This window comes from Monodelphis domestica, chromosome 1 (genome assembly GCF_027887165.1).
Source record: "Monodelphis domestica isolate mMonDom1 chromosome 1, mMonDom1.pri, whole genome shotgun sequence".
Lineage (NCBI taxonomy): Eukaryota > Metazoa > Chordata > Mammalia > Didelphimorphia > Didelphidae > Monodelphis > Monodelphis domestica.
Genome location: NC_077227.1, coordinates 577411894 through 577556072, shown reverse-complemented (window position 1 = coordinate 577556072; position 144179 = coordinate 577411894).

Sequence of the window (144179 nt, the reverse complement as noted above, 5' to 3'; positions counted from 1 at the left end):
CTTGTACATCCAATTTTCTGTTCAGGTCTGGTCTTTTCTTTAGAAAATCTTGAAATTCTTCTATTTTGTTGAATGACCATACTTTCCCCTGTAAGAGTATAGTCAGTTTTGCTGGGTCGTTGATTCTTGGTTGTAGACCTAGAGAAAGGAAGTAAGGTAGACACCCAATGCCTGGGTTGGGGGTGGGGATGGGAGTGGTGGTGGGGGACTAGCAGGTGCCAGGCCCTCTCAGACTCCTGGGAATGCAGCCCTCACACCAGGGGACCAAAGGTGTGAACCCAGGTGTCAAAGATCCTCTTGGTGTGAACCCAGGTGCCACGCCCACTTTGATATGAACCAGGTGACAAGGCCCTCTTGGTGTGAACCCTATTGTGGGTTTTGTAGATTCTTTAACTCTGAGAAAACCAAAGAAAAACTTGGCCTTTGGTTTGGACTCAGAGTCCTAACTTGCTTCTTGACTCAACCAGGTAGCCTTTGCTATTTCATCATCTGAAGGTGAGGTTAAGATTTCCAAAGATAATAGCAGTAGGTTTTATTTAGATAGTATAAATTTGGGTTGGTGAAATCAGAGAGGATTAGTGTAGCCGGTGAAACACAGGAGAAGCCGTTCCTTGGGGAAACTGGGAGTCCATTTGGGTTAATCTAGAATCCATTCCCATTAGAAATCCTTGATTCATCCTGATGTCTTTCAAGAAATATTTTATGTTTATAATAAGAGGCTCCTTAGCATCCTTGAGCCTGCCCCCGAAGGGAAGCTCACATTTGACCTTCACTTCATCACCGAGGATACTTTTGATGACCTCTATCAAAAGTATCCAAAGAGGTGGAACCTGATTGGCAAGTTGAAAAGTTTTGAGCCTACGTTGGAGCCGTTTTTCGATCTAAACGTTTCTTTTCCGTAAGTCATCAAAATTCATTTTTACAGAATGGGCTTTAAAGGGCTCTAAAATTGTGCTTGCCCACTGATTCAGCAACACCACGCCTAGGTCCCAATGCCCAAGGGATCACAAGAAGGGGTGGGAGGGTGGGGATAGAGGGGGCGGGCATTATTTCTTTTCATTTTTATTTTTTTACTTTATTTATTTATTTATTTATTTATTTATCTATCTATCTATCTAGTCATTGATTGATTTAATTTGGTCATTTCCAAACATTATTCACTGGAAACAAAGATCATTTCCTTTTCTTCCCTCCCCCCTCAACCCCCCACCCCCACCTCTCCCATAGCCACCGCGCGATTTCACTGGGTATCACATGTGTTCTTGATTCGAACCCATTTCCATGTTGATGGTATCTGCATTAGAGTGTTCATTTAGAGTCTCTCCTCAGTCGTATCCCCTCCACCCCTGCAGTCAAGCAGTTGCTTTTCATCAGTGTTTTGAATCCCAGAGTTCATCCTCTGCTTGTGGATAGTGTTTTTTAGATCCCCGCAGATTGTTCAGGGACACTGCATTGACACCAATGGAGAAGTCCATTACCTTCGATTGTACCACGGTGTATCAGTCTCTGTGTACAATGTTCTCCTGGTTCTGCTCCTTTCGCTCTGCATCACCTCCTGGAGGTTGTTCCAGTCTCCATGGAATTCCTCCGCTTTAGTATTCCTTTGAGCACAATAGGATTCCATCACCAACATATACCACAATTTGTTCAGCCACTCCCCAATTGAAGGGCATGCCCTCATTTTCCAATTTTTGGCCACCACGAAGAGCGCAGCTAATGAATATTCTTGTACAAGTCTTTTTCCTTATTGTCCCTGTTGGGGTACAAACCCAGCTGTGCTATGGCTGGATCGAAGGGCAGACAGTCTCTTATCGCCCTTTGGGCATAGTTCCAAATTGTCCTCCAGAATGGTTGGATCAATTCACAACTCCACCAGCAATGAATTAGTGTCCCTACTTTGCCACATCCCCTCCAGCATTCACTACTTTCCATAGCTGTCATGTTAGCCAATCTGCTAGGTGTGAGGTGATACCTCAGAGTTGTTTTGATTTGCATCTCTCTGATTATGAGAGATGTAGAACATTTTTTCATGTGCTTATTAATAGTTTTAATTTCTTTGGCTGAGAACCGCCTGTTCGTGTCCCTTGCCCATTTATCAATTGGAGAATGGCTTGATTTTTTGGACAATTGACTTAGCTCTTTGTCAATTTGAGTAATTAAACCTTTGTGGGAGGTTTTTATGAAGATTGTTTCCCAGTCTGTTGCTTCCCTTCTGATTTTACTTACGTTGGTTTTGTTTGTACAAAAGCTTTTTAATTTGATGTAGTCAAAAGTATTTATGTTACATTTTGTGACTCTTTCTAAGTCTTGCTTGGTTTTCAAATCTTTCCCTTCCCAGAGGTCTGACGTGTATACTAGTCTGCGTTCACCTGATTTACTTATACTTGCCTTCTTTATGTTCAAGACATTCACCCATTCTGAAGTCATCTTGGTGTAGGGTGTGAGGTGTTGATCCAAACCTAATCTCTCCCACACTGTCTTCCAATTTTCCCAGCAGTTTTTATCACATAATGGATCTTTGTCCCCAAAGCTGGGGTCTTTGGCTTTCCCATAAGCTGTCTTGCTGAGACCATTTACGCCAAGTCTATTCCACTGATCCTCCTTTCTGTCTCTTAGCCAGTACCAAATTGTTTTGATAACCACTGCTTCATAGTAGAGTTTCAGATCTGGGACTGCAAGTCCTCCTTCCTTTGCATTTTTTTTCCCCACATGATTTCCCTGGATATCCTTGATCTTTTGTTCTTCCAAGTGAACTTATTTATGGTTGTTTTCTAATTCGGTAAAGAAGTTTTTTGGTAGTTCAATGGGTATGGCACTAAACAAGTAAATTAATTTGGGTAGGATTGTCATTTTTTATTATGTTAGCTCGTCCCACCCATGAGCAATCAATGTTTTTCCAGTTGTTTAGATCTAGTTTTCGCTGTGCGGAGAGTGTTTTGTAGTTGTGTTCATATAGTTCCTGTGTTTGTCTCGGCACACAGATTCCTAAGTATTCTATATTGTCTAGGGTGACTTTAAATGGAATTTCACTCTCTAATTCTTGCTGCTGAGATGGGTTAGAGATATATAGAAGTGCTGATGACTTATGCGGGTTTATTTTGTATCCTGCGACTTTGCTGAAGCTGCTGATTATTTCGAGGAACTTTTTGGTTGGTTCTCTAGGATTCCTTACGTAAACCATCATATCATGAGCAAAGAGTGATAGCTTGGTCTCCTCATTGCCAGTTTTAATACCTTCCATTTCTATTCCTTCTCTAATTGCTACTGCTAGTGTTTCTAGTACAATGTTAAATAATCGAGGTGATAGTGGGCATCCTTGTTTTACTCCCGATCTTATTGGGAAGGCTTCTAGTTTATCCCCATTGCAGATGATGTTTGCTGATGGTTTCAGCTATATACTGTTTATGATTTTTAGGAAAGGCCCTTCAATTCCTATGCTTTCTAGTGTTTTCACTAGGAATGGGTGTTGCATTCAATGAAAGGCTTTTTCTGCATCTATTGAGATGATCATGTGATTTTTGTCAGTTTGCTCGTTTGTACGGTCAGTTATGTGGATGGTTTTCCTAATATTGAACCATCCTTGCATTCCTGGTATGAACCCTGCCTGGGCATAGTGGATGACCCTTGTGATGACTTGCTGGAGTCTTTTTGCTGGTATCCCATTTAAGATTTTTGCATCAATAGTCATTAGGGAGATTGGCCTATGGTGTTCCTTCTCTGTTTTTGAGCTGACTGGCTTTGGGATCAGTACCATGATTGTGTCGTAAAACGAATTTGGCAGAACTCCTTCTTGGCTCATTCTGTCAAATAGTCTGTTTTCTATTGGGATTAGTTGTCCTTTGAATGTTTGATAGAATTCATTTGTGAATCCATCTGGACCTGGGGATTTTTTCTTAGGGAGTGCTTTGATGGCTTGTTCGATGTCTTTTTCTGATATGGGATTGTTAAGGTAATTTATTTCTTCCTCTTTTAGTCTAGGCAATTTATATTTTTGTAAGTATTCATCCATATCACCTAGACTGCCATATTGGTTGCCATATAATTGGGCATAGTCGTTTTTCACGATATCCTTAATTTCTCCTTCATTAGAGGTGAGGTCTCCTTTTTCATCTTGGAGACTGTCAATTCGGTTTATTTCTTTTCTTTTTTTTTTTAATTGGACCGACTAGTACTGGGTCTCTTTTATTAATTTTTTCAAAGTACCAGCTTCTACTCTTATTTATTAAATCAATAGTTCTTTGACTTTCAGTTTTATTAATTTCTCCTTTGAGCTTTAGGATCTCTAATTTAGTCTTCATCTGAGGATTTTTAATTTGTTCTCTTTCTAAATTTTTTAATTTGCCTGCCCAATCCATTGACCTCTGCCCTTCTTAATTTGTTAATATATGAACTCAAGGATATAAATCTCCCCCTGAGTACTGCTCTGGCTGCATCCAATAGGTTTTGAAAGGATGTCTCATCATTGTGATTTTCTTCAATGAAGTTATTAATTGTTTCTATGATTTGTTCTTTAACTAACTGGTTTTGGAGAATCGTGTTGTTTGATTTCCAATTAATTTTCGATTCACCTCTCCATGTTCCCTTACTCATTATTATTTTCCTTGCATTGTGATCTGAGAACGTTGCATTTATTATTTCTGCTCTTTTGCACTTGCTTGCAATGTTTCTATGCCCTAATACATGGTCAATTTTTGTGAATGTACCAGGTGCTGCAGAGAAGAAGGTACATTCCTTTTTGTCCCTATTGATTTTTCTCCACATGTCTACTCACTCTAATTTTTCTAAGATTTCATTCACTTCTCTTACCTCTTTCTTATTTGTTTTTTTGGTTTGATTTATCTAGTTCAGAGAGAGGAAGGTTCAGGTCTCCCACTCTTATAGTTTTTCTATCTATCTCGTCCTTGAGCTCCTCTAGTTTCTCCTTTAGAAATCTGGATGCGATGCCATTTGGTGCATACGTGGTGAGTACAGATATTTCCTCACTGTCTATACTGCCTTTTATCAGGATGTAATTACGTTCCCTATCTCTTTTAACTAGATTTATTCTTACTTTGGCTTTGTCGGATATCACGATTGCGACTCCTGCCTTCTTTCTGTCAGTTGATGCCCAAAAGATTTGGCTCCACCCTCTTACTTTCACCCTATGTGTATCTACCTTCCTCATGTGTGTTTCTTGTAGACAGCATATGGTAGGGTTTTGGATTCTAATCCACTCTGCTCTTCGCTTGCGTTTTATGGGTGAGTTCATTCCAGTCACATTCAGAGTTATGATTACTAGCTGTGTCTTTCCCGGCATATTGATTTCTGTTCCTGTTCCGGCCTTTTCTTCTCTCACTATTTCCTTCTACACCAACGTTTGCTTTTAAACATTCCCCCTTGTTCCCACCCTTATTTTACATCCCTTTCTACCCCCCTCCCTTCTTATGCCCCCCCTTATTTTCCGTGTAGTCTTTCTAAAATTAACCCCCCACCCCTCCCTCTCTTGTACTACTTCCCTCCCCACCAGACCTTTTGTTACCCTTCTGCTCCCCTATTGGGCGTAAATCTATGCTCTGCCCCCAGTGAATTGGATGGTTTTTCCCACTTTGAGTCAATGTCAAAGCACATAAAAGTTGAGTATTTCCTGCCTCCGACCTCTTTACCCTTCCAGTATATTGATGTTCTCCCCCCTCCCACCATGAGCTTCTTTATGACGTGTAAATTCACCCCCATTTGTTTCTTTTTCCCATTTCTTTAAATATTAACCTATTTTTAAGCTCTAATTATATATATATATATATATATGTGTGTGTGTGTGTGTGTGTGTATGCATTCTCATGTGTATGTATTTTTGCATGCATATATCTGTATACCTATTTGTGTCACGTCTTTTCGTCCTATAGGGTTTGTCACTGTTCCCTCTAAGTGTACTTCTCTTTGCTGCCCAGGTAATAAGAACAGTTTTTCAGAGTTACCAATGACCTCTTTTCTTATAGGGATACGTATCATTTTAACTTATTGAGTCTCTTAACAAGAATTCCTTTTGTTTTGTTTTGTTTTTTCTTTTTTAATTATCTTTCGATGATTCTCTTGAGTTCTGTGCTTGTACATCCAATTTTCTGTTCAGGTCTGGTCTTTTCTTTAGAAAATCTTGAAATTCTTCTATTTTGTTGAATGACCATACTTTCCCCTGTAAGAGTATAGTCAGTTTTGCAGGGTCGTTGATTCTTGGTTGTAGACCTAGAGAAAGGAAGTAAGGTAGACACCCAATGCCTGGGTTGGGGGTGGGGATGGGAGTGGTGGTGGGGGACTAGCAGGTGCCAGGCCCTCTCAGACTCCTGGGAATGCAGCCCTCACACCAGGGGACCAAAGGTGTGAACCCAGGTGTCAAAGATCCTCTTGGTGTGAACCCAGGTGCCACGCCCACTTTGATATGAACCAGGTGACAAGGCCCTCTTGGTGTGAACCCTATTGTGGGTTTTGTAGATTCTTTAACTCTGAGAAAACCAAAGAAAAACTTGGCCTTTGGTTTGGACTCAGAGTCCTAACTTGCTTCTTGACTCAACCAGGTAGCCTTTGCTATTTCATCATCTGAAGGTGAGGTTAAGATTTCCAAAGATAATAGCAGTAGGTTTTATTTAGATAGTATAAATTTGGGTTGGTCAAATCAGAGAGGATTAGTGTAGCTGGTGAAACACAGGAGAAGCCGTTCCTTGGGGAAACTGGGAGTCCATTTGGGTTCATCTAGAATCCATTCCCATTAGAAATCTTTGATTCATCCTGATGTCTTTCAAGAAATATTTTATGTTTATAATAAGAGGCTCCTTAGCATCCTTGAGCCTGCCCCCGAAGGGAAGCTCACATTTGACCTTCACTTCATCACCGAGGATACTTTTGATGACCTCTATCAAAAGTATCCAAAGAGTTGGAACCTGATTGGCAAGTTGAAAAGTTTTGAGCCTACTTTGGAGCCGTTTTTCGATCTAAACGTTTCTTTTCCGTAAGTCATCAAAATTCATTTTTACAGAATGGGCTTTAAAGGGCTCTAAAATTGTGCTTGCCCACTGATTCAGCAACACCACGCCTAGGTCCCAATGCCCAAGGGATCACAAGAAGGGGTGGGAGGGTGGGGATAGAGGGGGCGGGCATTATTTCTTTTCATTTTTATTTTTTTTACTTTATTTATTTATTTATTTATTTATCTATCTATCTATCTAGTCATTGATTGATTTAATTTGGTCATTTCCAAACATTATTCATTGGAAACAAAGATCATTTCCTTTTCTTCCCTCCCCCCTCAACCCCCCACCCCCACCTCTCCCATAGCCACCGCGCGATTTCACTGGGTATCACATGTGTTCTTGATTCGAACCCATTTCCATGTTGATGGTATCTGCATTAGAGTGTTCATTTAGAGTCTCTCCTCAGTCGTATCCCCTCCACCCCTGCAGTCAAGCAGTTGCTTTTCATCAGTGTTTTGAATCCCAGAGTTCATCCTCTGCTTGTGGATAGTGTTTTTTAGATCCCCGCAGATTGTTCAGGGACACTGCATTGACACCAATGGAGAAGTCCATTACCTTCGATTGTACCACGGTGTATCAGTCTCTGTGTACAATGTTCTCCTGGTTCTGCTCCTTTCGCTCTGCATCACCTCCTGGAGGTTGTTCCAGTCTCCATGGAATTCCTCCGCTTTAGTATTCCTTTGAGCACAATAGGATTCCATCACCAACATATACCACAATTTGTTCAGCCACTCCCCAATTGAAGGGCATGCCCTCATTTTCCAATTTTTGGTCACCACGAAGAGCGCAGCTAATGAATATTCTTGTACAAGTCTTTTTCCTTATTGTCCCTGTTGGGGTACAAACCCAGCTGTGCTATGGCTGGATCGAAGGGCAGACAGTCTCTTATCGCCCTTTGGGCATAGTTCCAAATTGTCCTCCAGAATGGTTGGATCAATTCACAACTCCACCAGCAATGAATTAGTGTCCCTACTTTGCCACATCCCCTCCAGCATTCACTACTTTCCATAGCTGTCATGTTAGCCAATCTGCTAGGTGTGAGGTGATACCTCAGAGTTGTTTTGATTTGCATCTCTCTGATTATGAGAGATGTAGAACATTTTTTCATGTGCTTATTAATAGTTTTAATTTCTTTGGCTGAGAACCGCCTGTTCGTGTCCCTTGCCCATTTATCAATTGGAGAATGGCTTGATTTTTTGGACAATTGACTTAGCTCTTTGTCAATTTGAGTAATTAAACCTTTGTGGGAGGTTTTTATGAAGATTGTTTCCCAGTCTGTTGCTTCCCTTTGATTTTACTTACGTTGGTTTTGTTTGTACAAAAGCTTTTTAATTTGATGTAGTCAAAAGTATTTATGTTACATTTTGTGATTCTTTCTAAGTCTTGCTTGGTTTTCAAATCTTTCCCTTCCCAGAGGTCTGACGTGTATACTAGTCTGCGTTCACCTGATTTACTTATACTTGCCTTCTTTATGTTCAAGACATTCACCCATTCTGAAGTCATCTTGGTGTAGGGTGTGAGGTGTTGATCCAAACCTAATCTCTCCCACACTGTCTTCCAATTTTCCCAGCAGTTTTTATCACATAATGGATCTTTGTCCCCAAAGCTGGGGTCTTTGGCTTTCCCATAAGCTGTCTTGCTGAGACCATTTACGCCAAGTCTATTCCACTGATCCTCCTTTCTGTCTCTTAGCCAGTACCAAATTGTTTTGATAACCACTGCTTCATAGTAGAGTTTCAGATCTGGGACTGCAAGTCCTCCTTCCTTTGCATTTTTTTCCCCACATGATTTCCCTGGATATCCTTGATCTTTTGTTCTTCCAAGTGAACTTATTTATGGTTGTTTTCTAATTCGGTAAAGAAGTTTTTTGGTAGTTCAATGGGTATGGCACTAAACAAGTAAATTAATTTGGGTAGGATTGTCATTTTTTATTATGTTAGCTCGTCCCACCCATGAGCAATCAATGTTTTTCCAGTTGTTTAGATCTAGTTTTCGCTGTGCGGAGAGTGTTTTGTAGTTGTGTTCATATAGTTCCTGTGTTTGTCTCGGCACACAGATTCCTAAGTATTCTATATTGTCTAGGGTGACTTTAAATGGAATTTCACTCTCTAATTCTTGCTGCTGAGATGGGTTAGAGATATATAGAAGTGCTGATGACTTATGCGGGTTTATTTTGTATCCTGCGACTTTGCTGAAGCTGCTGATTATTTCGAGGAACTTTTTGGTTGGTTCTCTAGGATTCCTTACGTAAACCATCATATCATGAGCAAAGAGTGATAGCTTGGTCTCCTCATTGCCAGTTTTAATACCTTCCATTTCTATTCCTTCTCTAATTGCTACTGCTAGTGTTTCTAGTACAATGTTAAATAATCGAGGTGATAGTGGGCATCCTTGTTTTACTCCCGATCTTATTGGGAAGGCTTCTAGTTTATCCCCATTGCAGATGATGTTTGCTGATGGTTTCAGCTATATACTGTTTATGATTTTTAGGAAAGGCCCTTCAATTCCTATGCTTTCTAGTGTTTTCACTAAGAATGGGTGTTGCATTCAATGAAAGGCTTTTTCTGCATCTATTGAGATGATCATGTGATTTTTGTCAGTTTGCTCGTTTGTACGGTCAGTTATGTGGATGGTTTTCCTAATATTGAACCATCCTTGCATTCCTGGTATGAACCCTGCCTGGGCATAGTGGATGACCCTTGTGATGACTTGCTGGAGTCTTTTTGCTGGTATCCTATTTAAGATTTTTGCATCTATAGTCATTAGGGAGATTGGCCTTTGGTGTTCCTTCTCTGTTTTTGAGCTGACTGGCTTTGTGATCAGTACCATGATTGTATCGTAAAACGAATTTGGCAGAACTCCTTCTTGGCTCATTCTGTCAAATAGTCTGTTTTCTATTGGGATTAGTTGTCCTTTGAATGTTTGATAGAATTCATTTGTGAATCCATCTGGACCTGGGGATTTTTTCTTAGGGAGTGCTTTGATGGCTTGTTCGATGTCTTTTTCTGATATGGGATTGTTAAGGTAATTTATTTCTTCCTCTTTTAGTCTAGGCGATTTATATTTTTGTAAGTATTCATCCATATCACCTAGACTGCCATATTGGTTGCCATATAATTGGGCATAGTCGTTTTTCACGATAGCCTTAATTTCTCCTTCATTAGAGGTGAGGTCTCCTTTTTCATCTTGGAGACTGTCAATTCGGTTTATTTCTTTTCTTTTTTTTTTTAATTGGACCGACTAGTACTGGGTCTCTTTTATTAATTTTTTCAAAGTACCAGCTTCTAGTCTTATTTATTAAATCAATAGTTCTTTGACTTTCAGTTTTATTAATTTCTCCTTTGAGCTTTAGGATCTCTAATTTAGTCTTCATCTGAGGATTTTTAATTTGTTCTCTTTCTAAATTTTTAAATTTGCCTGCCCAATCCATTGACCTCTGCCCTTCTTAATTTGTTAATATATGAACTCAAGGATATAAATCTCCCCCTGAGTACTGCTCTGGCTGCATCCAATAGGTTTTGAAAGGATGTCTCATCATTGTGATTTTCTTCAATGAAGTTATTAATTGTTTCTATGATTTGTTCTTTAACTAACTGGTTTTGGAGAATCGTGTTGTTTGATTTCCAATTAATTTTCGATTCACCTCTCCATGTTCCCTTACTCATTATTATTTTCCTTGCATTGTGATCTGAGAACGTTGCATGTATTATTTCTGCTCTTTTGCACTTGCTTGCAATGTTTCTATGCCCTAATACATGGTCAATTTTTGTGAATGTACCAGGTGCTGCAGAGAAGAAGGTACATTCCTTTTTGTCCCTATTGATTTTTCTCCACATGTCTACTAACTCTAATTTTTCTAAGATTTCATTCACTTCTCTTACCTCTTTCTTATTTGTTTTTTTGGTTTGATTTATCTAGTTCAGAGAGAGGAAGGTTCAGGTCTCCCACTCTTATAGTTTTTCTATCTATCTCGTCCTTGAGCTCCTCTAGTTTCTCCTTTAGAAATCTGGATGCGATGCCATTTGGTGCATACGTGGTGAGTACAGATATTTCCTCACTGTCTATACTGCCTTTTATCAGGATGTAATTACGTTCCCTATCTCTTTTAACTAGATTTATTCTTACTTTGGCTTTGTCGGATATCACGATTGCGACTCCTGCCTTCTTTCTGTCAGTTGATGCCCAAAAGATTTGGCTCCACCCTCTTACTTTCACCCTATGTGTATCTACCTTCCTCATGTGTGTTTCTTGTAGACAGCATATGGTAGGGTTTTGGATTCTAATCCACTCTGCTCTTCGCTTGCGTTTTATGGGTGAGTTCATTCCAGTCACATTCAGAGTTATGATTACTAGCTGTGTCTTTCCCGGCATATTGATTTCTGTTCCTGTTCCGGCCTTTTCTTCTCTCACTATTTCCTTCTACACCAACGTTTGCTTTTAAACATTCCCCCTTGTTCCCACCCTTATTTTACATCCCTTTCTACCCCCCTCCCTTCTTATGCCCCCCCTTATTTTCCGTGTAGTCTTTCTAAAATTAACCCCCCACCCCTCCCTCTCTTGTACTACTTCCCTCCCCACCAGACCTTTTGTTACCCTTCTGCTCCCCTATTGGGCGTAAATCTATGCTCTGCCCCCAGTGAATTGGATGGTTTTTCCCTCTTTGAGTCAATGTCAAAGCACATAAAAGTTGAGTATTTCCTGCCTCCGACCTCTTTACCCTTCCAGTATATTGATGTTCTCCCCCCTCCCACCATGAGCTTCTTTATGACGTATAAATTCACCCCCATTTGTTTCTTTTTCCCATTTCTTTAAATATTAACCTATTTTTAAGCTCTAATTATATATATATATATGTGTGTGTGTGTGTGTGTGTATGCATTCTCATGTGTATGTATTTTTGCATGCATATATCTGTATACCTATTTGTGTCACGTCTTTTCGTCCTATAGGGTTTGTCACTGTTCCCTCTAAGTGTACTTCTCTTTGCTGCCCAGGTAATAAGAACAGTTTTTCAGAGTTACCAATGACCTCTTTTCTTATAGGGATACGTATCATTTTAACTTATTGAGTCTCTTAACAAGAATTCCTTTTGTTTTGTTTTGTTTTTTCTTTTTTAATTATCTTTCGATGATTCTCTTGAGTTCTGTGCTTGTACATCCAATTTTCTGTTCAGGTCTGGTCTTTTCTTTAGAAAATCTTGAAATTCTTCTATTTTGTTGAATGACCATACTTTCCCCTGTAAGAGTATAGTCAGTTTTGCAGGGTCGTTGATTCTTGGTTGTAGACCTAGAGAAAGGAAGTAAGGTAGACACCCAATGCCTGGGTTGGGGGTGGGGATGGGAGTGGTGGTGGGGGACTAGCAGGTGCCAGGCCCTCTCAGACTCCTGGGAATGCAGCCCTCACACCAGGGGACCAAAGGTGTGAACCCAGGTGTCAAAGATCCTCTTGGTGTGAACCCAGGTGCCACGCCCACTTTGATATGAACCAGGTGACAAGGCCCTCTTGGTGTGAACCCTATTGTGGGTTTTGTAGATTCTTTAACTCTGAGAAAACCAAAGAAAAACTTGGCCTTTGGTTTGGACTCAGAGTCCTAACTTGCTTCTTGACTCAACCAGGTAGCCTTTGCTATTTCATCATCTGAAGGTGAGGTTAAGATTTCCAAAGATAATAGCAGTAGGTTTTATTTAGATAGTATAAATTTGGGTTGGTCAAATCAGAGAGGATTAGTGTAGCTGGTGAAACACAGGAGAAGCCGTTCCTTGGGGAAACTGGGAGTCCATTTGGGTTCATCTAGAATCCATTCCCATTAGAAATCTTTGATTCATCCTGATGTCTTTCAAGAAATATTTTATGTTTATAATAAGAGGCTCCTTAGCATCCTTGAGCCTGCCCCCGAAGGGAAGCTCACATTTGACCTTCACTTCATCACCGAGGATACTTTTGATGACCTCTATCAAAAGTATCCAAAGAGTTGGAACCTGATTGGCAAGTTGAAAAGTTTTGAGCCTACTTTGGAGCCGTTTTTCGATCTAAACGTTTCTTTTCCGTAAGTCATCAAAATTCATTTTTACAGAATGGGCTTTAAAGGGCTCTAAAATTGTGCTTGCCCACTGATTCAGCAACACCACGCCTAGGTCCCAATGCCCAAGGGATCACAAGAAGGGGTGGGAGGGTGGGGATAGAGGGGGCGGGCATTATTTCTTTTCGTTTTTATTTTTTTTACTTTATTTATTTATTTATTTATTTATCTATCTATCTATCTAGTCATTGATTGATTTAATTTGGTCATTTCCAAACATTATTCATTGGAAACAAAGATCATTTCCTTTTCTTCCCTCCCCCCTCAACCCCCCACCCCCACCTCTCCCATAGCCACCGCGCGATTTCACTGGGTATCACATGTGTTCTTGATTCGAACCCATTTCCATGTTGATGGTATCTGCATTAGAGTGTTCATTTAGAGTCTCTCCTCAGTCGTATCCCCTCCACCCCTGCAGTCAAGCAGTTGCTTTTCATCAGTGTTTTGAATCCCAGAGTTCATCCTCTGCTTGTGGATAGTGTTTTTTAGATCCCCGCAGATTGTTCAGGGACACTGCATTGACACCAATGGAGAAGTCCATTACCTTCGATTGTACCACGGTGTATCAGTCTCTGTGTACAATGTTCTCCTGGTTCTGCTCCTTTCGCTCTGCATCACCTCCTGGAGGTTGTTCCAGTCTCCATGGAATTCCTCCGCTTTAGTATTCCTTTGAGCACAATAGGATTCCATCACCAACATATACCACAATTTGTTCAGCCACTCCCCAATTGAAGGGCATGCCCTCATTTTCCAATTTTTGGTCACCACGAAGAGCGCAGCTAATGAATATTCTTGTACAAGTCTTTTTCCTTATTGTCCCTGTTGGGGTACAAACCCAGCTGTGCTATGGCTGGATCGAAGGGCAGACAGTCTCTTATCGCCCTTTGGGCATAGTTCCAAATTGTCCTCCAGAATGGTTGGATCAATTCACAACTCCACCAGCAATGAATTAGTGTCCCTACTTTGCCACATCCCCTCCAGCATTCACTACTTTCCATAGCTGTCATGTTAGCCAATCTGCTAGGTGTGAGGTGATACCTCAGAGTTGTTTTGATTTGCATCTCTCTGATTATGAGAGATGTAGAACATTTTTTCATGTGCTTATTAATAGTTTTAATTTCTTTGGCTGAGAACCGCCTGTTCGTGTCCCTTGCCCATTTATCAATTGGAGAATGGCTTGATTTTTTGGACAATTGACTTAGCTCTTTGTCAATTTGAGTAATTAAACCTTTGTGGGAGGTTTTTATGAAGATTGTTTCCCAGTCTGTTGCTTCCCTTTGATTTTACTTACGTTGGTTTTGTTTGTACAAAAGCTTTTTAATTTGATGTAGTCAAAAGTATTTATGTTACATTTTGTGATTCTTTCTAAGTCTTGCTTGGTTTTCAAATCTTTCCCTTCCCAGAGGTCTGACGTGTATACTAGTCTGCGTTCACCTGATTTACTTATACTTGCCTTCTTTATGTTCAAGACATTCACCCATTCTGAAGTCATCTTGGTGTAGGGTGTGAGGTGTTGATCCAAACCTAATCTCTCCCACACTGTCTTCCAATTTTCCCAGCAGTTTTTATCACATAATGGATCTTTGTCCCCAAAGCTGGGGTCTTTGGCTTTCCCATAAGCTGTCTTGCTGAGACCATTTACGCCAAGTCTATTCCACTGATCCTCCTTTCTGTCTCTTAGCCAGTACCAAATTGTTTTGATAACCACTGCTTCATAGTAGAGTTTCAGATCTGGGACTGCAAGTCCTCCTTCCTTTGCATTTTTTTCCCCACATGATTTCCCTGGATATCCTTGATCTTTTGTTCTTCCAAGTGAACTTATTTATGGTTGTTTTCTAATTCGGTAAAGAAGTTTTTTGGTAGTTCAATGGGTATGGCACTAAACAAGTAAATTAATTTGGGTAGGATTGTCATTTTTTATTATGTTAGCTCGTCCCACCCATGAGCAATCAATGTTTTTCCAGTTGTTTAGATCTAGTTTTCGCTGTGCGGAGAGTGTTTTGTAGTTGTGTTCATATAGTTCCTGTGTTTGTCTCGGCACACAGATTCCTAAGTATTCTATATTGTCTAGGGTGACTTTAAATGGAATTTCACTCTCTAATTCTTGCTGCTGAGATGGGTTAGAGATATATAGAAGTGCTGATGACTTATGCGGGTTTATTTTGTATCCTGCGACTTTGCTGAAGCTGCTGATTATTTCGAGGAACTTTTTGGTTGGTTCTCTAGGATTCCTTACGTAAACCATCATATCATGAGCAAAGAGTGATAGCTTGGTCTCCTCATTGCCAGTTTTAATACCTTCCATTTCTATTCCTTCTCTAATTGCTACTGCTAGTGTTTCTAGTACAATGTTAAATAATCGAGGTGATAGTGGGCATCCTTGTTTTACTCCCGATCTTATTGGGAAGGCTTCTAGTTTATCCCCATTGCAGATGATGTTTGCTGATGGTTTCAGCTATATACTGTTTATGATTTTTAGGAAAGGCCCTTCAATTCCTATGCTTTCTAGTGTTTTCACTAAGAATGGGTGTTGCATTCAATGAAAGGCTTTTTCTGCATCTATTGAGATGATCATGTGATTTTTGTCAGTTTGCTCGTTTGTACGGTCAGTTATGTGGATGGTTTTCCTAATATTGAACCATCCTTGCATTCCTGGTATGAACCCTGCCTGGGCATAGTGGATGACCCTTGTGATGACTTGCTGGAGTCTTTTTGCTGGTATCCTATTTAAGATTTTTGCATCTATAGTCATTAGGGAGATTGGCCTTTGGTGTTCCTTCTCTGTTTTTGAGCTGACTGGCTTTGTGATCAGTACCATGATTGTATCGTAAAACGAATTTGGCAGAACTCCTTCTTGGCTCATTCTGTCAAATAGTCTGTTTTCTATTGGGATTAGTTGTCCTTTGAATGTTTGATAGAATTCATTTGTGAATCCATCTGGACCTGGGGATTTTTTCTTAGGGAGTGCTTTGATGGCTTGTTCGATGTCTTTTTCTGATATGGGATTGTTAAGGTAATTTATTTCTTCCTCTTTTAGTCTAGGCGATTTATATTTTTGTAAGTATTCATCCATATCACCTAGACTGCCATATTGGTTGCCATATAATTGGGCATAGTCGTTTTTCACGATAGCCTTAATTTCTCCTTCATTAGAGGTGAGGTCTCCTTTTTCATCTTGGAGACTGTCAATTCGGTTTATTTCTTTTCTTTTTTTTTTTAATTGGACCGACTAGTACTGGGTCTCTTTTATTAATTTTTTCAAAGTACCAGCTTCTAGTCTTATTTATTAAATCAATAGTTCTTTGACTTTCAGTTTTATTAATTTCTCCTTTGAGCTTTAGGATCTCTAATTTAGTCTTCATCTGAGGATTTTTAATTTGTTCTCTTTCTAAATTTTTAAATTTGCCTGCCCAATCCATTGACCTCTGCCCTTCTTAATTTGTTAATATATGAACTCAAGGATATAAATCTCCCCCTGAGTACTGCTCTGGCTGCATCCAATAGGTTTTGAAAGGATGTCTCATCATTGTGATTTTCTTCAATGAAGTTATTAATTGTTTCTATGATTTGTTCTTTAACTAACTGGTTTTGGAGAATCGTGTTGTTTGATTTCCAATTAATTTTCGATTCACCTCTCCATGTTCCCTTACTCATTATTATTTTCCTTGCATTGTGATCTGAGAACGTTGCATGTATTATTTCTGCTCTTTTGCACTTGCTTGCAATGTTTCTATGCCCTAATACATGGTCAATTTTTGTGAATGTACCAGGTGCTGCAGAGAAGAAGGTACATTCCTTTTTGTCCCTATTGATTTTTCTCCACATGTCTACTAACTCTAATTTTTCTAAGATTTCATTCACTTCTCTTACCTCTTTCTTATTTGTTTTTTTGGTTTGATTTATCTAGTTCAGAGAGAGGAAGGTTCAGGTCTCCCACTCTTATAGTTTTTCTATCTATCTCGTCCTTGAGCTCCTCTAGTTTCTCCTTTAGAAATCTGGATGCGATGCCATTTGGTGCATACGTGGTGAGTACAGATATTTCCTCACTGTCTATACTGCCTTTTATCAGGATGTAATTACGTTCCCTATCTCTTTTAACTAGATTTATTCTTACTTTGGCTTTGTCGGATATCACGATTGCGACTCCTGCCTTCTTTCTGTCAGTTGATGCCCAAAAGATTTGGCTCCACCCTCTTACTTTCACCCTATGTGTATCTACCTTCCTCATGTGTGTTTCTTGTAGACAGCATATGGTAGGGTTTTGGATTCTAATCCACTCTGCTCTTCGCTTGCGTTTTATGGGTGAGTTCATTCCAGTCACATTCAGAGTTATGATTACTAGCTGTGTCTTTCCCGGCATATTGATTTCTGTTCCTGTTCCGGCCTTTTCTTCTCTCACTATTTCCTTCTACACCAACGTTTGCTTTTAAACATTCCCCCTTGTTCCCACCCTTATTTTACATCCCTTTCTACCCCCCTCCCTTCTTATGCCCCCCCTTATTTTCCGTGTAGTCTTTCTAAAATTAACCCCCCACCCCTCCCTCTCTTGTACTACTTCCCTCCCCACCAGACCTTTTGTTACCCTTCTGCTCCCCTATTGGGCGTAAATCTATGCTCTGCCCCCAGTGAATTGGATGGTTTTTCCCTCTTTGAGTCAATGTCAAAGCACATAAAAGTTGAGTATTTCCTGCCTCCGACCTCTTTACCCTTCCAGTATATTGATGTTCTCCCCCCTCCCACCATGAGCTTCTTTATGACGTATAAATTCACCCCCATTTGTTTCTTTTTCCCATTTCTTTAAATATTAACCTATTTTTAAGCTCTAATTATATATATATATGTGTGTGTGTGTGTGTGTGTATGCATTCTCATGTGTATGTATTTTTGCATGCATATATCTGTATACCTATTTGTGTCACGTCTTTTCGTCCTATAGGGTTTGTCACTGTTCCCTCTAAGTGTACTTCTCTTTGCTGCCCAGGTAATAAGAACAGTTTTTCAGAGTTACCAATGACCTCTTTTCTTATAGGGATACGTATCATTTTAACTTATTGAGTCTCTTAACAAGAATTCCTTTTGTTTTGTTTTGTTTTTTCTTTTTTAATTATCTTTCGATGATTCTCTTGAGTTCTGTGCTTGTACATCCAATTTTCTGTTCAGGTCTGGTCTTTTCTTTAGAAAATCTTGAAATTCTTCTATTTTGTTGAATGACCATACTTTCCCCTGTAAGAGTATAGTCAGTTTTGCAGGGTCGTTGATTCTTGGTTGTAGACCTAGAGAAAGGAAGTAAGGTAGACACCCAATGCCTGGGTTGGGGGTGGGGATGGGAGTGGTGGTGGGGGACTAGCAGGTGCCAGGCCCTCTCAGACTCCTGGGAATGCAGCCCTCACACCAGGGGACCAAAGGTGTGAACCCAGGTGTCAAAGATCCTCTTGGTGTGAACCCAGGTGCCACGCCCACTTTGATATGAACCAGGTGACAAGGCCCTCTTGGTGTGAACCCTATTGTGGGTTTTGTAGATTCTTTAACTCTGAGAAAACCAAAGAAAAACTTGGCCTTTGGTTTGGACTCAGAGTCCTAACTTGCTTCTTGACTCAACCAGGTAGCCTTTGCTATTTCATCATCTGAAGGTGAGGTTAAGATTTCCAAAGATAATAGCAGTAGGTTTTATTTAGATAGTATAAATTTGGGTTGGTCAAATCAGAGAGGATTAGTGTAGCTGGTGAAACACAGGAGAAGCCGTTCCTTGGGGAAACTGGGAGTCCATTTGGGTTCATCTAGAATCCATTCCCATTAGAAATCCTTGATTCATCCTGATGTCTTTCAAGAAATATTTTATGTTTATAATAAGAGGCTCCTTAGCATCCTTGAGCCTGCCCCCGAAGGGAAGCTCACATTTGACCTTCACTTCATCACTGAGGATACTTTTGATGACCTCTATCAAAAGTATCCAAAGAGTTGGAACCTGATTGGCAAGTTGAAAAGTTTTGAGCCTACTTTGGAGCCGTTTTTCGATCTAAACGTTTCTTTTCCGTAAGTCATCAAAATTCATTTTTACAGAATGGGCTTTAAAGGGCTCTAAAATTGTGCTTGCCCACTGATTCAGCAACACCACGCCTAGGTCCCAATGCCCAAGGGATCACAAGAAGGGGTGGGAGGGTGGGGATAGAGGGGGCGGGCATTATTTCTTTTCGTTTTTATTTTTTTTACTTTATTTATTTATTTATTTATTTATCTATCTATCTATCTAGTCATTGATTGATTTAATTTGGTCATTTCCAAACATTATTCATTGGAAACAAAGATCATTTCCTTTTCTTCCCTCCCCCCTCAACCCCCCACCCCCACCTCTCCCATAGCCACCGCGCGATTTCACTGGGTATCACATGTGTTCTTGATTCGAACCCATTTCCATGTTGATGGTATCTGCATTAGAGTGTTCATTTAGAGTCTCTCCTCAGTCGTATCCCCTCCACCCCTGCAGTCAAGCAGTTGCTTTTCATCAGTGTTTTGAATCCCAGAGTTCATCCTCTGCTTGTGGATAGTGTTTTTTAGATCCCCGCAGATTGTTCAGGGACACTGCATTGACACCAATGGAGAAGTCCATTACCTTCGATTGTACCACGGTGTATCAGTCTCTGTGTACAATGTTCTCCTGGTTCTGCTCCTTTCGCTCTGCATCACCTCCTGGAGGTTGTTCCAGTCTCCATGGAATTCCTCCGCTTTAGTATTCCTTTGAGCACAATAGGATTCCATCACCAACATATACCACAATTTGTTCAGCCACTCCCCAATTGAAGGGCATGCCCTCATTTTCCAATTTTTGGCCACCACGAAGAGCGCAGCTAATGAATATTCTTGTACAAGTCTTTTTCCTTATTGTCCCTGTTGGGGTACAAACCCAGCTGTGCTATGGCTGGATCGAAGGGCAGACAGTCTCTTATCGCCCTTTGGGCATAGTTCCAAATTGTCCTCCAGAATGGTTGGATCAATTCACAACTCCACCAGCAATGAATTAGTGTCCCTACTTTGCCACATCCCCTCCAGCATTCACTACTTTCCATAGCTGTCATGTTAGCCAATCTGCTAGGTGTGAGGTGATACCTCAGAGTTGTTTTGATTTGCATCTCTCTGATTATGAGAGATGTAGAACATTTTTTCATGTGCTTATTAATAGTTTTAATTTCTTTGGCTGAGAACCGCCTGTTCGTGTCCCTTGCCCATTTATCAATTGGAGAATGGCTTGATTTTTTGGACAATTGACTTAGCTCTTTGTCAATTTGAGTAATTAAACCTTTGTGGGAGGTTTTTATGAAGATTGTTTCCCAGTCTGTTGCTTCCCTTCTGATTTTACTTACGTTGGTTTTGTTTGTACAAAAGCTTTTTAATTTGATGTAGTCAAAAGTATTTATGTTACATTTTGTGACTCTTTCTAAGTCTTGCTTGGTTTTCAAATCTTTCCCTTCCCAGAGGTCTGACGTGTATACTAGTCTGCGTTCACCTGATTTACTTATACTTGCCTTCTTTATGTTCAAGACATTCACCCATTCTGAAGTCATCTTGGTGTAGGGTGTGAGGTGTTGATCCAAACCTAATCTCTCCCACACTGTCTTCCAATTTTCCCAGCAGTTTTTATCACATAATGGATCTTTGTCCCCAAAGCTGGGGTCTTTGGCTTTCCCATAAGCTGTCTTGCTGAGACCATTTACGCCAAGTCTATTCCACTGATCCTCCTTTCTGTCTCTTAGCCAGTACCAAATTGTTTTGATAACCACTGCTTCATAGTAGAGTTTCAGATCTGGGACTGCAAGTCCTCCTTCCTTTGCATTTTTTTCCCCACATGATTTCCCTGGATATCCTTGATCTTTTGTTCTTCCAAGTGAACTTATTTATGGTTGTTTTCTAATTCGGTAAAGAAGTTTTTTGGTAGTTCAATGGGTATGGCACTAAACAAGTAAATTAATTTGGGTAGGATTGTCATTTTTTATTATGTTAGCTCGTCCCACCCATGAGCAATCAATGTTTTTCCAGTTGTTTAGATCTAGTTTTCGCTGTGCGGAGAGTGTTTTGTAGTTGTGTTCATATAGTTCCTGTGTTTGTCTCGGCACACAGATTCCTAAGTATTCTATATTGTCTAGGGTGACTTTAAATGGAATTTCACTCTCTAATTCTTGCTGCTGAGATGGGTTAGAGATATATAGAAGTGCTGATGACTTATGCGGGTTTATTTTGTATCCTGCGACTTTGCTGAAGCTGCTGATTATTTCGAGGAACTTTTTGGTTGGTTCTCTAGGATTCCTTACGTAAACCATCATATCATGAGCAAAGAGTGATAGCTTGGTCTCCTCATTGCCAGTTTTAATACCTTCCATTTCTATTCCTTCTCTAATTGCTACTGCTAGTGTTTCTAGTACAATGTTAAATAATCGAGGTGATAGTGGGCATCCTTGTTTTACTCCCGATCTTATTGGGAAGGCTTCTAGTTTATCCCCATTGCAGATGATGTTTGCTGATGGTTTCAGCTATATACTGTTTATGATTTTTAGGAAAGGCCCTTCAATTCCTATGCTTTCTAGTGTTTTCACTAAGAATGGGTGTTGCATTCAATGAAAGGCTTTTTCTGCATCTATTGAGATGATCATGTGATTTTTGTCAGTTTGCTCGTTTGTACGGTCAGTTATGTGGATGGTTTTCCTAATATTGAACCATCCTTGCATTCCTGGTATGAACCCTGCCTGGGCATAGTGGATGACCCTTGTGATGACTTGCTGGAGTCTTTTTGCTGGTATCCTATTTAAGATTTTTGCATCTATAGTCATTAGGGAGATTGGCCTTTGGTGTTCCTTCTCTGTTTTTGAGCTGACTGGCTTTGTGATCAGTACCATGATTGTATCGTAAAACGAATTTGGCAGAACTCCTTCTTGGCTCATTCTGTCAAATAGTCTGTTTTCTATTGGGATTAGTTGTCCTTTGAATGTTTGATAGAATTCATTTGTGAATCCATCTGGACCTGGGGATTTTTTCTTAGGGAGTGCTTTGATGGCTTGTTCGATGTCTTTTTCTGATATGGGATTGTTAAGGTAATTTATTTCTTCCTCTTTTAGTCTAGGCGATTTATATTTTTGTAAGTATTCATCCATATCACCTAGACTGCCATATTGGTTGCCATATAATTGGGCATAGTCGTTTTTCACGATAGCCTTAATTTCTCCTTCATTAGAGGTGAGGTCTCCTTTTTCATCTTGGAGACTGTCAATTCGGTTTATTTCTTTTCTTTTTTTTTTTAATTGGACCGACTAGTACTGGGTCTCTTTTATTAATTTTTTCAAAGTACCAGCTTCTAGTCTTATTTATTAAATCAATAGTTCTTTGACTTTCAGTTTTATTAATTTCTCCTTTGAGCTTTAGGATCTCTAATTTAGTCTTCATCTGAGGATTTTTAATTTGTTCTCTTTCTAAATTTTTAAATTTGCCTGCCCAATCCATTGACCTCTGCCCTTCTTAATTTGTTAATATATGAACTCAAGGATATAAATCTCCCCCTGAGTACTGCTCTGGCTGCATCCAATAGGTTTTGAAAGGATGTCTCATCATTGTGATTTTCTTCAATGAAGTTATTAATTGTTTCTATGATTTGTTCTTTAACTAACTGGTTTTGGAGAATCGTGTTGTTTGATTTCCAATTAATTTTCGATTCACCTCTCCATGTTCCCTTACTCATTATTATTTTCCTTGCATTGTGATCTGAGAACGTTGCATGTATTATTTCTGCTCTTTTGCACTTGCTTGCAATGTTTCTATGCCCTAATACATGGTCAATTTTTGTGAATGTACCAGGTGCTGCAGAGAAGAAGGTACATTCCTTTTTGTCCCTATTGATTTTTCTCCACATGTCTACTAACTCTAATTTTTCTAAGATTTCATTCACTTCTCTTACCTCTTTCTTATTTGTTTTTTTGGTTTGATTTATCTAGTTCAGAGAGAGGAAGGTTCAGGTCTCCCACTCTTATAGTTTTTCTATCTATCTCGTCCTTGAGCTCCTCTAGTTTCTCCTTTAGAAATCTGGATGCGATGCCATTTGGTGCATACGTGGTGAGTACAGATATTTCCTCACTGTCTATACTGCCTTTTATCAGGATGTAATTACGTTCCCTATCTCTTTTAACTAGATTTATTCTTACTTTGGCTTTGTCGGATATCACGATTGCGACTCCTGCCTTCTTTCTGTCAGTTGATGCCCAAAAGATTTGGCTCCACCCTCTTACTTTCACCCTATGTGTATCTACCTTCCTCATGTGTGTTTCTTGTAGACAGCATATGGTAGGGTTTTGGATTCTAATCCACTCTGCTCTTCGCTTGCGTTTTATGGGTGAGTTCATTCCAGTCACATTCAGAGTTATGATTACTAGCTGTGTCTTTCCCGGCATATTGATTTCTGTTCCTGTTCCGGCCTTTTCTTCTCTCACTATTTCCTTCTACACCAACGTTTGCTTTTAAACATTCCCCCTTGTTCCCACCCTTATTTTACATCCCTTTCTACCCCCCTCCCTTCTTATGCCCCCCCTTATTTTCCGTGTAGTCTTTCTAAAATTAACCCCCCACCCCTCCCTCTCTTGTACTACTTCCCTCCCCACCAGACCTTTTGTTACCCTTCTGCTCCCCTATTGGGCGTAAATCTATGCTCTGCCCCCAGTGAATTGGATGGTTTTTCCCTCTTTGAGTCAATGTCAAAGCACATAAAAGTTGAGTATTTCCTGCCTCCGACCTCTTTACCCTTCCAGTATATTGATGTTCTCCCCCCTCCCACCATGAGCTTCTTTATGACGTATAAATTCACCCCCATTTGTTTCTTTTTCCCATTTCTTTAAATATTAACCTATTTTTAAGCTCTAATTATATATATATATGTGTGTGTGTGTGTGTGTGTATGCATTCTCATGTGTATGTATTTTTGCATGCATATATCTGTATACCTATTTGTGTCACGTCTTTTCGTCCTATAGGGTTTGTCACTGTTCCCTCTAAGTGTACTTCTCTTTGCTGCCCAGGTAATAAGAACAGTTTTTCAGAGTTACCAATGACCTCTTTTCTTATAGGGATACGTATCATTTTAACTTATTGAGTCTCTTAACAAGAATTCCTTTTGTTTTGTTTTGTTTTTTCTTTTTTAATTATCTTTCGATGATTCTCTTGAGTTCTGTGCTTGTACATCCAATTTTCTGTTCAGGTCTGGTCTTTTCTTTAGAAAATCTTGAAATTCTTCTATTTTGTTGAATGACCATACTTTCCCCTGTAAGAGTATAGTCAGTTTTGCAGGGTCGTTGATTCTTGGTTGTAGACCTAGAGAAAGGAAGTAAGGTAGACACCCAATGCCTGGGTTGGGGGTGGGGATGGGAGTGGTGGTGGGGGACTAGCAGGTGCCAGGCCCTCTCAGACTCCTGGGAATGCAGCCCTCACACCAGGGGACCAAAGGTGTGAACCCAGGTGTCAAAGATCCTCTTGGTGTGAACCCAGGTGCCACGCCCACTTTGATATGAACCAGGTGACAAGGCCCTCTTGGTGTGAACCCTATTGTGGGTTTTGTAGATTCTTTAACTCTGAGAAAACCAAAGAAAAACTTGGCCTTTGGTTTGGACTCAGAGTCCTAACTTGCTTCTTGACTCAACCAGGTAGCCTTTGCTATTTCATCATCTGAAGGTGAGGTTAAGATTTCCAAAGATAATAGCAGTAGGTTTTATTTAGATAGTATAAATTTGGGTTGGTCAAATCAGAGAGGATTAGTGTAGCTGGTGAAACACAGGAGAAGCCGTTCCTTGGGGAAACTGGGAGTCCATTTGGGTTCATCTAGAATCCATTCCCATTAGAAATCTTTGATTCATCCTGATGTCTTTCAAGAAATATTTTATGTTTATAATAAGAGGCTCCTTAGCATCCTTGAGCCTGCCCCCGAAGGGAAGCTCACATTTGACCTTCACTTCATCACCGAGGATACTTTTGATGACCTCTATCAAAAGTATCCAAAGAGTTGGAACCTGATTGGCAAGTTGAAAAGTTTTGAGCCTACTTTGGAGCCGTTTTTCGATCTAAACGTTTCTTTTCCGTAAGTCATCAAAATTCATTTTTACAGAATGGGCTTTAAAGGGCTCTAAAATTGTGCTTGCCCACTGATTCAGCAACACCACGCCTAGGTCCCAATGCCCAAGGGATCACAAGAAGGGGTGGGAGGGTGGGGATAGAGGGGGCGGGCATTATTTCTTTTCATTTTTATTTTTTTTACTTTATTTATTTATTTATTTATTTATCTATCTATCTATCTAGTCATTGATTGATTTAATTTGGTCATTTCCAAACATTATTCATTGGAAACAAAGATCATTTCCTTTTCTTCCCTCCCCCCTCAACCCCCCACCCCCACCTCTCCCATAGCCACCGCGCGATTTCACTGGGTATCACATGTGTTCTTGATTCGAACCCATTTCCATGTTGATGGTATCTGCATTAGAGTGTTCATTTAGAGTCTCTCCTCAGTCGTATCCCCTCCACCCCTGCAGTCAAGCAGTTGCTTTTCATCAGTGTTTTGAATCCCAGAGTTCATCCTCTGCTTGTGGATAGTGTTTTTTAGATCCCCGCAGATTGTTCAGGGACACTGCATTGACACCAATGGAGAAGTCCATTACCTTCGATTGTACCACGGTGTATCAGTCTCTGTGTACAATGTTCTCCTGGTTCTGCTCCTTTCGCTCTGCATCACCTCCTGGAGGTTGTTCCAGTCTCCATGGAATTCCTCCGCTTTAGTATTCCTTTGAGCACAATAGGATTCCATCACCAACATATACCACAATTTGTTCAGCCACTCCCCAATTGAAGGGCATGCCCTCATTTTCCAATTTTTGGTCACCACGAAGAGCGCAGCTAATGAATATTCTTGTACAAGTCTTTTTCCTTATTGTCCCTGTTGGGGTACAAACCCAGCTGTGCTATGGCTGGATCGAAGGGCAGACAGTCTCTTATCGCCCTTTGGGCATAGTTCCAAATTGTCCTCCAGAATGGTTGGATCAATTCACAACTCCACCAGCAATGAATTAGTGTCCCTACTTTGCCACATCCCCTCCAGCATTCACTACTTTCCATAGCTGTCATGTTAGCCAATCTGCTAGGTGTGAGGTGATACCTCAGAGTTGTTTTGATTTGCATCTCTCTGATTATGAGAGATGTAGAACATTTTTTCATGTGCTTATTAATAGTTTTAATTTCTTTGGCTGAGAACCGCCTGTTCGTGTCCCTTGCCCATTTATCAATTGGAGAATGGCTTGATTTTTTGGACAATTGACTTAGCTCTTTGTCAATTTGAGTAATTAAACCTTTGTGGGAGGTTTTTATGAAGATTGTTTCCCAGTCTGTTGCTTCCCTTTGATTTTACTTACGTTGGTTTTGTTTGTACAAAAGCTTTTTAATTTGATGTAGTCAAAAGTATTTATGTTACATTTTGTGATTCTTTCTAAGTCTTGCTTGGTTTTCAAATCTTTCCCTTCCCAGAGGTCTGACGTGTATACTAGTCTGCGTTCACCTGATTTACTTATACTTGCCTTCTTTATGTTCAAGACATTCACCCATTCTGAAGTCATCTTGGTGTAGGGTGTGAGGTGTTGATCCAAACCTAATCTCTCCCACACTGTCTTCCAATTTTCCCAGCAGTTTTTATCACATAATGGATCTTTGTCCCCAAAGCTGGGGTCTTTGGCTTTCCCATAAGCTGTCTTGCTGAGACCATTTACGCCAAGTCTATTCCACTGATCCTCCTTTCTGTCTCTTAGCCAGTACCAAATTGTTTTGATAACCACTGCTTCATAGTAGAGTTTCAGATCTGGGACTGCAAGTCCTCCTTCCTTTGCATTTTTTTCCCCACATGATTTCCCTGGATATCCTTGATCTTTTGTTCTTCCAAGTGAACTTATTTATGGTTGTTTTCTAATTCGGTAAAGAAGTTTTTTGGTAGTTCAATGGGTATGGCACTAAACAAGTAAATTAATTTGGGTAGGATTGTCATTTTTTATTATGTTAGCTCGTCCCACCCATGAGCAATCAATGTTTTTCCAGTTGTTTAGATCTAGTTTTCGCTGTGCGGAGAGTGTTTTGTAGTTGTGTTCATATAGTTCCTGTGTTTGTCTCGGCACACAGATTCCTAAGTATTCTATATTGTCTAGGGTGACTTTAAATGGAATTTCACTCTCTAATTCTTGCTGCTGAGATGGGTTAGAGATATATAGAAGTGCTGATGACTTATGCGGGTTTATTTTGTATCCTGCGACTTTGCTGAAGCTGCTGATTATTTCGAGGAACTTTTTGGTTGGTTCTCTAGGATTCCTTACGTAAACCATCATATCATGAGCAAAGAGTGATAGCTTGGTCTCCTCATTGCCAGTTTTAATACCTTCCATTTCTATTCCTTCTCTAATTGCTACTGCTAGTGTTTCTAGTACAATGTTAAATAATCGAGGTGATAGTGGGCATCCTTGTTTTACTCCCGATCTTATTGGGAAGGCTTCTAGTTTATCCCCATTGCAGATGATGTTTGCTGATGGTTTCAGCTATATACTGTTTATGATTTTTAGGAAAGGCCCTTCAATTCCTATGCTTTCTAGTGTTTTCACTAAGAATGGGTGTTGCATTCAATGAAAGGCTTTTTCTGCATCTATTGAGATGATCATGTGATTTTTGTCAGTTTGCTCGTTTGTACGGTCAGTTATGTGGATGGTTTTCCTAATATTGAACCATCCTTGCATTCCTGGTATGAACCCTGCCTGGGCATAGTGGATGACCCTTGTGATGACTTGCTGGAGTCTTTTTGCTGGTATCCTATTTAAGATTTTTGCATCTATAGTCATTAGGGAGATTGGCCTTTGGTGTTCCTTCTCTGTTTTTGAGCTGACTGGCTTTGTGATCAGTACCATGATTGTATCGTAAAACGAATTTGGCAGAACTCCTTCTTGGCTCATTCTGTCAAATAGTCTGTTTTCTATTGGGATTAGTTGTCCTTTGAATGTTTGATAGAATTCATTTGTGAATCCATCTGGACCTGGGGATTTTTTCTTAGGGAGTGCTTTGATGGCTTGTTCGATGTCTTTTTCTGATATGGGATTGTTAAGGTAATTTATTTCTTCCTCTTTTAGTCTAGGCGATTTATATTTTTGTAAGTATTCATCCATATCACCTAGACTGCCATATTGGTTGCCATATAATTGGGCATAGTCGTTTTTCACGATAGCCTTAATTTCTCCTTCATTAGAGGTGAGGTCTCCTTTTTCATCTTGGAGACTGTCAATTCGGTTTATTTCTTTTCTTTTTTTTTTTAATTGGACTGACTAGTACTGGGTCTCTTTTATTAATTTTTTCAAAGTACCAGCTTCTAGTCTTATTTATTAAATCAATAGTTCTTTGACTTTCAGTTTTATTAATTTCTCCTTTGAGCTTTAGGATCTCTAATTTAGTCTTCATCTGAGGATTTTTAATTTGTTCTCTTTCTAAATTTTTAAATTTGCCTGCCCAATCCATTGACCTCTGCCCTTCTTAATTTGTTAATATATGAACTCAAGGATATAAATCTCCCCCTGAGTACTGCTCTGGCTGCATCCAATAGGTTTTGAAAGGATGTCTCATCATTGTGATTTTCTTCAATGAAGTTATTAATTGTTTCTATGATTTGTTCTTTAACTAACTGGTTTTGGAGAATCGTGTTGTTTGATTTCCAATTAATTTTCGATTCACCTCTCCATGTTCCCTTACTCATTATTATTTTCCTTGCATTGTGATCTGAGAACGTTGCATGTATTATTTCTGCTCTTTTGCACTTGCTTGCAATGTTTCTATGCCCTAATACATGGTCAATTTTTGTGAATGTACCAGGTGCTGCAGAGAAGAAGGTACATTCCTTTTTGTCCCTATTGATTTTTCTCCACATGTCTACTAACTCTAATTTTTCTAAGATTTCATTCACTTCTCTTACCTCTTTCTTATTTGTTTTTTTGGTTTGATTTATCTAGTTCAGAGAGAGGAAGGTTCAGGTCTCCCACTCTTATAGTTTTTCTATCTATCTCGTCCTTGAGCTCCTCTAGTTTCTCCTTTAGAAATCTGGATGCGATGCCATTTGGTGCATACGTGGTGAGTACAGATATTTCCTCACTGTCTATACTGCCTTTTATCAGGATGTAATTACGTTCCCTATCTCTTTTAACTAGATTTATTCTTACTTTGGCTTTGTCGGATATCACGATTGCGACTCCTGCCTTCTTTCTGTCAGTTGATGCCCAAAAGATTTGGCTCCACCCTCTTACTTTCACCCTATGTGTATCTACCTTCCTCATGTGTGTTTCTTGTAGACAGCATATGGTAGGGTTTTGGATTCTAATCCACTCTGCTCTTCGCTTGCGTTTTATGGGTGAGTTCATTCCAGTCACATTCAGAGTTATGATTACTAGCTGTGTCTTTCCCGGCATATTGATTTCTGTTCCTGTTCCGGCCTTTTCTTCTCTCACTATTTCCTTCTACACCAACGTTTGCTTTTAAACATTCCCCCTTGTTCCCACCCTTATTTTACATCCCTTTCTACCCCCCTCCCTTCTTATGCCCCCCCTTATTTTCCGTGTAGTCTTTCTAAAATTAACCCCCCACCCCTCCCTCTCTTGTACTACTTCCCTCCCCACCAGACCTTTTGTTACCCTTCTGCTCCCCTATTGGGCGTAAATCTATGCTCTGCCCCCAGTGAATTGGATGGTTTTTCCCTCTTTGAGTCAATGTCAAAGCACATAAAAGTTGAGTATTTCCTGCCTCCGACCTCTTTACCCTTCCAGTATATTGATGTTCTCCCCCCTCCCACCATGAGCTTCTTTATGACGTATAAATTCACCCCCATTTGTTTCTTTTTCCCATTTCTTTAAATATTAACCTATTTTTAAGCTCTAATTATATATATATATGTGTGTGTGTGTGTGTGTGTATGCATTCTCATGTGTATGTATTTTTGCATGCATATATCTGTATACCTATTTGTGTCACGTCTTTTCGTCCTATAGGGTTTGTCACTGTTCCCTCTAAGTGTACTTCTCTTTGCTGCCCAGGTAATAAGAACAGTTTTTCAGAGTTACCAATGACCTCTTTTCTTATAGGGATACGTATCATTTTAACTTATTGAGTCTCTTAACAAGAATTCCTTTTGTTTTGTTTTGTTTTTTCTTTTTTAATTATCTTTCGATGATTCTCTTGAGTTCTGTGCTTGTACATCCAATTTTCTGTTCAGGTCTGGTCTTTTCTTTAGAAAATCTTGAAATTCTTCTATTTTGTTGAATGACCATACTTTCCCCTGTAAGAGTATAGTCAGTTTTGCAGGGTCGTTGATTCTTGGTTGTAGACCTAGAGAAAGGAAGTAAGGTAGACACCCAATGCCTGGGTTGGGGGTGGGGATGGGAGTGGTGGTGGGGGACTAGCAGGTGCCAGGCCCTCTCAGACTCCTGGGAATGCAGCCCTCACACCAGGGGACCAAAGGTGTGAACCCAGGTGTCAAAGATCCTCTTGGTGTGAACCCAGGTGCCACGCCCACTTTGATATGAACCAGGTGACAAGGCCCTCTTGGTGTGAACCCTATTGTGGGTTTTGTAGATTCTTTAACTCTGAGAAAACCAAAGAAAAACTTGGCCTTTGGTTTGGACTCAGAGTCCTAACTTGCTTCTTGACTCAACCAGGTAGCCTTTGCTATTTCATCATCTGAAGGTGAGGTTAAGATTTCCAAAGATAATAGCAGTAGGTTTTATTTAGATAGTATAAATTTGGGTTGGTCAAATCAGAGAGGATTAGTGTAGCTGGTGAAACACAGGAGAAGCCGTTCCTTGGGGAAACTGGGAGTCCATTTGGGTTCATCTAGAATCCATTCCCATTAGAAATCTTTGATTCATCCTGATGTCTTTCAAGAAATATTTTATGTTTATAATAAGAGGCTCCTTAGCATCCTTGAGCCTGCCCCCGAAGGGAAGCTCACATTTGACCTTCACTTCATCACCGAGGATACTTTTGATGACCTCTATCAAAAGTATCCAAAGAGTTGGAACCTGATTGGCAAGTTGAAAAGTTTTGAGCCTACTTTGGAGCCGTTTTTCGATCTAAACGTTTCTTTTCCGTAAGTCATCAAAATTCATTTTTACAGAATGGGCTTTAAAGGGCTCTAAAATTGTGCTTGCCCACTGATTCAGCAACACCACGCCTAGGTCCCAATGCCCAAGGGATCACAAGAAGGGGTGGGAGGGTGGGGATAGAGGGGGCGGGCATTATTTCTTTTCGTTTTTATTTTTTTTACTTTATTTATTTATTTATTTATTTATCTATCTATCTATCTAGTCATTGATTGATTTAATTTGGTCATTTCCAAACATTATTCATTGGAAACAAAGATCATTTCCTTTTCTTCCCTCCCCCCTCAACCCCCCACCCCCACCTCTCCCATAGCCACCGCGCGATTTCACTGGGTATCACATGTGTTCTTGATTCGAACCCATTTCCATGTTGATGGTATCTGCATTAGAGTGTTCATTTAGAGTCTCTCCTCAGTCGTATCCCCTCCACCCCTGCAGTCAAGCAGTTGCTTTTCATCAGTGTTTTGAATCCCAGAGTTCATCCTCTGCTTGTGGATAGTGTTTTTTAGATCCCCGCAGATTGTTCAGGGACACTGCATTGACACCAATGGAGAAGTCCATTACCTTCGATTGTACCACGGTGTATCAGTCTCTGTGTACAATGTTCTCCTGGTTCTGCTCCTTTCGCTCTGCATCACCTCCTGGAGGTTGTTCCAGTCTCCATGGAATTCCTCCGCTTTAGTATTCCTTTGAGCACAATAGGATTCCATCACCAACATATACCACAATTTGTTCAGCCACTCCCCAATTGAAGGGCATGCCCTCATTTTCCAATTTTTGGCCACCACGAAGAGCGCAGCTAATGAATATTCTTGTACAAGTCTTTTTCCTTATTGTCCCTGTTGGGGTACAAACCCAGCTGTGCTATGGCTGGATCGAAGGGCAGACAGTCTCTTATCGCCCTTTGGGCATAGTTCCAAATTGTCCTCCAGAATGGTTGGATCAATTCACAACTCCACCAGCAATGAATTAGTGTCCCTACTTTGCCACATCCCCTCCAGCATTCACTACTTTCCATAGCTGTCATGTTAGCCAATCTGCTAGGTGTGAGGTGATACCTCAGAGTTGTTTTGATTTGCATCTCTCTGATTATGAGAGATGTAGAACATTTTTTCATGTGCTTATTAATAGTTTTAATTTCTTTGGCTGAGAACCGCCTGTTCGTGTCCCTTGCCCATTTATCAATTGGAGAATGGCTTGATTTTTTGGACAATTGACTTAGCTCTTTGTCAATTTGAGTAATTAAACCTTTGTGGGAGGTTTTTATGAAGATTGTTTCCCAGTCTGTTGCTTCCCTTTGATTTTACTTACGTTGGTTTTGTTTGTACAAAAGCTTTTTAATTTGATGTAGTCAAAAGTATTTATGTTACATTTTGTGATTCTTTCTAAGTCTTGCTTGGTTTTCAAATCTTTCCCTTCCCAGAGGTCTGACGTGTATACTAGTCTGCGTTCACCTGATTTACTTATACTTGCCTTCTTTATGTTCAAGACATTCACCCATTCTGAAGTCATCTTGGTGTAGGGTGTGAGGTGTTGATCCAAACCTAATCTCTCCCACACTGTCTTCCAATTTTCCCAGCAGTTTTTATCACATAATGGATCTTTGTCCCCAAAGCTGGGGTCTTTGGCTTTCCCATAAGCTGTCTTGCTGAGACCATTTACGCCAAGTCTATTCCACTGATCCTCCTTTCTGTCTCTTAGCCAGTACCAAATTGTTTTGATAACCACTGCTTCATAGTAGAGTTTCAGATCTGGGACTGCAAGTCCTCCTTCCTTTGCATTTTTTTCCCCACATGATTTCCCTGGATATCCTTGATCTTTTGTTCTTCCAAGTGAACTTATTTATGGTTGTTTTCTAATTCGGTAAAGAAGTTTTTTGGTAGTTCAATGGGTATGGCACTAAACAAGTAAATTAATTTGGGTAGGATTGTCATTTTTTATTATGTTAGCTCGTCCCACCCATGAGCAATCAATGTTTTTCCAGTTGTTTAGATCTAGTTTTCGCTGTGCGGAGAGTGTTTTGTAGTTGTGTTCATATAGTTCCTGTGTTTGTCTCGGCACACAGATTCCTAAGTATTCTATATTGTCTAGGGTGACTTTAAATGGAATTTCACTCTCTAATTCTTGCTGCTGAGATGGGTTAGAGATATATAGAAGTGCTGATGACTTATGCGGGTTTATTTTGTATCCTGCGACTTTGCTGAAGCTGCTGATTATTTCGAGGAACTTTTTGGTTGGTTCTCTAGGATTCCTTACGTAAACCATCATATCATGAGCAAAGAGTGATAGCTTGGTCTCCTCATTGCCAGTTTTAATACCTTCCATTTCTATTCCTTCTCTAATTGCTACTGCTAGTGTTTCTAGTACAATGTTAAATAATCGAGGTGATAGTGGGCATCCTTGTTTTACTCCCGATCTTATTGGGAAGGCTTCTAGTTTATCCCCATTGCAGATGATGTTTGCTGATGGTTTCAGCTATATACTGTTTATGATTTTTAGGAAAGGCCCTTCAATTCCTATGCTTTCTAGTGTTTTCACTAAGAATGGGTGTTGCATTCAATGAAAGGCTTTTTCTGCATCTATTGAGATGATCATGTGATTTTTGTCAGTTTGCTCGTTTGTACGGTCAGTTATGTGGATGGTTTTCCTAATATTGAACCATCCTTGCATTCCTGGTATGAACCCTGCCTGGGCATAGTGGATGACCCTTGTGATGACTTGCTGGAGTCTTTTTGCTGGTATCCTATTTAAGATTTTTGCATCTATAGTCATTAGGGAGATTGGCCTTTGGTGTTCCTTCTCTGTTTTTGAGCTGACTGGCTTTGTGATCAGTACCATGATTGTATCGTAAAACGAATTTGGCAGAACTCCTTCTTGGCTCATTCTGTCAAATAGTCTGTTTTCTATTGGGATTAGTTGTCCTTTGAATGTTTGATAGAATTCATTTGTGAATCCATCTGGACCTGGGGATTTTTTCTTAGGGAGTGCTTTGATGGCTTGTTCGATGTCTTTTTCTGATATGGGATTGTTAAGGTAATTTATTTCTTCCTCTTTTAGTCTAGGCGATTTATATTTTTGTAAGTATTCATCCATATCACCTAGACTGCCATATTGGTTGCCATATAATTGGGCATAGTCGTTTTTCACGATAGCCTTAATTTCTCCTTCATTAGAGGTGAGGTCTCCTTTTTCATCTTGGAGACTGTCAATTCGGTTTATTTCTTTTCTTTTTTTTTTTAATTGGACCGACTAGTACTGGGTCTCTTTTATTAATTTTTTCAAAGTACCAGCTTCTAGTCTTATTTATTAAATCAATAGTTCTTTGACTTTCAGTTTTATTAATTTCTCCTTTGAGCTTTAGGATCTCTAATTTAGTCTTCATCTGAGGATTTTTAATTTGTTCTCTTTCTAAATTTTTAAATTTGCCTGCCCAATCCATTGACCTCTGCCCTTCTTAATTTGTTAATATATGAACTCAAGGATATAAATCTCCCCCTGAGTACTGCTCTGGCTGCATCCAATAGGTTTTGAAAGGATGTCTCATCATTGTGATTTTCTTCAATGAAGTTATTAATTGTTTCTATGATTTGTTCTTTAACTAACTGGTTTTGGAGAATCGTGTTGTTTGATTTCCAATTAATTTCGATTCACCTCTCCATGTTCCCTTACTCATTATTATTTTCCTTGCATTGTGATCTGAGAACGTTGCATGTATTATTTCTGCTCTTTTGCACTTGCTTGCAATGTTTCTATGCCCTAATACATGGTCAATTTTTGTGAATGTACCAGGTGCTGCAGAGAAGAAGGTACATTCCTTTTTGTCCCTATTGATTTTTCTCCACATGTCTACTAACTCTAATTTTTCTAAGATTTCATTCACTTCTCTTACCTCTTTCTTATTTGTTTTTTTGGTTTGATTTATCTAGTTCAGAGAGAGGAAGGTTCAGGTCTCCCACTCTTATAGTTTTTCTATCTATCTCGTCCTTGAGCTCCTCTAGTTTCTCCTTTAGAAATCTGGATGCGATGCCATTTGGTGCATACGTGGTGAGTACAGATATTTCCTCACTGTCTATACTGCCTTTTATCAGGATGTAATTACGTTCCCTATCTCTTTTAACTAGATTTATTCTTACTTTGGCTTTGTCGGATATCACGATTGCGACTCCTGCCTTCTTTCTGTCAGTTGATGCCCAAAAGATTTGGCTCCACCCTCTTACTTTCACCCTATGTGTATCTACCTTCCTCATGTGTGTTTCTTGTAGACAGCATATGGTAGGGTTTTGGATTCTAATCCACTCTGCTCTTCGCTTGCGTTTTATGGGTGAGTTCATTCCAGTCACATTCAGAGTTATGATTACTAGCTGTGTCTTTCCCGGCATATTGATTTCTGTTCCTGTTCCGGCCTTTTCTTCTCTCACTATTTCCTTCTACACCAACGTTTGCTTTTAAACATTCCCCCTTGTTCCCACCCTTATTTTACATCCCTTTCTACCCCCCTCCCTTCTTATGCCCCCCCTTATTTTCCGTGTAGTCTTTCTAAAATTAACCCCCCACCCCTCCCTCTCTTGTACTACTTCCCTCCCCACCAGACCTTTTGTTACCCTTCTGCTCCCCTATTGGGCGTAAATCTATGCTCTGCCCCCAGTGAATTGGATGGTTTTTCCCTCTTTGAGTCAATGTCAAAGCACATAAAAGTTGAGTATTTCCTGCCTCCGACCTCTTTACCCTTCCAGTATATTGATGTTCTCCCCCCTCCCACCATGAGCTTCTTTATGACGTATAAATTCACCCCCATTTGTTTCTTTTTCCCATTTCTTTAAATATTAACCTATTTTTAAGCTCTAATTATATATATATATATGTGTGTGTGTGTGTGTGTGTATGCATTCTCATGTGTATGTATTTTTGCATGCATATATCTGTATACCTATTTGTGTCACGTCTTTTCGTCCTATAGGGTTTGTCACTGTTCCCTCTAAGTGTACTTCTCTTTGCTGCCCAGGTAATAAGAACAGTTTTTCAGAGTTACCAATGACCTCTTTTCTTATAGGGATACGTATCATTTTAACTTATTGAGTCTCTTAACAAGAATTCCTTTTGTTTTGTTTTGTTTTTTCTTTTTTAATTATCTTTCGATGATTCTCTTGAGTTCTGTGCTTGTACATCCAATTTTCTGTTCAGGTCTGGTCTTTTCTTTAGAAAATCTTGAAATTCTTCTATTTTGTTGAATGACCATACTTTCCCCTGTAAGAGTATAGTCAGTTTTGCAGGGTCGTTGATTCTTGGTTGTAGACCTAGAGAAAGGAAGTAAGGTAGACACCCAATGCCTGGGTTGGGGGTGGGGATGGGAGTGGTGGTGGGGGACTAGCAGGTGCCAGGCCCTCTCAGACTCCTGGGAATGCAGCCCTCACACCAGGGGACCAAAGGTGTGAACCCAGGTGTCAAAGATCCTCTTGGTGTGAACCCAGGTGCCACGCCCACTTTGATATGAACCAGGTGACAAGGCCCTCTTGGTGTGAACCCTATTGTGGGTTTTGTAGATTCTTTAACTCTGAGAAAACCAAAGAAAAACTTGGCCTTTGGTTTGGACTCAGAGTCCTAACTTGCTTCTTGACTCAACCAGGTAGCCTTTGCTATTTCATCATCTGAAGGTGAGGTTAAGATTTCCAAAGATAATAGCAGTAGGTTTTATTTAGATAGTATAAATTTGGGTTGGTCAAATCAGAGAGGATTAGTGTAGCTGGTGAAACACAGGAGAAGCCGTTCCTTGGGGAAACTGGGAGTCCATTTGGGTTCATCTAGAATCCATTCCCATTAGAAATCTTTGATTCATCCTGATGTCTTTCAAGAAATATTTTATGTTTATAATAAGAGGCTCCTTAGCATCCTTGAGCCTGCCCCCGAAGGGAAGCTCACATTTGACCTTCACTTCATCACCGAGGATACTTTTGATGACCTCTATCAAAAGTATCCAAAGAGTTGGAACCTGATTGGCAAGTTGAAAAGTTTTGAGCCTACTTTGGAGCCGTTTTTCGATCTAAACGTTTCTTTTCCGTAAGTCATCAAAATTCATTTTTACAGAATGGGCTTTAAAGGGCTCTAAAATTGTGCTTGCCCACTGATTCAGCAACACCACGCCTAGGTCCCAATGCCCAAGGGATCACAAGAAGGGGTGGGAGGGTGGGGATAGAGGGGGCGGGCATTATTTCTTTTCGTTTTTATTTTTTTTACTTTATTTATTTATTTATTTATTTATCTATCTATCTATCTAGTCATTGATTGATTTAATTTGGTCATTTCCAAACATTATTCATTGGAAACAAAGATCATTTCCTTTTCTTCCCTCCCCCCTCAACCCCCCACCCCCACCTCTCCCATAGCCACCGCGCGATTTCACTGGGTATCACATGTGTTCTTGATTCGAACCCATTTCCATGTTGATGGTATCTGCATTAGAGTGTTCATTTAGAGTCTCTCCTCAGTCGTATCCCCTCCACCCCTGCAGTCAAGCAGTTGCTTTTCATCAGTGTTTTGAATCCCAGAGTTCATCCTCTGCTTGTGGATAGTGTTTTTTAGATCCCCGCAGATTGTTCAGGGACACTGCATTGACACCAATGGAGAAGTCCATTACCTTCGATTGTACCACGGTGTATCAGTCTCTGTGTACAATGTTCTCCTGGTTCTGCTCCTTTCGCTCTGCATCACCTCCTGGAGGTTGTTCCAGTCTCCATGGAATTCCTCCGCTTTAGTATTCCTTTGAGCACAATAGGATTCCATCACCAACATATACCACAATTTGTTCAGCCACTCCCCAATTGAAGGGCATGCCCTCATTTTCCAATTTTTGGTCACCACGAAGAGCGCAGCTAATGAATATTCTTGTACAAGTCTTTTTCCTTATTGTCCCTGTTGGGGTACAAACCCAGCTGTGCTATGGCTGGATCGAAGGGCAGACAGTCTCTTATCGCCCTTTGGGCATAGTTCCAAATTGTCCTCCAGAATGGTTGGATCAATTCACAACTCCACCAGCAATGAATTAGTGTCCCTACTTTGCCACATCCCCTCCAGCATTCACTACTTTCCATAGCTGTCATGTTAGCCAATCTGCTAGGTGTGAGGTGATACCTCAGAGTTGTTTTGATTTGCATCTCTCTGATTATGAGAGATGTAGAACATTTTTTCATGTGCTTATTAATAGTTTTAATTTCTTTGGCTGAGAACCGCCTGTTCGTGTCCCTTGCCCATTTATCAATTGGAGAATGGCTTGATTTTTTGGACAATTGACTTAGCTCTTTGTCAATTTGAGTAATTAAACCTTTGTGGGAGGTTTTTATGAAGATTGTTTCCCAGTCTGTTGCTTCCCTTTGATTTTACTTACGTTGGTTTTGTTTGTACAAAAGCTTTTTAATTTGATGTAGTCAAAAGTATTTATGTTACATTTTGTGATTCTTTCTAAGTCTTGCTTGGTTTTCAAATCTTTCCCTTCCCAGAGGTCTGACGTGTATACTAGTCTGCGTTCACCTGATTTACTTATACTTGCCTTCTTTATGTTCAAGACATTCACCCATTCTGAAGTCATCTTGGTGTAGGGTGTGAGGTGTTGATCCAAACCTAATCTCTCCCACACTGTCTTCCAATTTTCCCAGCAGTTTTTATCACATAATGGATCTTTGTCCCCAAAGCTGGGGTCTTTGGCTTTCCCATAAGCTGTCTTGCTGAGACCATTTACGCCAAGTCTATTCCACTGATCCTCCTTTCTGTCTCTTAGCCAGTACCAAATTGTTTTGATAACCACTGCTTCATAGTAGAGTTTCAGATCTGGGACTGCAAGTCCTCCTTCCTTTGCATTTTTTTCCCCACATGATTTCCCTGGATATCCTTGATCTTTTGTTCTTCCAAGTGAACTTATTTATGGTTGTTTTCTAATTCGGTAAAGAAGTTTTTTGGTAGTTCAATGGGTATGGCACTAAACAAGTAAATTAATTTGGGTAGGATTGTCATTTTTTATTATGTTAGCTCGTCCCACCCATGAGCAATCAATGTTTTTCCAGTTGTTTAGATCTAGTTTTCGCTGTGCGGAGAGTGTTTTGTAGTTGTGTTCATATAGTTCCTGTGTTTGTCTCGGCACACAGATTCCTAAGTATTCTATATTGTCTAGGGTGACTTTAAATGGAATTTCACTCTCTAATTCTTGCTGCTGAGATGGGTTAGAGATATATAGAAGTGCTGATGACTTATGCGGGTTTATTTTGTATCCTGCGACTTTGCTGAAGCTGCTGATTATTTCGAGGAACTTTTTGGTTGGTTCTCTAGGATTCCTTACGTAAACCATCATATCATGAGCAAAGAGTGATAGCTTGGTCTCCTCATTGCCAGTTTTAATACCTTCCATTTCTATTCCTTCTCTAATTGCTACTGCTAGTGTTTCTAGTACAATGTTAAATAATCGAGGTGATAGTGGGCATCCTTGTTTTACTCCCGATCTTATTGGGAAGGCTTCTAGTTTATCCCCATTGCAGATGATGTTTGCTGATGGTTTCAGCTATATACTGTTTATGATTTTTAGGAAAGGCCCTTCAATTCCTATGCTTTCTAGTGTTTTCACTAAGAATGGGTGTTGCATTCAATGAAAGGCTTTTTCTGCATCTATTGAGATGATCATGTGATTTTTGTCAGTTTGCTCGTTTGTACGGTCAGTTATGTGGATGGTTTTCCTAATATTGAACCATCCTTGCATTCCTGGTATGAACCCTGCCTGGGCATAGTGGATGACCCTTGTGATGACTTGCTGGAGTCTTTTTGCTGGTATCCTATTTAAGATTTTTGCATCTATAGTCATTAGGGAGATTGGCCTTTGGTGTTCCTTCTCTGTTTTTGAGCTGACTGGCTTTGTGATCAGTACCATGATTGTATCGTAAAACGAATTTGGCAGAACTCCTTCTTGGCTCATTCTGTCAAATAGTCTGTTTTCTATTGGGATTAGTTGTCCTTTGAATGTTTGATAGAATTCATTTGTGAATCCATCTGGACCTGGGGATTTTTTCTTAGGGAGTGCTTTGATGGCTTGTTCGATGTCTTTTTCTGATATGGGATTGTTAAGGTAATTTATTTCTTCCTCTTTTAGTCTAGGCGATTTATATTTTTGTAAGTATTCATCCATATCACCTAGACTGCCATATTGGTTGCCATATAATTGGGCATAGTCGTTTTTCACGATAGCCTTAATTTCTCCTTCATTAGAGGTGAGGTCTCCTTTTTCATCTTGGAGACTGTCAATTCGGTTTATTTCTTTTCTTTTTTTTTTTAATTGGACCGACTAGTACTGGGTCTCTTTTATTAATTTTTTCAAAGTACCAGCTTCTAGTCTTATTTATTAAATCAATAGTTCTTTGACTTTCAGTTTTATTAATTTCTCCTTTGAGCTTTAGGATCTCTAATTTAGTCTTCATCTGAGGATTTTTAATTTGTTCTCTTTCTAAATTTTTAAATTTGCCTGCCCAATCCATTGACCTCTGCCCTTCTTAATTTGTTAATATATGAACTCAAGGATATAAATCTCCCCCTGAGTACTGCTCTGGCTGCATCCAATAGGTTTTGAAAGGATGTCTCATCATTGTGATTTTCTTCAATGAAGTTATTAATTGTTTCTATGATTTGTTCTTTAACTAACTGGTTTTGGAGAATCGTGTTGTTTGATTTCCAATTAATTTTCGATTCACCTCTCCATGTTCCCTTACTCATTATTATTTTCCTTGCATTGTGATCTGAGAACGTTGCATGTATTATTTCTGCTCTTTTGCACTTGCTTGCAATGTTTCTATGCCCTAATACATGGTCAATTTTTGTGAATGTACCAGGTGCTGCAGAGAAGAAGGTACATTCCTTTTTGTCCCTATTGATTTTTCTCCACATGTCTACTAACTCTAATTTTTCTAAGATTTCATTCACTTCTCTTACCTCTTTCTTATTTGTTTTTTTGGTTTGATTTATCTAGTTCAGAGAGAGGAAGGTTCAGGTCTCCCACTCTTATAGTTTTTCTATCTATCTCGTCCTTGAGCTCCTCTAGTTTCTCCTTTAGAAATCTGGATGCGATGCCATTTGGTGCATACGTGGTGAGTACAGATATTTCCTCACTGTCTATACTGCCTTTTATCAGGATGTAATTACGTTCCCTATCTCTTTTAACTAGATTTATTCTTACTTTGGCTTTGTCGGATATCACGATTGCGACTCCTGCCTTCTTTCTGTCAGTTGATGCCCAAAAGATTTGGCTCCACCCTCTTACTTTCACCCTATGTGTATCTACCTTCCTCATGTGTGTTTCTTGTAGACAGCATATGGTAGGGTTTTGGATTCTAATCCACTCTGCTCTTCGCTTGCGTTTTATGGGTGAGTTCATTCCAGTCACATTCAGAGTTATGATTACTAGCTGTGTCTTTCCCGGCATATTGATTTCTGTTCCTGTTCCGGCCTTTTCTTCTCTCACTATTTCCTTCTACACCAACGTTTGCTTTTAAACATTCCCCCTTGTTCCCACCCTTATTTTACATCCCTTTCTACCCCCCTCCCTTCTTATGCCCCCCCTTATTTTCCGTGTAGTCTTTCTAAAATTAACCCCCCACCCCTCCCTCTCTTGTACTACTTCCCTCCCCACCAGACCTTTTGTTACCCTTCTGCTCCCCTATTGGGCGTAAATCTATGCTCTGCCCCCAGTGAATTGGATGGTTTTTCCCTCTTTGAGTCAATGTCAAAGCACATAAAAGTTGAGTATTTCCTGCCTCCGACCTCTTTACCCTTCCAGTATATTGATGTTCTCCCCCCTCCCACCATGAGCTTCTTTATGACGTATAAATTCACCCCCATTTGTTTCTTTTTCCCATTTCTTTAAATATTAACCTATTTTTAAGCTCTAATTATATATATATATGTGTGTGTGTGTGTGTGTGTATGCATTCTCATGTGTATGTATTTTTGCATGCATATATCTGTATACCTATTTGTGTCACGTCTTTTCGTCCTATAGGGTTTGTCACTGTTCCCTCTAAGTGTACTTCTCTTTGCTGCCCAGGTAATAAGAACAGTTTTTCAGAGTTACCAATGACCTCTTTTCTTATAGGGATACGTATCATTTTAACTTATTGAGTCTCTTAACAAGAATTCCTTTTGTTTTGTTTTGTTTTTTCTTTTTTAATTATCTTTCGATGATTCTCTTGAGTTCTGTGCTTGTACATCCAATTTTCTGTTCAGGTCTGGTCTTTTCTTTAGAAAATCTTGAAATTCTTCTATTTTGTTGAATGACCATACTTTCCCCTGTAAGAGTATAGTCAGTTTTGCAGGGTCGTTGATTCTTGGTTGTAGACCTAGAGAAAGGAAGTAAGGTAGACACCCAATGCCTGGGTTGGGGGTGGGGATGGGAGTGGTGGTGGGGGACTAGCAGGTGCCAGGCCCTCTCAGACTCCTGGGAATGCAGCCCTCACACCAGGGGACCAAAGGTGTGAACCCAGGTGTCAAAGATCCTCTTGGTGTGAACCCAGGTGCCACGCCCACTTTGATATGAACCAGGTGACAAGGCCCTCTTGGTGTGAACCCTATTGTGGGTTTTGTAGATTCTTTAACTCTGAGAAAACCAAAGAAAAACTTGGCCTTTGGTTTGGACTCAGAGTCCTAACTTGCTTCTTGACTCAACCAGGTAGCCTTTGCTATTTCATCATCTGAAGGTGAGGTTAAGATTTCCAAAGATAATAGCAGTAGGTTTTATTTAGATAGTATAAATTTGGGTTGGTCAAATCAGAGAGGATTAGTGTAGCTGGTGAAACACAGGAGAAGCCGTTCCTTGGGGAAACTGGGAGTCCATTTGGGTTCATCTAGAATCCATTCCCATTAGAAATCCTTGATTCATCCTGATGTCTTTCAAGAAATATTTTATGTTTATAATAAGAGGCTCCTTAGCATCCTTGAGCCTGCCCCCGAAGGGAAGCTCACATTTGACCTTCACTTCATCACTGAGGATACTTTTGATGACCTCTATCAAAAGTATCCAAAGAGTTGGAACCTGATTGGCAAGTTGAAAAGTTTTGAGCCTACTTTGGAGCCGTTTTTCGATCTAAACGTTTCTTTTCCGTAAGTCATCAAAATTCATTTTTACAGAATGGGCTTTAAAGGGCTCTAAAATTGTGCTTGCCCACTGATTCAGCAACACCACGCCTAGGTCCCAATGCCCAAGGGATCACAAGAAGGGGTGGGAGGGTGGGGATAGAGGGGGCGGGCATTATTTCTTTTCGTTTTTATTTTTTTTACTTTATTTATTTATTTATTTATTTATCTATCTATCTATCTAGTCATTGATTGATTTAATTTGGTCATTTCCAAACATTATTCATTGGAAACAAAGATCATTTCCTTTTCTTCCCTCCCCCCTCAACCCCCCACCCCCACCTCTCCCATAGCCACCGCGCGATTTCACTGGGTATCACATGTGTTCTTGATTCGAACCCATTTCCATGTTGATGGTATCTGCATTAGAGTGTTCATTTAGAGTCTCTCCTCAGTCGTATCCCCTCCACCCCTGCAGTCAAGCAGTTGCTTTTCATCAGTGTTTTGAATCCCAGAGTTCATCCTCTGCTTGTGGATAGTGTTTTTTAGATCCCCGCAGATTGTTCAGGGACACTGCATTGACACCAATGGAGAAGTCCATTACCTTCGATTGTACCACGGTGTATCAGTCTCTGTGTACAATGTTCTCCTGGTTCTGCTCCTTTCGCTCTGCATCACCTCCTGGAGGTTGTTCCAGTCTCCATGGAATTCCTCCGCTTTAGTATTCCTTTGAGCACAATAGGATTCCATCACCAACATATACCACAATTTGTTCAGCCACTCCCCAATTGAAGGGCATGCCCTCATTTTCCAATTTTTGGCCACCACGAAGAGCGCAGCTAATGAATATTCTTGTACAAGTCTTTTTCCTTATTGTCCCTGTTGGGGTACAAACCCAGCTGTGCTATGGCTGGATCGAAGGGCAGACAGTCTCTTATCGCCCTTTGGGCATAGTTCCAAATTGTCCTCCAGAATGGTTGGATCAATTCACAACTCCACCAGCAATGAATTAGTGTCCCTACTTTGCCACATCCCCTCCAGCATTCACTACTTTCCATAGCTGTCATGTTAGCCAATCTGCTAGGTGTGAGGTGATACCTCAGAGTTGTTTTGATTTGCATCTCTCTGATTATGAGAGATGTAGAACATTTTTTCATGTGCTTATTAATAGTTTTAATTTCTTTGGCTGAGAACCGCCTGTTCGTGTCCCTTGCCCATTTATCAATTGGAGAATGGCTTGATTTTTTGGACAATTGACTTAGCTCTTTGTCAATTTGAGTAATTAAACCTTTGTGGGAGGTTTTTATGAAGATTGTTTCCCAGTCTGTTGCTTCCCTTCTGATTTTACTTACGTTGGTTTTGTTTGTACAAAAGCTTTTTAATTTGATGTAGTCAAAAGTATTTATGTTACATTTTGTGACTCTTTCTAAGTCTTGCTTGGTTTTCAAATCTTTCCCTTCCCAGAGGTCTGACGTGTATACTAGTCTGCGTTCACCTGATTTACTTATACTTGCCTTCTTTATGTTCAAGACATTCACCCATTCTGAAGTCATCTTGGTGTAGGGTGTGAGGTGTTGATCCAAACCTAATCTCTCCCACACTGTCTTCCAATTTTCCCAGCAGTTTTTATCAAATAATGGATCTTTGTCCCCAAAGCTGGGGTCTTTGGCTTTCCCATAAGCTGTCTTGCTGAGACCATTTACGCCAAGTCTATTCCACTGATCCTCCTTTCTGTCTCTTAGCCAGTACCAAATTGTTTTGATAACCACTGCTTCATAGTAGAGTTTCAGATCTGGGACTGCAAGTCCTCCTTCCTTTGCATTTTTTTTCCCCACATGATTTCCCTGGATATCCTTGATCTTTTGTTCTTCCAAGTGAACTTATTTATGGTTGTTTTCTAATTCGGTAAAGAAGTTTTTTGGTAGTTCAATGGGTATGGCACTAAACAAGTAAATTAATTTGGGTAGGATTGTCATTTTTTATTATGTTAGCTCGTCCCACCCATGAGCAATCAATGTTTTTCCAGTTGTTTAGATCTAGTTTTCGCTGTGCGGAGAGTGTTTTGTAGTTGTGTTCATATAGTTCCTGTGTTTGTCTCGGCACACAGATTCCTAAGTATTCTATATTGTCTAGGGTGACTTTAAATGGAATTTCACTCTCTAATTCTTGCTGCTGAGATGGGTTAGAGATATATAGAAGTGCTGATGACTTATGCGGGTTTATTTTGTATCCTGCGACTTTGCTGAAGCTGCTGATTATTTCGAGGAACTTTTTGGTTGGTTCTCTAGGATTCCTTACATAAACCATCATATCATGAGCAAAGAGTGATAGCTTGGTCTCCTCATTGCCAGTTTTAATACCTTCCATTTCTATTCCTTCTCTAATTGCTACTGCTAGTGTTTCTAGTACAATGTTAAATAATCGAGGTGATAGTGGGCATCCTTGTTTTACTCCCGATCTTATTGGGAAGGCTTCTAGTTTATCCCCATTGCAGATGATGTTTGCTGATGGTTTCAGCTATATACTGTTTATGATTTTTAGGAAAGGCCCTTCAATTCCTATGCTTTCTAGTGTTTTCACTAGGAATGGGTGTTGCATTCAATGAAAGGCTTTTTCTGCATCTATTGAGATGATCATGTGATTTTTGTCAGTTTGCTCGTTTGTACGGTCAGTTATGTGGATGGTTTTCCTAATATTGAACCATCCTTGCATTCCTGGTATGAACCCTGCCTGGGCATAGTGGATGACCCTTGTGATGACTTGCTGGAGTCTTTTTGCTGGTATCCCATTTAAGATTTTTGCATCTATAGTCATTAGGGAGATTGGCCTATGGTGTTCCTTCTCTGTTTTTGAGCTGACTGGCTTTGGGATCAGTACCATGATTGTGTCGTAAAACGAATTTGGCAGAACTCCTTCTTGACTCATTCTGTCAAATAGTCTGTTTTCTATTGGGATTAGTTATCCTTTGAATGTTTGATAGAATTCATTTGTGAATCCATCTGGACCTGGGGATTTTTTCTTAGGGAGTGCTTTGATGGCTTGTTCGATGTCTTTTTCTGATATGGGATTGTTAAGGTAATTTATTTCTTCCTCTTTTAGTCTAGGCGATTTATATTTTTGTAAGTATTCATCCATATCACCTAGACTGCCATATTGGTTGCCATATAATTGGGCATAGTCGTTTTTCACGATAGCCTTAATTTCTCCTTCATTAGAGGTGAGGTCTCCTTTTTCATCTTGGAGACTGTCAATTCGGTTTATTTCTTTTCTTTTTTTTTTTTAATTGGACCGACTAGTACTGGGTCTCTTTTATTAATTTTTTCAAAGTACCAGCTTCTAGTCTTATTTATTAAATCAATAGTTCTTTGACTTTCAGTTTTATTAATTTCTCCTTTGAGCTTTAGGATCTCTAATTTAGTCTTCATCTGAGGATTTTTAATTTGTTCTCTTTCTAAATTTTTAAATTTGCCTGCCCAATCCATTGACCTCTGCCCTTCTTAATTTGTTAATATATGAACTCAAGGATATAAATCTCCCCCTGAGTACTGCTCTGGCTGCATCCAATAGGTTTTGAAAGGATGTCTCATCATTGTGATTTTCTTCAATGAAGTTATTAATTGTTTCTATGATTTGTTCTTTAACTAACTGGTTTTGGAGAATCGTGTTGTTTGATTTCCAATTAATTTTCGATTCACCTCTCCATGTTCCCTTACTCATTATTATTTTCCTTGCATTGTGATCTGAGAACGTTGCATGTATTATTTCTGCTCTTTTGCACTTGCTTGCAATGTTTCTATGCCCTAATACATGGTCAATTTTTGTGAATGTACCAGGTGCTGCAGAGAAGAAGGTACATTCCTTTTTGTCCCTATTGATTTTTCTCCACATGTCTACTCACTCTAATTTTTCTAAGATTTCATTCACTTCTCTTACCTCTTTCTTATTTGTTTTTTTGGTTTGATTTATCTAGTTCAGAGAGAGGAAGGTTCAGGTCTCCCACTCTTATAGTTTTTCTATCTATCTCGTCCTTGAGCTCCTCTAGTTTCTCCTTTAGAAATCTGGATGCGATGCCATTTGGTGCATACGTGGTGAGTACAGATATTTCCTCACTGTCTATACTGCCTTTTATCAGGATGTAATTACGTTCCCTATCTCTTTTAACTAGATTTATTCTTACTTTGGCTTTGTCGGATATCACGATTGCGACTCCTGCCTTCTTTCTGTCAGTTGATGCCCAAAAGATTTGGCTCCACCCTCTTACTTTCACCCTATGTGTATCTACCTTCCTCATGTGTGTTTCTTGTAGACAGCATATGGTAGGGTTTTGGATTCTAATCCACTCTGCTCTTCGCTTGCGTTTTATGGGTGAGTTCATTCCAGTCACATTCAGAGTTATGATTACTAGCTGTGTCTTTCCCGGCATATTGATTTCTGTTCCTGTTCCGGCCTTTTCTTCTCTCACTATTTCCTTCTACACCAACGTTTGCTTTTAAACATTCCCCCTTGTTCCCACCCTTATTTTACATCCCTTTCTACCCCCCTCCCTTCTTATGCCCCCCCTTATTTTCCGTGTAGTCTTTCTAAAATTAACCCCCCACCCCTCCCTCTCTTGTACTACTTCCCTCCCCACCAGACCTTTTGTTACCCTTCTGCTCCCCTATTGGGCGTAAATCTATGCTCTGCCCCCAGTGAATTGGATGGTTTTTCCCACTTTGAGTCAATGTCAAAGCACATAAAAGTTGAGTATTTCCTGCCTCCAACCTCTTTACCCTTCCAGTATATTGATGTTCTCCCCCCTCCCACCATGAGCTTCTTTATGACGTATAAATTCACCCCCATTTGTTTCTTTTTCCCATTTCTTTAAATATTAACCTATTTTTAAGCTCTAATTATATATATATATGTGTGTGTGTGTGTGTGTGTATGCATTCTCATGTGTATGTATTTTTGCATGCATATATCTGTATACCTATTTGTGTCACGTCTTTTCGTCCTATAGGGTTTGTCACTGTTCCCTCTAAGTGTACTTCTCTTTGCTGCCCAGGTAATAAGAACAGTTTTTCAGAGTTACCAATGACCTCTTTTCTTATAGGGATACGTATCATTTTAACTTATTGAGTCTCTTAACAAGAATTCCTTTTGTTTTGTTTTGTTTTTTCTTTTTTAATTATCTTTCGATGATTCTCTTGAGTTCTGTGCTTGTACATCCAATTTTCTGTTCAGGTCTGGTCTTTTCTTTAGAAAATCTTGAAATTCTTCTATTTTGTTGAATGACCATACTTTCCCCTGTAAGAGTATAGTCAGTTTTGCATGGTCGTTGATTCTTGGTTGTAAACCTAGAGAAAGGAAGTAAGGTAGACACCCAATGCCTGGGTTGGGGGTGGGGATGGGAGTGGTGGTGGGGGACTAGCAGGTGCCAGGCCCTCTCAGACTCCTGGGAATGCAGCCCTCACACCAGGGGACCAAAGGTGTGAACCCAGGTGTCAAAGATCCTCTTGGTGTGAACCCAGGTGCCACGCCCACTTTGATATGAACCAGGTGACAAGGCCCTCTTGGTGTGAACCCTATTGTGGGTTTTGTAGATTCTTTAACTCTGAGAAAACCAAAGAAAAACTTGGCCTTTGGTTTGGACTCAGAGTCCTAACTTGCTTCTTGACTCAACCAGGTAGCCTTTGCTATTTCATCATCTGAAGGTGAGGTTAAGATTTCCAAAGATAATAGCAGTAGGTTTTATTTAGATAGTATAAATTTGGGTTGGTCAAATCAGAGAGGATTAGTGTAGCCGGTGAAACACAGGAGAAGCCGTTCCTTGGGGAAACTGGGAGTCCATTTGGGTTCATCTAGAATCCATTCCCATTAGAAATCCTTGATTCATCCTGATGTCTTTCAAGAAATATTTTATGTTTATAATAAGAGGCTCCTTAGCATCCTTGAGCCTGCCCCCGAAGGGAAGCTCACATTTGACCTTCACTTCATCACCGAGGATACTTTTGATGACCTCTATCAAAAGTATCCAAAGAGTTGGAACCTGATTGGCAAGTTGAAAAGTTTTGAGCCTACGTTGGAGCCGTTTTTTGATCTAAACGTTTCTTTTCCGTAAGTCATCAAAATTCATTTTTACAGAATGGGCTTTAAAGGGCTCTAAAATTGTGCTTGCCCACTGATTCAGCAACACCACGCCTAGGTCCCAATGCCCAAGGGATCACAAGAAGGGGTGGGAGGGTGGGGATAGAGGGGGCGGGCATTATTTCTTTTCATTTTTATTTTTTTTACTTTATTTATTTATTCATTCATTCATTTATTTATTTATTTATTTATTTATTCATTCATTCATTTATTTATTTATCTATCTAGTTATTGATTGATTTAATTTGGTCATTTCCAAACATTATTCATTGGAAACAAAGATCATTTTCTAATCTAATGGACTTCTCCATTGGTGTCTATGCATTGTCCTGGAACAATCTTCAGGGCTCTAAAAAACACTATCCACAAGCAGAATATAAACTCTGGGAGTAAAAACACTTATGAAAATCAACTGCTTGTCTACAGCGTTGGAGGGGATATGACTGAGGAGATACTTTAAATGAACACTCTATTGCAAATACCAACAACTAGGAAATGGGTTCGAATCAAGAACACATGTGATACCTAGTGGAACTCTTCTTCAACTATGGGAGAGGTGGGGGTGGGGGAGGGAAGAAAAGAAAATGATCTCTGTTTCCAATGAATAATGTTTGGAAATGACCAAATAAAATATTATTTTAAAAAAAAGATCTTTTTGTGTACTCTCTGAGGAAGGGTTTTTGGGTTTTTGAGCTTCCCTATTCTCTGGAGGCTTTTTACTGTATTATAGTCCAGCCGACAATGGGAGAAGTGTGTGGAGCCTGGGCTTCTCTGAGTTCTGAAGACTATTGATGGAATTAAGTTCAGCTTTGTTGGGCTTGTGGTGCTCTGAGTCCTATACCTCCTTTAAGGCTGGAGCAAATATGGAGGATCTGCAGAGCTCTGGCCAGGCTGCCATCTCTATGTTCCTTCTCTAGTTCATTCCCTGCCATCTGTGTTGGATGCTCTGAACTTGGTACAGCCCTGTCCGCAAGTTACACCCTCCAGACCAGCACCTTTTGCCACCCAGAATTTCCCACTCCTGCTGGAGTCTCTGTACTCTAGGTGGGTGGGGGGGAAGGATCCTGGGACCTTTCTTCTGCCTTCCCCTTCAAACCGAGTGTTCTTGGATTCCAACTTTGGGGGAGGGGGACTATCTTTTTAATTGAGTCCAGCATGATGCTTCCTTGGCTCTGTCTTGTTGTTAGGTTTGATTTCAATCCCCAATTTCATTCAGTTTGTGATCAGAAAGGAAGAATATTCAGAGGTCTGAACTTCTGCTCCTTCTAGGCTGCCATCTTGACTCCTCCCCCAACATATTTTTTTAAGTAAATAACAAAATATATAAAATATTTTAGTAAATCAAAGCACATACAAAGCCATTATAGATACAATTATAACATTTTCTAATATGAAATAAAGAAAATATTAAATTTTCAGTGCTCATGTCTGGACTATATCAACATAATAAAATTAAAATGCTGAATAGATGAATATTGAGATTGAATATCATACTGAACTATTCAGGGCATACTTTATTGACCATAATTTAATCATTTATTAAAATTGAAAAAAAAGAATAGATCATCCAGTGAAACTAAAATAAAATGAAAAAATATTTTTCTATTCAGAATATTTTTGTTTTTCTAATGTAATCCTAAAATTATCTTAAAAACAATAATCATTATGAAGTATTGTATATTAAAAATATAAATGTAGATTAATTTAACAAAATATACACCAAAAATCTGGGGAAAATAATTGAACTCCATCACCTGGATATAGGAGGCAAAAATATTGATTAACTAGGAAAGAATTTCCTATTTAACAAGATTCATTGGTTGGAATGCAATCTGACAAAAATTAGGTTCATACCAGCATCTTGCACCATATACCACAATAAACTTTTAATGGATATGTGACCTGAATGTGAAATGTCATTAATTTTAAAAATTCAAAAGAGAGACTGAGCAGGTACATTTACAGTTTTGGCTAGAAAATGAATTTTTATCTAAAGAAGAGATTGAAGGAATTACAAAATAAAATTAAATTCTATGGTTTTACCTTATACTTGGAAAGTTGGGAAACTTGCCAAAAGAGGAGAATAAGTAATCTTGGAAGTAGTAGATTGGCTGCAGCCTATTTCAACCAGTTCACAAAAGCCCAGTATTAAAATTTTAGAGTAAACCTTTTCACCTTGGAAATTGACATATGCTAAAAATCAGAGCTTAATGTATTGTTTTTTTGCTTATTTAGACTTAAGAGATGATGTAGAAAAATGCTAATTGAATGTGTATGTCATGAATACTTTGTTTTTTTGATAGTAAAATATTATGCATTTAATAGCACACAGATTTGGAGTTGTTCTGGAAAGACAGGAACACAAACGAACAATATTTGCAACCACAAAAAGCAAAGCCAATTGAAATTAAGTAAAAATGAGACTAAAATATGTGTGCCTTTGATTCAAATATTACACTGCTGGGTGCAGACCCCGAAAACTCTCTGTTTCATAAGAGAAAGGATGGAGATGATTAATACAGATTTGACTAGGAAGATACAAGAACTGATTCAAAATGAATTAATTAGAACTTAGAAAATATCACCAATGATTACTGCAATGTGAATGGAAAGAATAAAAATAGCAAAACAAATGAAAATGAATCCTGATAAATGATTAAAACACTTTGCATCAAGGGAGAGATGTGATAAAGTACACGAGGATACAATTGGCCACAACATTGGGCTTAGAGTCAGCAAGACTCTAACTGATTGTGTGATCTTGAGCATCCCATTTAACTGCTGTTTATCTGAGTTTCTTCAACCATAAAATGTAGATAATTGTCCTACCCCCTATGATTTTTGTGAGGATTACATGAGATAACTGATTGTAAGCACTTAGCATAATGCCTGACACATAGTAGATGCTTAAAAATATTCTTCCTTCTTTGAGATATTAGGGGTGACTTTGAGAGTGGAACATTATAGAACAAAAATTGATTTGTTAGTTTTGTTTCATTTTTGTTGGTAAAAAGATGTCTTTCTGTTAGTGGAGAAAATATATATTTGGATACTATAAAATAATGTTAATAATAAATTGTATATATAGATGTTATATATATTTGAAGACAAATGATAAGGGATATATATCCCTTATCTTCTGTCTTTGAATCCATACTAAATATTGGTTCCAAGGCAGAAGAGTGTAAGAGATAGGAAATTAGGGTTGAATGTCTTTTTAGGGAAGTATCTGAGCCCAGATTTGAATGCACAATCTCCCATCTCTAGGCCTGGCTCTCTATCCACAAAGGCACCAGTTGCTCTGTCAAATTTATATTAAAAAATGTCAACAAACAAACATAACTCAGGGTCATCTCGATGCCATGATGTGACATTACAAGAGGACTTGTGTGGATTAGTGTGTGTTTAAACCTTTTTTAACAAAAGTAGAGAGACATGATGGCAATGGTATCAGAGCAGGGATCTGGATTAAAATCCAGGTTGTCTTTGACATTGGAAGATTGGAAATACATTGTCTTTGACCTTGGAAGAGTTTCTGGGAATTCAGTTTCTTCATCTATTAAATGATAGGGTGGGCAAGAACATGCCTCATTTTCCCCTCTGGTATTCAATCCCTAACCCCAAGGAAATGAAAGAAAGAAGAAACAGGTCAAAGGGAATTATCCCAGATTGTTTTCAAATAAAATTTCAGATTGTTACTAAGTGGTAGGACACCATTACTTCCATGGAGAGTGATTTCACCCATATGGATACTTTCTCTCCTGACAGAGATAGCAGTACCCTCCAAACCTTAGTAGGGGATTTTCATGAGATCACTTGGTTGCCATTGTTCTGCTGATGAGCATTGTAGTTCATAACTAGACTAGCCCTGGGATAAAAAACATAGAGCTCATAATAAAACTAGATATCTGCTGCCTTTTTCCCATAATCAAATCATAATGTAAAGACACTGCATATTTTAAGGCACAGTGAGGGGATCTCTTAGCTATGGGAAAGAGAACAAAACAAATGTAACCAACCAAGTTCACATATTCTCGCTAAAGTGGAAAGTTGGTAGCATCAAGTGGGAAATTTTTGTCTCTATTCTCATTTAGGGTTCAGAGACAGTGGCAAGAGAAGTTGGACTGACGAATGACTCTGGAGAAGCACCAGAGGAGGTCAAGCGTTCCTCCTAAATGTGTCTGATTGCACTTATGAGAAGAACCTCTTGAATTGCCAGCTAATGATTGCAAAAATGGGGTGTCAGAACATTAGGCGATGAAGAAAAACAAGGGGAAAGTCTCCTTTTCTTTTGAGAACAAATGCCTGGGGGAGAAAGCAGGTCAAATGTTCACAAAAGTGGTTTGGTTTCAGCTTCTGTTCTCTCTTGGCCTCTGATGTAGCTTATCTGGAATGATGATCAAAATTCAAATGAAAGCATCAGCAGTATTTACAAACCTCAGAAAGCTAGCAAAGTTGGAGCAGAGCAGACGTGCTTCAGTGCTTTAGTCCTCCCCCAGTTCTTCTTCAGAATTCCGGTGCACATGGTCCCTGACTGTTGACACAGGTTGGTAGTTTGGCAGCTTGGCATGTGCTGAACCTGTTGGAAGAGACCCATCTTGTGGAAAGTATTATGCTGCTTGCTTTCCAGGCAGTCTCTGTAGCAGCATCATTGGAGGTATGAAGGGGGCCGGGTTTTCTGGTTCTGTGCAAATCACCATTGAATGTGGCTGGCACTGTTTGTCTGGCAAAAATGCAGATCAGGTGTTGTAAACTATTTGTCAAGAATGTTTGGCCATGGACATGATGGTTGAAGTAGGAGCTATGAGTTTTCTTGTTTCCAGGCCATTAAATTCCTGGCTTATTTTGCAGCTAGGCTATACAGATGGCATATGTCATAGACTTGGGGTGAAATGAACAGTGATAGGGCCATTTTCAATGAGATAAATTTAAAAAAATAATTCTGGAAATTTCCAAATCACAATCCTGCAATTCAGAACAGAACACAGGTATTTTTCTTATTTTCCAGGTAGCCTAATCTCTAGGATACTAGAAATTCTACTGAAATATAAGGGAAAAAATGAGAACTGGGTTTGAAGAGGTGATGACAAGTAATAGCCATCAAAAACTTGAAAACTAAATAAACCAGGAACAGGTTTGAGAATATTGATGTTTTCTCTTGTTAATTGTGCTTCCCTTGACTGAATAAACTTCACTTGGCTTTGGCTAGATCACTTTGAACTAAGCTAGTAGCATGGGGTATTTTATTCCTTTATCTTTCCTCCTAAACAAAAAAAAAGGGGGGGGGGGACAGGTCAGGATTTGACAATAGTATGGGAAAAAATTGTGTCCAATTTAAAAAAATCCATAAAGTATATATATAATTATATATGTTTCTAATTATGGTTTTTGTTCTAGTTTTATGCAGTTATATATGCTACGTGTATAATTTTATGTCTGTGAGTGTGTGTTTCTGTTTGTTAGTTTGGGCTTGTTCAATGGAATAATCTGCTCGATGTTCTACTTTTTTTTGTTTTTTGAGCTAAAGAGAATGGCAGAACTCTCTCCTCCATACCTCATGCATGTGTGTGTGTTTATCATATAATCATTTAGGTGGCATAGCTAGACATTTTGAATGTTGGAACTGGAATTAGGAAGACATGAGTTCAAATCCTGGCTCTGACACTTTCTAGCTGTGTCTTAGATTCCTCATCTGTAAAATGGGAATAATAAGCATCTATCTCAGGACTATTGTGAGAATCAAATTATCTAATATTCATAAAGTGTTTTGCAAACCTAAAGGCTCTACATGGATAGCAAATATGTAAATATATTCATATGTGTGTATATATATACACACATATGTTTTATAAATATATATATGTATTTTTACAGAAGAGAGAGAGGGAGAGGAAAGGAGTAGAGGCAAAGAAGGCTTAAAATGGATATTTTTTTTTCCAGTTGGCTTAAATGTTGACACTTTCTTCATTGTCATATCCTAATGGTGTGAAAATGTGTCAGTGCCAATAACAAACTCACCTCTTTGGGCTCGTGTATTGACTACAAAATACCCTTATCACTTATGCTAACTGCAATATTTTTTAAACTGAGATTTGTTTTTCCTTCATTGCTAGTACAAGAACACCACATCCCTTTGGTTACTAAGCACCTGAATTATTCAAGATGAATGTGACATATATAAGAAAAGTGGTTTGATGTAGCCAAAGCAAAGACAGGACAATTGCTACTCACCTGGTAGTAACTTTCTTCCAGAGGTTGCACAGTCTTTTTCTACAATATGAAAAGATCCATTAATTACCACCCAAGGGGGAAAGCCAGGGTGTCAACTGAATCTCTGAAATATTAAGATGCAGCAAAGGCTCTGACTAATGAACTGGAATTAAGCAATAGAATACGAACCTGAAGTATATTCTTTGCATTTTTGTTCCTCAGTGTCAACTCTCCCACAGGCAAAAGGACCAAGGGCACTCCTTAATATCGGCCCACTCCCCCTTTCTTAAATTTTAATAAAAGCTGTTCTAGTTAGCTATAAAATAAAAATATCAATGCACTTAAAATGCTTTCTTTACAACAACACCACACCATAAGGTAGATAAATGCTGGCATTGTTCTATCTATTTTACAGATCAGGAAAATTCAGAATCATTGATGTGAAGTGACTTGCCCAAAGTCACACAACTACTACTTTGTAGTCAGGAGGTGAAAAAAACTCAGATCCTCTGATTTTATTTCTAATGCTTGTTCCAGATGTGTAGCATGTGGACATGTTTTTAGGTCAGTTTAATTTATAGATCAGGGATTTTAAAGCCCATCAGACTCTTAGAGATAAAATAATATAATGCCCGAATTTTTTAAAAAGCCCTTATCTTCCATTTTAGAATCAATACCATATATTGAAGTGCAGTAAGGGGTAACCAATGGGGTTTAGGTGACTTGCCCACAGCTAGGAAGTATCAGAGGCCAACTTTGAACTGTAGATGAATCACCCATCTACAGGCCTGGCTTTCTATCCGCTGAGCCACCTAGCTGCTCCCAATGGCATTCATTTTTAAGATGAAGTAACTGAAATCCAGAGCTAGGAAATTATTTACTCAAGGTTACATTGGTTTAGATTTAACACAATTACTTTGACTACAAATCCCAACTTCCGCCCATTACACCAGGATGTTTCAATGCAATTCCATTCAATTTGATTCTGTTTATTTCAACGATCATTCGCCAGTACTGTCTATTAGGAGCAGCCTCCACTTTTAGGCTTTGGTGGAGACTGGAAATTTACATGAGAAATGGCGTCCTCACCAATCATGAAGCTCAGGAAAGAAAATGAGATTGTTTGTTGTGGTCTAAACCTGTGTCTTCATTAATGCAGACATTCTCAGGATGTGGATAGTCCCTTTACAGATGAAACATCTGGAATCAGCTAGGGAAAGCCAATGGTTGAAACTTTAGTGTGATCATTTATACATCAGAAATCAGCAAACACTATAAATCAAAGTCTGACTTCTTATTTTCTTAATTGTCTAAATTTTTTAAAGAGTTGAGAAAAAGTTAATAATGTATGTTAAACTAAAAATTTTATCTTTCATGTACTCCTCTGCATGTCTATCTTCTGCCAGTCCTTCTTGCCCCTAAGAGCCAGTTATTAAATATTTACCAGTTCACCTCTGGTGATAACTGTCACAAAGATATTAGGTGACTTCCTGGGGCCACACAGATCACTTGTGCCAGAGGCAAGATTTGAATACAGATCTACCTGACTGCAATCTCTTAAAATACATATATATTCCAAATATTTATATATTTTATATGGATGTACACTCTAAATATTTATGTTTTATATATATATTCCAAATATTTATATATACACCAAATAGTTATATTTCAAATATATACATTCCAAATAATTATATATTTATATATGTATATACCCTCCAAGGTTATATATTATATATATATGCACTCCTAATATTTATATATTTTACATATGTATACTCTAAAATTTATATATTTTATATATATACTTCAAAAATATATTTATATAATTTTAGATATACTATAAATATTTATATAATTATATATACTCCAAATATTTATATACTGTATATACACAGAATATTTACATATTTATAAATGAATATATATATGTATTATAATACATGTGTTGCCTGATGGTAACATTAAAAGGTTCAAAACAAGTCCCATGGATGGAGCAATGAGTGAAAGGTTATTATTATTCCCACTAGAGATCAGAGTATGCTTCATGGAGCTTATATAAGTAATAAAATGTTATTTTAAGGATGGTGGACAAATCTTAGCACAAACCAATAGCTGTGTATGATTTATGCATGGGGAAGAGATCTAACAGTTATTGTTTCTTCTTTATGAAGCATAAACTATAAATGGGGTACCATATGGGATGGAAAGGTAGTCCCAGCTCTGCCAGGGCCTAGAATCATCCTGCCAGGGTTGAGCTGAATGGCGCCTCTCCCCAGGGTGCTCCAAGACAACAAATAGCTTTGATGCAATTCAGTCTGACAATGAGATTTGAGTCCTACTCAGAGCCAATTCAAATCTTCTTTGTCACATGCCAGCTCAGTGGGGACAATATAACTTTAGTCTCTTCATCTCTTCCTTTGGGATGTTCCAAATTCATCCCCCTCGGAGTCTTCTCTGAGGATAAAAGTTGGGAGGAGGAGAGGGGGCATGGAGCTGAGAGGAGTACCAAGGGCCCTTCTATTTCACTAGAGTGCCTGCTTCTAAAATATTAGAAATTGTGGCTTCTGCAGCGCTTTGCTGCTTTCTTGACTTCAGAGCCTTGATGTGCTATTTCTGCTGCTTTTTTTTTTTTAGTTCCAACATTACCCAATTAATTTTCAGTTAAATAATTCATCCTGTGTGTAATAAGCTCCTTTTATTGAGGCAAGACAAGACAGGGCGCTTCTAACTAAAACCATGATTTCTGATTTGACAAGTGCTGGTCCTGGTGACCTCTTTAACAGAAAATCCTATTTCTCCATAGACATCAATATCTGTATTTGGGATGCTGTCTAAAAGAACCTTATTACTACAGAGTGTTGCTGACAAGTGAAGTACTAATGCCATCTATTGTAATGGAGAGTACTAAAAGAGAATGTGAGCCATACAAATGCTAATAGGAGTTCCCAGTGTGATGGAAACAGAGTAGGCAATGAAGCTGAGTTCAAATGCTGTTCCTTACTGCTATTTAACCTTAAGAAAGTCTCCTAACCTCTTTGGGCCTCAGTTTCCCTAATTGTAAAATATGAATTTTTTGCTGTATTGCTGTTGAGGGTCCCTTCCATTTCAAAATTTATGATCCTCTAAATTATCGGTAACCTAGGGCAGCACAGTGATTTTGGCATGATGATAAATATTTAGCTAGTTAAAACTAAATTAGTTCCTAGCTATGTTAGCAGCTAGGTGGCAGGACTGGATCTCCTGGAGTCAAGAAGACCAGAGTTGAGATCTGGCCTCAGTCACTTACCAGCTGTTTGGTCCTGGCAAATTCCCTAACCTCTGTCTACCTTAGTTTTCTCAACTATAAAATGTGGATAATAATAGCATCTGCTTCTCTGGGTTGTTGTAAAGATCAAATGAGAACATAATTGTATAGTGATTAGCATTTTAGAGAGCGCTCATGCCCTTCTTTGGTACCCTCCTCTTCCCCCACCCCCAGTGACTTGCAGAATAAGTTCCTGGATATTCAAAGGATATTCAAAAATGTTTGCTGATAAGGAGTTGTTTGGGGACCTTATTTCTCTGAATTCAACGAAAAGGGAGTTAGTTATCATTATCTATCCCCCATGAAGCTTCTTAAAAAAGAGGCTGATTCCCATTGTTTTATGCATAGGAGCAGCAAGACAGGCTCTGACATCTGACAGCATGACAGTGTTTTGACTGCTGAGGATGTCTTCATGCCATGTACTCTGAGTGCAACCCCAAAGAAATGTGAAATGCTCAGTGATTTGGGCAGAATGTTTGCTGCATCCCACTGACTTCCTATCCCCAGGGCTGATGAGAACTCAGAGCAGCTCTTCTCCAAATGGCAGAGACTTTTCTTTTCTTTTGGATGGTCTCTAGTCATAGGAATCTTTAGATAAGCTCTAGGAGCACTCAAAAGTTTTGATCAAATTCACAATTTGTAATCTTGAACCCTGAGACAAGACTGTGGGAGTCATGCTGGGTGATAGAATCACAACTTGGAAGGTAGCACAGAGATAACAGAATCCAATGCATTGCTGAGCCAGCATTCTCTCCACAAGAGATTGTATGGGCTCTTCTTGAAGGTCTTCAATAATGGGAAGCTCATTACCTACTGAGGTGTTCTAGGACAAATCTGATTTTCTATAAGCACCTCCCACATGAAATCTCTCTCTAAACAAGATCCAATCTTCATTCTAATTTTGTCCTGTCAGAGAAAGGAAGGAAAACAAAAAACAAAAAAAAAAACAAAAAAAGGGGAAGCTTAATCCTAGCTCCCATTCTTTATGTATTTGAATGCAGCTGTCACCAGTAAACATTTTTTTCCTTCACTTTAAGTATCTCTAATTCCTTCAATTGACCCCTAAATACCATAGTTCTAAGACTCTTCAATCATCCTGATCATCTCCTCATTCTGGACAGGCTCCATGTTATCAATATTCATCCTAAAATTATCTTTAACTTAAATAACAACAAAAACCCTTAAACTTAAAAGAAAAAAAAAACAACATAATACTTTAGATTTAGTCTGACCATAGCACAGTATAATAGATCAAACATTTCCCTTTTTCTTTCTACAATTGAAGTCCAAGATACCAATAATGCTTATCATGTCATTGACTCATATTAAACTTACAGTTCATTAAAATCCCAACATCTTTCAAAACATAATGGACATGTAATCTTTAGAAAAAAAACACGTCTTTTTATAAATTCCTACATTCCTTATAATTTATTCTGACATTAAAATATATACATTTAAAACAGAAGGATCTTGTGTGCTGTGGTCCTCAGGGTCACTAAGAATCAGACATGACTACAACAACAAAGACAAACTCATATTAAAAACAATGATTATTGTACCCTCCCCCCCAATTTATAACCCTAGCTACCTACATTCTCTTATTCTGATTTTAATGCTGGTGACAAGGTTTTCAGTGCTTCTGAGTGCTATTGGTTCCCTGTTGCACAGAACTTCTAAAAAAATTTTTTTTAAGATTTTTTTCTTTTTTCCAGGTTTTTAAAAGAAACATGGAATAGGCTTATCTGAAGAAAATTGTGATATTTTAGAGAAGTAATCGTAAGGACCCATGTTTTCATTAGTGACAGAGAACTCTTTCAATATTGATAGGCTCTTATTCTATATTTTATATAATAAATTCTTTTCTGTGGCAGTTAACTATGAAAGATATTGAACAAATGTTGTTAGCTTGAACTAAAGATTTAGATGTCTCCAAGACCTTTTCTTCGTCCTCCACACCAATAACACCTTGATTTTCCAAAGATGTGCAAAACTTCTTCCATCATTGCTTTGCTCCTAAGCTTCCAAATGTTCTTCATTGCCTAAAAATCCTAATCTAAATTCCTTGACCGGTCACTCGAGACCTTCCACAATTGATTTATCCAGGTGGGAACATGGGATTAACTATCTCCTCATCCACTTTGAGATTTAATCACAAGAAGGGTATACACCCCCACATTTCCTTAACTTAGGAGAAGTGCACAACCCACATGCTAGAGTGAATGACAACTCAGAAATGACCGACTGCCCCATGGGCAGTCCTAAGAAAATTCTAAAACTGCAATTGGTCCACATAAAATGAAAGGAAGGCACAAGAAGTGATGCAAAGACAGGTATTTTAAATTAGTTACAACTTCCTGTGACCAGCTTTTCTCCTTCAAACTTGGCCTTGGATGAACTCTGGCTTGGGACCTCGGACTGCTTCTGGTAAGACTGTTCTTGGATCTTCTCTTTGGACTACCATGTAGGTGAATGGGTGGGTGAAAAGGCTGACTCCTTTCCTTGCTCCTGGAGGGACTAGCATCTAGAGAGGCCCCCTCCCCCATCTTGGAGGAGGAGGCCTCATGGCTGGAACCCTTGCTTAATTTACCCCCAGACCCTCTGGCTGAGGCTTTTGTAGCCCTGCCAGAATAAAGCCAAGGTCAGAACAAATAGTCTAGCTCATTAAGCTATATTTCTTACTCTGCCCCCTTTCTTATTTCTCTACTTTCACTCTGACCCTCTATTTTATAAATAAACTGCTATAAAAATCATTTTGACTTGAGATATATTAATTTCGGTGACCACACTCATATATTTAGTCCAACCTTAATTTTTCAACCCTTACACAGATTATATAGCTAGTATATATCAAAGGTATGACAATTACCCAAGTCATCATGACTGAAGCTACCTTAGGATGCTGTCTTTCTATCTAATAGTATTGATAATTTGAAAGATCTAAAATTGGTTAAGAACTTTGAATGTCAGACCATTTGAGCACTTATGAACATGGCAATGATAGGAGAAATTTTATGTGTTTTAGGAAAATTAAGCTGATTTTGGAATGAAGGATGAAGAGGAGGCCTAAAAGACCTCTAAATCTTCCTTTTAAGTCAACATTTGATACGAGATTATTATAATAAGTTCTAAGCCCTGGATTTAAAGTTGGGGATAATATAAGCTTTTCCCCCAGGAAACTTGCTTTTCAATGTGGGAAAGAAGTATATAAATAGTTGCGAAATCCAGAACAATTAACTCAACTTCAATTGGACACAGTTTCCTGATCTGTACAATGAATGGATTATATTAAATTATTTTTAGGTCTTTTTTTTCCCCTCTCATTCTATGATCCTGTGTACTAGGAGTGAACATAGGAATAAAGGAGATATCTAAGGAAAAGCACTAAAATAACTTTTGAAGATGACGAGATGAATTTCCTCTGCTTTAACTACATAAATTTAAAGAGTTAGAATTACCCTAGTGCCTATAGAAGGGGAATCCTTTGATCACTATTAGGACAACTAGATTCTGGGAAACAATATAAAAACTCAACCATAGGATTTCAGTTATCTAAATGCATTTTTTCTGGTCCTCTTGGATGCCATAAGACCCTCAGAAACCCTCCATTCTTCCATTCATAGTTAAGCACAGAGCATGGGTTGGCTAGGCACAAGAATCATTCCTGAGATAGACTGGAAAGGTCATACCTATTGATGAATAGAAAAGTATAAGGATCCAAGTGATCACATTAACATCCTATCCTTCTTTCAGAGCTATCTGATCAGATATAAAGTCCACTTTCTCCAGTGAATGAGGTCAGCCCTTATTCTAAAATAATTTCAGAGAACTGTCAAACTACTTCTTGCTAAATGATCATAAGGCTTAATTCAACAGGCCCCACTTTATTTGATTTGAGCAATTTAACCATTTTGAAGATGAATCTACTACAGTTCCCAGATTAGTTGCACCATATTTTCAAATTTGGAGTCCACATTTGTTAGAATAATGTCTTGTGGTGGCTTTGGGGGCAAGTGGAGGGGTGGAGGGAGGTGTAAAAGACAAAACAGGAAACAGGAAATGAAAGTCAATGCTAACATCAAGCAGTATGCATGATCCTAACACAGGATGTGTTTACAAGGTAAAGATAGAAAGGTGTTTTAGTGCTGTATGAGGCCTATTGGAAAACTGTTACTAGCAGAGAAAAGAATCAGCCAATGTAGCACTGTCATAATCATTCTTTCTATAAAGAAGAGTACAGCTGCCTCTTCTAATGAAATAGCCCTTTCTTCTTGCCTTAATCAGCTGATTGGATCCTCTTCAAAGATTAAATAATAACAGCAAAAAAAAAAGCCCGTAAAAAATCAGTAAGGAATGGAGAGATGATAAAGATAGTATCCCATTATCTAGAAGATTACTATTTATATTTCTATATTAACTTCCATGTCCTAAATTTCTTTGACTGTAATGAAAATAATAATAATAAAATAATAATAAATGTATATCACTCTTTTTTGAAAATATTATTTAGTCAATTTAGAAAATTATTCCTTGGTTACAAGAATCACATTCTTTCCCTCCCTCCCATACCCCACCACTTCCTGTAGCTGATGCACAATTCCACTGGGTTTTACATGTGTTCTTGATCAAAAACTATTTCCATGTTGTTGTTTGCACTAGGATGATCATTTAGAGTCTACATTCCCAATCATATCCCCCAAAAACCATGTAATCAAGAAGTTGTTTTCTTTGGTGTTTCTACTCCCACAGTTTTTTCTCTGAATGTGGATAGTGTTATTTCTCATAGATCCCTCCGAGTTGTTCTGGATAACTGCATTGCCACTAATGGAGAGGTCCTTTACATTCTATTGTACCACAGTGTATCAGTCTCTGTATACAATGTTCTCCTGGCTCTGCTCCTCTCACTCTGCATCAGTTCCTGGAGGTCATTCCAGTTCACATGCAATTCCTCCAGTTCATTATTCCTTTGAGCACAATAGTATTCCATCACCAACAGATACCACAATTTGTTCAGTCATTCCCCAATTGGAGGGCATCCCCACATTTTCCAATTTTTTGCCACCACAAAGAGCGCAGCTTTAAACATTCTTGTAAACGTCTTTTTCCTTATTATCTCTTTGGGGTATAAATCCAGCAGTGCTATGGCTGGATCAAAGGGCAGATAGTCTTTTAGTGAGTGCCCTTTGGGCATAGTTCCAAATTGCCCTCCAGAATGGTTAGATCAATTCAGAACTCCACCAGCAGTGTATTAATGTCCCAACTTGACCACATCCCCTCCAGCATTCATTATTTTACTTTGCTGTAATGTTAGCCAACCTCATAGGTGTGAGGTGATACCTCAGAGTTGTTTCGATTTGCATTTCTTTGATTATAAGAGATTTAGAACACTTTTTCATGTGTTTATTAATAGTTTTGATTTCTTTATCTAAAAATTACCTATTCATGTCCCTTGCCCATTTATCAATTGAAGAAAGGCTTGATCTAGGCAATTTATATTTTTATAGATATTCATCATTATCACCTATTTTGTTGTATTTATTGCGATATAATTGGGCATAATACTTTTTAATGATTGCCTTAATTTCCTCTTCATTACAGGTGAGATCTCCCTTTTCATTTGATTTTCTTCTTTCCTTTTTTAACTAGATTTACCAGTACTTTGTCTATTTTATTTGCTTTTTTCAAAGTACCAGCTAGCTTCTAGTCTTATTTATTAAATCAATAGTTCTTTGACTTTCAATTTTACTAATTTCTCCCTTGCTTTTTTGGATCTCTAATTTAGTCTTCATCCAAGGAGTTTTAATTTGTTCGCTTTCTAGTTTTTTACCATGCCCAATTCATTGACCTCTGCCCTTCTTAATTTGTTAATATATGAACTCAAGTATATAAATTTCCCCCTGAGTACTGGAATGGCTGAATTCCATAGATTTTGAAAGGAAGTCTCAACATTGTTATTTTCTTCAATGAAATTATTAATTATTTCTATGATTTGTTCTTTAACCAATTTTGGAAAATTGTATTGTTTAATTTCCAATTAATTGTTGATTTTACTCTCCATGTACCCTTACTAATTATTATTTTCATTGCATTGTGATCTGAGAAGTTTGCATTTATTACTTCTGCTCTTTTGCACTTGTTTTCCATGTTTTTATGCCCTAGTACATGGTCCATCTTTGTGAATATACCATGTGTTGCTAAAAAGAAGGTGTATTCCTTTTTGTCCCTATTTATTTTTCTCAACATATCTACTAACTCTAATTTTTCCAAGATTTCATTCACTTCTCTTACCTCTTTCTTATTCATTTTTTTAGTTTGATTTACCTAGTTCTGAAAGAGAAAGGTTCAGGTCTCCCACTTGTACAGTTTTTCTATGTATTTCATCCTTGAGCTCCTCTAGTTGCTCCTTTAGAAATTTGAATGCTATGACATTTGGTGCATACATGTTGAGTACTGATATTTCCGCATTGTCTAATACTGCCTTTTATCATCATGTCATTATCTTCCCTATCTGTTCTGACTAGTTCTATTTTCACTTTGACTTTGTCAGATATCAGGATTGACCCTCCTGCCTTCTTTTTCTCAGTTTATGCCCTATAGATTTGGCTCCATCTGCTTATTTTTATCCTATGTGTGTTTACCTTCCTCATGTGTGTTTCTTGTAGACAGCATATGGTAGGGTTATGGTTTCTAATCCACTCTGCTTTTTGCTTGAATTTTATGAGTGAGTTCATTCCATTCACATTCAGAGTTATGATTACCAGCTGTGTATTTCCCAGCATTTTGATTTCCATTGCCAGTCCTGCCCTTTCGTCTTTCATTATTTCCTTCTACACCAGTGTTTTGTTTTTAATCAGTCCCTCTAATTCCCACTCTTATTTTACTCCCCTTTTATCCCCCTCCCTTATTATTCCTCTCTTATTTTCTTTACAGTCTTTTTAAACTACCCCCCAACCTCTCCCTTCCTTGTATTGCTTTCCTCTCCACCAGTCTGTTTGCTACCCTTCTACTTCTTTATAGGGCACAAATCAATTCTCTGCCCCAATGTATTTGATTGTTATTTCCTCTTTGAGTCAATTTCAATGTACCTAAGAATTCAGTATTTCCTATCTTCAGCCTCTTTACCCTTCCATTGTATTAAGGTTTTCCCCCTCTCCTGCCATATGCTTCTTTGTGACATAAATTTACCCCATTTTGTTTCTTTTCTCATTTCTCTTAATATTAACCTCTTTTAAAAAATTCTATTATATAAATTTATATCACTTTGAGGACATTTATATTTTTAAGATAATTTCTTGGGATTAATGGGAGATTAAGCAACTTGACCAGTGGCATATAGTCAGGTGGGCACAGGATTTTCTGATGGTAAGTCTACGCTTCTGTATATAATCCTGTCTTTCTAGTTATTGTGCCAGTTCTACAAATATGAAACCTCCAAGAGGTTTTCACTTGTCCATGATGATAAAGCTAGTATCTTAGTCAGAATCAAATTCAAATCATCTGAACTCCAAATTATGGACTTCATCTACTATATATCTGTATCTTTCTATAGCATAAGGCTAGGCTAGCAAGTTCCCAAAAGGCAAATTGGAAACATATGTGATAGAAGATGTTAGGTTTGGAAAAATAAATAAAGCTCTGATAATTCTTTTTTCCATAAGGCTTTCCTAGTCTATAAGTGGTTTCTCATACTTAATATGAAGTGTGATAGTCCAAATCCAAGGAATTAGATACTAGGATGAGTTAAGTTATCAATGGGTGGAATTTATTATCTCCATCGGTTACCTACTGGGAAAAAATTAGAACCAAAGAATCTTAGAATTAGCAGGGCTTATAGTCCATCTGTTCTGACATGTACCTGAATGAGAATGCCATCTACAACAACCCAAGAAAGTTTCTGTTTTTAAAATCTGTGCCTCTCTGTCTGTCTCTCTGCTTTCATTCCTCTGCAAATCTATACATATGTGATATTATATTGCAAAGTGTGTATTTAGACATAAACATATGTATATATGAATGTATATATTCACACATGCATGTGTATGGTAGGGTATAGGAATATTTTGAATCTATACCTATGCCATATATACTTATTGCTAGTTAGTTCTATGTGGCACATTTCATAGATTATGGGCCATGGAGTCAGGCTGACTTTAACTCAAATTCTGTCTCAGATTCTAGAGACTGTCAGCTTTGTGATCCTGTGCAAGTTACTTACTCTCTTTCTTCATTTGTAAAATGGGGATAAACACCTGTCCAACATGGTTGTTGCATGGATCAAAAATGAAAACATGCAAAGAATTTTTAAACCTTAACATACTCTATAACATAGAATTCACATATACAATGCATGCTGTATTACTCTATTCTATTATTATTTATGCCATAATGTATACAGCACATTTGTGTGTCCACATGCATGCACATATACACATAAATATATAAGGTGTCTATGTGTCATTATAAGATATATAGATAGATAGATAGATAGATAGATAGATAGATAGATAGATAGATAGATAGAAAAACATGAGATGTCTGAATGTATTTTTAGGGGTTAGGCTCGTCCGTCCTTCTCCAAAAGAGACTTCAATTCCTCCCTTGAGGGAGAATGACAAGGAAACACAAGGCTTTCCTAGGAGAGAGGAATACCAGACTAGAACTAGATCTATTGGCCCCTTAAAAATTGCTAGTCCGTGGTTGCAATAGGTTGAAAGCAAACAATAAATCAAAAAGTTACTGTCTTCTCTCACTGCCATCCCTTAGAATGTGAAGGGTAGCCCTGTGTTCATCCTGATCAATTTGTCTCTTTCCTACAAAAAGTTAGTTACACAAAATATCATCTCAAATGAACAAGGACACCCATTTATGCAAGGACATAGCACAAATATAGGAGAAATTAAACAGATTAGAATATACTATAAATGTACCAATCGAATGATCTCTCTCACTCAGTGTGAGATAGTTCAGTTCTAGTCAAGAGAAACAGCAAAAGGCTCCAATCCCAATTCCCAAGGGGGAATTGCCTGGTTTCTAGAGAGTCAAGATAGGAATGAGGGGCATGCTGAGGAGCCAGTGTCACCTACGTGTCTATCTTCTAAAGTCTTCTCTCTATTTACATGCCTAGCGTTGGTCTCAGAGAGCCTGGAACCATATCTGCCTTTTCTTTTAAAGGAAAAGGAGAATGGCTCTCTTTACCCAAAGTCTTTAACCAACTCCTATCATCACTTAGTCATGCGGGGTAAAATCTGCATTTTTTTCTTAAGTTAGAAAAGTGTCATCATAATTCCACAAGCTTAGTCAGAAACTCAGATTATAAATGTGCATTTGTGTATATTCATAATGTATATAAAATTATATGTCTATATACAAAGGTAAATAAATGCACATATGGATATATTATTATAGATGTATTATGCATCACATATATTTATAGAAATATACATGTATATATGCCATATGTGTCTATGTATTTGTAGAGGGAGAGAGAGAGAGAGTGAGAGGATGAGAGAGTGAGAGAGAGTTATGTACATATCATCAAATAAATTTCAAGTCAGAAAAGTTTCAATATTCTGGGAGGGAGGGCTCATGCAATGAAGTCACTTCTTGAAATAGTAGAATTAAGAAATATATTTATTCTTACATGTTCACATACATATAGTGTAAATTGTCACGTTTTTCTCATATTGAATAAATATAAATCTATAAAAATTCAGGCAAAAAATGATTTAAGTGAATTAGAATGTCTTTCTATTTTGAAACCTATAAAATTAAAATCTATTGTACTTGCATCATCAGATTTAGAAAAGATCCAATGATGTGTCAAATATAGGTGCCTTTTAATGCACACATACAAAGACGTATCTTTTAGAAACTCTACAAATATATATATATATAAATATGTGAAAGACATATATATTATCTGTCTATCTATCTTCAATATATATATACATACATACATACATACATACATACATATATATATATATATACATTTCCTTGGTTCCCTATTCCTAAGTTGTTTCCCATTTTATTTGAATCTGGTCTTTATATTATTTCTCTGAAATCACATTTTTGTGATGTATAGGTTAAAAACATTTTTAAAAATAACCAAATGAGGAAACAGTTCAATGCTGGGGCTGATTATGATATAGATTACAAGAGAGTTGTATTGTAAAAATGCCTTAAGTCTCCTCCTTCACAGACACATTTTTAATTCATTGTGTCAATATATTGAGTTGGGTTCTTTTAGGGTTCGAGGCCAGATTTTCTTTCATATACTGATTTGTTGGTTCTTCTCTAAATATTTCTATGTGATCTATGTACCTCATACTAAGATAGAGTTAAGACTTTTAGAATGTGGCCCCTGTTTGCATAACTAAGAAGAAATTGATTTTTTGTAATGGAAAACTGTGTTTTCATCATTCACAGTTTACTGTTTAATTTCTACTGAGCTTGGATAATTAAAGGGCCAGCTTTACATTTATTTTTAGTGAGTCTCTGGCTCTCATCCCAACTACACTTCTTATCTTAGCTTTGTTTGAAATGCTAGGCAATGTAAAAACAGGAAAAAATCTTTTGTGATTCATTTTTAAAATGCAAAAAATTTTTCTTTTATATTAACACATATAGGATAATGTAAATGTGCTTTAAAGTTTGCAAAGGAATTTACATATATTATCTCATTTGAGGCTGACAGCAACCTTATAAGGTAGGTGTTATTGTTAGACTAAATTTACAGGTGAAAAGAAAAACAAACAAACATGATTGATAAAAGTTATGTAACTTGCCCAGACTTTCATAGATAGCTAGGCGGCTCAGTGGATTCAGAGTCAGTCCTAGAGTTGGGAAGTCCTAGGTTCAAATCTGACCTTAGACACTTCCTAGCTATGTGATCTTGGGTAAGTCACTTCACCCCCATTGCCTAGCCCTTACCCTCTTCTGCCTTAGAACCAATACACAGTACTGATTCTAAGACAGAAGGTAAGAGTTTAATATATATTTCTATTTCATGGCAATATTTCATTTTGGTAAATATTTTAAATAGTTTAGAATGAAATGCAATTAATTAACCTTTAGGAAACATTTTGATATTTCAATGAATAGTTATTAAATAATATCAATTATATATTCATATATATTGTATTTATATAGTTATTATAATGATATATTGAGAATAAAACATTTATATAATACTTATTATGTTCAAGGAACTGTGCTAAATGCTTTACAGTCATTATGTTATTTGATTCCCACAAAAACCCTTTGAGGTAGATTCTTTTATTAGCCCCATTTTATAGATGAGGAGATGGAAGCAAACAGATTTAGTGACTTGTCAGCATCACACAGTTAGTGTCTTAGACTGCATTTGAACTCAAATATTCCTGACTCCAGGCCCATTGTAACACCTAGCTGTCTTCTAATAAAGTAAAACTATTAAAAATTAGACTTTTATTTATATTCTCAAAAAAAAGAAAAATTCTTACAATTGAATTTTTAAAAACTAAGGCTCAAACAAACCTGATGTTCTCAATAGTTTTTTCTTCCAACTAAAATAAAGAATTCTATGAAACATCTATTGTGGAAAAGATTCCTAGAAATATATTTTAGTTGCTATGGGAGGTACATAGCTTAACTAAGATGTAGTTCTTCCCCTCATGTACTTCATAGTCTAGCAGAACAATAGGACCTGGGAACAATAATAACACAAAATAAGAAATATGCAAGGAAGGGAAGGTCCAGTGGGGAAGACTATGAAAACCTGGGGAGTAGAGAAAGGGACAGAGAATATTTTCTGAAGGAGCTGGCATTTAAACTGGGCCGTTGGAGTTTGGAGAAAATTGTAGAGAAGCGAGTAAAGAATTTCCTGCTATTTTTTTTTAATCATAGTTTGTTGACTATTCTCACATACCCATTTCCTTTTCCTAAAATGCAATTTTTCATGTTGGGAAATTAATTTTTCTTTTAGGACATATATTGTTTCATGGGAAACTAGAATTTAGGAAAAGAAACAAATTTATGAGCCAAGGTATAAAAGAAAGAAGGGGGAAGCCAGAAAAGGGACAGGCAAGACTAAAAAACAAAAATTGGAGCTTTTGAGAATAAATTGTTTTTCATTTGTAGTGAAGACCCATTCCTCTGACTCTTTTCAACCTTTTAGATAAAATATTATCAAATAATTATTCTCTCCTAATATAGAACTCAAAGGTTAAAGGAGAGTAATTACTGATTACTTAAAGGGTAATTGTAATGAACTAAGATAACAGAATCATCACATTTCAAAGTTTATACCTCATTTTTACAAAGAAAATAATGAGGTAAGATAGTGGCATAAATTGTTCCATTTAGACCCAAAGTTGGTATCTACTACTGACCTCTTTGATAAAATGTACTTGAACCAAACATGCTATTTATAAATGTTGAAGCACGAAGGAGATATTTATGACAAGTGCAAAACAAAAAGACTTAATTTACTGAAAAATTTAGACACCATCCATCATGGGGAAGACATGAAAACCTGGGGTTAGAGGTTAGTGGATGATGGGACAAAAGGAGGCACACTCAAATCATTGAACAGTTAAGATATGCAACTTTACTTAGCCTTAACTCAGCAAGGATAAGCAACAAGGAGACAGTGAGAATTTAGCTTTTCTGATTGAGAACCTGATTCTTTGCATTTATCTACATGTTCAGAAGGGCAAGGAACAGTGACTCACATGATCTTTAGAAATTCACTGAGTAAGAGGAACCCAACTCCAGTGGGTTCCTCTTTTCGTACTTTTCATGCCCATGTTTAGTTGTTTTTAGTTGTATCCAACTTTTTGTGTCCCCTTTTGAGGTTTTATGGGCAAGGGCAGTGGAGTGGTTTGTGATTTCCTTCTCCACCTCATTTTACAGATGAGACAAGCTGAGGCAAACAGCATTCAGTGACTTGCTGAATGTCACACAGCCACTAAATGTCTGAGCCTGGATTTGTACACAGGTCTTCCTGACTTCAGGCCTGATACACTAAACACTATGCCACCTAGCTGTCCCCCAAATTAAGTCTGTTGTTGTTGTTCAATGGTGTCTGACTCTTCATAGTCATTGGTGTCTGATTCTTCAGACATGTCATGATTCCCACTTGGAGTTTTCTTGGCAAAGATACTACAGTAGTTTGCTATTTTCTTTTCCAGAGTCCTTTATAGATGAGGAAATGGAAGCAAACAGGCTTAAATGACTTGCTCAAGGTCACAGGGATAGTAAATGTTTGGGGCTCTATTTGTATTTGTGTTGCCCTGACTCTATGCCCATTGCTTCATCTACTATACCACCTAGCTGCCCTATTTATTCCTTGTATAGATGAAACTGTGGCAAGGAAGGCAGCAACTAATCAAATTCCAAGGGCCATTGTTGCCATTTGGGGAAAACCAATTCCTATTGTTCAAAAAATTAGAACACTGGTTCTTTCACACCTATGGTAGAACTTTGCAATGGGGATATAAAGACAAAGAATGAAATAATCCCTATATACAAACAGATAAGAAATACATAATACATAAAAAATAAATGCAAATAGATAAAAGTAGTTAAATTTTAAGTTACCTTGATAAGGAAGTAACTAACAATTGAAGGGATCAGGAATGACTTCAGGTAGAAGAAAATGCTCCAGTCTTGTCTCTAAGGAAGAGAGGAATTCTTTGAGGCTGAACTGAGAAGGGAATTCATGTAAAGCACTGGAAACAACCAGAAAAAGCATAAATTTCCTGTGTGAGAAAAAGAGAGAAATCTGGTTTGGCTGGATCACAGAGTGTGAGAGGTGTGATGTAGACTGAAGGTGGGAAGGTAGCTGGGCCCAGGTTCCAGGACCTCCATTTTGGTCAGTTGAAGATGTAAAGGCTTCAATCCTTTCTTGGCTGTTTCTCTGTCTAGATTTCACTACTACACAACAAGGAAGGGATCTTTCCCAATCTCATATTCTCAGGTTTGTTTGTTTTTTTTTTCCTATTTTTCTTGAATTACAATGTAGACTCTTTGAAAGCAGAGAATGTCTTCCTTCTTTTCTTCCTTCCTGTTTTTTCTTTCTTTTTTCTTCTTTCCTGTCTGTTTTTGTATCACATGTACTTAACACATTTTCTAGAATATAGCATGTATTTAATAAATGTTCATTGTTGTTGCTCATTTCCTTGTAATGGGATTTAAAATAATAAACAGAGAAGTTTATATCTGAGCAAGTAGCATTAAGAAGGGGAGTAATATGGTCATATATTCACTTAAATAAATCACTTGTTGGCACTGGTAAGGATGGACTAATGAAAGGAAAGACTTGAGGCTGGGAAATCAATGAGCTGGCTGTTGTAGTGATCTAGGAGAAAGGTGATGCGGACCTGCATTAATGAGGTAACTATATGAGTAGAGAAGGACAGATGAAAAAGATTGTTGAGGTAGAAATGATGAAATTTGGGGAATGTTTGGATTTATGGGATAAGGGAGATTAAGGAGAAAAAATGATGATAGAATTCTGAATCAGCAAAAATGGAAAATTGGTGACTTTCTAATGCATTTTTTGGGCAGAAAATTTGGGCAGAAAAATGAGTTTAATTCTGGACATGTTGAGATGGACACAGGTAAGGGATTAAGGAAGGAAAAGTTGGGAAAAGGAAAGGAAAGAAGGTAGCTACCCCCTCCCCTTTTTTTCTGGGTAGAGAAATTGACCAGGGCACTTCCTAGGCAGGATAGGGAGCAGATTAAATCAGGCTAGACTCCACTCCACAAGATTAGGGGAAAAAGGCTCCAAAACCCAAGATTCTCTCCTCATTTATTCTCCCTCTCACTCTTCCCACAAAGGAAATGGGATATTTCAGTAGAGAGTCCTAGGAGATGGAGTCTCCCAGGGCTTAGGTCCACTTCAAAACACACAATACATTTCTGGGATATCTAATTTGCAATGCTCCATAGAATATTGGTAATTAAGAACTGAAATTCACAGGATAGATTGATGCCAGATAGAAAGATCATCAACATAGATAAGATAATTAAACCCAAGGGAATTGTTTAGACCACCAAGTGGGACAGAATGAAGGGATAAGAGAAGAAATAGAACAGAACTTTAGGGAACAGTCAACATTAAGGGATATGATATGGATGATCATTCAACAAAGGAAACTGAGAAGTCATTAGAAAGATAGGGGAATCATTTATACAAACCCTCCCATCAAACTGATGAAGAAACTGAGGCTATGGGAGATTAATTGCCTTCCACAATGTCACAAAAGCATCACGCAGCAGAAGTAGGATTTGAATCTACATCCTCTAACTTTATAGCAAGTACTCTCTATACTGGGTTGACTCTGATCTGAGGTTTCAGAAATGTTATCCTCCCACAATCACACAGCTAAGTAACTTATGAATTGAACACAGGACTTTCTGACTCTAAATTCAGAAATTTATTCATGATGCCTCACTGTGTTTACTTGAAAACCAAAAACAAGCATAATCTGCCAGTGACCTTCATGCAAGACATGCCATCTCCTTGCTCTCATCTTCATCTATAAAATAAAAGAGGTGAGCTAAATTATTTACAAAGTCCCTTCTCCCCTTGGTAGTCTACAATTCAAACTTTTGTTTTACATGAAAAATTCCATAATATAGACATCAAAAAGTTTCAATCTCTCATCAAAGTATACTGTAATAAATTGGATGATTTAGCTACAAAATAACTGTATTGATATCAATACTGAACAGCCTCATGCACTTCCTTTCTGAAAAACAGAAATTTGTCTTTACCTTATCAATATTTTGCTAACTCAACAACAGACTACAGGAGGTCTCTTATCACCTGGAGGAGGAGGAGGAAGAAAAGAAGGAGGAGGAGGAGGAGGAGGAGGAGGAGGAGGAGAAAGAGGAGAAAGAGGAGGAGGAGGAGAAAGAGGAGAAAGAGGAGGAGGAGGAGAACAAGAAGAGCAGAGGCACTAGGGAAAGATCATCTTTCCCTTTTGAAACAAAACAATTAGTAAGTTGGAGTAGGCAAAGCTAGAGAAAGATTTCTACGTCTTTGTGTCTCTATTTTCAATCCTAACCAGTCCCAGGAATGTGTTCTAGGAATATAGGGGTAACAGGGGGACACATATAAGGCATCTCCCTAGCTTATGAAGATTAGAGAAAGTGAAATGAATACAGGATGCCAACATGTGATTCCCCCTTACATCTTCTGTAGTAATTCTGGGTCTCAACGAGATGAAATGATGCTTTGACAAACAAGACTTGGGAGTAAATAGCAAGATGCTGAAGACACTTAATTCTCTTCTCCAGAGAGAATGTTGCATCTTCAAAATAAGACTATGATATCCAATCAGAAGACAGACAATGGAAGTAATTCCATGGATGCTTTAACCCAGATTTTCCCTTTCTATGTAATTTTGTTGGATATTAATCATGGGGACTAAACACACATAGTCATGCATTATAGTCTTTTCCTTATAGAATAAAAGATATTTTTTATTTTTACCTTGTTCTTTTCCAGCTGGATCAAGTAGCTCTGTGAAACTAAGGCTTTAACCTTAACCATTCCAGAGTGTCATTTTAATTAAATTTGTATCCTAGAAAATGCTCCATCCTGTGAAGCCCTTTGATAAGATCCTATTATCAGGAAGGAGCAAATCTGCAATGTTATCTGAACCAGTCCTTGATTATCTACCAGAACAAAAAGGGGGTTATTAAAAGTGGGACTTGTCAGATCATTTATGGGAGGACAAAATGAAAACTATATTCCTCAGGGGTGGCTCATCCTGCTAGATACTCCCTCCCCTTTCCTCCCCTTCAAAGACAGCATTCCTGCACTAGGAATAAACAGGGTTTTTTTGTTTTTGTTTTTGTTTTATTTTTGATTTTGTTTTTTTCCTGACTCATCTCAGGCTGGGTAAAATGTTGTTTCCTTCTAGAATTTTGTAACCAGCAGAGACCCTGGCTGGAACAGTGGTGAATTCCTGGGAGAGAATTTTCAGAGGAACATTTTATACATCCCATTACCATCTTGAAAGCTGGAATTTGCCTTTCTCTAAGCAGCTAAAGTCTCTGGGATGGTTTCTTTGTGAAAAAGGTAGCATGGGTGTGTGTGTGTCTGTGTGTGTGTGTGTGTGTGTGTGTGTGTGTGTGTGCTTGTGTTTTGATATTTGTTGTGTAAATGAACATCTAGTGAATCCAAAAAAGAAGAGAATTAACTGCACCTACTTTGTTGGATCTTGTTGCTATCAATTGTCACCTTAACCAAGTGGCATTCCAATCCCCTAGAAGTAAAATTGTACACTCTTGCTACAAAGTGGAACAGCTGGAAAGATAAAGTGAGCTAAAGGTGGGCATGTAGGATTAAGGAGCAATTTTTTTTTCTATACGGACATGAGATGTTCAAAATATATATACAAAATTAATGGCATCATAGAGGGTCCTAAATCTAAGACAAATATTAAACTATGACCAAATTTTGAATTATCTTTAATCTTTAAATCTTTAAAAATGTTGGCCCTAAAGGTGGCTGAATCTAGGGAGCAATCAAAAGGGAGGAAGTGATATAAATGAATATAATCACAAGAGAACAAGGGAATCAAAAGAATTTAACATCATTTTTGTAGGCAAGTACAGTATAGACAAGAGCAGTGAACTTGGCGCCACAAGATCTGAGTTAAATTACCTGTTCTGCTATTTGCTACCAATATGACATAGAGTAAGCCATTTCTTTTCACTATTCTAGATATACACAGACCAAGACAAAATTGTGCGACTTTCAAGGGGCTTATATCCTAAGGATTATGTGAAATGACCTATTTTATTTCTCTGTATGTGGAGTACATGATTGTGTGTGACCTATTGCAGTAAATACTCAGATAATTTACCTATCAGATATTCCTCAAACTGACTTAAATCAATATTTCTCATACCATCTTGTCCTGTAATCCACTTCACTTGGTCAAAAACTTTGTGTCTCCCATGTTAGTAATTGATATGTGGATTATCTAAAATAACATTTGCTAATTCATATCAGATGAGGTTATATGTATAATCATTTATAAATATTAGCACTATACTTTGAATCACCAAAGATTTATATTCCACCATTCTTTGTAATTCCTATTAAACTTGTTTGATCATTTTCACCAGAACACATCTCCTTCATATTTGCCATCATGCCTTTGAATGGTTAATCTTTTGGTTTGTTTCTTTTATTGTTTTCTTTTGTTGTTTAGGCTGAGGATGCCTATTTTACCCAAGCTGAGTTTCATTAGCCATTTGTGCCCCTAATCGCCAGTCATCATCATAGGAGCATTGACCAGATCTGTTTCTTACCTGGGCCAGTTTCACCCTTTCTCCTTAGTTAGCCTGATGACCTTCTTTTCCCTATCCTCATCCCTGGGGCTCATCGTACCATGCCAGAAGTCTGGAATGCAAACAGTCCACCAAGCTTGACAGCAGGAATTACAGACATCTGCCACCAGTTCACAGTGAACTTTTTTCCCTCTACCTCTCTTCTTACCTAAATTGTGTTCATCCTTAAGGACCCATTCAGAGACCTTTTTCCATCATAAAAAAACTTTCCTGACAACATCAGCCTAGAACGATCTCTCCCTCCCCTGAACTTCCCCAGAATTTATTGTTTGCAATACTCATTTGGCACATACCATATACTGCCTTATGTGGTTAGCTAATTTTTCATGTAACCCCCCCTTCCCCCCTGTCCCAGCTCAGCACAGTGCCTCATGCACTGTTGGTTTGGGATATGTATTTATTGATTGTTTGATTGACTGTTTTGGAGGTGCCTGAGGTACTATAATTTTGAGAACCACTGCCTTAAAGAATCCCCAGCCCATTGCCTGTGAACTTTATGAAAGACAAAGAATTAAAACTCCCATCATGGGATCTCTCAAATGATACTTTGTGAATGTTTTATTCAAGGTAAATTCAGTAAACAAAAATGTTTTATTATAGTTTTTGAAAAATGCCCACAGTGGCTTCTGGATTACCATGCACAACTGACTATTTTTTGCTGATAATTGTCTCACTTTACCATTGTCCTGAAAGTCTCTTCCTACTCATATTCCACAGCCTTCTATCTCTGACAGGGAGGGAAAGGAATAAACATTTATATAGTACCTACTATGTGCCACACAGCTAAATATTTTATAAATATAATCAATCTGATCCTCATTTGATAGGTTTATATATCTTGATCTTGGAAAAAATCTAATGGGTTTTTGATGTAGGATCAGGCATTCATAGCAGCCAGGTGGCATATTTATTTATATATTGCTGGATTAAGGATCAGAAAGAACTTCATTTAAATCCTACCTCAGATACTAACTACATGACCATGGGCAAATCACTGCCTCATCCTGAGGTTCTTCATCTGTAAAATGGGGATAATGACAACATCTACTTTGAAGGGCTGCTGTTATCAATTTGCAAAAGAAACTCCATATAAATATTAACTATTTTAGAGGTCATTTCATATGAACCCTTTATTTTGTCGGTTAGGAAACTGAGACTCAGAGTGTTTAAATAACTTTGTGTGTGGTCACAGAGGAATTGTACACATACCTTGGTAAGCAGAGATTTGAACTTAACTCTGAACTGGGGCAAGTCACTTAACCACTGTGTGATTCACTTTCCTTCACTCTAAAATGATGTTAATGATAGCATCTACTTCACAAAGCTGTTGTGGAGATAAGTGAGATCATATTTACAGAGTGCTTAGTGCAGTTCCTGGCACACACATAGTACACCCTTAATCAGTGGTTCCCTCCTTCCTTCCTTCCTTCCTTCCTTCCTTCCTTCCTTCCTTCCTTCCTTCCTTCCTTCCTTCCTTCCTTCCTTCCTTCCTTCCTTCCTTCCTTCCTTCCTTCCTCCCTCCCTCTCTTTTTTCCTTCCTCCCTCCCTCCCTTCCTTCCTCCCTCCCTTCCTTCCTCCCTCCCTTCCTTCCTTCCTTCCTTCCTCCCTCCCTCTCTTTTTTCCTTCCTCCCTCCCTCCCTCCCTTCCTTCCTTCCTTCCTTCCTTCCTTCCTTCCTTCCTTCCTTCCTTCCTTCCTTCCTTCCTTCCTTCCTTCCTTCCTTCCTTCCTTCCTTCCTTCCTTCCTCCCTCCCTCCCTTCTTCCCTTCCTCTCACCCTTCCTTCCTCCCTACATGATGAATGAAATGTGCATAGTCTTGCCATATTTTTACTCATCAAAAACTTCCTGCCTATTTTCATTTACAATGTCATTTTCTACGGTTTTCTTCCTTTGTCTTCTTTTCCTTAGTTGGACAAATAAATAAAAAGAGAGTCCCAGTTTCTATTTGTAGCATTACAAAAAATTCAGGTGTTTCAGAAGAGAAGGACAAGGCCAGTTAAGGAGAAACAGCAAGAGGATGGACGTCAAAGATCTTATGAAATAAAAATTATGTTCTTCATTCCCTAAATCAGACGCTTCCATGATATCAACAAGACACCCTGGGGAATAACAATGACAAATGAATTGTTTCTTATAAGAAAAATAACATGGACATATAATATGCTGACTTGAAAAATAGACTTTGGATGGTCTAAGACAAAATAGATTTTTAAATGAATTCATTAATAAAGATCAAGTATCTAACATGTAAAGGAATAGATTTTGTCACTTTTAGAGTGGTTACTTTTTTCTTTTTTTTTTTTTGGATAGAGAAGCCCTTGTCACATTTTATAAGTACTGCAATCATTAATATAAAATTTGACAGGTGGAGACAGGTGTATCTAACTCTAATTACAGACAGACCATATATGTTAGTTTCTGTTTAACTGTGGCATATACTATCAGCTATATCTGCTTTGCAGCAGCTCCATCTGTTGGTAACCAAGGGGAGGGGACAGATGAATGCAAATTGTTTAGCTACATAAGTTTGGAGATATCTGAATTCTGGGTCACTGGATATGGGCAGGGAAACAGAAGGACCTGGATTAATAAATCTGAGCCTCCATTTTCACCTCATACACTCATACACTCACTCATACACACATATTCATCCACATGGACTTGAGTGCATGCACACACACACACACACAATTACAGAACTAAATATGTAGAGAATAGTCACTGTGTCTGGCTTAAGATGGCCCTAGGAATAACTATTTTTTTCCTAAAAGGATAGTAGAATGATTTGCAGCCCAAATAAAGGGAAATGATGCTGGAGAATTTCAAATTGCAATTTACCAAGGAGCGTCACCAAAGGTCTTCAGCCCAGCATCTGTTTGTCTGTCTGCAAGATCCCTGTTGGAATCCCCATCAGAAGCCTTGTCTTCTTTCCATCTGTCATTTGGTTGTGGGGGAGGAAGTTTGTACCACCTTAAAGTTAATGAGTTTTGAACAGTCTATTAATGAATTCTATTCTGCAAGCAGGCTCTAAGGCTTAAGGCATCAAGGGGCCTGGATGACTGGGTTGGCATAATCATATTCCAAAAAAAAAATGTTTCTACCCACAAGTTCTGGGACAGGGTTACTGCCAGTTGAGTGGATGGTTTCCTGAAGTATATCTCTAGGATGAAGTTATGAAAATATTGATATTAGGAAGGCAAACTGCTTTGCATAAAATTCAAGACCGAAAAGACTTGTTTTCTGAATGCAATACTCTAAACTAGATTTGTTGATGAATCACCATTTGGGTATAGTGGGAGGGATGGAGTAGAGGTAACTAGGACCTGTGTGGATTTATTTCTCATTTTCATAGAGTTGAAATGTATCCTAGTGCACAGAATGTAAGGTCTCGTAAGGACCTTTGAATACAACACAGAATGTCAAAGCTAAAAGAGATCTTAAGATTATTGGACATTATAGCACATAAAGGCTGTAGAATACAGAACATAGATTATCAGGTTATCAGAGCTGAAAAGCAACAGGGACTAAGTAGTTCCATAGGTAGAATACTTTACAGAATATTAAACTTAAGAACTGAATTCAAATTATGCTTTAGATACTAGCTGTGTGACCCTGTGTAAGTCATTCAACACTTTTGCCTCAGGTTCGTCATCTGTAAAATGATGGAATAATAATAACCCCTACCTCTAGGGTTTCATGAGGATATTTTGAGATAATATTTATGAAGCACTTTGCAAACCTTAAAGTACTATGTCATTATAGTTATAGTTATTAGTAATTGTTATAATAATTATAGAACAGAGAATATCACAGCTGGAAGAGAAATTAGCAGCATTTTTTGTCATTTTTAATTACCCAGTGTAAACCTCCTCCTGCTTTTTTACCCTCCTATTTATCCTTTTCCCAACATCTCTAGGACCAGGGTGATATTATGTTAGATCTGTTGTTAGGGGAGGTCCTTGGAAGACTTGGGTAGAGACTGGAGACCATTTTAATATTTTATTTAAATTTTGGCTTCATTTCAGACCATCAAGGCATCTTTGTAACCAGTAAAGAAACCTGATTCTAATGATCATTTGCATATATTAATAATGAAGAACCAGTGCTGACCTCTTATTTGATTTTTCTTTTTCAAGCATCACTTTTTAAAAAGTCAAGGAGCTGAGACAGGCAGATAGCCTCAAAGGAAAGAAAATAAAATGCCAGCCTTGGAACTTGGTAAACAAATATAACAAAAGCATAAAAATCATAACTGGCAACTGTGAGAGTGATTCAAACTCTATATTTCAACTTTCATTATTAAAACCTACCAAAGATGATTCCTCATGACACCTTTCCCTGCCTTTATCGAATTGTCTAGAACCCATCCTATTAATATCTAGGTCTGGAGTCATTCCAGTACTGAGTCAAATGGTATGATTCATAAAGGGGCTTTTAAGTCAGTTCTACCAGATATAGAAAGGTCTAATTGACCCAAAATAAGTCCCAAAGGCTATGCAGAGTATAATTGCAGTGATCAAGGTTACATGATTAAAAAAGAGTGCAGCAATTCAATATCAAAGCAACCAGAACTGACTTTTCTATCTGTGGGTTGAAAGACATGATTCTTGAGTCTCAGTACTTGAACTGACCCTTAATCTCAACAGACATTGAGCCTATAAACATTTATTAAGCACTTGCTATGTGCAAGACATCATGCTAAGCACTAGATGCTTACCAGTGTGTATGCCACTTATATTAGTGTAGAACACAACATTTCCACACTTTCCCTCTGTGATTTCTGTTAATATCATAATATAAATTCTCCATAAAATTTTCAAAATTCAAGAGAGTTTTTTAGTTTAATACATGTGTATTTATATATTATACATAGATGCCTGCATCTATGTATAAACACATTTTTATATATTTTTGTGAATCTAAGGGCAGCAGTTAAACCATTTTCCCTTTATTTTTCACTCTAGATAAAAATGTCACCTCTTTTCCTGGTCACCCTGGCTCTTATTATGTCTTTTTATAAAATGTCAAGGCAAGTGGATTCTGAAAACTTACTATAGATTGCATATACCTACCATATATCTTACCAATGGCCCTTTAATCAATGGAAATTTTGATTTTTCTGAGAATATAAATTTCTTCCATAATTCATATAGCATCTTGCTTTATACTTCTCTAATATATGTATTATATAATAAAATAATTCTGTTATTCTCCTAGTAGATTGTAGCTCCTTCAGGACAAAAAACATATCTCAGTTTATTTTTCAACCCCCACCCTTGGCACCTGGCATAGTACCCTGCACAATGTGGAATGTAATTAATGTTGCATAGAAAAAAATAAATGACTTAATGAGAAAATGGTATTCTATAAATCACAACCATGAAGCTTTATTAGGACAGTTTTGGTGTTTATAACAACTTTGTTTTTTTGGGGGGGATAATGAGCAGCTTAGGATTGTTGAAATCACTGTGAAAATTTCCAAATGAAAATCAAGTTTCCTTCTTCTTACTCAACCTTAAACTCAATTCATTGTTCATTACACAATCCCTGCTGAAAATATATGAATCAATGACTGGTTGCTATTGGACCAACTGTCTTCCCATCAATTTAATTCATTTTAGTGAGTAATCACCAAGAATTTCTTGGGTAAAATGCATTCTACTAAGTTTGGGGGTACAAAGAAAAAATCCAATTACTGCAGTCTTCATGGAGCTGACAGTCTACTGATGAGATATATAATAGGTACACTAATAGGTAAATATAATAGTATTTTGAGAGGACAAGAGTGCCAAGAATTAGGAGGAAGGAGTATAAGTTTATCTGATTTTATAATCTGAGCAAAATGCATTAAAAAACTCTTACCTTCTATCTTAGAATCAATTCGATGTATTGGATGTAAGGCAGAAAAGTAGTAAAGGCTAGGCAATGGTAGTTAAATTACTTGCCCAGGGTCACACAACTCAGAAGTGTTTGAGGTAATATTTGAACCCAGGACCTCCTGAATTCCAGACATGACGCTAAATCCATTGATTTCCTTGCTTCCCCCATTCTTTATCTACCTCTACTTTTTTATCTCTTCATTGGTGGAAAGAGTCTTTGAATAGCACTAAATTTGATTTAGAGCTTATTTGACTGTTTTGGAGTTTGATGTCATTAATAACATGCTACCTGCAAATAGGAACACCTTGGCAAAAAAATTGTTAGTGCCATCTTATACCTCTATTGTAAAGTAGAAATCTAGATGTTTTTAGAGCATTTATGTGTGAGACACTGTGCAAAGGTCTGGTGATACAAATACTGAAAAAAAGAAAGACTTCCTCTTTCATCCAGAAGATTATATTCTAATACAAGAAGACAACATATTAGAAGGAGCTGAAAATGTGTCAGGACACAGGGGAACAGTACACAGAACCATGGAACCAGGGGCAAAATAGAAGGGGAATGGAATTCAATCACCAGACATTCCTTGAACCCACAAGATAATGTGTCAATACTAAAGACATACAAAGATCTACAAACCATGATGCTTTCCTTCATGCAATATACATTATAGGTGGTAGGATTATACATAAATATTTGAAAAGCCAAATATATGTTCTAACACTAATGGAAAAGATATCATTGGACACTTTTTGACTGATGATCAAGTGAGTTCTATTGCTAATGAATCTGGAGGAATAAGAGCTAATAATAATCATTCATTTAACTTTTTATGACTTTCAAAACACCTTACAAATATTTCATTCTATCCTCACAAAGACTCTATGAAGTAGATGGCCCCAATTTACAGATGAGGAAACTGCAGTTAAGAGAGGTTAGTTGATTAGGGGAGTTTTAAACACACATCTTGGCCCAAAGTCCTGCACTTTTTCTGCTAAATCACCTAGAGTGACCACTCTGTACTGGATTAGTATAACAAGGCTTAAATGAAGATTAAAAAACATTGAAAGCTGCCTAGCCTTTGGATAAAGATAATGTGTTATATATTATATATATAATTATATATATTATATAATGTGTGCAGTATAATACTGCAACTTTGTATTTCCCTTACTAATTAAGTAGTTTTGTGAATATTAGTAAGCAAAGAACCAAGAACTCCTGGACTATGCGAGATATAAGAGGACAAAGGGTTCAGACATTTCTAGATTCTAATAAAGCTAGAGAGAGTAACTATAGGGGCAATAAACCCCAAATGGAACTGTCAGTGGCAGTGAGGAAGGTTTTTGTTGATTAGTCATATCAGACTCTTTGTGACCCCATTTAGTGTTTTCTTGGCAAAGATACTGGGGGTTGTTTGCCATTTCCTTCTCCAGCTCATTTTACAGATGAGGAAACTGAGGCAAATATAGTTAAATGACTTGTCCAGGGTCACATAGCTGTTAAGTATTTGAGATCATATTTGAATTCAAGAAGAGAAGTCTTCCTGACTGTAGACCTGGCACTATTCCCTGAGATACCTAGGATTACTTCCTGTGTATACAGCAACACAAAATACTAGCTTAATTTTCTAAAAACAAAACTTTAATATTTAAAAATAATTTTATACTCATTATCTCATCTGATCTCAACAACTGTCTTGGGAGGAAAGTAGTAAAATATTATTTTGTATATTTTACAGATAAAGAAAATGAAGCTTTGATAGCTAGGTGGTACAATAGATAAAGTATTGGGACAAGAGAGGGAAAATCTCAACTTTCAGAGATCAAATTTGGCCTCAAATACTTACAAAATGTGTAACCTTGGGCAAGTCATTTGCCCATATTTGCTTCAGTTTCCTCATCTATAAAATGACCTGGAGAAGAAAGTGATAAATCACTCCAGTATCTTTTCTAAAATAATCCCCAAAGTGGATCATTAACAGTGAGACATGACTGAAAAAAAATGACTGAATAGCAACAGCTTAAATAGTTTACCAAAGGACACATAGCTAGTAAGTAAAATTTCTTTTATATCTTTGTTTAAAATTTTTAATATTTGTATTCATATTCCTAATGTATAGCCCCATGTCTTCCCTTTTTAGGCATTTAACAAATGTTTATAAGATTGTTAAGAACAATTTTATTTATGGAATTTTGTTTCCACATCCAGTGAATTTATCATTGTCATAGTATACTAGATATAACTTCATACCCTCTTTGATCCAACCAGACTGACCTCCTTGCTGCTCCTCACCCAGAACACTCCATCACTGCTCTGTGCCTTTTTAGAGATATTCTTTATTCCTGCAATGTATTTTTCTCCTCCCCTTTGCCTCTTAGAATCTCCTCTTTCTTTAAAAAAAAAAAAAACAGTTTTAGCTGCTTCCTCCTATAGTACATGAGGCCTTCCAGAATCCCCCTCCCTCCCAAATAATGATGCCTTTCCTAATATTTATCTCATATTTGCCTATATGTTTATATGCCTAACACACGCATGTTGCCTTCTGTAACTAAATGAAACTTCTTCAGACAAGGTACTTTCACTTTTGTTTCTCTATGCAGAATGGCTGATATGAAGAAGATCTTTCTTAAATGCTTTTTGAGTAATTTATTGGCTAAGAAACAGAAACCTCCATGTCCTAGTACCAGATCTACCATGAATTAGTTGTCTGATCTCGAGGAGAGTACTTTTATTTTCTCATTTGTAACTTAAGAGGAGAGACAATGACCTGTTTGACTATTGTGGCTCAATGATTCTGTGATATAATAATCAGTGAAGATGGTAGAGATTCATTAGAGTAGTTCAGAAGTTATGATTATTTGTTGATCTATAAGAAATATAAACCCTGAGACTGTCACTCACATTATGCTGGTGACAAAAAAAAAACCATAAAACAGCTTATAGATGACTTTCCTCACATATATAGCATAGCTTTATTTTCCTTAATTTAGTGACATGGGAACTAAATATTTAAGAGACTAATTTGCTTTTCCCAAAATTTTCCATTTAGTAAGTGTCGAAACTGGGTTTTAGACCCAGTTCCTTTGCGAGTTCAGTGTTTTTCAAAATGTACTCCAACTAGAGTGAAGTTGTTTCTTATACTTGAAGCATTTGGCAAAATGGGATATTACTTATGTCTTCCTCTTGAGAAGAGGAATAGTAAGAGATTGAAGAGGTAAATGCTGCATTCACAAGGCCATAGCCTAAAGAAAAGACAGCAATTTCAATTCTTAGATAGTAGCAGAAGTGACCAACAGTGAAGACAGAGAGCCTGATGTGTAGGGTGACCCTGACAGATTCATAACAGATGTGCTTCTCTTTTTGTCTGAATAACATGATTGTTTCCTCTTTTAATTCAAGGAGAAAAATACTCCTGAAAAAATATGTGCACTCAATGCAAGATAAATCAATGTCCTTGCTATAGTAGAATTAGCTGGCTGCAGACAGTGTTTTATGGGCTGTTTCGCAACCACTTTAATTAACTCCAAACAAGGAATACTTCATTCTAGCTCTGCTCCCTTTCTCAATGGTGAGAGATCATATTCTATGTCTGGAAACAGATCAGACACAGAGACTGCAGTTTGGGCACCAATCAGCCACTATGGGAAATGGTCTTTTCCATTGGATTTCTTTAAAAGAAAGGGCACTGCAAATGATTCATTCTCCATTTCTTGTCCCATTAATATGGTTATCCCTCAGGGCTCTCTGTCCTGGGGTACTGTTTCTTCTCTCTCTATTGTATCTCTCTCCCTGAGATCTCAGGAGCTCCCAAGGGTTCAAGTATCATAGATCCAATGAGGACTCTTTGCTCTATAGCTTTACATTGCCATCTACAAACTAAATATTTCCTTCCAAATATCCATTAGAAATTCCAAACTCATGTCCTCCAATTCATTAATAAACTTCTCAGACTTGTTCATTCTTCCAACTCTCTTGATTATGTGGCACCACAATCATTCCAGTTACCCCAATTTGTAACTTGGGAATCATCATTGACTCATTCCTTTATCCATTCCTCTCAGATATATTCAATTAGCAAATTTCATCATCTGTACTTCCATAATATCTCTTATATCTGTCTCTTTTATATAGCCAACGTCCTTCTTCAAATCTCCATCACTTCTCTCCTAAGCTATTATAACAAATGTTGGTTTACTTTTAGGAGTGCCCAATTAAAGAAGTTTGGAGATTTCTATCCTAGAGAGTGTATCTTGTTTTTTTTAAAGAGCCAAAAAGAGAGAAGCTTGTCCTTTGGTCATCCAATAGCTAGTTACTAATTCTATTGCTCTTTGCTGAAGAAATTTTTCAGCCTCAAAATTTTTTAACACAATATAAAAATCTATTTCAAAAGACCATAACTCTTTGTTCTCTCAAGTTACCTGCTCTTTCCATCATGTCATTTTTTTTTCACCTGGGGTAGGGAAATCAACTCGTTAGAGAATGAATCTATGATCTAATTTGTTTTGTTTAGCCTCTTGCCCAATAGAACACAAGCTATGAGAAGGCAGATTGTCAGTTGCTTTCCTGTTCATTTGGTTTGAAGGTATTAATAAGATCAATTAGAAAGAGAAAAGGAGGAATATATAGTGGCTATATGGATGGTCAGAATTCCAAAAAAACAAAGCAAAAAATTTCAGCTGAAATTTTCTTGGGAAAATTGCTGAGGAGTTTCTGCTCCTTCCCACCCCCATCCCCATGCAATTAATGTTATTGTTTTCAAGGTGACTGGAAAATAAATGAGAAATTGTTTTAAGAATTTGTTTTTCTGCCCTTATACCCAGTGGAATGGAAGTGGGGGGGGGGAGAAAGAAAGAAAAAAAAGAAGGGTTAGTTGTGAGTTATTTTCCTTCCCCCCCTTTTTTTGGGTTTGTTTCTTTGCTTGTTTCAGGAGGGTGTTAGAGGATCTGATCCCCAGAAGATATCAAGTAGTTTTCCTTACCAGGGAGGGGCAATGGACCAGGTGACCTTTGGATGGTCCATCCAGTTCCAAGATCTTATAAATTTATGTCCAATTAGAAGAAATGGAGAACTGTGCCCTGGCTTCCCTTAGGGCACTAGCTGGAAATTTATTCATCCGAGGAAGAGAAATCTTCTCTGGATATTTCACCCAGAAGCCAGCTTTTCCTAACCCTGGAACATTGTGTCACTAGTACAATGTAGTGGAACAATGAGAGACTCAGAAATGATGACAGACTGCCAGCTCCCTGCTGGAAATTCACAGGTTCAACTCCCTCCTCCTCACAAATTCCCCTCAAATCCTCCCTCTCCCGAACTCCCGCTCAGCTCCCCTCCCGCCCTTATTGAGACTGAGAAAACTGTTATTAGTACACATTGTGATTTTCCAAGGTGAACTGCAGCTGTAAGCAGGGCCTCCTGAGGTGTGGCGGGAAGAGGAGACAGGAATCACCCCGCCTGGCTGGGATCAAAATTACGGATCATTTTGACTCCTTGTTTTACAGCATTTTTTAAAAGCCGAAATTCATCACTGTTCTTTCATCCACCATGGAGACAGCAGACAAACAGCTGTCACATGACCCAGCCATCCACAGCTTTCAGTAGCTACTCCCTCTGGGGAGATTTCTTAACCAGGGACCAAGACTAAGATATTATTTCCTCTCTTTACTTCCACTGGTTTTCTGTCCTTGTCTCTATGTCTCCGTCTCTCCCGCTCTCTTTCTCTTGTCTCTGCCTTTATCCCCATCTCTGTCTCTCCTTTCTTTCTACCTTTCTTTTTTGTCTTTGTTTCTGCCTGTGGCTGCAACTCAGTATCTTGCGTATGTTTCAGTCTCTATCTTTCTCTCTCCACATCTCTTTCATTCTCTTTAATTTTAATCTTTGTCTCTACACTGTGTCTCTATTCGTTTCTCTTTGTGCCTGCATCTCTTTCTCTGTATCATTTGTCTCTGGCTTTCTGTCTCTATATCTCTGTTTCTTTCTATTTGTCTCTGTCTTTTGGTCTATCCTCCCTCTATATTTATCTCTTTCTTGGTCTCTATAAGCATCTTTTTCTCTATATCTTCTCTCTCTGGCTTTCTTGCCTTCTCTTTGTCAGTGTCAGTCTCTGCTTGTCTCAATGTACCTCTCTCTCTCTCTCTCTCTCTCTCTCTCTCTCTCTCTCTCTCTCTCTCTCTCTCTCTCTCTCTCTCTCTCTCTCTCTCTCTTTCTCTCTCTCCCCATCTATAGTTGAATTGTTCTTCTAATCTAGCTTTTGCAGCATGTTTCATATAGTTCAAATTACCACTTTCTGAATATTTTTCCAAGTTAGTTTTCCATTCTTTGTTATTTTAAAACTTTTATATGTTCATTTTGTTGGGCTCTTCTTGCTTTTAGATAGGCATATCCTCATTCAGAGAACTCTGCCCAGCTTTACCTAACTTGTTGACTCAGGAAAGAAGCAAAGTGGATGGTGATAAAGGTGTGGGTAGAATAAGAATATGGATTTATGGATCTAGTGCTAAAAGTGACCTGATATTTGGAAATGATCATCTCAAAAATGGTGCTTATTCTTTCCTCCCTCCATCTCTGAGGTAAAGAGGCATGGCTGCCTTGCCAAACATCCCTATATTCCTTTCAAATTTCATATAGTTAACCAAGTAGGGAGAGAGAGCAATGAAGCCAGGAGGAAATGGACCGTATTGCTAATAATCACACGGCTTGTGGGAGCATCATTTGGCTGGAAAATTATGAAACAGAAAGGTGGTGAGTGCCAGCAGTGGAGTTTTCAGAGTGGTCGAATTCCTTTTACCTTGAAGCAGATCCAGCTGCTTTGCATGATCATCAGGCCCAGGTCAACTTTTAGACATTATAAGAACAAAGATTTATAGCAAGAAAAGAATTTAGATAATGTGAAGTCCCACCATCTGCTTTTAGAGAAGGAAAAACTGAGGCCAGATGTTAAATGATTTGCCTAAGATCACACTGCTGCTAACTATCAAAGTAAGGATTTGAATCCAAGTTTCCCCACTCAAATTGTAATGCTTATTCTTAGGAATTGAGTGGTTTTACCTCTTTCTGTGTATTTCCCAGATCTGCAATAACGCAGCATGAAGAATATGTTGCGTCCACATCTTTCTTCTGTTGATGTGTTGTATGCCATGGCTGTCCTTGGGAGGTTCAATTTATGTTGAAAATTGAGTTTGTGATGATAAATCTATTCAGATGCAGTTCTGTTTATATCTCTGACATAACCATTGTTCTCAGGTCCAAATCCTCAGTCTTGAAGGGATGTTTGTGAATTTTTTTTAATTTTATTTAGTCAATTTAGAACATTATTCCTTGTTAACAAGAATCATATTCTTTCCCTCAATCCCTCCTTCCACCCTTCCCATCGTTGAAGCACAATTCTGCAGGTATTACATGTGTCCTTGATCAGAACCTATTTCCATTTTGTTGATGTTTGCACTAGGATGTTCATTTATAGTCTACATCCCCAATCATATCCTCTCAACCCATACATTCAAGCAATTGTTTTTCTTCTGTTTCTGTTCCCACAGTTTTTCCTCTGAATGTGGATAATGTTATTTTTCTTAGATCCCTTGAAGTTATTCAGGATCACTGTGTTGACACTAATGAAGAAGTCCATTACATTCAATTATATCACAGTGTATCAGGCTCTGTGTACAATGTTCTCCTAGTTCTGCTCCTTTCCTTCTGCATCACTTCCTGGAGGTTGTTCCAGTCTCCATGGAATTCCTCCACTTTAGTATTCCTTTGAGCACAATAGGATTCCATCACCAACATATACCACAAGTTGTTCAGCCACTCCCCAATTGAAGGGCATGCCCTCATTTTCCAATTTTTGGCCACCACGAAGAGCGCAGCTAATGAATATTCTTGTACAAGTCTTTTTCCTTATTGTCCCTGTTGGGGTACAAACCCAGCTGTGCTATGGCTGGATCAAAGGGCAGACAGTCTCTTATCGCCCTTTGGGCATAGTTCCAAATTGTCCTCCAGAATGGTTGGATCAATTCACAACTCCACCAGCAATGAATTAGTGTCCCTACTTTGCCACATCCCCTCCAGCATTCACTACTTTTCATTGCTGTCATGTTAGCCAATCTGCTAGGTGTGAAGTGATACCTCATAGTTGTTTTGATTTGTATTTCTCTGATTATAAGAGATTTAGAACACTTTTTCATTTGCTTATTAATAGTTTTGATTTCTTTAAATGAAAATTGCCTATTTATGTTCCTTGACCATTTATCAATTGGAGAACAGTTTGATTTATTGTACAATTGATTTAGCTCTTCATAAATTTGAGTAATTAGACCTTTGTCAGAGGTTTTTGTAATAAAGATTGTTTCCCAATTTGTTGCTTCCCTTCTATATTTAAGTTGAATTAGTTTTCTTTGTACAAAACCTTTTTAATTTGATGTAATTATAATTATTTCTTTTCTGTTTTGTGATTTTTTCTAATTCTTGTTTGGTTTTAAAATCTTTCCTTTCTCAAAGATCTGACATGTATACTATTCTGGGTTCACTAATTTCCTTATAGTTTCCTTCTTTATATTCAAGTCATTCACCCATTCTGACTTTATGTAGATGTAGGGTGTGAGATGCTGATCCAATCCTAATTGCTCCCATATTGTCTTCCAATTTTCCCAGCAGTTTTTATCAAATAGTGTCCCAAAAGCTGGGATATTTGGAATTATCATACTGTCTTGCTGAGGTCACTTACCCCAAATCTATTCTATTTATCCTAATTTATGTCTCTTAGCCAGAACCATATTGTTTTGATGACCACTACTTTATAGTATAGTTTGATATCTGGTATTGCAAGGCCCCATTACGTCACATTTTTTTCCCATTATTTCCCTGGATATCTTTGATCTTTTGTCCTTCAAAATGAACTATGTTATTTTTTTTTCTAATTCACTAAAAAAGTTTTTGGTAGTTTTATGGCAATGGCACTAAATAAGTAAATAAGTTTCAGTAGGGTAGTCATTTCTATTATATTAGCTCATCCTACCCAGGAACAGTTAATGTTTTTCCATTTGTTTAGATCTAGTTTTAAATGTGCGGAGAGTGTTTTGTAGTTGTGTTCATATAGTTCCTGTGTTTGTCTAGGCAGATAGATTCCTAAATATTTTATATAGTCCAGGGTGATTTTAAATGGACTTTCTCTTTCTAATTCTTGCTGCTGAGATGTCTTGGAGTTATATAGAAATGCTGATGATTTATGTGGGTTTATTTTGTATCCTGCAACTTTGCTAAAGTTGTTGATTATTCCCACTAGCTTTTTAGTTGATACTCTAGGATTCCTTAAGTAAACCATCATATCATCTGCAAAGACTGATAGCTTGGTCTCCTTATTGCCAATTTTAATACCTTCAATTTATTTTTCTTCTCTAATTGCTTCTGCTAGTGTTTCTAGTACAATGTTAAATAATAGGGTGATAATGGGTATCCTTGTTTCACTCCTGATTTTATTGGGAATGGATCTAGTTTATCCCCATTGCAGATAATGTTTGCTGATGATTTTAGATATATACAATTTATTATTTTTAGGAAAGGCCCTTCTATTCCTATGCTTTCTAGTCTTTTCAAAAGGAATAAGTGTTGTCAAAGGCTTTTTCTGTATCTATTGAGATAATTATGTGATTTTTGTTGGTTTGCTTGTTGATATGGTCAATTATGTGGATGGTTTTCCTAATATTGAACCATCCTTGCATCCCTGGTATAAATCCCACCTGGTAATAATGAATAAGCCTTGTGATCACTTGCTGGAGTCTTTTTGCTAGTATCCTGTTTAAAATTTTTGCATCTATGTTCATTAGGGAGATTGGTCTGTAGTTTTCTTTCTCTGTATTTGACCTGCCTGGCTTTGGAATCTGTACCATATTTGTGTCATAGAAGGATTTTGGTAGGACTCCCTCTTTGCTTATTATGTTAAATAGTTTGTATAGTATTGGGATTAGCTGTTCTTTGAATGTTTTATAGAAGTTACTTTTGAATCCATCAGGCCCTGGTGATTTTTTCTTAGCGAGTTCTTTGATGTCTTGTTAAATTTCTTTTTCTGATACGGTATTATTTAAGAAATCTATTTCTTCTTCTGTTAATCTAGGCAATTTATATTTTGTAAATATTTATCCATATCACCTATATTACCATATTTGTTGCCATATAATTGGGCAAAATCATTTTTATTGATTGCCTTAATTTTCTCTTCATTAGAGATGAAGTCTCCCTTTTCATCTTTGATACTGTAAATTTGTTTTCTTTTTTTCCCCTTTTTCTTATGTGATTGACCAGTGCTTTGTCTATTTTATTTTTTTTTCAAAATACCAGCTTCTAGCCTTATTTATTAATTCAATAATTCTTTCACTTTCAATTTTATTAATTTCTCCTTTAATTTTTAGGATCTCTAATTTCATTTTCATCTGGGGATTTTTAATTCATTCACTGTCAAGTGTTTTGATTTTCATGTCCAATTCTTTGTCCTCTGTCTTCCCTATTTTGTTAATATATGAACTCAAGGATATAAATATCCCCCTGAGTAATGCTTTGGCTGCATCCCATAAATTTTGAAAGAATTTCTGCTCATTGTATTTTACGTCAATGAAATTATTAATTGTTTCTATAATTTGTTCTTTAACTGATTTTGTAGAAGCTTATTATTTAATTTCCCATTAATTTTTTATTTGGCTCTCCATGTACCCTTACTGATTATAAATTTTATTGCATTATGATATGAAAAGGTTCTATTTCTCATTTCTGCCTTTCTGCACTTGTTTGCCATGTTTTTATGCATTTGTAAATTTTCATTCTTTATGAATGTACCGTGTCCTGCTGAAAAGAAGGTGCATTCTTTTTTGCCCCTATTCATTTTTCTCCATATATCCATTAACTTTAATTTTTCTAAGATTTCATTCAACATCTCTTACCTCTTTCTTATTTGTTTTTTGTTTTTTTTTTTTGATAGTGGTAAGTTCAAGTCTCCTACTAGTATAGTTTTACTTTCTATTTCCTCCTTCAATTCCACTAGTTTCTACTTTAGAAATCTGGATGCTATGCTATTTGGTGCATACATGTTAATTGCTGATATTTCTTCATTGTCTGTACTGATGTTTATCAGGATGTAGTTACTTTCCCTATCCCTTTTTATCATATCTTTTTTTTTTTACTTTGGCTTTGTCAGATATCATGATTTCAACTCCTGCCTTCTTTCTGTCAATTGAGGTTCAATAGGTTTTGTTCCAACCTTTAATTCTAACCTTGTGAGTGTCTACCTACCTCATGTGTGTTTCTTGTAGACAATATATATATATATATATATATATATATATATATATATATATATATATATATATATATATATATATATATTAGGATTTTGGTTTCTAATCTACTTTCCCATTTGTTTTTGTTTTATGGGTGAGTTCATCCAATTCACATTCAAAGCCATGATTACCACGTGTATATTCCCCAGCATTTTGATATCCTCTCCTAGTTCCATCCTTTCTTCTTTTGCTATTTCCTTTTGAACCAGTGGTTTGCTTTTAGTCAGTGCCCCTAATCCCTACCCTTAAGATGCTTCCTTTTCTGCCCCATCCCTTTTTGTTCCCTTCTTCTTATTTTTTTAGGGTCTGTTAAGTTCCCTCCTCCCTCTCTTTCCCTCCCTTTTTCTACTCCCTGCCCCCCAACCCCTTTAGTTTTCCCTTCTCACTTTCCATGTAGGGTAAGATAGAATTCAATACCCCAATGGATCTAGATGTTCTTCCCTCAGAACTGATTTCACTGAAAGTAAGGTTTAAGTGTTACCTATTAGCACTCTAACTCTCCTTATAAGAGTATTCTTCCCCTCCCCTTCCCATGTGTCTCTTTGTGATAAATATTATCCTACTCATCTTATTTCTTCAAGTATCTCTTGGTGTCATCTTCAATTCCCACCTCCCTTTTTCTTTTTTTTCCATATCATCTTATGCCACTTATTACCTCAATTTGTTCCTGTGAATGATTCTTGTAATTACTATAATAGTGAATATAATTTTTGAGAGTTACAAATAACATTTTCCCCATATATTAATATAAACAATCTTATTGAAGCCCTTAAGAAAGTTTGAATAAAAACATTTTCCCCTTTTCCCTCTCTTTCATATTTACCTTTTCATGTTTCTCTTGATCTTTGTGTTTGGATATCAAACTTTATACTTAGTTCTGGTCTTTTCTTTACAAATTCTTAGAAATCTTTTATTTTGTTGAATGTCCATACTTTCCCCTAGATAGTCAATTCTGATGAGTTGGTGATCCTTGGTTGAAGACCCAATTCTCTTGCCTATCTGAATAACATATTCTAAGCACTGTGGTCCTTTAGTGTGGAAGCTGCCAGATCTTGTGTAATCCTGATTGGTGCTACTTTGTATCTGAATTGTTTCTTTTTGGCTTCTTGTAAAATTTTCTCCTTAGCTTGGAAGCTCTTGAATTTGGAAATTACATTCCTAGGAGTTGTTTTTTGAGAATTTAGTGTAGAGGGTGTTCTATTAAATCTTTCAATGTTTATTGTGCCCTCTTGTTCAAGATCATCAAGATTTATGTTTGTTTCTGGGTTTTTAGGTAGACCAATGATTCTTAAATCCCTTTGTGATTAGTTTTCCTGATCTGTCATCTTTTCAGTGAGATATTTTATGTTTTCTTCAATTTTGTCAGTCTTTTGACTTTGTTTTATCAATTCTTCCTGTTTTGCAAGATCATTGTCTTCCAATTGCCCAATTCTGGCCTTTAAGGCCTAGATTTCTGTTATAATCTTTTGATTATCTTTTTCGATTCAGTCTATCCTGCTTTTTGTGTGTTTCAGCTGTTTCTCCAATTGGGAGTTCTTGTCCATTAAACTGTTATATTCTTTTTGAACTATTTCCCACTTTTCTTGCAAGAAGGCTTCCATCTTTTTGATAAGCTCCATTTTAAATTATTCAAGAGCTTGTGGCCAATTTCCATTTCTTTTGGAAGGTTTTGGTGCATTTATTAGTATTTCCTCTTCTATTTCATCTATAGCCAGGGTGTTTCCTCTGTAAAAATTATCCAGGGTCAACCCCTTCTTCTTTTGTTGGTGTTGGGAAGTTGCTACTGGGCACTGTTTGCCATTACTATGATGGTTTTTCCTTCCCTTTCCACTCAGAAATCTGAGTGAGGACAGCAGGCACTCTGTGTATGGAGCTAAGGTGCAAGGATTTGCCTAAGGACAGCTCTTGAATCTCAGAAGCTTCTACTGTTTGCTGCCCTTCTTTGTGCTATCTCCCCACAGGTGCCCATGGCCTGTGCTCTTCATCCTGCTGGGGTTTCAGGTTTAGCTGCTCTCAGGGGTAAGTCTTTGGTGGTCTTAGTCAGCTGCCAAGGACCTAGAGGTGCCCCCCACTCACTTGCTCACTCACTGATTCTTACACACACTGGCTCTGACTCTGACTCCATAGGTGGGGTGGGGGAGGGTAGATCAGCTCATGTTTTGGTGAAAGCTTTTTCATCCCCTTATAGTGTGGAGATGCCTAAATCCCACATACCTTCAATGCTGAACCCTACTGTAGAGTTCCTTTGTTCATAGGAATTTGGTTTTTTGGTCTTTTGAGGTACTCTTGTGAATGTTAAAAACTGTTAATGCCAAACTGTAAAGGGTTTGGGCCAAACTATAAAGGATAAGTTTTAGTGTTTTGACTTAATATCTAACTAAGTGTTCATGATGGCAAATTCCCAGATAAGAAAATACCCAAGTCAGCTAGGGATTTATGGAGATTTTAATTAATAATGAAAGAAGGAATTAAGGGAAGGAGAGAGAAAGAGAGAAAAAGAATTAATTGCTCTGGCTCAGGATGAGGCAAGCAGTAGAAAAGGGCCTAGGCCAAAATGGCCTGGGCTTGAGCTTAAGGGAGAGTGAGTCAGTCTATCACTCACCACAAGATTGTCTCCAAGAAGCTATCTGAGGGGGAATCCTTCAAGCTGAGTTCCAGTTCTCCACTGAACTCAATTTCCTGAACTGAGTTCCAAGTCCCACTCAATTCAACTGACTTCCTTTTAAAGATAATTTTCTCTTATGTCACCTCCCCTAAATTTTCACTTTCACCAATCACAGTAGACACTTTTTCCTGGGACTGCCCTTTTTAAGTTTTCACCTTCTTTGGTTTTCACCTTCTCTGGTTAGATTAAATCTCCTGAGTATTTTACACCTCTTTGTTAAGCTTGCCTTTTGTAAGTTAATTAACCTTTTAGGTACTAATTTAATCTTTATAGGTACTTAGCACTTTTTTGTATTAGATCTAAAAATAGACCTCCTAGCTTAAGGTTTTGGCTTTACTATTAGGTATGAGTTTGGGACTTTTCATTGTTCAATCAGGAGTTTACAACTTTATCTTCCCCTAAGGCACTGTCTGAGTAGGGTGGAGTAATTTTAAAAGTTCCCAATACATTCTTGATGAAGTATCTCCATTGTTAAAAATGGGCAATAGCTTAATCAAATCTTCTAAAGTAGAGTCTGAGTAGTTTTAAAATTCACATTCTATATTGGTAAGTGCTGAGGAGAGGAAGAGTCCTGTGTCTAGACTGGTACCATGTTTACCCCACTCATCTGTGAATTTTTAAACATAAGATATGTTTGAATTTTTTATTCTTTTTTAGGCCAAAGATGAATTTCCTAGTGATTTTTAGTTTAGTTTCATTACTAGTGAAAACCAGGTTCCAAATTAATAAATTCTTTGATAAAAGAACTACCACTACCACTTGTAACTGTATTCTTTGGCACTTAATGCGTCAGTGTCCTGGACAAATCTATAAGAATATAAGTTACAAAGGAATGCAGATCTTCACTTTTAGAAGATACTGTCACACTCTATTTTGATCTAATGATGCTATAATTCTAGACTTTGTTATTAGAATTAATTATCATTAATCATTGTTAACATCATCTTAGCCTCATTTTGTTTGGTGGAGTTCAGTTGGAAATAGTCTTGGAACAGGCTGATGTCAGTCAGTCAATGAACATCTATTAAATATCTTCCATATGCCAGACACTGTGCTAAGTTCTGAGTGAGGATACAGAGACAAAAGTCATTTCCTGCCCTATTGCAGTCATAAAGTTCTGTGGCCCATTGAGCAGGTAATTAAAATGATTAATTAAAGTTTTGAGATATAAGTCAATCTTCCAAGGGTTCATCCAAAAGCAAAATCTTTATGACTAGTATTTAATAGGGTGAGAGGATGTTAAGTACTTTGTCCTACTGGCATTTTTGTTATTGTTGTAATTGTTTTATATTTTTTTCACAGCTCTCTGTATTTCCAATTATTTTCATTCCTCATGGCTTATAGAATAAGACATTTTAGTATGTCAACATCTATTAAAATAGGATGAACTCACCCATAAAACGTAGATGAATAGCAGAATGGATTAGAATCCAAAACCCTACCATATGTTGTCTTCAAGAAACACACATGAGGTGGGTAGACACACACAAGGTCAGAATTAAAGGATGGAGGCATTTCTGGTCCTCAACTGATAGAAAGAAGGCAGGAGTTGCAATCATGATATCTGACAAAGCCAAGCAAAAATAGACAAGATAAAAAAGGGATAGGGAAGGTAAATATATTTTGTTAAAAGGGACTATAGACAATGAGGAATTATCACTAATCAACATGTATGCACCAAATGGTATAGCACCAAATTTCTAATGGAGAAACTAGGAGAATTGAAGGAGGTAAAACGATATTAGTGGGATATCTGAACCAACCACTATCAAATGTAGATAAATCAAATAAAAAAATAAGAAAGAGGTAAAAGAAGTGAATGAAATCTTAGAAAAATTAGAATTAATAGACATATGGAGTAAAATAAATTGGGGACAAAAAGGAATATACCTTCTTCTCAGCACCACATGGCTCATTCACAAAGATTGACCATGCACTAGGTCAGAGAAACATGGCATACAAATGCAGAAAAACAGAAATAATAAATGCAGCCTTCTCAGATCACAAGGCAATAAAAATAATGATCTAATGATCAGTAAGGGTACATGGAGAGCCAAATCAAAAATTAATTGGAAAATAAATAATATGATACTCCAAAATTGGTTAGTTAGAGAACAAATCATAGAAACAATTAATAATTTCATTGAGGAAAATGACAATGGTGAGACATCCTTTCAGACCTTATGGGATGCAGCCAAAGCAGTACTCAGAGGAAAATTCATATCCCTCATTGCATATATTAACAAACTAGGGAGGGCAGAGATCAATGAATTGGAAATTCAAATAAAAACTTGAAAGTGAACAAATTAAAACCCCCCAGAAGAAAACCAAACTAGAGATCCTAAAAAGTAAGGGAGAAATTAATAAAATCGAAAGTAATAGAAGTATTGAACTAATAAATAAGACTAGAAGCTGGAACTTTGAAAAAAACAAACAAAATAGACAAAGTACTGGTCAAACTAATAAAAAAGGAAAGAAGAAAAGGAAATTAACAGCATCAAGGATGAAAAGGGGGACATCACCTCCAATGAAGAGGAAATGAAGGCAATCATTAAAAACTATTTTGCCCAATTATATAGCAATAAATATATCAATCTAGGCGATATGGATGAATATTTACAAAAATATAAACTGCCCAGACTAAGAAAAGAAGAAATAGAATTCTTAAATAATCCCATATCAGAATAAGAAATCCAACAGGCCAACAAATAACTCCGTAAGAAAAAATCCCTATGGCCTGATGGATTCACAAGTGAATTCTATCAAACATTCAAAGAACAGCTAATCCCAATACTATACAAACTATTTGACATAATAAGCAAAGAGAGAGTTCTACCAAACTCCTTTTATGAAACAAACATGATACTGATTCCAAAACTAGGCAGGTCAAAAACAGAAAAAGAAAATTATAGACCAATCTCACTGATGAATATAGATGCAAAAATCTTAAATAGGATACTAGCAAAAAGACTCCAGCAACTGATCAGAAGGGTCATTCACCATGATCAAATAAGATTTATACCAGGGATGCAGGGCTGGTTCAATATTAGGAAAACCATCCACATAATTGACTGCATCAACAAGCAAACCAACAAAAATCACATGATTATTTCAATAGATGCAGAAAAAGCCTTTGATAAAATACAATACCCAATCCTATTAAAAAGACTAGAAAGCATAGGAATAGAAGGGTCTTTCCTAAAAATAATAAACAGTATATATCTAAAACCATCAACTAATATCATGTGCAATGGGGATAAACTAGATGCATTCCCATTAAGATCAGGAGTGAAACAAGGATGCCCATTATCAACTCTATTATTTGACATTGTACTAGAAACACTAGCAGTAGCAATTAGAGAAGAAAAATAAATTAAAGGTATTAAAATTGGCAATGAGGAGACCAAGCTATCACTCTTTGCAGATGGTATGATGGTTTACTTAAGGAATCCTAGAGATTCAACCAAAAAGCTAATTGAAATAATCAACAACTTTAGCAAAGTTGCAGGATACAAAATAAACCCGCATAAGTCATCAGCACTTCTATATATATCTCTAACCCATCTCAGCAGCAAGAATTAGAGAGTGAAATTCCATTTAAAGTCACCCTAGACAATATAGAATACTTAGGAATCTATCTGCCAAGACAAACACAGGAACTATATGAACACAACTACAAAACACTCTCCTCACAGTGAAAACTAGATCTAAACAATTGGAAAAACATTGATTGCTCATGGGTGGGACGAGCTAACATAATAAAAATGACAATCCTACCCAAATAAATTTACTTATTTAGTGCCATTCCCATTGAACTACCAAAAAGCTTCTTTACTGAATTAGAAAAAAAAAAAACATAAATAAGTTCATTTGGAAAAACAAAAGATCAAGGATATCCAGGGAAATCATGGAAAAAAAAATGCAAAGGAAGGAGAACTTGCAGTCCCAGATCTGAAACTATACTATAAAGCAGTGGTTATCAAAACAATTTGGTACTGGCTAAGAGACAGAAAGGAGGATCAGTGGAATAGACTTGGCGTAAATGGTCTCAGCAAGACAGTTTATGACAAAGCCAAAGACCCCAGCTTTTAGGACAAAGATCCATTATTTGATAAAAACTGCTGGGAAAATTGGAAGACAGTGTGGGAGAGATTAGGTTTGGATCAACACCTCACACACTACACCAAGATGAATTCAGAATGGGTGAATGACTTGAACATAAAGAAGGAAACTATAAGTAAATTAGGTGAACACAGAATAGTATACATGTCAGACCTTTGGGAAGGGAAAGATTTTAAAACCAAGCAAGACTTAGAAAGAGTCACAAAATGTAAAATAAATAATCTGGAATACATCAAATTAAAAAGTTTTTGTTCAAACAAAACCAACGTAACTAAAATCAGAAGGGAAGCAAGAAACTGCGAAACAATCTTCATAAAAACCTCTGACAAAGGTTTAATTACTCAAATTTACAAAGACCTAAATCAATTGTCCAAAAAATCAAGCCATTATCCAATTGATAAATGGGCAAGGGATATGAATAGGCAGCTTTCAGATAAAGAAATCAATACTATTAATAAGCACATGAAAAAGTGCTCTAAATCTCTTATAATCAGAGAGATGCAAATCAAAACAACTCTGAGGTATCACCTCACACCTAGCAGATTGGCTAACATGACAGCTATGGAAAGTAATGAATGCGAGAGGTGATGTGGCAAAGTAGGGACACTAATTCATTGCTGCTGGGATTGTGAATTGATCCAACCATTCTGGAGGGCAATTTGGAGCTATGACCAAAGGGCTATTAAAGACTGTCTTTCTTTGATCCAGCCACAGCACTGCTGGGTTTGTACCCCACGGAGATAATAAGGAAAAAGACTTGTACAAGAATATTCATAGCTGCGCTCTTTGTGGTGGCCAAAAATTGGAAAATGAGGGGATGCCCTTCAATTGGAGAATGGCTGAACAAATTGTGATTTAAGTTGGTGATGGAATACTATTGTGCTAAAAGGAATAATAAAGTGGAGGAATTCCATTGGGACTGGAACAACCTCCAGGAAGTCATGCAGAGTGAGAGGAGCAGAACCAGGAGAACATTGTACACAGAGACTGACACACTGCAGTACAACAAAATGTATTGGAGTTCTCCAATTGTGTCAATGCAGTGTCCCTGAACAATCTGCAGGGATCCCGGAGGAAAAAAACACTATCCAGAAGCAAAGGACGAACGGTGGAAGTAAAAACACTGAAGATAAGTAACTGCTTGGCTACAGGAGTGGAAATGACGTGAATGAGGATAGACTCTAAATGAACAACGCATCTAATACCTAGTGGAATCGTGCTTCGGCTATGGGAGAGGTCATGGAAAGGGGGGATGAGAAAAAGAAAATGATCTTTGTCTCCAATGAATAATGTTTAGAAATGACCAAATAAAATAATGTTCAAAAATGTTTCATAAATTTTCTTAAACTTTTATTAACAGATTCTTATTGTATGTAGCCCTATGGAAGATGTCACATTCCTGAGAGTTCTCTTCAATACTCATCATTCTTCTCACATATCTTATCTTAGGAGAAGGAACAAGTAAACCTTTAACTTCTGCCTCTTATTTCCTGACCAGCCTTCTGTACCATTACTTACAAACCTTCCTTTCTTTTAAATTCTGAGGATTCAAGCTACCAGTGCTCTGAGAAATATACACATAGCATACACACATGTATGTATATGCATATACATATATGTATATACTACATTACCCCTTCCATTATAATAATACATACTTGAGAACATCATGCATTTCACTTTTGTTTTGAGTCTAAACCCATTTCCTTGCACAGAGTAAGTGCTTAATGAAAGTTGATTTTTTTAAAAATAATTTTATCTGTGCATTTTGTTTTAACTTTGCCTAGATTTCTCCTTGTATTTCTGTCCCTACTCCTCCCAGAAGTCATCCCTTATAACAAAAGATTTTTAAAAGAAAGATGAGAAAAAAAGAGATAAAAGATAAGCACAATATATTTATATATAGTCCATAATAAATAGTAAACATTCAGTACGTCTACTATGTGACAATCACTCTGCAAATCCATCCATCTAAACTCTCTGTTTGACTGTGTATGTATGTATGTATGTATGTATATATCTATCCATCTATCTATCTATCTATCTATCTATCTATCTATCTATCTATCTATCTATGTCTTTCTTTCAGTCTGTCTATTCAACCTCAACATTATATGGTATGTTCTTCACTCATTGATGTAGAAAGGAGGAGAGAAGTCCTAGTCTTGTCTCTCTTCCTTGGGAATAGGCTTTTTTTTTTTTGGTAATTTCTCAACTTTTATTCTTAGTTCTTTAGTGCTTGTTCTTTGAATTTACATTATTTTAGTCATTTTATTTTTTTTCTTTGGTTCCACTGAATACATCTTCATGATTATCTTTTCATGATTTTCTGTATTTAACATATTCACTGTTACTTATGATTTACATTGTAGTTACATATGGGTCTGGAGTCAGGAAGACATGAGTTAAAATTTGACTTCATATGTTTACTATCTGAGTTACTCTGAATAAGTCAGTCAAGCTCTAACATCCTCAGTTTCCACATCTATAAAAAAGGGATAATAATGGAACCTACCTCCCAGTGTTGCTGTTAAATAATATAAAGTGCTTTTACAAATCTTAAAACTATGTGAATGCTAATTCTTATTGATTATCCATTCTACAATCAATGAGCATCTACTTTATTTATTTTGTTTCTACCACAGAAAAATCCTACTGTAAATATTTTAGTGTAACTGGAGCATTTTTTTTTTATCAATCACTTTCTTGGGGCATATACCTTACAATGGAAACTCTGGATAAAGGGATTGGGGAATTTTGCTATTTTTTGCATAATTCCTAATAGTTTTCATAATGTTTATATTGATTCATAGTTCCAACAATAATTCATGGGGACCTTTCTCTTTCTACTGTCCCTCCAACAAAATACATATGCTTTGTCACTTCTGAAAATATTTTGAGAGTGAAATATGACATCATATTTGATTTGATTGGCTGACAATTATTATTTATTTAGAACACCCTTTCCTATGATTGTTAATAGTTTCTAATTTCTCTTCTGAGAATTGGATGTTCATATTCTTTGACCCTTTTTGTACAGAGAATGGCTTTTGTCCTTATGTATTTCTGTTGTCTATATATTTTGGATATCACTACCTAATTAGAAATATTTTATCAAATATTTCCCCCTTGTCATATGTGTCCTTTAACTATGATGCATTGCATTTTTGCAATTTTTAAAGTTTCATTAATTAATACATACAAACATATCTTAGTAAGAATAACAATTCTTGCTCATGAAATCAAGACATGAATTTCAATTAGAAAGGGAGTTTACTACTACCTCAAAGTCAAGTTATATTTCTTTTGCATTAATGATTATGGAAGACCTATGGTTATGACTTGTAAGAATGCTATCTTATGCTGAGACCTTTTGATATTTCATACCTCCCTTTTTTTTGGTGCTGACAGAAGCTGCTTATATAGAGTACACATCACCAACCCACAGCCAGTAGGGAGAACAACCTTCCTTAGGCAGCAGGGCAATAAGAGAACATCTGGTTGATTAACAGATGCTAATGCCAGAGTAACTTTAGCTTGATCAATGATGTCATCTATCATGAAAGTTATCATTTTAGCTAGCTTTAGACTGTCACATTAAATAAAGATAGGGCATGTCTGATATTTTCAGATTTACAGAAAATACATGTCTCTAAAACCAATATTTGAGGAACATCTGCATGCATATTATTTTAGATATAATTTTAACATACCCATATGGCAACTGCTATAGGTAAAAGTGTTATGATAGGAGAGGAATGGCAAACTTTTTTTTCTTTCTTTGGTGAGAATTTGATATAATTTACCAAATGTATAAATAGCAAAGGACTTAGATAACCATAGTTGAACTAGGAGTACCTAATTATGAAGGGAAATGCCTTCTGGATTCAAAAATCTATTTTATTTTTAGTGCCATTGTTATTCACTGAAAAACAGTAAAGAGAAACCAAAGTTTATATTTATGTATGTCTAACATTTGCATTGCTCCCATTGCTATAGGAAGAGTTAAAATTATACAGAAAATATGTATGCATAAATACTCATACAATTTACAGGAATAACTCACAGGAGCCAAGGTGTTAAGGCACAAACAAGAGAATAACTGTAATCTGAAAAGTCAGGAGGAGACTTGTAAAATTGTCTTCCATTCCAAAGAGATAACAGTTTTGAGAAAGAAAATAAAATAAAACATCTAAGTGAAAAATTTTTTAAAAGATAACTTAAGGAAGTTTATTTTCATGTCTATTTTGAACAGTTCATTCATTGAGAACATTGGCAATATTTTATTTAACTAAATTAAATACTTCTTATAGAGACTCTGCAAAAGAAGGTATTGATTATTTTTTAATGACATACAAAATCAGCTAATTTAATTCTGTTAAAATAGTGTTTGAAAGTTATTGCTAACCAATCTATTTTGATTTGATGTATTAGATCTAAATATCCCACTTATTTCAAACCACTTTGTATGTGTAGATACTTCTATGTTTTCTGCTGTTAATGCATTGGTAATATCTTGTGGTTTTGTGTAAAATTCTATGATTCTACAAGCTTAATGCCCTTGATACATTATCTCATTTGTCCTCCTTGTATCTCTAGGAAGCAGAGAGGAATATAGATAATTAGGTCCCCAATGGCAAGAAATAACACATCTCACCCAAATGAGCAATTTACTCCCAATTCTCTCTCTGTTAGGATTGGACATATTCTATATGACTGCATATAGAGATAACATTTTCCCTACTGCAGTTATGTTCAAAACCTTCATTCCAAACTAATTTTGAAATCCAAGCATTTTAGTCCCATTATAAAAAGAAAACAATTTCCCAAGTGGAATTCTAGATCACATTGACCACAATGACTTGGTGAGGATATAGGGCACAGTTAAAGAGCTACTTTTTAATTCGTAATATATGCCAAATCAGCAAAAGCCACATCTTACTTTCTAGGTTCTAACAATTAAGATATCTTGTACCTCTTTGGAGACAGTAAGAATTTCAAGAATTTATACTTCTGCCCATTTATATGCAAGTAAAATTCAATTTAAATGAGAGTATGAGAGGATAAGGAAATATCTTTCAAAAGTTCAGATCAAGGGAAAAAGAAAAGGAGAAACTAAGGGAGTGAGGGATAGGGAGGGAAAGAAGAAAAGAAAAAAGATAAAAAAGAAAGCAGGCAGGCTGGAAGCAACAAAGGAATGAGGGAAGGGGTGATAAAATCCTCACAATATTAATACTGCAAAAGCTTCACCCACTTTTTAAAAGGTCATGATTCCCCCATCTCCTCTTCTAAGCTACACAGCTTTCAGAGGCACTGAATCTATATTGATGTGTATGAATCAGAAAGGGAAATCCTGTTTTTGTAAAACAAACTGAATTGTTTAAACATAGAAAGTGTAGCTTACAGTTAAAAGGTTTTATTTTATTTTTTAATAATTACCTACAAAATAAGTTTATTACACTTTGGACTTTATTTAAGAGGGAGAAATTTCTTGTAAAAGATATTCCCCATAAGATAAATCCTCAACCACAGACATTGAGGTTCATGTTATTGTGTATAAGGTTTGGGCAAGGAAAAAACATCAACCCCTTTCATTTTGCTGCTTTAGGAAACTGAACTTGAATTTAAAAATGTGCCAACTATAAAGGAAGATAATAAAGGGGATTCTTGATAAATTTAATGAACTCTTCACTCTATCTGATAATACAACAGGACTTTGTTTATAGGATTTTGAATGTTCTTCCAATGGAGGATGTATATATATATGTATATATATATATTTCAATCTTAATAATCTTAGTTTTTATTTTTTATTGTCATGCAAAACACACTTCCATATTGATCAATGTTGTATGAACACACTCATACATGACACAACTTCTCAAATAAAACCATAAATACACTGACATGGAAGAAAACTTTAACATTCCTTTCTCTGGAGGTGGATAGCATTCCCTGTCATAAGTCTTTCAGGATTATCCCAAATCATTGCATTGCTGAAAGTAGCCAAGTTTTCAGTAATAATCTTAGTCCAATATTGCTATTATTGTGTACAATGCTCTCCTGGTTCTGTTTATTTTGCTCTACATTAGTTTCTGCAGATCTTTCCAGCTTTTCTGAAATCATCTTGATTTTTATTTCTTATAGTAAAATGGTTTTCCATCTCCAACATGTACCACATTTCATTCAGCCATTCCCCAATTGATTGACATCTCTTCAATTTCCATTTCTTTCCCACCACAAAAAGAGCTGCTATAAATATTTTTGTACAGTGGATCTTTTTGCCTTTTTTTTTATTATCTCTTTGGGATACAGACCAAGTAGGAGTGGATCAAAGGGTATGCTGTTTTATAGCCCCTTAGACAAAGTTCTAAATTACCCTCCAGAATGGTTGGATCAGTTCACAATTCCCCCACAATGCATTAGTTTCCAAATTTTTCCACATTCCCTCCAACATTTACCACTTTCCTTTACTGACCATATGACGATGTGGTAGGTGTGAGGTGGTACCTCAGCATTGTTTTAATTTAATTTAATTGTTTGATTTGATTTAATTTCTATAATCAAGAATGATTTAGAATATTTTTTCATATAACTATTGATGGCTGTGATTTCTTCTTCTGATAACTACTTCTTCATGTCAATTGGAAAATAGCTCATATTCTTATGAATTTAATTTGATTTATCAATTTGAGAAATGAGACCGTTATCAGAGACATTTGTTATAGAATTTTTCCTAGTTTATTGTTTCCCTTCCAATATTAGTTAAATTAACTTGTTTGTATAAAACCTTTAAAATTTAATATAATCAAAATTATTCATTTTATATGTATATATAATAATACATTAAATCTCTTTTTTGGTCATAAATTCTTCCCTTTTCCAAAGGTCTTTCAGGTAAAATATTCTTTGTTTCCCTGATTTAGTTATGGTACCATTCTTTGTATTATATCAAAATCATTTATCCATTTTGACCTTATCTTGGTATAAGGTGTAAGATATTGGTTTATACCTAACTTCTGCCATAGTTTTTCCAATTTCCCAGCAATTTTTTATAAAATACTGAATTCTTATTCCCAAAACTAGGATCTTTGGGTTTGTCAAACAGTAGATTGCTAAAAATCATTTGCCTCTGTATAATGGGTATCTAATCTATTCAATCTAGCCTTCTGTTTATTAGCCAGTACCAATTTTTTGGATGATTATTGATTTATAGTAGTTAGAGATCTGGTATTGGTAGGCCTCCTTCGTTTACATTTTTTTCCACATTGACCTTTTTTCCTTCTAGATAAATTTTGTTATTATTTTTTCTAGTTTTAGAAAATAATTATTTGGTAGTTTGATTGGCATGACACTGAATAAATGAATTAGTTTAGGTAGAATTGTCATTTTTATTGTATTAGCTCAGACTAACCATGAGCAATTAATATTTTTCCAATTACAATTACAATTTTCCAATTACAATTCCAATTCCAATATCTGAATGTGTTTGTTAGAAAAGTGTTTTATAATTGTGTTCATATAATTAATGTGTTTGCCTTTGCAAGTAAATTCTCAAGTATTTTATATTGTTTAGAGTAATTTTAAATGGAATTTCTCTTTACAACTCTTGCTGCTGGACTGTGTTGCTAATATATAGAAATGATGATTTATGTAGATTTATTTTGTATTCTGCAACTTTACCAACATTATTTCAACTGTTTTTTAAATTATTCTCTAGTATTCTCTATACCAATGATGGTGAAACTTTTACAGATGGAGTGCCAAGCCCCACCCCCACTCCTCTCCCACAGAGGGGAGGAAGAAAGCCCTCCCATTGGACTGCTAGGTGGAGGGTCGGGTAATGTGAAAAAATTTCATCAGGAATGATGGAGAGGGGAGAAGGAAACATCTCCACCTGAGTCCCACTGCCTTTCTAATAACAAATGGGCATTCTGGGCAGGGGGCACAGCCGTGTGCCCATGGAGAGAGCTCTGGGTACCATCTTTGGCACCCATGCCATAGGTTTACCATCACTGCTCTATACCATCATATCATCTGCAAAGAGGCAAAGTTTAGTTTCCTCATTACCTACTTTAATTGTTTCAATTTCTCTTTTCATTCCTTATTGCTAAAGCTAGCATTTCTAATACCATATTAGATAATAGTTGTGATAATGGGAATCCTTGCTTTACTTCTAATCTTATTGGGTAGACTTCTAACTTATGACCATTGGAGAAGATACTTGCTAGACCTTTTAAGTACATACGACTTATTTTAAGGAATGACCCATTTATTTTTATACTTTCTCCTTTTTTTAAACAGGAATGGGAGTTGTATTATTTTGAAGGCCTTTTCTGCCTCTATTGAGAAAATCATGTAATTTCTGTTATATCTGTTATTGATATCACCAATTATGCTGATAGTTTCTATAATATTAAACCACTAGTCCTTCATTCCTGGTGTAAATCCCACCTAGTCATAGTGAATGATCCTTGTAATATATTGCTATATTCTCCTTTACTAGTATTTTATTTAAAGAATTCACATCTATATTCTTTAATGAAATTGGCCTTTAGTTTTCTTTCTCTGTTTTTGTTTTTTTCTGGCTCAAGGTAACATTATCATATTAGTTTCATAAAAAAGAATTTGGTAGGATTTCTTCTCTGCCTATTTTCCCAAATAACCTAGGTAGTATTGGAATTAATTGTTCTTTCAATGTTTGCTAGAATTCACTTGTGAATTCATCTGGGCCTAGGGATTTTTTCTTAGGGAGTTCATTGATGGCTTGTTCAATTTATTTTTCTGCTATAGGATGTTTTTAAGAATTCTATTTCCTCCTTTGATAATATGGGCAATTTGTATTTTTGTTAAATGTTCATCAATGTCATTTATATTATTAGATTTGTTGTTGTAGTTGTGTAAGATAGCTCCTAATGATTGCTATAATTTCCTCTTCATTGGTGATGAGTTCACCCTTTTCATTCTTGATACTAATTATTTGATTTTATTCTTTCCGTTTTTAATTGAATTAACCAAACACTGTCTATTTTATTTGTTTTTTTCCAATAAAAACTACTCCTAGTCTTATGCATTAGTTCAATGGTTTTCCTATTTCTAATTTTAATAATTTCTCCTTTAGTTTTTAGTATTTCCAATTTAATCTTTAAATGAGGATTTTGTTCTTGTTCTAGTTTTTTAGTTGCATGTCCAATTCATTAATCTGTATTTTCTCTATTTTATTGATGTAAAGATTTAGAGAAATAAATTTTCCCATTAGAGTTTTTGGCTATTAATTGTTATATGTTTAATATGTTGTTTCCTCATTGTCATTCTCTTTAATGAAATTATTGATTGTTTCTATAATTTGTTCTTTGACTCACCCTTTGTAGCATTATGTTATTTACTCTCCAATTAATTTTTAATGTATCTTTCCATGGAGCTTCATTTATTATGACTTTATGGTGTTACATTTTGAAAAGGTTACTTTTATTTTTTCTGCTTATCTGTATTTGGTTGTGTAGTTTTTATGCCCTAATACATGGTAAATTTTTGTATAGAAGTCATATACTTCTGAAAATAAAGTATATTTATTTCTATTCCCAACCAATTTTTTCTAGAGATCTAGCAATTTTCTAGAGAGATCTAGATATTTTCTTACCCTTCTAAGATTCCATGTACTCCCTTTACTTCTTTCTTGTTTATTTTTTGGTTTGATTTATCTTGATCTGAAAGGGGAATTTTTAAGTACTCCATCCATATAGTTTTACTCCCTATTTCGTCCTGAAGTTCATTTAATTTGTCCTTTAAAATTTTAGATGCAATACCATAAGGTGCATGTATGTTTAGTATTCGAATAACTTTATTGTTTTTAGTATCTTTTAGTAATATGTAATTTCCTTCCTGATCTCTTTTAATCAGATCTATTTTTGCTTTAGCTCAGTCTGAGATCATGATTTCTACTCTCAATTTTTTTACTTTAAATGATGCACAATAAATTCTTTTTCAACCCCTTACCTTGGCTCTGAGTGTTTCACCCTGTCTCAGATGTATTTCTTGTAAACAGCATATAGTAGGATTCTGATTTTTAACCCACTCTGCTATCTGCTTCCATTTTATGGCTGAGTTCATTCCATTGTCATTCAGAGTTGTAATTCCCCTTCACCTTATTTTCTTCTTTTGTTCTTTCCCTTTTTCTTTCACTTTGTCTCTTCTCATCAGTGTTTGGCTTTTTATTAACCCCCCAACTTCTGACTCCTACCTATTACCCATCCCCCTTCCATTTTCTTATCCTCCTTTTAATTCTCTAAAGGATAAGATAGGATTCTATACCTCAGCGAGTATGGTGGTTATTTCATCTCTGCGCCAGTTAAGATGAGAATAAATTTTAAGGATTGCCCATTACCATCCTCATCCTCACCTCCACCATAATAGATTTTTATGCCTCTTTAAATGAGATAATTTACCCCATTCCATATTGCCATTCTCTTTTCTCTCAGTGTAATCCTCTTTTTTAACCCCTTTATTTTATTTTTGCATTTCACATCATCCTAATCAGCTTACTTCCCCATACTCTGTCTTTGTATGCTTCTTCTAAATGCTTTGTTATTAATGGGAATTTTTAAAAAAATACAAATATCTTTTTTTTCCATTTAGAAATACATAACGTTTGACCTTATCAAATTTGCTAAATTATCTCTTTATCATTTACCTTTTTAGGCTTTTCTTGGGTCTTATGTTTGGACTGTAGATTTTCTGTTTAGGTCTTGGCTTTCCATCAGGAATGCTTGGAAATCTTCTATTTTATTGAATGACCATCCCCCCCCCCCTGAATATACTTAGTTTTGTTGGATAGGCAATTCTGGTTACACCTAGATCTCTCACCTTCCAAAACATCTCATATTCCACACCTTCCAATCCTTTTATGTGGAGGCTGCTAAGTCCTGTGTTATCCTGACTGTAGTTCCACAGTATTTGAATTGTTTATTTGTGGCTGATTGCAGTATTTTCTCCTTTGCTTGGAGGTTCTTTAATTTAGCTATTATATTCCTGGGAGTTGCCATTTAAGGATATTTTTTGGAGATAATCTTTTCTATTTTACTTTTTATTTCAAGAAACTTTGAGAATTTTCCATTCATAATTTCTTGTATTATGATGATCAGGCTTTTTAAATTTTTATCATGCCTGTCAGATTGTAGAATAATTCTTAAATTGTCTCTCCTGGATCTATTTTTCAGTTCAGTTGTTTTTTTCTGTGATATTTCAAATTTTCTTCTATTTCTTTGTTCTTTTGATTTTATTTTATACCTTGATGTCTCATGAAGACATTAGCTTCCAGTTGCCCAATTCTAATTTTAAGAAATAATTTTCTTTAATGAACTTTTGAGTCTCTTTTTCATTTGGTCCATTTATTCTTATATTGCTTTTATTTCTTTTCCTTATTTTTCCTCTGCCTTTCCTAATTGATTTTTAAAATCTTTTGTGAGCTCTTCCAGAATATGAGACCAATTTATATTTTTCTTTGGGGGCATTTAATGCATTTTTCTTTGGTACCATAACAATTTTCTATTGTTAGGTTTTTATTTTTTTGTTTTTTTGGTAAATATTTATTCTGTTTCCCAGTATTTTTCTTGACTTTCATTTTTTAAAAGTAGGTTCAATTCTTTCTTGATGCTACCTTTCTGGGTTTCTGCAAGTTTCAGTGCTTCCAAGATGGTATGATGGTACATGGGCTAGAATCTCTGAGAGCCACCTTCCAGTGCTGATTCATTCCTTACCTCAGACTTGGACGTAGGCTTTTTGTCTCACTCTGGGTTTGATCAGGTCAGGTACACCATGAGCTGCAGATTGCTTTGTCTTGAGCATTGGCAAGGGTCATCCAGGCTTCCATAAGTCAGCACCCTAGGGACTGCCTCTGCCAAGGATTGGGAGCCCAGCTCTCAGTCTACCAACTGCCACAAATTGGAATTAAATTCCTCACCATAAGCCTGGGCTGAGACTCCTGGCCTTTTTCTGGGCCTATACAGATCAGTTTGTACAGCATAGAATGTCCCAGGCTGCAATTCTCGACCTTACAGCATATTTACTTAGAACTTATGCTTTGGGTTGAACTGCTTTTGGCCCAGGCCCCTGGTCTGGATGTTGGCTTGGGCCCAGGTTCAGAACCTGGAACAATAGATGTGTGGTGAGATGGATTTGCTGTTGGCCTCCTCCTTACTCTCTGCTTACCTTTCAAGTTGTTCTCATCATGAAAGTTGCTTCACTCTGTCTCTTTGTTGGTTCTTTTATTCTTGTACCTATTTTGTGGCATTATTTTAAGATTTGTTAGAGAGGTTTCTCATGGCAGTTTCCAGCTTCCCTGCTTCTACGCCTTCGTCTTGGCTCTACCTCCTTATCCATTTATGTGTTATCATGAGAGGAATCAAACTCCCCATTTTCTTCAGCACCATTATTGTTTCTATAACTTACAATGATTTTCCCCAGGTTCAGATGAATCTTTCAGAATTATAATAAATTGAGCATACTTTCTTGCTATTTGAATGGGGATCAGGGCATGGAAGGAGATTCACTTTTCCATACCTACCTCTTGCTAGTATAGGAGTGATCCTTAATATGTCATGGATTGATGAGGCAGAGCATTTGTAATTTCTTAAATTGAAAGATGGAAGATGTCTCTCCATTCAATTAATTAGTTTAATATTCCCTTCTATATTAATTTCCATTGTCAGAACTTTTAAACATGAGTAGACTTTGCTTCATCTCTAATTTTCCATTTTGGATAGTCATTATATCACCTATGAGAAAGAAGACCTGAGAGAAGCTACAAGATGGGAATTGTGACCAAATTTGTACAAAGGTATTAGAGAGACCTTTCTGAAGTTCTGGTCCTTAACATTCCCTCTGTTACTTCTTTTGCCCATACATTATGAAAGGAAAAAAAGTCCAGACATTCTACCCTTAACTTTTCTCTGGTTAATAGTTAACTTATTGAGCTGGAGCTTTGCAGCTATACTCCAACATATTCTTACTTTTATTATTTCTCTGTCTGTGGTATGGGAAAATAGCAAGTCTACTAATTGTCCTTGCTTACAGATCTGTTTCTGCTATGACAAAGTGATTTTGTGGATTCATCTTAATTGATATACTGAGCACAAAGTCAAAATATCCCATTAGTGCATAGGTACAGGATTCTGAAAAGCTACTCATAGTGTCAGGGAATCATAGATTTCAAAACAGAAAACAAAACAAAACAAAACAAACCAGTGGAGTTAAGATGGTGGCAAAAGTTCAGACCTCTGAAAACCCTTCCTTACTGATTACAAACTGAATGCTCCTGGGGGAATGAAAATCCAAATTTACAACAAGACAGAGCCAAGGAACCCGCCCCCCCCCCCCGCTGGACTCAATTCAAAAGGTACACCCCCCCTCCAAAGCCAGAATTTGAGAAAACTCAGGTTTAAGGGGAAGGGAGAAGGAAGGTCACAGGACTCCCCCATGACCCTCTGCCCCACACACACCTAGAGCTCTAAGCCTCCAGCAGCAGCAGGAACCTCAGGGTGGGCAAAGGTGCTGGTCTGGAGGGAGTACCTTGTGGGCAGGGTTGTGCCAGGCTCAGAGTGTCAAACACAGGTGGTGGGGAAGGAGCTGGAGAGGGAGCATAGAGGAGGCAGCATGGTAAGGAAGTTTTGGCCTCAAGGCACATGCAGCCCAACCCAGCTGAACTTAATCACATCAAAAGTCTTCAGAGGACAGGGAAGCTCAAACTCCAATACCCCTCTCCCACAGACTGCACTGAGAGATCTCCTGACAAAGCTCCAAGAGGGGAGATTAACAGAAAACCTGAAAAACCAAAACAATGAGAGGAGCAAGAGCACAGACAACTGCGGGAATAAAGAGGGGGTAAATATAAGCAATCAACAGAAAAAGAAAAAAGAAATTACAATTGCCAGCTTCTTTAAAGGCAATGAGCAAAGAGCAAATGCAACATAGAAGAATCAAGGAACATCAAGCAAAAACACAGAAACGCCAGCAAATTGGACACAGGCCTTGGAAGAATTCAAAATAAAATTCAAAACACAATTAAGAGAGGCTGAAGACAACTGGGAAACTAACTTAAAAACTAAGACAAGTCATCTGGAAACAGAAAATAGTGTCTTAAAGCCAAAAATCAACCAGCTTTAATGAGGCAAAGGAGAAGAAAAATGAGATAAAGAGGATGAAAGAGGAGGCAAAGGAGATGAGAGATGAGGTTAAGAGAATGAAAGATGACCTCCAAAGAAAATCAGACCAGAATGAGAAGAATGACGAAAAACCCAGTGACGAAATCCGATCTTTAAGAACCAGAATACATCAACTAGAATTAAGTGACTTGACAAGGCAGAAGGACACTATAAAATAAAAACAAAAGAATGAAAAATTGAGGAAAATATTAAGCATCTCATTCACAAAACAGAAGATTTAGAAAATCACTTGAGGAGAGAAAACTTAAGAATCATTGGTCTACCAGAAGACCATGACAAAAGAAAAAGCCTGGACATAATACTACAGGAAATTATCCAAGAAAACTTCCCCCATATTCTAGAACAGGAGGGAAAAGTGGAGATTGAAAGAATCCAAAGATCACCTCCTGTACTTAATCCAACTGACAACACCCAGAAATGTTATAGCCAAATTCAAGAACTATCAGACCAAGGAAAAAGTATTACAAACTGCCAATAAGAAGTCATTCAAATACCATGGAACCACAGTGAGGATAACACAGGATCTGGCTGAATCCACACTGAAGGAACAAAAGGCATGGAATATGGTATTCCGGAAAGCAAGGGAACTAGGTCTACAACCAAGAATCAACTACCCAGCAAAACTAACTATATTCTTATAGGGGAAAGTATGGTCATTCAACAAAATAGAATAATTCCAAGAATTTGTAAAGAAAAGACCAGACATGACGTGAAAATTTGATGTTCACACACAGAACTCAAGAGAGTCATCAAAAGGTAATTTAAAAAGAGGGGAAAAAGAAAAAACAAACAAAACAAACAAACAAAAAAAACCCCAATATTTTTTTAAAGAGATCCAGTAATTTAAATGATATGTATCCCTATAAGGAAAGAAGTCATTGGTAACTCTTAAAAAAATATAGTCATCACTTGGGTAGCTGGAATAATTATACTTAAGAGGGAACAGTGACAAATTGTATAGGATGGAATGATAAGACATAAATATATATGTATGCATAAATACATAGACATGCATATATACATATGCATGCATATATATGTATATATACAACTAGAGCTAACAAAAGAGGATAATAGTAAAATAAATGGGAAAAGAAACAAAAGGAAGTGAATTTATATGTCACAAAGAAGCTCATGGAGAGAGGGGGGAGAACATCAATACACTGGAAGGGTAAAGATGTTGGAGATAGGAAATACTCAAATCTTCCTTGCTTTGAAATTGAACCAAAGAGGGAAGAACAATCTAATCCATTGGGGCAGAGAATAGATTTGTGCCTTATTGGGAAGTAGAAGGGTAACAAACAGACTGGTGGGGAGGGAAGCAGTACAAGGGAGGGAGAGGATGGGGGGTAGTTTTGAAAAGACTGCAAAAAAATAAGGGGGAATAATAAGGGCAGGGGGGTAGAAAGGGAAATAAAATAAGGGTAGGAACTAGGGAGATTGATTAAAAACAAAAAATTGGTATAGAAGGAAATAGTTAAAGAAGAAAAGCAGGATTAGGAGTAGAAATCAAAATGCTAGGAAATACATAGCTGGTAATAATAACTCTGAATGTGAATGGAATGACCTGGCCCATGAAATGCAAATGAATGGCAGAGTGTATTAAAATCCAAAACCCTACCATATACTGTCTACATGAAACACATGAAGAAGGTAGATACACATAGAGTGAAAGTAAGAGGATAGAGCCAAATGTATCGGGCATCAACTGATAAAAAGAAGGCAGGAGTTGCAATCACAATATCTGATAAAGCCAAAGTAAAAATAAATTTAGTTAAAAGATATAGTGAAGGTAATTATATCCTGATAAATGTTAGTATAGACAATGAAGAAATATCAGTACTCAACATGTATGTGCCATGTGGCATAGCATCCAAATTTCTAAAGGAGATACTAGTGGAGCTCAAGGATGAAATATATAAAAACTACACTAGTGGGAAACCTGAATCTTCCTCTATCCTATCTAGACAAATCAAACCAAAAAATAAATAAGAAAGATGTAAGAGAAGTGAATGAAATCTTAAAAAAATGGAGTTAGTAGATCTGTGGAGAAAAATAAATTGGGACAAAAAGGAATACATCTTCTTTTCAGCAGCACATGGTACATTCACAAAAATTGACTATGTATTAGGGCATAAATGCAAAAGAGCAGAAATAATAAATGCAACCTCCTCAAATCACAACACAATGAAAATAATAATTAGTAAGGGTACATGGTGAGGAAAATAAAAAATGAATTGGAAATTTAAACAATATGACTCTCCAAAACTGGTTAAAGAACACATCATAGAAATAATTAATAATTTAATTGAAGATAATGACAATGATGAGACATCCTTTCAAAACCTATGGGATGCAGCCAAAGCAGCACTCAGGGGGAAATTTATATCGTTGAGTTCATATGTTAACAAACTAGGGAGGGCAGAGGTCAATGAAATGGGCATGCAAATTAAAAAAAAAACTAGAAAGTGAACAAATTAAAAATCCTCAGATGAAGATTAACTGGCGATCCTAAAAATCAAAGGATATATTATTAAAATTTAAAGTCAAAGAACTATTGATCCAATAAATAAGACTAGAAGCTGGTACTTTGAAAAAACAAATGAAATAGAGAAAGCATTGGTCAATCTAATTTTAAAAAAGGAAGAAGAAAACCAAATTCACAGTATCCAAGATGAAAAGGGAGACCTTACCTCTAATGAAGAGGAAATTAAGACAATCATTAAAAACTATTATGCCCAATTATATGGCAACAAATATGGCAATCTAGGTGATTTGAATGAATATTTACAAAAAGTATAAATTGCCTAGACTAACAGAGGAAGAAATAAACTACCTAAACAACCCTATATCTGAAAAAGAAATTGAACAAGCCATCAAAGAACTCCCTAAGAAAAAATCCCCATGTCCAGATGGATTCACAAATGAATTCTATCAAACATTCAAAGGATAACTAATCCCAATATTATACAAACTATTTGACAGAATAAGCAAAGTAGGACTTCTACCAAATTCATTTTATGACACAAATATGGAACTGATTCCAAAGCCAAGCAGTTCAAAAACAGAAAAAGAAAACTATAGACCCATCTCCTTAATGAATCTAGATGCAAAAATCCTAAGTAGGACACTAGCAAAAAGACTCTAGCGAGTCATCACAAAGGTTATTCACTATAACCAGGTAGGACTCATACCAGGAATTCAAGGATGGTTCAATATTGGTAAAATCATCTGCATAATTGAACATATTAACAAGCAAACCAACAAAAATCACACGATTATCTTAATAGATACAGAAAAAGCCTTTGGCAAAATACAACACCCATTCCTATTGTAAATACTAGAAAGTATAGGAATAGAAGGGCCCTTCCTAAAAATAATAAACAGTATGTATCTAAAACCATCAGCAAACATTATCTGCAATGGGAATAAACTAGAAGCCTTCCCAATAAGATCAGGAGTAAAACAAGGATGCCCATTATCACCTTTATTATGTAACATTGTAATAGAAACACTAGCTGTAGCAATTAGAGAAGAAAAAGAAATTGAAGGTATTAAAATAGGCAATTAGATGACCAAACTATCACTCTTTGGAGATGACATAATGGTCTACTTAAAGAATCCTAGAGAATCAACCAAAAAACTAGTTGAAATAATCAACAAGTTTAGCAACGTTGCAGGATGCAAAATAAACCTGCAGAAGTCATCAGCATTTCAATATATCTCCAACCCATTTCAGCAGCAAGAATTAGAAAGAGAAATTCTATTTAAAACCACCCTAGACAATATAAAATACTTAGGAATCTATCTGCTGAGACAAACACAGGAACTATATGAACACAACTACAAAACACTCTCCACACAATTAAAACTAGATCTAAACAATTAGAAAAACATTGATTGCTCATGGGTAGGATGAGCTAACATAATAAAAATGACCATCCTACCCAAACTTATTCATTTATTTAGTGCCATGCCCACTGAACTTCAAAAAAACTTTCTTACTGAATTAGAAAAAAAAAAACATAACAAATTTCATTTGGAAGAACCAAATTTCAAGGATATGCAGGGAAATCATGAAAAAAAAATGCAAAGGAAGGAGGACTTGCAGTCCCCCATCTCAAATTATAATATAAAGCAGTGGTCATCAAAACAATTTGGTACTAGCTAAGAGACAGAAAGGAGGATCAGTGGAATAGACTTGGGGTAAATGACCTCAGCAAGACAGTCTATGATAAGCTCAGAGATCCCAGTTTTTGGGACCAAAACCCACTATTTGATAAAAAAAAAACTGCTGGGAAAATTGGTAAGCAGTATGGGAGAGATTTGGTTTGGATCAATATCTCACACCCTACACCAAGAGAAACTCAGAATGGGTGAATGACCTGAATATAAAAAAGGAAACTATAAGCAAATTAGGTGAACACAGAATAGTATACTTTTCAAATCTTTGGGAAAGGAAAGACTTTAAAACCATGCAAGAGCTAGAAAAAATAAAAAAATGTAAAGTCAATAATTTCGATGACATCAAATTAAAAAGCTTTTGTCCAAACAAAACTAATATATCCAAAATTAGAAGGGAACCAACAAATTTGGAAACAATCTTCTTTACAGAAGCCTCTGCCAAAGGTCTAATTACTCAAATTTATAAAGAGGTAAACCAATTATACAAAAAATCAAGACATTCTCCAATTGATAAATGGGCAATGGACATGATTAGGCAATTTTCAGTTAAAGAAATCAATACTATTAAAAAGCACTATAATCAGAGAAATGCAAATCAAAACAACTCTGAGTTATTCCCTCACACCTACCAGATTGACTAACATGACAGCAAAGGAATGTAATCAATGCTGGAGGAGATGTGGCAAATTTGGTACATTAATGCATTGTTGGTAGAATTGTGAATTGATCCAACCATTCTTTAGGGCAATTTGGAACTATGCCGAAAGGGCACTAAAAGACTGTTTGCCTTTTGGTCCAGCCTTAGCACTGCTGGGTTTGTACCTCAAAGAGATAATAAGGAAAAAGACATGTACAAGAATATTCATAACTCCACTCTCTTTGGTGGCAAAAATTGTAAAATGAAGGGATGCCCTTCAATTGGGGAATGGCTGAACAAATTGTGGTATATGTTTTTGATGGAATAATATTGTGCTTAAAGGAATAATAAAGTGAAGGAATTCCATATTATCTGGAACAACCTCCCAGAAGTGATGCAGAGTGAGAGGAGCAGAACCAGAAGAACATTGTACACAGGGACTGATACATTGTGGTACAATCAAATGTAATAGACTTCTCCATTAGTTGCAATGCAGTGATCCTGGACATCTTGGAGGAATCTAGGAGAGAAACCACTATCCACATTCAGAGGAAAAATTGGGAGTAAAAACACCGAAGAAAAACAACTGCTTGAATACATGGGTCGAGGGGATATGGATGGGAATGTAGATTCTGAATGAACTCTTAATGACCATCCTAGTGCAAACATCAACAGCATGGAAATAGGTTCTGATCAAGGACACAATTAATACCCAGTGAAATTGTGTGTTGGCTGATGGAAGGGTGTATGAAGGGGACGGAGGGAAATATTGTGATTATTGTAACCAAAGAATAATGTTCTAGGTTGACTAAATAAATTAATTCAAATTAAAAAAAAAACCCTCAGAACTTTAGAGGTTATTGAGTTTAACCACCTAATTTTATAGATAAGTAAACTATGGTTGAGAATTGAAGTGACTTACTCAAGATGAAACTACTATAAACTTCCTGCAAAAGTTCTAACACTCTTCCTCCCAACTGATTCAAGTCCAAAATTGAAATGTTCTACTATGATGACAGAAGGTACAATTTGAAGGCAATTCGGTGTTCAGTAGTATGGCCTTCACAATTGCCCTCAGAACCTTCTTTATTAGTCACAACCATATTCTATGATGGATGTTACTTCCAACATGATTGGCTGATTAAGACTTAGGGAGAATGTTATTGTCTCTCCACTAATACCAATTTGGAGAAGACACAGCATTGCCCAATAGAGTAGGCTGGCATTCAAGACAGGTGGGAGTACCTGTGTCTATTTGCATTTTTTTTCCTCCCAGAGGAGTAGCCTGTGCATACTTGAAGGAGTAGTACACGGTAGAGATATAGACATATGGTTGCAAACTTCCACATGACCTTAGATAAGAGTACCTGAGGGTATAGTTTCCCAGCTCAACAGATGGTAATGATAGGTTTACTGTAGAAACACATGGCAGCAGCAGATTGATCAATATTAAATTCCCTTTCTAGGCCAGGCACTATGCTAGATATTTTGGATACAAAGACAAATAGGAGCAAGGAGCCAAAAAAGGATACAAAAAATAAAGGAGTTTAGATTTATGACAATACATATATATTCACTTAGCCAAAGAAGGTAGTGCATGGAAAAAATTTAGGAAATCTAATTCTTCAGTGATAGAAAATTTTTGAATTCCTTATAAATCATGTTTTCAGAATTTAGTTATTCATTCAGAGAAGGGAAATTATCTGAGCAACACAGGGTTGAGAATTTCCTCATGTACAAACCCAACTTTGAAACTCTCCAAATCTCCAAGTTTATACTTTTCAGAAAGACTTTCTTTCACAGCATCCTCTTTTGAGGGAAAAAAATAAGGTAAATCTTCTACCTAATTACTATGCATTATCTTACTTGGCAACCAAAGATGATAAGTTACTTCCAAATCCAGGGAAAAGGATAGTGGTTTAAATCAGTCCTCTACTACAAAAATGTCTTTTGTAGGGAGTCTACAACTTAAGATGGAATTAGAATCTCAATAGTTTATATAGGATATTATGGGAAAGAAGACCATCAAGGAAAACAATTGTCCTAAAGTAAATTAGGTCAGCTCTGTTCCTAAAGAAATATTAGGCTCAATGTTTTTATGGTTTCTTATCTGATTATGGACTCTTTTGAGTCCTTTATGCCATGGATTTTCTATAGGATTACATAAACCCTGCCCTGTACTTTATGCAATTGGAAACCAGTTTTTGTTCAGGATCAAGAGATTTTATTATCCATATTTTTGGAAACTAGACATGAGCTCTACTATAAATATGTATTGTAGAAGATTCTTGTATAGTATCTCCAGTATGGGGAGTAGAATCAAATGAAAATTACAGACCTGGGATCAATGCTGAGAAATGAACCTGGTCAAAGTACTTTAGAGTCTAGGGGTGCCCTGGTCCACAGGATACAAAACCTTATACTGATTTCCACTCTATAGTAAATTATATCATTGTGAAGCACTAGTATAGAGTAGTTTATTTTGACAAGGTCCCTTTTATTTCTTGTAGTGTTTTGGAAAGTTAACTTCCAACCTGCAATTTTTTATTATTTTTTATGTGACTTTAAAAAGCTGCATTTCTGTGGAGCTTCAAGGCTTTTGAAAATGAATTCAACTGGTGCATTGAATTGGGATGTATCAAGATGGATGGCAGATTCATATCATATGACCAATATCATTTTACTGTGTCAGCTAAACAAAAATTAAAGAGGAGGAAAATTAGTTACAAAACAACAATAGCAACACATCTTCTCTAATGAGACTGAGTGTTAATAACACACAACTTTTAAAGAAACTTATATTTTAATTTTTATAGTGTTTGTAGCCACTCACTAACATGCAACTCTGATGCATCACTGTAAAATAGAGGTAATTATAGATTCTCAAAGATGATGACTTCAGAATGCAATTTCTGGAGTTGAAAAAGCTTCTGGTAACTGTCTAATCCAAGGACTGGGCCAACCTTGTTGAATAAGAATAGTTAAGAAATTGCCACAAAGTGATGAAATTTAAAGCCATAACAATTCAAGAACATCATCAGCACAAGAGTAGAACAGTTGTGATCTGTTTTAGTAAAGGAAGAAGCCACTCTAATCAAATGATGACTTTTTGAAGCTTTGAAAGTCAGCCAATAGAATTTTATTAAGAATCTATTATATGTCAGGTGCTGTGCTAATTGCAGTGGATAGAAAAAAAAGTCAAAAAAACAATCCCTCCTCTTGAGGAGATCACAATCTAATAGAGGAGGCAAAAAGAAAACAACTATGGGCAAACAAGACATATTCAGGATAATTTGGAAATAATCAAGGGAGAGAAAGTACCAGAATCAGGAGGGATTTGGAAAGTCTGCAGAAGATGAGATTGAGTGTAATATATATTTTAATGTGATGGTATTATATGTAATTGCAAAACAAAACCTAGGAACAATAACAGTGTCCCAACAATAAAAGAAGTTAGATCTTTTTGTAGTATATAAATTAAATATAAAGTAATATTAGAATCTAGAAAATGCATTGAAATAATAGAAAATTTAAAAAGCAGAATCAAATAACAAGGCATGTATTAATTATAACCATTTAATAGAAAAGTGAAAGGGAACATTATTAATGGATCATCAAAGAACCCTGGTAGAGATTTAGAAAGAATGACTAAACATTGTTATGACATTGCAAATATTAGAATTAACTTATTCAAGTATGAATAGTTGCAAAGGAAGTTTAACTGGTTGCAACATTTATTATTCAATTTAAAATATATCAGAGTACCAGAAAAAAGGGGTATGGCTTTATTGACAATTGAGGTTTTTTGCATAAGACAAGATTACCTGGAAATTGAATTACCCATAATAAAAATTATTTCATGTTCTAAAAGATTCCTTCTCTGAATTGAATAGAAGTTAAAGAAAGTGATAATGTAGAAATGGTTAGGGGAATTTGTTGACTTTTTCCCCCTAATTTCTTAATTCTAAGTAGGGAGGAAAGTCAAGCTTCTTCATTTTCCCTTGAGAAATGTGGCTTTACTCAACCTTTTCATAAAAAAAAAGAAATTAGCCACTTTATGATAGGAGATCTTGGAAGGTATTGACTTTCAAATATTGGCATCACAAATCCCATTAAGAATACATATACCTATTCAGAAGAAGAAATCAAAGTTATTTATAGTCTTGCAAAAAATGCTCTAAATCACTACTCATTAGAGAAATGCAAATTAAAACAACTCTGAGGTACCATCTTGCACCTTGAAGACTGGCTAATATGACAGAAAAAGAAAATGTCAAATATTGGAGGGTATATGGAAAAATCAAGACACTAATTCACTGTTAGTGGATTTTTGCTTTGATCCAACCATTCTGGAGAACAATTTGGTATAATGCCCAAAGGACTACAAAACTACATACTGTTTTATCTAGCATTATCAATATTAGATCTATATCTCAAAGAGGTCAAAGATGAAAGGAAAAAGGACCGATATGTACAAAAATAGCTATCACTGTTCTTTTTGAAAGGGCAAAGAAATGGAGATTAAGAAGATGACCATAAATTGAAGAATTGTTGAACAAATTGTAGTCTATGATTTTGATGAAATATTATTGTGCTATAAGACCTGATGGGTGGGATACTTTCAGAAAAATTTGGGAAGGCATATGAACTGATGCAAGGTGAGTGAGCAGAAACAGGATAACATTGTTATTAGTAAGAACAATATTGTATGATCAACTGTGAATAACTTAGCTATTCTCATCAATACAATGATACAATTTTGAAGGACTTATGACGAACAGTGTTACCTGTCCTTAGAGAAAGAATTTATAGAATCTAAATGTAAATTGAAGCATAATTTATTTTTCATTCTTTTTCAAGCCTTTTCTTTTGCAATATGGCTAATATGGAAATATGTTTTGCATTATTTCATATGTATAATAGGTAATGCATTTCTTGTTTTTTTTCAATAGGTGGGGAATGGGAGGAAGAGAATTTGGAATTCAAAATTTATAAAATAAATTAATATGTATATATATTTTAAAAATTAAAAACCACTTATGAGTAGGTGAAAATAAATACATATCCTCCTGACTTCACATATATAAATGGTATCAAATTTGTTGACTTTTCAAGGAGGGGCAGGATAGAGAGAATTTGGAATTCAAACTTTGAAAGAAGTGAATGTTAAGAATATTTTTATATGTAAAATGGAAATATTTAATGGAATAAATCCAATTCTTTTAAAAAAAGAATACATGTGCCTCCAAAATTCAAATATATGTAGATAATTGTTGATTTGGATTTCTTAATATGGTTTGATTTAAGAGCTGTTTTTAAAGTATCCTAAAGAAACAAACAAATCTCTTTTCTACTTGACTGTCAGAATTCCTAAAGATCCATTATTATAGTGTCTTTCCTTTATTTTAATTATTGAATTTTCCAGGGTTCCTCATATAATAGGAATACTTTGGGAGGGATGACTCATTCATTTGTTATCAGTCATTAATAACAAAGTATAAATTAATCAATGCTCACCTTTGTTTTAGGCAGCCATAATAGGGGATATGGTTCATGGGAAGGCAATACTGGGAAAGTAAAGGACATAAGAATCCAAAATTACTGAACCCAAAGCAAGTCTTAAGCATTTTTCTCCTGTAGGCTAAGTGGAGCCCAAAACAGATAACTCCTATTTGGAAGAATGAGGAGATGGACTTGTACCCCTGACGGCCAACAGTCCATCAAGATGATTAGGTAAACACGGCTAGTTTCTGACTCCCCAGATGCTCCTTCCAGCTATGTGGGTAAAATAAATTGTTCTTGTATTTTGACTCTTCTCTGGGCCCTATTATTTGAACCTCTTTGTCTCCCAATTTGCTTTTTTCCTTGAAATTGATTTTGTCTCTTCTCCCTGAAGAGTGCTGCTGCCCTGTCTTTTCAACACACTACTCACCTTACATGAATATGTCCTTAAATCCCACACAGACTTTTCCACCACTCCTTAAATAACATTCTTGCTCCTGACCCTAAACAATTCATCAGTCATTTGCATTCCAGATTCTGTCGAATCTATAGCCCATTATGATCTAAGCCTTTGGAGCTATTAAAGTATATTCTTATCATTGGAAATGAACAGATGAGACAAATGGAAATAGCTCTGAGCACAGTGGGTTAATCTAATAAGCCTGACAAGGATAGGGGTCTTTTCTCTCAGACACACACTTTTAGACACAGATTTAGCTTTATTCAGAGTAAGAAAAAGTAAGTGAGATACAGGTGTCTTCAAAGATCCCAGCACCTTTACTAATAACTGATTAACTCATCACTCTTTTTGATTTCTGTCTTACACATTTTCTTCCTTTCAAACTGACATTTGGTATTGGACTAACTTAAAAACAAATTTCTTTCATGCTTTTCTATCCTGTCAAATTGTATTCTGCTCTGAAAGATTCTCAATATTACTTAGGAAAAAATACTCTTCATGTCTTGTTTCTTCAAAACATTATTATATAACCATTCCTATTGTAGTCCTGCGTCCATTCAGAATTATCTACTGAATCTCTTGATGAATAACATTATAATCATTTTACTTAAATACTACTCTTCTGAATTATTTAAACATATTGAATCTTTTCTAATAATAATATCTAAGATTTATATAATACTTACTTTGTGCCAAGCACTGTGCTATGTTTTACTATTATCTCATTTGATCCTCATAGCTTTGTGATATAAGTTCCATAATTATCATCATTTTACAGTTGAGATAACTAAGAGAAACAGAGGTTAAATGATTTGTCCAGGTTCACACATTTAGTTAGTAAGCACCTGAGACTGGATTTGAACTCAGATCTTCCTCACTCCCTGACAGTCACTTTATCTAGTATGTCACCTATTTAACTTCTCCAGAAATTTAGGCTGAAATAAGATGAACCTCCAGATAAAGGAAAGACATGCCCTTCTTAAAGCAGATAAGGCAGAGTTTTTTTTTTTTTTTAAGCAGAGAACAGGTACAAAACAAAAGGGTTTTTTCTTTTGTATTCAAAGAGAACCAAAATGATTCTTGAGTCACACATAAATTAGATTCAAGTTGGAATTATACAATGCCATTAGACTTACTTATTCCTCAGTCATCAAAGTCCAGTGGCAGGACAAAAGCTTGGGTGAGTAAAGATTACATGAGAAATAGTGGATGACCTTGACTTCATCCCTGTCCAACAAAGCTCTGGGTGTTTCATAGCACACATCCCCTTCAAGGCCTTGGAAAAAAATATTTTCATCCACTCATTCTGTCAGGCTAAGTCTTCACATGTATGCTCCTCTCCCCCTCAATTCACCAATATGTCTGAGACCTGTTGGTTATTCTCAGCCTGCTTTAGCCTGATCACCCTGACAGTTTACTCGAGTGTGACTGCTGCATATACTAGTTTCCTGAAGATACAGTCAAGAGCTGAATGGCAGGTAGACACTGAGAGAAGCAAAAAGCCCTGAAAAAGGCTAGGCAGACCATTGCCAAGGAGGTACTAGTCTTCCCTGAACTTCCTATACAGCCTAGGTGGCTTAGTACTTGGAAGGCTGAAGAATGCCCCCAACTCCAAGGGCTTAGTAAAAGGGAGAAAATTCATTTTCAAAGCAGAATCAAGGTGAGGAAAATTTGTACCAAATTGGAAGTGAAAATCCAGAGTGACTCAAATAACTTGTGCTCTCTGCTCCCCACAGCTCCCTGAAATGGTCATGGAAAGAGTCCTCTAGGTATCCTCATGATTTAGCCATTTTTATTGGTTTATGTATTCACATGCAAACTACTTTTAATGTACTTTTCTTCACATTTTTATCATCATAGAGTTTTTATTTCTTAAAAACAAAAATTATGGCATGTATTTATATGCATATGCTATATATAGTATAAAACAATTAAAAATATATATTGAAACTGTTGACCATTTTGTGAGGTAATGCTGGTTATATTCTCTCCTTATCCTCTTAATGCTTTACAAACAAGCTGTTAGTGCAACTGGTTTCACCTTTGGTTCCTTTATTTCTGCTTAGTAAGAAGATTAATTGCTATGTAAGGATTTTCTGGACGCTTTCTCAACTTCCTCATTCTAGACACTTTCTCAACTTCCTCATTGTTTTACAACAATTAACATTATTTAGATCAGAGTTCCCCATACTTTTTACACAGGGGGCCAGTTCACTTTCCTCAAACTGTTGGAGGGCCAGACTATAAAAAAAAAAAATGAACAAATCTGTATACAGCTGTCTGGGATAGCAGAGGCTGCAGTACTGACTGTGATGGGTCTGTCACACCTTGCACAGGTCCATCCCTGCCACCACTATACCAGACAGCAGTATACACAGTGTGGAATCCCCTCCCCACATTGTCGCTCACCATGCTGATGTCTTCCATTGTGCAGTCACATAATCCTTTGTGTGGTGCCTCATTCTCATTCAGTTACTCTCAAAACAAGGCGCCATGCAAAGGATTATGTCACCGGAAGTAGTACTGGATGTGAGTGGTGCCATGCTTTGTGGTACCACCACATATAGTGCTCCTCTCACTGACCAACAATGAAAGAGGTGCCCTTTCAGGAAGTGTAGTGGGGGCTGGATAAATGGCCTCAGGGGGCCAGGTTTTAGTTTGGGGACCTCTGCTTTCAAGAATCATTATAGTCAATGTCTTCACTTTTATCAATTTCCTATTTTTTGTGTTAAAATATTTAGAACTACAACTAGTGCCATGTATTCATTCTTATCCTTTCTTAAAGCATTGATCATTGCTCTGCTCAAATGAATACCTGACTTCATGAGAGTTTGGTGTGAAATAACTATTTATAATCCATTAAAGTAGAGGTGTTTTCTTTTTTTTTCTGAGATGTCTTTAAATTCTCACCTAGTCTAGCACTTACTGACTCTATTAAAGAAGGTATTCATAATGTAAAGTGACCAGTAATCTAACTTTATTTAGATTTTCTTACTGCTTTTCCTAAACATCTTGATTTTCCATTAGTTTTTCTAATTTGTTGAAATGATAAGAAATTGTTTTTATTCTTTGGACTTACTTTTAGATTGAACTCAATGAATATCAAAGTGTTATTATTACTTTTTGTCTTGACTGTTGATCTCAGATGAGTTTCTTTGAGGAAAGATTTTTTAATCCTTTCTAAAGAGAACGACAAGGCTTCAGTGAGGTAAAGATGACCCTGAATATGAGAGATTAGTGGTTTCCCTTTTGTCTGTCTTTGAATTAGGAAACTGGATTAGAGTGGAGAGAAGTATTTTACTCTTTCAGAAACAACCACCACCAACAACAACAACTTTATGACTTTTTTTATGTAATTTTCTGTGGTCTGGGGAGAGTTGGCCTCAAGTCTTTGGCAGTGATTAGGTGGTAAACATTATGTGGTGTCCTTGACCATTCTCATTATAAAGGAGTAGAACATCTTCCATCAAAGGACTTTATCCTAGACCCTGAGGGATGGTCAAATCACTCCAATAATTTTCCAACTTTTCACCTGAGGTATATATATATATATATATATATACCTATATGTATCAGTGTTTTGCTAATTTTGCAGATCAATCTCATCTTGTTTTTTGCTTTATTATCTCATTATCATGTTACTATGCCCAACTATGCTCAAAGATAATGGAACCAATTCAGAAGAATGCAAAATTTATTAAGACAAGAATAAATTACAAGCAGAACAGCTACTTAACATCAAAACATTCTTCTATGTATCATTCCTCCCAGTCTCATTATTTTATCTCCTCCCTGATTTCTTACCATTACCTCGCTCATGAGGAATATCACCAGAAGAATTTTTCCTAAGCATATAATATGAGCCATATACTCAAATATAATTGGGACATTCTGGAGTATTTGGAAACAAATGACAGACCTTTGCAGTTGGAGAGCAGACATTCCTCTGAAAAACATTTGACTACAATGGAAGAGCCCCACTGCTTCTAATTTTTATTAATGTAATTTAGATCATAATTATATAACAGATTACCTGGAAGTATTACAACAGATAACATAAAAGAATCCATAGGTCCTATCTACTGACATGAGCTAATAGATAATATAGAGACCTTTACTGCCAATGAAATTCAGTGGAGGCAGCAGTAGACCCTAGACAATAGCCTACCTCAAAAATGGATCATTGGAATATTTACTTCCATTGTTTTATATTTATGGCATTCTATGCAACTTGAATATAGCTGATTTTTGCAGTCAGATATATTTCCAAAATATCTTGGGCTATGAAAAGAAGCTAATAGAAGTGTATGCCATAGGGACATCATGACAGTCAAGAAATCTCTGAATTTCAAGTGTGGAATAAAGAGCTTCAGTCCTTACTTGGGCACTTACTAAATGTAGGGCTTTGGAAAAGTCATCACATTTTTTCTCTTAATTTCACTTTATTCATCACTAAAGTAGGGATAGTAATAACAATATCACTTAGTAAACAGCTGTTATGAGGAAATGAGATTATAAAGCCATAGGCAAATATAATCCATTATTGTTATGTATCCCGAAATCAACTGTATACATAGAATAATTTACTTCTCAGATCAATGGATAGGAGAAGAATTTATGTCCAAATAAGACATAGGGAACATTTTAAATGAAAAATTAACAATTTCAATTATATAAAATCTAAATTATTTTCCATTAACTAAACCAATGCAAGTCAGGTTAGAAGGGAAACAACAAATGGGGATATCACAAATATCTGACAGAGGCATCATTTCTCTAATATATAGAGAACTGAGTTAAATTTATAAGCATGCAAGGCATTCACAAATTCACTAGTGGACAAAGGATATGAACAGAATATTCTTAGATGAGAAATTAAAACTATCTGTAGTCACATTAAAAAATGTTCCAAATCTTAATAATTAGGGAAATACAAATTAAAATAGTTTTAGGGTACCACATCACATATATCATATGAGCAAATATAGCAAAAAATTAAAGTGACAAATATGGAGGGGATGAGGAAAATTTGTGGCATTAATACATTGTTGGTGGAGCTGTAAACAGATATAAACATTCTGGAGAACATGTTGGAACCACAAAAAATCCATAAAACAAAAGGGCCTTTAATCCAGAAATAGCACTACTTGGACTATATCTCAGAGATCGAAAATTGGAGAAAAAGACCTACTTGTACAAAAATATTGATGGCAACTTTTTTGTGGTAGCGGAGAACTGGAAACAGAAGGGATGCCTATCAATTGGGGAATGGTTAAACCAGTTGTGGCATATGATTGTAATGGAATACTATAAGATGATCATAAAACAGACCTGGAAAAACTTATATGGTGTAATGAAAAATGAATCAGAACCAGGAGAATGTTGTCCACATTAACAGAAATAAAGTATCATGATCAAATATGAATGACTGAAGTATTATCAGCAATTCAAGGATCCAGGACAACTCCATGGAACTCATAGTGAAAAACACTATCCACTGCTTTACAAGGAACTGATAAAATATGAATGCAGATTGAAGCATGCCATTCTTTATTTTATTTTCTTCATGATTTTTTCTCTTGTGTAAGTGATATATCACAGCATGCTGAACATGGAAATACATATTGTATAATAACATTTGCATAGCACATATCATATTACCTGCTGTCTTGAGGAGAGGTTGAAGGAAGGAGAGGACATGGATTGCAAAATGTCAGAAAACAATGATTAAAAATTGCATTGACATGTAATATGGAAAAAAACCCCTAAAAATTCAGTTGTATGATAAAGAAACATTAGAACCTCAAAACTAGTAACAAGTTTTCAAACAAAGCATTTAAAAGTGATGTATATTCATGTGGTATATATATATGTAGTTTGGGCATCTAAAGAATGAATGCTTCAATTAAAACATGTAATTGCTGGTACATTTAATTAAAAACTAATGCCTTGGTCAGAGTTTTTAGTTTATGAAACTTTCTACTGTGTTTCACTTCCTGTGGGAAGATCAGTGAAATTCAAAAAGAGGTTCATTTATTCATTTTTCTTAATGGCCTGTAATTATGATAGAAACTTAGCTAAGCAAAAGAGAATTTGCTCCCTGAATTTAAATGTTAATGAAAAGATATGTAATGATTTAAATTAATATTCTCTACTGCTCCATAACATTAATCACTATTGTATCTTTAATTATTTTTATGCATGATTTTAAGGAAGTATGAATCATATCTTAGGATATAAGCTCCTAGTAGGCAGGCAATATTGCATAAATGTTCAGTGTTAACACTTTGCTTTCTGGAAGATCATTGTAAATAAAGCCTTTAATAGCAGTTATTAAAAAAGTTTTAGAAAGATCAGTCACAATGTGGAATATATTCAGAGAAGAATAGGAAAGAAGACAATAAGCATTCATTAAGCACCTACTATCTTACAGACATATTGCTAAGCACTTTTCAAATATTTTCTCATTTAGAAATACAGAAATATAGATTGTCATTTCTAAAAGAAACCTCAGAAATCACCTACTCCAAACACATTTTTACAAATTGGAAAATGGGAGTTCAGAGATATCTCATGATTTATCTAGTCATAAAATTAGTTTCAATGCCAGGACTTACATTCTGGTCTACCAACTCCTAAATACAAGTATAGTACAGTGATAACTCAGTTTTTGGGATAATACATCTGAAAATAATCTGCAAAATCTGAAACCAAAGAAAACCAAGGCAATTATTTCCATATGAATCATTGTAAATCCAATTAATTTGTTCTAGACATTCTGAAATACATACCAAAAACACATTTTACAGAGAATAAATATAGTGTTTACTACTGAAAACAACAAGAAATTAATATAAAATGAATATAAAAGGCTAATGAAAAATATAAATGAACATTTAACATGGCATTCACCTTTCTGAAGACTCTTCTTGGCATATGGAAGATGTCTAGGAGGGGAGAGTGAGGTTATTGTTTGGAAGGGGAATCCCCCTCCATAAGGACCTGAGGTATCAAGACACTATCTAGAAACTTTCTTTGGTCCCATGATAGAGATTAAAGGAAATGGTTAGCTTATTACTAAGGGAAACACTTAACAGGGACAATGAGATTTGAGCACAAGTGATTTTATGTTACATGTGTTAGGTATATTTTGAAACTGAAAATGCAAAATAAAAAAGTTAAACCAAATAACTGTATACACAGTAATCACTTACATGTAATTTTAGTATAAGTACTCTCACTTAATTTTAAAAAAGTATACAAACACTGGAAAGCAACAGAATTTTTTGGATATATGTGTGGGGTGATGCTCACACAATAAGAAACAACATCACACTGAGCAGGAGAACAGGTAGGTCATTCTTTGTTTTTTGTAAAATTAACAAGGTCACGTGGGCACACCAAAGTAATCATAGACAACCAATGAAAACCAAGACAATTTTTTAAGAAAAAAATCGATAAAAATGAGACCAAAAATAACCAATGTCAATGAAAATCAAAGTATTACTGTATATCTCTCACAACAAAATGGTAGTCTTCTGGTAAATGTGTGAATACTTAAAGGAAAATGTGAAAGGATGTCAGGCCCAAAATGGACTCCTGAAAGAGCTCCAAAATAATATCAGAAAACAAATAATAAGAGACTAAGAAGAAACATTAGAAAAAAAAATGATAGGGATAGTCAACAGCTTAGAGCAAAAACTCACTGAAGAAAATATATTTCTAAAAAAAGAAAATGTACAACTTCAAAAAATGATAATAACTCTGAAAGAGGATGTACAAAGCCTTAAAGAAGAGAATTGTTCATAAAAATTAGAATTTGAAAACAACTCTGAGATACCACCTCAAACCTAGCAGATTTGCTAAAATGACAGAAAAGAAAGTATTAAATGTTGGAGGGAATGTTGCCAAATTGGGATATTAATGCATTGCTGGTGGAGTTGTGAACTGATCCAACCATTCTGGATGGCAATTTGGAAGTATACCCAATGGGCGCTAAAAGGCTGCCAACCTTTTGACCCAGCATTAGCACTGCTGAGTTTGTACCCCAATGAAATAATAAGGAAAGAGCCTTGTACAAAAATATTTATAGCCACACTCTTTGTGGTGGCAAAAAATTGAAAAATGAGGTCCAGAATGAGAGGAGCAGAAGCAGGAGAACATTTTACACAGATAGATACACTGTGTCACAATCAAATGTAATGGACATCTCTACTAGCAGCAATGCCTTGATCCAAAACAATTTGGAGGTACCTATGAGAAAGCTTGCTATCCACATCCAGAGAAAGAATTGTGGGAGCAGAAACACAGAAGAAAAACAACTGCTTGATCACATGGGTGGATGGGGATATGATTGGGGGTGTAGACTCTAAATGATCACCCTACTACAAATATCAATAATATGGAAATAGGTCTTGATCAATGACACATGTAAAATCCATTGGAATTGAGCAACGGCTACAGGACAGAGGTGGGAGGAGGGGAGGGGAAAATCATGTAACCATGAAAAAAATGTCTTATTTAATCAATTAAATAAAATAAAAAAAATTGAATTTGACAAATGGAGGCTAGTGACTTCACAAGACAACAGAAAGCAATAAAACAAATTTGAAAAAATAAAATAAAATTTGAAATATCTCACTTAGAAAACAACTGACATGGGAAACAGATTCAGGAGAGATAAACTAAGAATCAGTGGATTGCTTGAAAAGCAAGGGAGAAAAAAAGCCTTGGCATAATATTGTAAAGAAATTATCAGGGAGAACTACCCTGATATTCTTTCTTTTTTTTAAAACTCTTAACTTCCGTCTTGGAGTCAATACTGTGTATTGGCTCCGAGGCAGAAGAGTGGTAAAGGCTAGGCAATGGGGGTCAAGTGACTTGCCCAGGGTCGCACAACTGGGAAGTGTCTGAGGCCAGATTTGAATCTCCCATCTCTAGGCCTGGCTCTCAATCCACTGAGCCACCCAGCTGCCCCCATACCCTGATGTTTTTCAACAAAAAGGAGAAAATAGAAATTGAAACAATCTCCTTATTACAACCAAAAAGAGATACCAAATTTAACACTCTCAGAACTATCATAGTCTAATAACAGAATGCACAGGTCCAGGAGAAAATATTGTAAGTAGCCAAAAATAATTCAAATTTTGTAAAGCCACAGTCATCATTATTACATAGGACTTAGCAGCTTCTATATCAAAGGACTGAAAAGTGCAGAATATGGTATCCTACAAGGCAAAGAATCTGGGACTATAATCAAGAATCATCTACCTAGCATTTGCTCCAGGGTAAGAAATACATTTTAATGTAATAGAGGACCTCCAGACATTCCTAATGAAGGAATCAGAGGTGAAAAAAATCTGTGATCAAATGACACTCAAGAGAAGCACTAAATGATAAAAAGAAAAGTAAAAATGGCTCAAGGGACACAATGTGTTAAGCTGATAACATTCCTATAAGGGAAAGTGTTAGACTGGGATGATCAAGACACCTATGATACAAGAAATACTTATGGTACTTTAGATACTTAAGATAGTTAAGGGAAACAATGAGGTTAAACTAATGACTAAGATATTCAAGATGTCTATTATACTTGAAGTATCACTAAAAATATTTAAGAACTTTATCATTTTTAGAGCAGTGAATAGAAACATATAGGCAGAGAATAGAGTAAATTGATTATCATGGAATATTATCCAAAAATTGAAGCAAAATCAAGGAAAAAGAAAGAGGAGTACACTGGGAAAAGAAAAAAGGGGAGGAAATTGGATGTAAATTATCTCACATAATAAGGCATATAAGATTCAATACAGTACAGAGAAAGAGGGGAGAGTGGAAGGCAATGCTTGAATCTTTCTCTCTTTTTTATTTGATACAGATACATAGCAAATTTTATTGAATTGAGCAAGTAAAAGCAAAAATTATTTCAGTGTTTCCCCTTTTTTCCCTTTCTATGAATGTAGAAGCTGAAAGCTTGGTTTGAACAACCGAAGTACCATAGGCTTAGTTCTCTTCTATGTTCATTCTCAGTTTCTTAAATGACTGAGGGCAGAGAGATCAAACCAGCAATCAGCAAACTTAATTTCCAACAACTGAAAGCCCCCCTTTCCTTCATATATAATATAGAATTGAGTTAACAAAGTAAAGAAATACAAACATAGTTTTAAGATAGTTTTGAAAAGAGACTAGTACTATGAACTCAAATAAAATGAGAATTTATTTATAATGAAACAGCATGATTTTTCTTTTCTTACTTCTGGGCCTAGCTCATAGTCCATTCTTGTCTGGAGTATACTGACAGAATCACTGCAATATAATATGTATAGAAATTAATGACACAATATAGATAATCTGTGTTTTCCATCATCTTTGGCTTATATATGTGGATTGTCAAAATGATCACTTTTCAATAAAAGTTCTGAATAGATTCCATGGTGTCTGGAGGCTGATTTTTAAAATATTCTCAAAAAAAGTAATTTGGATAATCTCATTAATAAGAATTTATTTTTTCTCTTTGCAGGTCATTCTCTATAACTGGTAAAATTTGTAAAGAGATTTAAAAAATGGCAAAGAACCTATCTGTTCAAAATATTTATAGTAGCTCTTTTTGTGGTAGCAAAGAATTGGAAAAAGAAAGGATGCCTATCAATTGGGAATAGTTGAACAAGTTGTGGCATATGATTGTAATGGAAGCCTACAGGATAATCACAAAAAAACATCTTTGAAAGACTTAAATGAAGTGATGCAAAGGGAAGTGAACAGAAACAGGAGAATGTTGTCCACAGTAAGAAATAAATTATGTTAATCAACTATGAATGAATTAACTGTTGTCTGAAATACAAAGATATAGGACAACTCCAAGGGTCTCAAATAAGGCTATCCACTGCTATAGCATGCACTGATAAAGTCTGATGCAGGATGAACATGCCATTATTCATTTTATTTTGTCTCTAATTTTTCTCTAGCATAAGTAATTTTTGTCTTTGTTCACCATATGTTCAATATGGAATGGAAATATATATTACATAATAACACATGTACAACCTATATCATATTACTTGCTCTCTTGGGGAGGCATTGGACTAAGTGAGAGAACATGTAAAGTGAGATTACAAAATGTCAGAAAATGATTATTGAAAACTGAATCAACATGTAATGTCAGGGGAAAAACATTAATTTTTTATTTATTTATTACCAATTATATGCAATAGTAAATTTTCACATAAATTTTCTGCAGTTATATGATCCAAATTATCTCCTTTCTTCCTTTTCTCCCTCCTCCTGGAGCCTGCAAGTCATTCAGTCTAGGTTTTACATATATTATCACCTGTGAAGAATGGGTTTGGCTCTCTCCTGATTGTGACAATGAAGGAACTTAGCTCTTCCTTGATTGTGATGATTAAATTGCAATCCCCTGTCTATTTTTAGATTTTAATCCCCAAAGTGTAAACACAGTACTTAAAGTTGATCTACACATTTTGGATTTTAACCACAAAAGGTGTGAACATCCATTTCATACACTGAGTGGGAGGTCTGTGACCCACATGTGAAAGAGTGGTCAGTCCTGGAGTGGAGGACTGTGATTGGTAGGTGTAAAATTCAGGGGAAGTAACACAAGAGAAAAAGGCCTTTAAAAGTGGAAACAGAGACACAGAGAGGAGACACTCAGACTTGGCTATGGAACTCCACCCTGGAGGAGCTCCTGTGGGAGGCCTCAGACTGCTTTCCTTTTACTCAGTTACTGTAGTGAGTGTAAAGGCTGACTTCCTTGCCCTTTTCTGGAGGCCTCCAGAAAAGGCCCATTGCCTTGAGACACCTTTCCCCTGGCTGGGGCCTTAGAATTACTATGTGGGTCAGAGGATGCTGGAGCTTGCTCTCTCTCTCTCTCTCTCTCTCTCTCTCTCTCTCTCCCCTATTCTCTCTTCCTTAATATCTTCCCTCTATTGTAAAATAAACTAACATAAATTCCATTTTATTTTAGTAATTCATCTTTGGGATTTAGAAATTAAATCCCTGGTGACCAAGAATATATTCAGTCAAATCATGAAATCTAACACATGCAAAACATATTTCAATATTGTAAACTTTGTAAGTGCATAATATTATAAAACCAAAATCTCAAAATATGTACCCAAATAAATAAGTGAAAAATAATATGCCTTAATCTGCATTTCTACTTTTTTTTCTTTGGAGGTGGATAGCATTCTTTTTTATAATATTCCTCACTATTGTCCACTGTCATTGTATTGCTGAGACTAGCAAAATCTATCACCATTGATCATTCCATAATATTGCTGTTATGATGCACAATGTTTTCCTGTTTCTGCTCATTTTATTTGGCATCAGTTCATGAAAGTCTTTCTAGTTCTTTCTGAAATCATTCTGATCATCATTCCTTATGGCACAAAAGTATTCCATCACTATCATATGCCACAATTTGTTCAGTCATTCCTCAACTGGTGGACATCCTCTTAGTTTCCAATTCTTTGCAACCACAAAATGAGCAGCTATAAATAATTTTGCACAAGGAGGTTCTTTCCCAATTATTATTTTTAATATATTTGGGATACAGGCCTTGTAGTTGTACTTGATTTTTTTTTTAATTTTCATTTATACTCCACAATATCACTATTATTATCTTTGTTTTATAGTCGAGGAAAGTAAGGCAAAGAAAGGTTAAATGACATTTTCAGGGTCACACAGCTTTCAGTATCTTAGGTTTTGAGCCCAGGTCTTCTTGACTCCAGAACTAGAGCTCTGTCCAAAGTACTGAATAGGTGCCTCAACTAACAGGCTGGTAAATAGGTAGAAAGCTATGCTAGGTGAAGCTTAGTTGAAAGAACTAGGTATTTTTACCATGGTAAAGGGAGATAGACTAGGAAAACATGATAGATATATTCCATCTATAGAGACCACTTTTTCTTTGTTTCTCCAGCTTTTATTACATGTCTAGGGATATATTAAATAAATAAAATTAGGTCAGACAACTAGGTAGCACAGTGCCAGAATTGAAGTTAGGAAGATTCCCTTCCAAATTTCAAATCTGACTTCAGACACTTATTAACTCTCTGACCCAGGGAAAGTCACTTTTTTCTCACCTTCTTAATATGTAAAATATGTAATATCATTAGGTAAAATATTGATGATTGATTTATTCAAGTAATTTAAAAACATTCATGGAGAAAGAAATTAGACTTGTGTTTGGACAGAAAGGGCAAAAATATATATTTTTGAATAATTTTTTTGAGAGTCCAGTTTAGATGCAAAGTAAGGGAGGTGAGGGATTGAGGGATAGGTTGCAGAGTAGGATAAAATAAAAACAAAAAAACAAACTTTCAGAGGATTTGAGCTATTCAGAAGTGGAATAGGCAGGATACCCCAAGAAGTAATGCATTCTACATGATGAAATAGAATATGGATCGTCATTAGTCAAGCATATTAGACAGGAAATTCCTGTTTGGGTAAGGATAGTGGGACTAGTTAAATTCAGAGGTCCCAATAAACAGTGAGACCAAATGGTAAATACAAAATGTAAATGACTCATTTTGCTATAGCAAGTGATTTTATGTATATCAATTCCCATTCTTGGAGATTGAAAAGCAAAGATTTTGCAGGCTTGGCTCAACACCAATCTTGTGCATTCTGAGCACAGGATGATTTTCAGTGTTCTGTTTCTGTCACTGATGGCTCAGTAAACCAGATCCCAAAACACTTTTCCAAAAGACTAAGTGACACTTTGGGTGTCCTAGGTAACCCACTTCCTAGCAATGTTTAGAAAATTAGATCAAATACATTAAATATCCTAAAAATGAAATGTCTCAGGGACCAAAAATGATGAATGATGAGTAGAGGACTAGGCTGAGCTGGATTCTGAAGTAGTTCATATTGTGATTTCTTCCATGTACTTTCTTTTGCCTTTCCTAACATGCCATCTTTCCTGACCACAATACTATCATTTCTTTGCAAAGAGCTTCTATTTATCTTGCAAACCTCAGTTCACTGGCAAGAAGATGAATCAACTCTACTGAAGATCAAAAGTTATTTTTGGAGTTCAGTTACTTCTCAATTGTCTTTTCAATTAAAAAATATCAGATCTCTATCATGTTCCAGGAACTGTTTTAGGCACTAGAGATACAATGAAACATAATGAAATATTGCTGATCCTCAAGGAGTTTGCATTCTATAGCCAAGAAATTATTTAGACATTGAAAATAAACACAAAATATAGGTTAAGTGGTTTGAAAGGGGGCACTAGCACTTAAAACTTTGGGATGGGCTCCTTTAGGAAGTTGTAAGCGGAAAATGGGATTATTTTTAAAAGGGTCAGACTGGATTATTTAAGAGTGTGGTTGTGAGGAATTTAATATTAATTCCAAAGAGATTTATTTACAATTTATTTACAAAATATAGAAAGAGTGAATTAAGAAAATCAGAGAGAGGTTAGGATAAGATATTTAGCTTATGCACTAATAAATTTACTTCTGGCCCCTGACTCAACCCAAGCAGCCAGAGTTAATACTTAGTCCTTGGCAAAGCTGAGGGCCTGGGGAAGTTTCTCTCAAGAGGTAAGTCTCTCCTGAGGCTAGTTTTTGTTTTTGTTTTTTCAGAAAATCCAGCAATTAAGAGTCAGTTTCTCACTGACCACGTGTCAGTTCAAAGGAAGAGATTTTAGAACAGCCTCACCAGGAACAGGGTCTAAGCTCTAGTCTCCACTTCCCAAAAATGAAGAACTGCCAGTAGAACCCCTTCAAGAAGTTGTAACTCCCTTTAAAGACACTTTATCTTGTGTCACTTCCTGTGCCTTCCCCTAAATTTACATCTAGCAATCACAGATGAATTCTTGCTTTAGGCCTGCCCAAGAGGCAGTCAGTCAATTCTGATTCTTCACCCATTATCACACATTATCACAGACCTCCCACTTGATGATTAAGTGTGATGTTTATCATTTTGGTGATTAGATCTAAAAATGGGCAGATCTCCATACTCAACTTTTAAGTAGAGTGTTTACACTTTTAGTGATTAAAATCTAAAAATAGGCAGGGTTTACAATTTTAATCTTCACAATCAGGGGAGAGTTATTTTTAATCTTCAAAAAGTAGAACTTGACTTGTGGAGATAATTATGTATTTCTAAAAGCACTGTGTACTAGGAAGTACTTTCCAAGTATAAGATGTCTGCCATGTGGAGAGAGCAAGAAGCAGGCCTGCACTGATGTCCTCCACTAAGAAGAGTAATGCACAATAAGCCAGGAGGACTTAGATAAATAGATAGGTAGATAGATAGAGAAAGATAGACAGACAGATAATTGAAAGAATGATGATTGATGAAAGACAGATGATAGATGATGATTGATAGATAAATACATAACAGGTAGATAAAAATGACAAAAGAGAATAATTAAATGCTTGCTATTAGGCATACAATGTGATAAGCACTGGGGACAGAAATACAAGATAACAGATGTCTTCCACTCTCAAGAGGTTTATATTCTAATGGAGGGAAAAGAAATATAAAGGGGAGGTGAAGAGCCAGAGGCTTTGGACAGTATCTGTCTGCAGGCAAGGCTGCTGTTGAGAAGGTAGAGCCAAGACAAGGCAATGAACATTTAATAGGCCCTTTCTATGTGCCCTACATTGAGATCAAAGATAGATGAGCATAGAAGCATACATTCTAATCTTGGAAAATGGAAAACTCATAAAAAGAAGCTCAAAAACTAAGAAATGGCTGAGAAAGAGGTCAGAGAGAGAAGTACTGATATGGAATCATGGTCTTGATGTCCAGAAAGGCTAAATCAGAACCAGGAAGTAAATGAAGGTTGTTGTATATATGCTTTTCCCCAGATTGTATGATTTGGGAGAAACCAACCAATTGGAAGAGGGGGGTGTATGTGAGAGATGTGACAGAGTAGAAAGACTGCAGAAGACAACTATTCCACAGTAAAAATGTCTCACACCTAGACTGAAGTACCAGGGTTAGATAGAGACATGGTAGAAAAGTTTAGAAATTTTGGAACAGAGCAAGAGGCAGAGCATTTTAGAGAGTGATTAGAGCTGGACGTCAAATGACTAGGGACCCTCATAAAATGGAGTGACTAGTCAAAGATTCACAAACCAAAAGAAAAGACACACAATGGAGTTATCTAGGACAAGGCTATAAAAGTGAAGTTGGGATCAAGTTATGATAGGCTTTAAAATATAGAGAAGTTTATATTTTTTCCTAGAATTAAGAAGGAGCCACTGGTTTTTCTTGAGTAAGGGAGTGACATGATTAGAACTCTGCTTTAAATATATCAATTTGTCAGTTGTGTGGAGAATAAATTGCAAAGAGGAGACACATGAAGATAGTGTCTAAGACCAATTAGGAGGCAATAGTCCATGTGAAAAGGCTATCCTAGATAATAATTATCCGCCACTTCTTAAGGATTTCCAGTTATAGATTCTCCATTTTTTTTCATTATACTCTACATAGCCACTACACTGTCCTATTTAAACTAACTGTAGCCTTTGATTACCTTGTGATTCACAGGTAGAAATTAGATACTTCACATTGAGAGTCTAGTAGTAATTGAAAGAATCAAGAGGACTTGCCAAAAGATAAAATCCTTCCTTCCTTTCTTCTTTTCTTCCTTCCTTCTGTTCTTCCTTCCTTCCTTCCATTCTTCCTTCCTTTCCTCCTTCCCTCCCTTCTTTTGTCCTTCTCTCTATTCCTTCCTGTATCTGAAATACTGAATTATATCCCTTATTTTATAGTGAGCAAACTGAGATTTAAATAAAGGTAAATACTTTCATGGCCCCATCATTTTACTTATGCCAAAGATAGGATTCAGACCTATATTACCCTGACTTCAGGATCTGCATTTTGTCCAATATGACATATTGCTTTACAATATGCAAAATAATCCCTTACATTTGTCCCCCTTTAGAATTTCCCAAGCATTTTCCCCACAAGTCATCTAAGATATAATAGGTAACATACATGTTAGTATCCTCATTCTTTTCCTTTTTTCATCTAGCTAGTATCTTTCCATAACTTCTGTAGGCATAGCTAAGAAAGTTTGTCAAATGCTTCACAAATCTTTAACTGTACTGTCTACTGAATTCCCTTATACTACTTGCACTGTGTAAATGGAAAATGAGGTTAGTCTGGTATAACCTGTCTTGATGATATGAAATAGACATTTAATGATCACAAATGTCTGGTTTAGATATCACCTATCATCCTTTAAAAACAGTCTAGAATTTTGCCAGGAAGCAATTAAGTTCACTGGCCTATGACTTTGTGAAATGGAATTCTTTATTCTATTTGTCTATTTTGAGTTAATCAATAACGAAACCCCTACTTAACAATTTGTTAGCCATTAAGTAAGAGAATTCACAAGTTACTTACTTAGCTCCACCCTTTTAACTCAGTCAGAAATTTGTGACTCCTTTGATAAGAGTTTATATCCTCAGAGGATGAGAGGTGGATCCCACAGACATTGCCCCCATGGGCAATGCTAGGCAATTTGGAAGCTGTGATTGGCCCCTGTGAAGAGGGGAAGGAATAGGAAGTGATAAGGGAAAATGACTATAAAAATTCTGGACATTTCTGTTCTCCTTTGGACTTCTCCTCAGGACTTCTGGCTTGGAGAGATTTCTGCCTTGGTGGCTCTACAAGGAGAATCTCTGCTCCCTAGAACTTTGGTGGAACACTCCCTTCAGTGTGAGTTCTGTGGAAAGACTCTTTTCCTTGGATCCTGTATCGGCTTGCTGGTGAGTGACTCGGACTTCCACATAGAGATTGGAACTTTGTCATAGAGTGAGATGAATTTCATCAGATCAGCACTTAGGGTAGGCTAGG